At 52.0% G+C, this 112695-nt stretch overlaps 3 protein-coding genes and 1 pseudogene across 8 annotated transcripts; 2 read left to right on the forward strand and 2 right to left on the reverse strand.

Annotated features, from left to right (window-relative positions):
* The first annotated feature begins 10605 nt into the window (after positions 1-10605).
* Positions 10606-15132, forward strand: LOC105480777 (uncharacterized). Of its 2 annotated transcripts, none has more exons than XM_071080055.1 (3): positions 10606-11048; positions 11281-11396; positions 14117-15132. In XM_071080055.1, the coding sequence occupies exons 1-3, from the start codon at positions 10848-10850 to the stop codon at positions 14427-14429; spliced, it is 630 nt and encodes a 209-aa protein (XP_070936156.1). In that variant the 5' UTR covers positions 10606-10847; the 3' UTR covers positions 14430-15132. The 2 variants fall into 2 exon arrangements, with proteins under 2 accessions (XP_070936156.1, XP_070936157.1); XM_071080056.1 differs by having other exon boundaries at positions 10606-10930.
* Positions 15133-20466: 5334 nt separating this feature from the next.
* LOC105480658 (peptidylprolyl isomerase like 2) lies at positions 20467-48642 on the forward strand. Of its 5 annotated transcripts, XM_071080058.1 has the most exons (22): positions 20467-20604; positions 23756-23805; positions 25023-25068; positions 25454-25516; positions 26984-27035; positions 30334-30385; positions 32392-32483; positions 33530-33619; positions 34306-34381; positions 35596-35756; positions 37316-37391; positions 37723-37829; positions 38472-38561; positions 38902-38935; positions 39554-39671; positions 45485-45541; positions 46254-46326; positions 46416-46478; positions 46597-46730; positions 47058-47156; positions 47680-47777; positions 48482-48601. In XM_071080058.1, the coding sequence occupies exons 1-21, from the start codon at positions 20573-20575 to the stop codon at positions 47759-47761; spliced, it is 1647 nt and encodes a 548-aa protein (XP_070936159.1). In that variant the 5' UTR covers positions 20467-20572; the 3' UTR covers positions 47762-47777; positions 48482-48601. The 5 variants fall into 5 exon arrangements, with proteins under 5 accessions (XP_070936159.1, XP_070936160.1, XP_070936162.1 ...); XM_071080059.1 differs by lacking the exon at positions 47680-47777 and having other exon boundaries at positions 48482-48642; XM_071080061.1 differs by lacking the exon at positions 47680-47777 and having other exon boundaries at positions 47054-47156; positions 48482-48608.
* Positions 48643-49092: 450 nt separating this feature from the next.
* On the reverse strand, positions 49093-89256 carry LOC105480657 (yippee like 1). The gene is made up of 5 exons (XM_011739739.3): positions 89076-89256; positions 64726-65006; positions 55335-55378; positions 54896-55004; positions 49093-52771 (listed from the first exon to the last, which is right to left on the reverse strand). The coding sequence occupies exons 2-5, from the start codon at positions 64840-64842 to the stop codon at positions 52682-52684; spliced, it is 360 nt and encodes a 119-aa protein (XP_011738041.1). The 5' UTR covers positions 64843-65006; positions 89076-89256; the 3' UTR covers positions 49093-52681.
* Positions 89257-111770: 22514 nt separating this feature from the next.
* LOC139358667 (metallothionein-1E pseudogene) lies at positions 111771-112176 on the reverse strand (annotated as a pseudogene).
* Between the last annotated feature and the right edge of the window lie 519 nt (positions 112177-112695).

Here is a 112695-nt window from a genome sequence, read left to right on the forward strand (position 1 = left end):
GTGAGGTGGCGGGTGCCTGTAGTCCCAGCTACTCTGGAGGCTGAGGCAGGAGAATGGCGTGTGAACCCGGGAGGCGGAGCTTGCAGTAAGCTGAGATCCGGCCACTGCACTCCAGCCTGGGCGACAGAGCGAGACTCCGTCTCAAAAAAAAAAAAAAAAATGGCTTGGGGTCGGGTGAGGGGGCGGGAGAAAAGCTCTAGCCAATTATGAATTTGAACTCCTGGGCTTAAGCAATTCTCTCATCTCAGCCTCCCAAAGTGTTGGAATTGTAGGCGTAAGCCACAGCACCTGGCTTTTTCTTTTTTATTTTTTTGGGGAGATAGGATCTTGGTCTGTCACCCAGGCTGGAGTATAGTGGCTCAATCACAGCTCACTGCAACCTCTACCTCCTGGGCTTAAGGGGTCGTCCCACCTCAGCCTTGAGTAGCTGGGACCACAGGCATACCATACCACACCTGGCTAATAGTTGAATTTTATGTCGAGATAGTGTTTTGCTATGTTGCCCAGGCTGGTCTCAAACTCCTGGGCTCAAGTGATCCTCCCACCTTGGTTTCCTTTTTTTTTATTTTTTTTTGAGATGGAGCCTCACTCTGTCACCCAGGCAGTACAGTGACTTAATGCAACCTCTGCCTCCCGGATTCCAGTAATTCTCCTGCCTAGCCTCCCGAATAGCTGGAATTACAGGCATGTGCCACTACACCTGGCTGATTTTTATATTTTTAGTAGAGACGGGCTTTCGCCATGTTGACCAGGCTGGTCTCGAACTCCTGACCTCAGGTGATGTGCCTGCCTCAGCCTCCCAAAGTGCTGGGATTGCAGGCATGAGCCACTGCGCCTGGCCCCCGCCTTGGCTTCTGAAAGTGCTGGAATTATGACCCTGAGCCACTGCACCCGTCTTCATTGTTAAACTTCTTGAGGATCATCTACAAGTCTATCCACCTCTCCCATCACTCATCTGACCTGAGAGGATTTGAATGGAAGTATTGCTGGCATAGAGGAATGGGGCTGTGAGAGGGGACGGGAAAGAAGCCAGTGAAAGGTACATTATTGAGCAAATTACCCCCGTGGGCAACTGGAGCTCAATCCCATTGGGGATCTCTGGGACCCAGTGCAGAATGTGCATCAAAGTTATCCTACCCAGCCGGGTGCAGTGGCTCTCACGTGTAATCCCAGCACATTGGGAGACCAAGGTGGGTGGATCACTTGAAGCTAGGAGTTCGAGATCAGTCTGGTCAACAAGGCGAAACCCCAGCTCTACTGAAAAACAAAATATATATATATAAAAATTAATTGGGCATGGTGGTGCATGCCTGTAATCCCAGCTACTTGGGTGGCTGAGGCACTCCAGCCTGGGTGACAGAGTGAGAGTCTATCTCAATAAATAAATAAATAAAAGCTATTCCACCCAAGGGGCAAGGAAGTGAGGTACTCACCTCCCAAAGTAGTTTCCCTCACACGCTGGATCTGCTGAGTGCATGGCGGGAGCCACTGTAGCACTTTGCACTGGCCTTGTACATTGGCTAAGGGACTCCTGAAGCCAGAATACGGCCCCCAGGGTGAGCCTCAGGTAGTGGCCATGAGGATCCTTTCTGTAGAGGTGAGTGCCAAGGGGATGTGGGTGGGGCACCAACAGGATGGACTACATCCTATGTATTCATCCGTTCTCACACTGTTATAAAGATACTACCTGAGGCTGGGCACAGTGGCTCATGCCTTTGGGAGGCTGAGGCAGGCGGATAACCTGAGGGTAGGAGTTCGAGACCAGCCTGGCCAACATGGTGAAACCTTGTCTACTAAAAATACAAAAATTCGCTGGGAGTGGCCGGGTACGGTGGCTCACTCCTGTAATCCCACCACTTTGGGAGGCCGAGGCGGGTGGATCATCTGAGGTCAGGCATTTGAGACCAGCCTGCCTAACATGGTGAAACCCCGTCTCTACTAAAAATACAAAAAGTTAGCTGGGCGTGGTGGCGGGCACCTGTAATCCCAGCTGCTCCGGAGGCTGAGGCAGGAGAATCACTTGAACCTGGGAGGCGGAAGTCGCAGTGAGCCAAGATCACACCATTGCATTCCAGCCTGGGTGACAGGAGCAAAGCTCTGTCTCAAAAGAAAAACAAAAATTAGCTGGGAGTAGTGGTGGGCACCTGTAATCCCAGCTGCTTAGGAGGCTGAGGCAGGAGAATTGCTTGAACCTGGGAGGCAGAGGTTGCAGTGAGCCAAGGTTGTGCCATTGCACTCCAGCCTGAGTGACGAGAGCAAAACTGTCTCAGTTTAAAAAAAAAAAAAAGGCCGGGCGTGGTGGCTCATGCCTGTAATCCCAGCACTTTGGGAGGCTGAGGTGGGCGGATCACAAGGTCAGGAGATCGAGACCATGGTGAAACCCCGTCTCTACTAAAAATAGAAAAAATTAGCCGGGCGCAGGGGCGGGCGCCTGTAGTCCCAGCTACTCGGGAGGCTGAGGCAGGAGAATGGCGTGAACCCGGGAGGCGGAGCTTGCAGTGAGCCGAGATTGCGCCACTGCACTCCAGCCTGGGCGACAGAGCGAGACTCCGTCTCAAAAAAAAAAAAAAAAAAAGATACTACTTGAGACTGGGTAACTTATAAATAAGAGATTTAATTGACTTACAGTTCTGCATGGCTGGAGAGGCCTCAGGAAACTTACAGTCATGGCGGAAGGCAAAGGGCAAGCAAGTCATGTCTTACACAGTGACAGGAGAGAGAGAGAGTGCTCAGGGGAAACTGCCACTTTTCTTTATTTTTGAGATGGAGTCTTGTTTTGTCGCCCAGGCTGGAGTGCAGTGGTGTGATATCAGCTCACTGCAACCTCTGCCTCCCAGGTTCAAGCGATTCTCCTGCCTCAGTCTCCTGAGTAGCTGGGACTACAGGCGTATACCACCACACCTGGCTAATTTTTGTATTTCTAGTAGAGACAGGGTTTCACCATGTTGGCCAGGCTGGGAAACTGCCACTTTTAAAACCATCAGATCTTGTGAGAACTCCTTCACTATCAGCATGAGAACAGCATGGGGGAAAGTGCCCCCATGATACAATCACCTCCCATCAGCTCCCTCTCTTGACACTTGGGGATTACAATTCTAGATGAGATTAGGCTGGGGACACAGAGCCAAAACATATCACCCTGCAAATTCAAGGGGGCACTCCTGTGGTCCAGCCCCAGCTCCTGTGGGCTGTCAAAGCCCACTCCTCCCTCTCTGTCTATTCCCCCACCCCCACCACCACAGATGGGTAAGCAGTGAGGTGAGGAGCATTGACTAAGACGAACCCAACAGTGCACAAGTGGGAATCCCTGGGCAACCAAAGCCCAAGCTGTGGGAGCAGATAAGATTGTTCCAGGCAGAATGCAGGACGAGACCAAAAATAAAAACTGCAGTGGCAGCAGAACTCACTTTTAGTGAAAACTTACTAAATGCCAGGTGCTGGGCCAACAATTTACACAGCATCTCATTTGCTTCTGGCAACAGCCAGCCCTATGGAGCAGGTTTGATTGCCATCTGGGTTTTGCAAGAAGGCAACAGGGGTTCATAAAGATTCAAAACCACCTCTGCCTGCCTCAAAAACATTTGCTCTCAGCCATTGGACTGATAATAAAGCAGGAGGGGTTACAGGGGCACAATTGTCTAAGCACAGTTTCCCCCTTCCCCCTAGGAGCCCTTCAAGAGCCCGGTGACCAATATACTTCCTAGTCATCAGCGGAGGGTAGGCGCTTAATGAATGCTTATCCGCAAAGTGGATCACAATCACGAAGAAAGCAAAGCTTACACTCCGTTCCCCGTATTTCCCGCAGATCCAAAAGACCACGGGCCCAGGACCGGGTCTCCATAGCCCAGTCATACCCGGGGGTTTTCAGGAAAGCCCCACTCGCGTCCTGCCGGGCGATCCGGGGTGGCTGAGTTGGGAGGGGGGCTACCCCAGTTCGGAAGCCCACCACGTCCGAATATCCCAGAGAGCAACCTCAGCACGCACAACAAAGCCCGCGGCCGCGTTCACGGCAGGCTTGGCTGGGGGTTCGGGAATTTCCAGAGGGTCTCGGCCTCCCCTACGGCGGGCTCGCGCCTGGCGTCCCTCACCGGGCTTCCAAGCGCTCTTGTCGGTGTCGCTAGAAAACTTGCAGAGATTGGAGCTGAGAAAAGGCGGGCAAAGTTCCTTTTGATAAGTTATGAATGGGGAAAAAGTGTTTGTAAAACTCATTGTTAAAACCACGGAGCCCGAGACTCGGCCGGCGCCGGGCCAATGGGAGCCCGGAGGCTATTTTGAAATCGCTCCCGTCTCAGCCAATAGGCGTGCAGGAGGCGAATCCCCGCGCCAGCGCCGGCCAATGAGCGCGGCGCTATGCTAAGGATCGGGGGCCCGGCCCCTCCGACTGTCAGCGGGTTAAAGATGGAGCCGGCAGGCGAGGGGCCGCCACGAGGTACAGGGTCGTCTGGTTGGGGACCCGGGGGCAGACGATGGCCGGGATCCTCCTCCATCTAACCCTCCGCATCCTGACCCGGCCCTGGGCGGAAGGGATGTCTGCGTGAGTAGCTGGGTCTGAGGAGGGGATCCTGGGTTGGGCTGGGCGGCCCTACCCGGCGGGTCAGGCGGAGGGGCGCGGCCAGGATCCCGGGCGCCCTCTTTGGAACAGGGAACTCTAGAAGGGTGGGGACCCCCATCCTCTGCTCCGCTCTGGGCCTCCAGGCAGAAGAATATGTTAGAACAGAACCCGGAGCCTATGTAGTGCAGGGTAAGGGGCCAGGGAAGGGATGGGGTCGTCAGCTAGAAAGGGCGCGTCGTCCCGGGGTGGGGCCGCCCTTCTTCTGCTGGAGCCGCGGGTTGAGTCAGGGCGCAGGGTCGTCGGGCTGTACCCACCCCGCTCCGGGCGCTAGCTGGCTTTGGACTTCGGCTGAACGCGGGTCCGTCTTTGTGTGTGCGCCCCCTCCCCTGCGTGGCCCATCAGCTCCTGCTCCGGGACTGGAACTACCCCCTAGTCTGGGGTTTCTTCTCCACCTGAATCCGGAGCGTTCTGGGAAAGGCCTGGGTGTCCTGGGTTCTGAAGACCCCAAGGACGCACCGCGCTGCGGCCTCCTTCCCTGCCCAGATGGACTGGACAGGGGCTCTGGCCCCACCCACCTATCCATGGTTGAGCTTCCCGCCCTGCATGTATTGGGGGTGGTGGGGTCCCCCCTGCTGACCGCAGGTGCTCTGACGAGGTTGCACTACTGTGCTCTGAGAAGCAGTGCAATGATATTGTCAAAGCATCTGGGACCAGCCTTGGGGATCTCCCTCCCTACAACCCTCACCTCCCACTCCCCAGGCAGGGCCTCTTGGGCTTGCAGGCCCTCCCCTCCCCCCTGCCCAGTTCGCTCCCTTCTCCATGGAAACTTGAGATTCTAGCCAGGCCTGGGCCTCTGGGGTCAGAGGGCACCCTTCCCCCAGGCAGAGGCCCCGCCCCAGCCAGCCTGCATTCCAGGTCTCAGATCCCTACAGACCACCCTGTGGGAGGCACTGGCAGGCCTGCCCGACACTCTTTCCCTGTTGCACTACTGTGGGCCACTGGGAAGCAGTGCAATGATGAAAGGGCATCGGTCAGGTCCGGCCTGCTACCCTGGGAAGGGGAAAGGGAGCTTGCTGCCTCACTCCACTTTTCAGTTGAGAAAGTTGAGGTGCCCAGAGGGTAAGTGTTTCCACTGGTTAGGCACAGATATGAAGCTGGACTGGACCCTCCATCAGAGGATCAGGTGGGTGCAGAGCTGGAGGATCATCCCTAAACTCTCCATCCTGGTCATGGCTGGACAGGTGCAGGAGAAGACCCCCCCAGCTTCTGAAAAGCTCTTGTTTGAAGGTCTTTCCACATTGGGTCCCTGGGGTAAGACTGGGACTCCAGGCCTGATCAGGGTCTTAGGGGAAATACAGGCCCGCTCCTTTGCATGGAAGATCATTCTGGGCCTGGCTTGGACCCAGTCTCTGGAGAGAATGTTCTTCTGGGTAGCAGTTGGGGAGGTGGGGGTAAGGCAGGCCTTCCAGGAGGCAGCCTTTACCCCAGGGCATCAGTCATATCTGGACTCAGCTGGAGTGGTATTATGTGAGATGGATGGGTGGACTTGGGATACAAAGCCTGCAAATGATGCCTACCAACCATACCAGTTTGTTCTCTTACAGAGAGGTGTGCCCTGAACCTGCAGGAGGGACTGAGAAGTGTCTAGTATGCCAACCATCCCGGCTGGAATGAGGGGTTGGAGCTGAACTTCCAAGGAGCCTGACCCCAGGCATGCTTGGATGACCACCTCTACCATCAGACCTGACACACTGCAAAAGGTTTCTATTTTTTTTTTTTTTTTTTGAGATGGAGTCTCACTCTGTCACCCAGGCTAGAGTGCAGCGGCACAATCTTGGCTCACTACAACCCCCACCTCCTGAGTTCAAGTGATTCTCCTGCCTCAGCCTCCCAAGTATCTGGGATTATAGGCATGTGCCACCATGCCTGGCTACTTTTTTGTATTTTTAGTAGAGATGGGGTTTCACTGTGTTGACCATGATGGTCTCAATCTCCTGACCTTGTGGTCCTCCCTCCTCTGCCTCCCAAAGTGTTGGGATTACAGGCGTGAGCCACCATGCCTGGCCTCAAATCTTTAGAGGACTAGGTTTCCAGATGGGCTTTTGGGAGTTCCCCTCACCCCTAGCTGGGCACATTGGGAAACTGCTTTACCCCTATCCTGGGGAGAGAAGCCCTGGCACCCGTGGGCGGAACAGGGGCAATGACACATGTTCCTTGCCTTCCTAGTCCTGATCCCTTGGGGTTCCTTGATCCCAGGGTCATTTGACCTAGATCCATCCTCCCTTCCTCTAGGCACCAGGGGACATGGCTGGTGGCCACCCCTCAGTCCTGTATAGATTCTGTACCCACTGGCTGGAGACCCCCATGCAACTGTCTCCTGCTCTTGCTGGCGGGGACTGAACTCAGGGCTCTGCTCATGGGCTCCTTCCCTGTGGAAGCCTTCCCTGGGCTCCACAGCATTGAATGTTCCTGCAGCACAGCCTGTTAAATCCATTTTTTTTTTTTTAGATGGAGTCTTGCTCTGTCACCCAGGCTGGAGTGCAGTGGCACAATCTCGGCTCACTGCAACCTCTGCCTCCCAGGTTCAAGCGATTCTTCTGCCTCAGCTTCCCAAGTAGCTGGGACTACAGGTGCCCGCCACCACGCCCAGCTAATTTTTGTATTTTTAGTAGAAACAGGGTTTCACCATGTTGGCCAGGCTGGTCTTGAATTCCTGACCTCATGATCTGCCCTTCTGAGCCTCCCAAAGTGCTGGGATTACAGGTGTGAGCCATCGCACCCGGCCTAAATCAAAATTTTCTCCCTGTGGCAGAAGTGTCCATTAGACTGGGAGCCCCTGAGGACAGAGACAACTGTCATTTAAAAAATCTCTGGCCAGGTGCAGTGGCTCATGCCTGTAATCCCAGCACTTTGGGAGGCCAAGGTGGGTGGATCACCTAAGGTCAGGAATTCGAGACCAGCCTGGCAAACATGGCCAAACCCCGTCTCTACTAAAAATACAAAAAATTAGCCAGGCGTGGTGGCGCATGCCTGTAATCCCAGCTACCTGGGAGGCTGAGGCAGGAGAATCACTTGAATCCAGGAGGCAGAGGTTGCAGGGAGCTGAGATTGCACCATTGCACTCCAGCCTGGACAACAAGAGGGAAACTCTGTCTGAAAAAAAAAAAGAAAAAAAATCTCTTGGCAGTGCCTGAACAAAGAGGAGGGGCCCAATACCTTTTTTTTTTTTTTTTTTTTTTTTTTTTGAGACGGAGTTTTGCTCCTGTTGTCCAGGCTGGAGTGCAATGGCACGATCTCGGCTCACCACAACCTCCGCCTCCTGGGTTCAAGCAATTCTCCTGCCTCAGCCTCCCGAGTAGCTGGGATTACAGGAATGTGCCACCACACCAGGCTAATTTTTTGTATTTTTAGTAGAGACGGGGTTTGGCCATGTTTGCCAGGCTGGTCTCGAATTCCTGACCTCAGGTGATCCACCTGCCTCAGCCTCTCAAAGTGCTGGGAGCCGTGAGCCACTGTGCCGGCCTACAGTTTTTAAAAATACAAATAAAGGTATAAAGTGTGAAGCATGGGTTATTAGAATGACATGATGGGAGGGTGATTAGGGATCTGCTCGACCCTCAAGGGGGTGCTTGTCCTGTATGAAAAAAGGCATGGGCCGGGCGCCGTGGCTCATGCCTGTAATTCCAGCACTTTGGGAGGTCAAGGCGGGTGGATCATGAGGTCAGGAGATCGAGACCATCCTGGCTAACACAGTGAAACCCCTGTCTCTACTGAAAATACAAAAAATTAGCCAGGCGTGGTGGCAGGCACCTGTAGTCCCAGCTACTCGGGAGGCTGAGGCAAGAGAATGGTGTGAACCCAGGAGGCGGAGCTTGTAGTTAGCGGAGATCGTGCCACTGCACTCCAGCCTGGGTGAGAGAGCAAGACTCTGTCTTAAAAAAAAAAAAAAGAAAGAAAAAAAAGAAAAAAGGCACATACTGGCCAGGCATGGTGGCTCACGCCTGTAATCCCAGCTCTTTGGGAGGCCAAGGCGGGTGGATCACCTGAGGTCTGGAGTTCAAGACCAGCCTGGCCAATATGGAGAAACCTCGCCTCTACTAAAAATACAAAAATTAGCTGGGTGTGGTGGTGCACGCCTGTAGTCCCAGCTACTCTGGAGGCTCACCCAAGAGAATCTCTTTAACCCCGGAGGCAGAGGTTACAGTAAGCCGAGATCGTGCCATTGCACTCCAGCCTGGCGACAGAGTGGGACTCCGACAAGAAAGAAAGAGAGAGAGAAAGAAAGAAAAGAAAAGAAAGGCACATACTATAGATTTTAAAGTTTCATTTTGTTGGCCGGGTGTGGCGGCTCACGCCTGTAATTCCAGTACTTTGGGAGGCTAAGGCAGGCAGATCACGAGGTCAGGAGATCAAAACCATCCTGGCTAACACGGTGAAACCCCTTCTCTACTAAAAATACAAAAATAAATTAGTGGGGTGTGTTGGCGGGCGCCTGTAGTCCCAGCTACTTGGGAGGCTGAGGCAGGAGAATGGCTTGAACCTGGGAGGCAGAGCTTGCAGTGATCCGAGATAGCGCCACTGCACTCCAGCCTGGGTGACAGAGCAAGACTCCATCTCAAAAAAAAAAAAAAAAAAAAAAATCATTTTTTAAGTCACACTGGGCAGGAAGCAGAATAGAGATTTTTTTTTTTTTTTTTTTGAGACAGAGTCTTGCTCTGTCGCCCAGGCTGGAGCGCAGTGGCCGGATCTCGGCTCACTGCAAGCTCCGCCTCCCGGGTTTACGCCATTCTCCTGCCTCAGCCTCCCGAGTAGCTGGGACTACAGGCGCCCGCCACCTCGCCCGGCTAGTTTTTTGTATTTTTTAGTAGAGACGGGGTTTCACTGTGTTAGCCAGGATGGTCTCCATCTCCTGACCTCGTGATCCGCCCGTCTCGGCCTCCCAAAGTGCTGGGATTACAGGCTTGAGCCACCGCGCCCGGCCCAGAATAGAGATTTGAGTCCAGGTGTACCTGACCGAGTCTCTGCCTGCACTCCTAGACAAGATGCTCAGGACAGACCTCATTCTTTGGTTGTCCCCAAGTAGGAGGAAACAAATGCCACTTCCTATGTTGGGAGAGCTGAGGGCTGGTGGTTTAGCAGCAGGAGAAGAAAAATCTGATTAGACGTCTCAGGCACACTCCATGGATCTCAGGGCTGATGGAGGACAAGGGAGGATGCAGTCCAGGGTGCACCTCCTTGTTAGTGGCTGGGGTCAGTGGCTGACCAAGTAGGAGTGGGGAGGGGTAAGAAAAGTAGCTTTCAGGGGGAAGAACCTATGTGTGAATGTGGATATGTTCAGCATGAGACGTACAAGAATCGTCCCCAGTGGTCATTTGGATGTGGGTCTGGAGCTAAAGGGTGAGACACAGTAGGTGGGTTTTTCAGTCAGTTATGGGTTCTAATCAGGACCAAGAAGTGTGTAAGATCATCCCAGATGAGACGGTGAAGCCAGGACCTTCAGAAACGCATGCGAGGGGCAAGAGGAAAAGGACAGTGAGGTGGAACAGGAGGAATAGGACACTGAGGAGGGGCCGGAGATGCTGGTAAAGAAGTGACAGCAAGTACTGAGCAAACAAGTGGCTGTAAAGGGGAGGAGAGGACAGAAGCTGGGGAGGCCGCTGGAGAGTGAGGGGGTGAGAGGAGGGTGAGAGAGGAGGGTGAGAAGTCGGAACTAGAGGGGTTGGGGCGGAGCGAAGTTCTCGAGGCGTTTCCTGCATGAGGGGGAAGCGCTGCTTGAGGCCCAGGAGGCTACAGACAGCGAGGAGGGGCCCCCGTCGGAGGGGACTGGAGGCCTGCCGAGAGGTGGGGGCCTTAAAGAAGTTGCTGGCCAACCACGCCCTCGGCGCTGCCAAGAGCCGGACCCAGGTTAAAGGCCCGATGGCCCCTGCAGAACTGGGCCAGGACCCGCCCAGCCGCGTTCGCCCCCTCGAGGTCGTGAGCGCGCGTGCCCAGAGCAACTGGCATTGTCACGTACGGCCGGCGCCCGGGGTTTGGCTCCGCCCCCGGCTTCCGCGGGGATTGGCTGGGGCGGGTCGGGGCGGGGCAGCTGCAGTAGGGTAGAGAGTCCGCCCTTGCGCTGCGGCCGAAGTTAGAGAGGATTAGTCCCAGCGGTCCCACAAGACTGGCCCCGCTGCCCTTGGTGACCCTGCGCTCCGGCCTCGGGGCAGGTGGCGGTCGGCGCGCGGAGACTCTCGGGAGCCCCGCCCAGACGCCTGCTCCGCTCCCAGGCCGCCTGGGCTCTCCAGCAGCGCTCGCCATGGAGATCCTAGACGAGTTCGACAGCGAGGTCCCGCAGAGCGAAACCTTCTGCCAGCAAATCTCCGAGGAAGACTTGGAGAGGCAGGTGGACACTACACAGCGCGCGCTGCGCCGCCTCTTCCACCGCCTCGACCGCAACCCGTCGCTGGCGGAGAGGGTGGTGCAATTGGAACAGCGTGGGCTCCTCTCTTTTCTCCGGGTGCGGCCGCTGGGCCTGGGACCGACTGGGTGGGAACTGTCACTACCCGGGTCCGCCGTCCCCTAGGGCAGAGCTGTGACAATTGGAGCTTTGGAGGTGGGGTGGAGAAGTAGCAGTCGGCGTAGCTGGGGCCGCAGGGTAGGATCTATCAGAAAACCGAGGCTGCGTGGAGCGGGCAGGCATCTCACTCCCCGGACCTCCCCCTGCCCTGCCTCTCCCACTCTTGTTGCAGGCGAAGTGTTGTGCAGGGGGAGCTGAACCATTGCAACAGCACGGGCGCCCTGGAGATGCACGAGAGGGTGAAGCAGCTGAAGCAGAGCATACACCGCATGCACCCCTACTCCCGGGGTGAGGATCAACCTCTGCCAGTGCTGGGCCCTGCGGGGGGTCTGAGCCCAATGCAGCCAGGCCGAGGGCTAGATGACCACCTCCACTCTTTCGGTTGGATTTGCCCTCCTTGGACCAAGTTTTATCCAGAGCAGGAAGGGGCCTGGGCAATCCCGACCTGGGAGGAGAGGCGCTGCCCCTAGCTAGATTCTTTTTTTTTTTTTTTTTTTTTTTTGAGACGGAGTCTTGCCCTGTGACCCAGGCTGGAGTGCAATGGCACTGATCTCGGCTCACTGCAACCTCCGCCTCCTGGATTCAGTCGACTGTCCTGCCTCAGCCTCCTGAGTAGCCGGGATTACAGGCGCCCGCCACCACGCCCAGCTAATTTTTGTATTTTTAGTAGAGACGGGGTTTCACCATGTTGGCCAGGATGGTCTCGATATCCTGACCTTGTGATCCGCCCGCCTTGGCCTCCCAAAGTGCTGGGTTTATAGACATGAGCCACTGCGCCCGGCCCCTAGCTAGATTATTTAGTTAGGAGACTGACTTCTGCTTTGCTACTTCCTGGCTGTGTGATCCTGAGCAGGCTGGGCTGCCCTCCCGAGAGAGAGAGAGAGAGAGAGAGAGAGAGAGAGAGAGAGAGAGAGAGAGAGAGCCCTCATTGCTCATCTTGGTGAGTGTTTTGGAGTGGTGGATGAAGACCTGCAGGTAGGGCCTGGCTCAAGCAACCCAGCAAACCTGACTCAATTGAAAAAAAAAAAAAAAAGCCGGGTGCGGTGGCTCACGCCTGTAATCCCAGCCCTTTGGGACAAGGCCGAGGCGGGCAGATCACAAGGTTAGGAGTTCGAGACCAGCCTGACCAACATGGTGAAACCGCCATCTCTACTAAAAATACAAAAATTAGCGGGGCGTGGTGGCCGGCACCTGTAAGCCCAGCTATTCAGGAGGCTGAGGCAGGAGAATTGCTTGAACCCGGGAGGCAGAGGTTGCAGTGAGCTGAGATAGTGCCACTGCACTCCAGCCTGGACAACAGAGTGAGACTCCGTCTCAAAAAAGAAGAAAAAAGAAAGTTGAGAGAGTCCTGGCACTGACCAACCATGTCCTTCTTGTGGCCCTGTGGCTTGTCTCTGGCCCTGTGTTTGGCACTTTAAAAAAGCACTTTTTATTATTAAAGTAAACATATACAAAACTGGAGATGACAGGGAACACCCCCAAGAACCTGTCATCAGCCTCAGCAACTGTCCCCATCTTGCCAAATGTGTTTCACTCTCCATAACCCTAGGCCTTTTGCTGAAGTATTTGAAGGGAAATCTCAGACATCATTGTACCTCTGACTACTTTAGAATGCATCTTAATTAAAAAAAAAAAAAAAAGACCGGGCATTGTGGTTCACACCTGTAATCCCAGCACTTTGGGAGGCCGAGGCGGGTGGATCACCTGAGGTCAGGAGTTTAAGACCATCCTGGCCAAATTGGTGAAACCCCGTCTCAACTAAAAATACAGAAAAATTAGCTGGGCGTGCCTGTAATCCCAGCTACTTCGGGAGGCTGAGGCAGAAGAATCGCTTGAACCCAGGAGGCAGAGGTTGCAGTGAGCCGAGATCACACTACTGCACTCCAGCCTGGGCAACAAGAGAGAAACTCCATCTCAAAAAAAAAAAAAAAAAGGCATCTGGCTGGACACAGTAGCTCATGCCTGTAATCCCAGCACTTTGGGAAGCTGAGGTAAGAGAATCTCTTGAGCCTAGGAGTTGGAGACCAGCTAGGGCAACATAGCAAGACCCCATCTCTCCCAAAACTTTTTAAAAATAGCCAGGTGTGGTGGCACATGTCTGTAGTCGTGGCTACTTGGGAGGCTGAGGCAGGAGGATAGCTGGAGCCCAGGAGTTTGAGGTTATGGTGAGCTATGATCACACCAGTGTGCTCCAGCCTGGGCAATACAGAGTGAGACCCTGTCTCTATAAAGTGACAACTACAAAAACAAACATTTGCTGACATAATCACAATGTCATTGTTACACTTTACATAATTGACAACAGTTCTCTGACATAAGCTGGTCATAGTCACCTCTCCTAGATGGGCCACAAAAGTCTTTCTAGAAAGACCCAGTGAGACTCACACATTCATTATGTTTGGCTGTTAGGCCTCTTAGGTTCCTTTTAACTAGGGTGATTGTATAATTAGTGTCTAAATTGGGACCCTTGTGAGAATGAAATGAAAGGGGGCCACATATGTGGCCACATGGGCAGCAAATGTACATTGGGATGGCCCTGGGTCCTTGGCCACTTCTGTTGAAGTCCCCTTTGAGGAGGGATAGCCCGTCTGGTGTCGTCCTCTGGCAAGTCCCACTTCCCGGGTTTGCGTCTGTTACGATCTGCTGCTGGCTTGCTTCCTCCTCTGCCTGCATTTCTTGGACAGTTGCTCTAAAGCTCGATTGGATTCAGGCTCAGTTCCTTCGGTATATTTGTGTTCGCGGGTGCCTACACTAGTGTGGGGCTACTCACTTCTGTGTCACATGGGGAGGCCCAGTTTGCCTGGGGGTTCCACTTTCTGAGGGGCTGAGAGTGAGCCCTCCACTGATTGTTCGCTGTCAGCAGTGGCTCTGGGCATTGTTCATGGTGCTCTTTGGGGCCTCCCTCCCTTTCTTGTTGGAGGGGCTGCATGAAGACCCCACACCACTGTGTTTGGCTCCCGCTCTACTCTGTCTGCAAGGCAGGCACTCACTGGCACCTTTTGTTGCAGACACCAAGAAGAGGAGAAGGAAGCCAAGACAGAAGAAACCAGAACCCATCCTCTTACGGGACCAGTTGACCTCCCCATGCCTGCCACCGACCCCACTGCCACCTCTGCCACTGCCACCACCATGGTCTCCGTGGTGACCCCGTCACCCCCCGTCTACACTATGCCTAGGGTCCTTGGTCCCTTCCCTCCACTGCCCTGCAAGTCAGTCAGTGGGAGCCTCCCCCACTCTAGGCAGTCCTGGGTGCCCCCTGCTCAGAACAATCCCAGGGGCTCTCCTGGGCCTGTAGCTGTGGCTCTCAGCCCTCTGGTTTAAGCAGCAGCAGACCTGTCTTTGCAGACAGGGTCTTGATGGATAAAGCAGATAAACGGGGTTTGCCCTGGTTAAGGCGTTGGGTGAGGTTGAAGGCACCAAGGGGCTCCACCTTCTTGACTTTAGGCAAGCAAGGCAGCCCCAGGCGCACCAGACAGGATCCTGGGGCTCCCAAAGGACAGGTGGAAAACCAGAGGGCCCCTCCCACATTTCCAGCACCAGTCCTGCCTCTCCCTGTGGGCATGGCTCCCCACGCTATATTCTGCCTGCAGTATACTGGGTTAGAGCCAGGATGGTATCTGGCCCCAGGGAGGTGCAGAGGCATGCTTACCAGGGGAAGCCAGGGCAATGGAGCTTGGGCATGCTGTTTCCAGCCACATAGGAGAAATGGAAGCCTCCAGGGTTGAGAACCAAGGAAGTCAGATCAACCATGTGGCTGCAAGACAGGGCAGAGAGGGGACGTCAGCCCCAGGCCCCTCCACACCTCATGTGCAGTTCTACAGCATGGGTACAGGTACCGCCCACAAAGTCGACCTCTGAGCCCAGACCCCTCCCCTGTAAAATGAGAATAAGCACTCAGGATGATTGTGAGGATTAACTAACAGATTGAGAAGAAATGGTGACTGAGCCTGGCACATGGGACACTCCCCAAAATGCTCCTTTTTCATTTCCCTCAAGCCCAGAGTAAACCCCTTCGACCTCCTTGCATTTCATGACAGGCCATTCCAGTTTAATTTCACTTCAGATCTTGAAATGTTCAAATTCTTCGCTTGGAGGATAGAAAGGAAATCTCAGGACGAGTTTGTTGGCCTCAGTTAAAGAAAAGTACCTTATAGAAGAGTCATAAGAATGACGTGGCTTTCATTCACTCGGCAGATACATTGGGACCATCTCTTGTGCCTACCTTGAGCTTGGTTAGGGGTACAGGAGATGGGATCGGGGGCGCTGGGAACTAAGGAGGTCTTAACCCAGCCTGGGGGATGGAGGACTGCCTGGAGGTGGAGGCCAGCCCTGAATGAGTCACACAGGCTAAGTGGGGAATCAAGAGGTGCAGGCAGTTAGGCCACCACACCTGGCCGTTCATCTTTTTTAGCATTGAATAATATTCCATTGCCTGGATATGCCACATTTTATCATTCACCCAGTGAAGGATATCCTGGTTGCTTCCAAGTTTTGGCAGTTATGAATACAGCAGCTATAAACATCTGTGTGGAGGTTTTAGACTGGACATAACTGTTCAGCTCATTTGGGTAAATACCAAGGAGCATGCTTGCTGAATCATAGGGTACGATAACCAAACTATCTTCCAAAATGACTGTACCATTTTGCATTCAGCAATGAATAAGAATTCAGAGGACTTGGCTGGGCACAGTGGCTGATGCCTGTAATCCCAGCACTTTGGGAGGCTGAGGCGGGTGGATCACGAGGTCAAGAGATGGAGACCATCCTGGCTAACATGGTGAAACCCCGTCTCTACTAAAAATACAAAAAGATTAGCCGGGTGTCGTGGCAGGCACCTGTAGTCTCAGCTACTCTGAGGCAGGAGAATGGCGTGAACCCGGGAGGCAGAGCTTGCAGTGAGCCGAGATTGCACCACTGCACTCCAGCCTGGGCGACAGAGCGAGACTCCATCTCAGTTAAAAAAAAGACAATTCAGATTTCTGGCCAGGCATGGTGGCGCACTACTGTAATCCCATAATCCCAGCAATTTGGGAGGAGTGAGATGGGGGATCACTTGAGCTCAGGTGTTCAAATTAACCAGGCATGGTGGTGCATACCTTGTAGTCCCAGCTACTTGGAAGGCGTGAGTGGGAGAATCGCTTGAGCCCAGGGGGTGGAGGCTGCAGTGACCTGTGATCACCCCCCTGCACTCCAGCTTGGAGGACAGAGTGAGACCCTGTCTCAAAAACTTTTAATTAAAAAAAAAAAATCTAGGGGCCAGGTGCAGTGGCCCATGCCTGTAATCCCAGCACTTTCGCAGGCCGTGGTGGTGGATCACGAGATCAAGAGGCCGAGACCATCCTGGCCAACATAGTGAAACCCTGTCTCTACTAAAAATACAAAAATTAGCTTGGTGTGGTGGTGCACACCTGTAATCCCAGCTACTTGGGAGGCTGAAGTAGGAGAATTGCTTGAACCCAGGTGGCAGAGGTTGCAATGAGCTGAGATCACGCCATTGCACTCCAGCCTGGTAACAGAGTGAGACTCCGTCTCAAAAAAAAAAAAATTCTAGGTGAGAGAAAGTTTACCCAAGAGGACATCCAAGGAGTAAGCAAAGCATTAAAAAGTGTTTTTGGCCGGGCGCGGTGGCTCAAGCCTGTAATCCCAGCACTTTGGGAGGCCGAGACGGGCGGATCACGAGGTCAGGAGATCGAGACCATCCTGGCTAACATGGTGAAACCCCGTCTCTACTAAAAATACAAAAAACTAGCCGGGCGAGGTGGCGGGCGCCTGTAGTCCCAGCTACTCAGGAGGCTGAGGCAGGAGAATGGCGCAAACCCGGGAGGCGGAGCTTGCAGTGAGCTGAGATCCGGCCACTGCACTCCAGCCCGGGCTACAGAGCAAGACTCCGTCTCAAAAAAAAAAAAAAAAAAAAAAGTGTTTTTGACTCTCTTAGTAATGAAAGATGTACATGTTAAGATTGCTAGGATGAGTGTTATATACCTATCAAAAAGCCCAAAGTTGGCCAGATGTGGTGGCATATGCCTGTAGTCACAGTTTACGTGGGAGGCTGAGGCAGAAGGATCGCTTGAGCCCCGGGGTTCGAGACCAGCCTGGGAAACTTAGTGAGACCTTATCTCTACAAAAAACTTTCAAAAATTAGCCGGGCATGGTGGCATGTACCTATAGTTCCAACTACTTGTGAGGCTGAGGTTGGGGGATTGTTTGAGCCCAGGAGGTTGAGGCTGCAGTGATCTATGATCACGCCACTGCACTCCAGCCTGGGCAACAGAATGAGACCCTGTCTCAAAAAAAACAAAAAACAAAAAAACCTCAAATTAATGAAAATCCTGTATTTTCTTTTTTTTTTTGAGAGGGAGTCTTGCTCTGTCGCCCAGGCTGGAGTGCAGTGGTGTGATCTCAGCTCACTACAAGCTCTACCTCCCGGTTCACACCATTCCGCTGCCTCAGCCTCCCCAGTAGCTGGGACTGCAGGTGTCTGCCGCCACACCCAGCTAATTTTTGTATTTTTAGTAGAGACGGGGTTTCACCGTGTTAGCCAGGATAGTCTCCATCTCCTGACATCATGATCCACCCGCCTCGGCCTCCCAAAGTGGTGGGATTACAGGCGTGACCCACCGTGCCCAGCAGAAAATCCTGTACTTTCAAGGCTATAGGAAGATACTCATTTTAGCTATGGAAATCTTACCAGATTGGCTTTTTTGGTTGTTTTTGAGACAGTTTCACTCCTGTTGCCCAGGCTAGAGTGCAATGGCGCCATCTTGGCTCACTGCAACCTCCCCCTCCCAAGTTCAAGTGATTCTCTTGCCTCAGCCTCTCGAGTATCTGGGATTACAGGCACCCGCCACCACGCCTGGCTAATTTTTTTTTTCTTAGATGGGGTTTCATCATGTTGGCCAGGATGGTCCTGATCTCCGTCTCAAAAAATAATAATCAATCTTCAATTTCACCAATAACAACAGATGCAAAATACTCCATCAAATGGGTGGAACATCATTTACTCAACTGTTTTTTCTTTTTTTTTTTTCTGAGATGGAGTCTCACTCTGTCGCCCAGGCTGGAGTGTACTGACGCATCTCCGTTCACTGCAAGCTCCGCTTCTCAGGTTCATGCCTTTCTCCTGCCTCAGCCTCCTGAGTAGTTGGAACTACAGGTGCCCGCCACCACGCCCGGATAATTTTTTGTATTTCTAGTAGAGGGAGGGTTTCACCCTGTTAGCCAGGATGGTCTCCATCTCCTGACCTCGTGATCCACCCGCCTTGGCCTCCCAAAACTCTGGGATTACAGGCGTGAGCGACCGTGCCCGGCCTCAACTGTTCTTGCTTGTTGAAATATTTCTCCAATGGGGTCAATTTTTAGGTTATTGGTGCATTGTATTTTCTGACTGAGTCATCATGGTGCATCACCACAAATGGGTTATTTTTAATTGGTTTGTATTTATTTGTTTGCTCACTTATTTAGAGACAGAGTTTTGCTCTGTTGCCAAGGCTGGAGTGCAGTGGCACGATCTCGGTTCACTGCAACCTCCGCCTCCCGGGTTCAAGCGATTACCATGCCTCAGCCTCCTAAGGAGCTGGGATCACAGGCACATGCCACCATGCCCAGCTAATTTTTGTATTTTTAGTAGAGATGGGGTTTCACCATGTTGGCCAGACTGGTCTTGAACTTCTGTCCTCAGGTGATCCACCTGCCTCAGCCTCCCAAAATGCTGGAATTACAGGCATGAGCCACTGCATCCGGCCTTAATTGGTTTTTAAACTTCTACAAATGCAGACCATGTTCCATGGAAAAAAGTTCACAATACAGAAGTGAATACAGAAAATACGAGTCCACTGCTGCTATGAGTTTCATGTGTACCCTTCCAAATGTTTTGTCTCTGCACACAAACACACACACATACACACATTAAAATTTTAACCCAAGTACGAGTCACATTGCACGTTCTTCTCAGCAACTTGCTTTTTTCCATAAATAAAACACTGAGATGTCTTTACTTCTTGGGATATCTACTTCATTCCTTTAAGCAGTTCCAAAATAGTCCACTGCATGGCTGTACCAGGGGTCGTTTAGCTGTGTTCTCATAGACATTTGTTTCCAGTTTTTTTTTTCTTTGAGACAGAGTCTTGCTCTGTCACCCCAGGCTGGAGTACAATGGCACAATCTTGGCTCACTGCAACCTCTGCCTCCTGGGTTCAAGTGATTCTCACTGCCTCAACCTCCTGAGTAGCTGGAACTACAGGCACCCGCCACCACACCCGGCTAATTTTTGTATTTTTAGTAGAGACAGGGTTTTGCAATGTTGGCCAGGCTAGTCTTGAACTCCTGACCTCAAGTGATCCGCTTGCCTCAGCCTCTCCAAGTGCCGGGATTACAGGTGTGAGCCACCACGCCCGTCCAGACATGTTAAATTTGAGATCAGCGGCTACCCAAGTGGAGATCAGGAACCTGGAGTACTGGTGACTTAGTATTGGGAGTCATGGGATATAAATGACGTTTAAAATTAGGAGCCTAGGCAACATTACCCCGGGCCTGAGTGTAGTTGGGGGCCCAAGGTACTGTTCTGACCCAAGGCAAGAGTCTGGCAGAAGAGAAGGAAGGGATCAGGCAGGGTTTTGGACCTCTAGGCTTGATGGCCACCTGCTGCTGGGCCTCCAAGGGGCCTGGAGGCGGTGCGGACGGAATATGCAGAGAGAATGAGAAGTGAGCGAGTAGAACGAGGGTGGTACATGGCTTTGAAGGAGTCGGCCACGGAGGCGGGAAAGGATGGGGTGGAGGCTCATGAGACTTGAAGCTCTAGGAGGACATTGAAAAAGACCTGAGTGCTGGCCGGGCGCGGAGGCTCAGGCCTGTAATCCCAGCACTTTGGGAGGCCAAGGCGGGAGGACTGCTTGAGCTCAAGAGCTCCAGACCAGCCTGGGCAAAATAGTAAGAGCTTGTCTCTACAAAAAATTAACATATTAGCCGGGTGTGGTGGCGCGTGCCCGTAGCTACTCGGGAGGCTGAGGTGGGAGAATCGCTTGAGCCTGGGAGGTCGAGGCTGTAGTGAGCTGTGATTGCGCCACTGCACTCCAACCTGGGCGACAGAGCGAGATCCTGTCTCGAAAATAAAATAAGACCTGAGAACCCAGTATGGGAATGGCCCTGAGCCGTGGCTGAGGGGGGTAGGCGAGGCGGTCGGGAGAGACCCTTCGAGAAGATGGGGCTTCGAGGCTGAGGGAGCTCTGCCCCGAGAAGGCGCCAGCGAGACACAACACACCTAGCTAGGACCCCATACTGGGCAGGCGATCCTTCCGAGCATGCGCACCTGGCGCTAGCGAACCACAATTCCCAGCACGCCAAGCGCCTGTTTCCGGGGCGAGCCGCGGAACCCGGAAGTGGTCACGAAACTCGGCCGTGGCTCCATGGTCTGAGTGGTCAGCGGTTGCTTTTTCGTGCTAGGTAGTTGCCGCCGCCGCCGCGCCGCCATGGGGAAGCGACAGCACCAGAAGGACAAGATGTAAGTTGAGCCGCAGTCGGGAGTGGCGCTCCGCTCTGCCTCAGTAAACCGCCTGTCCCGCCCTGCTCGCCGCTCGCCTTCCCTCTCAGCTGGTCCCCAGAGCCCAGCCCAAAAGTCACTTCCTCCCGGAAGCTGCCGCCGTCTCTCCAGTCAGGGTAATGACCCTCGGGCCGCCGCGCTCTCCCAGGGGGCCGCGGCTCCGAAGACGTCAGCTGCGGGCTCGAGCGCAGCCCGGTCTTCCTTTACTCTAGTTCTGCCCGGACAGTGCCCCGTCTGCTCGCGAGCTTTGCCCCTGTAGTCTCTCTCTCTTCCGTACTTAGCGTCTGGCTGTGTTCTGGTTCATGCCTATCAGCCTGCACACGTGCTGCAGAGCCTTCCTATTTAAAGCAAACCAGGCCCGGCGCGGTGGCTCACCTGTAATCCCAGCACTTTGGGAGGCTGAGGCGGGCGGATCACCTGAGGTCAGGAGTTCAAGACCAGCCTGGCCACCATGATGAAACCCCGTCTCTACCCAAAACACAAAAATTAGCGGGGCGTGGTGGCGGGCGCCTGTAATCCTAGCTACTCGGGAGGCTGAGGCAGGAGAATCGCTTGAACCCGGGAGGCGGAGATTGCCGTGAGCCGAGATCGTGTCACTGCACTCCAGCCTGGGCGACAGAGCCAGACTCTGTCTCAAAAATAATAAATAAAATAAAACAAAAAAATCCGCCTATGCCCCGTGCCCCGCGTTCCCCTCCTGCTGCCGCCGTGATTTCAGAACAAGTTAGAGACCCGTGGCTTCATGCTGTTTTCTGAGTCTCTTGAAACCACTCAAGTCAGAATTTCGATCCCAGAACTGCCCCTTGTCAGGTTGCCAGCGACTTCTTGTTGCTAACTCTAGTATTCAATCCTCAGTCCTCGTGTTTTTTTTGAGACGGAGTTTCGCTCTTGTTGCCCATGCTGGGGAGTGCAGTGGTGCGATCTCGGCTTTCCGCAACCCCCGCTTCCCAGGTTCAAGCGATTCTCCTGCTTCAGCCTCCGGAATAGCTGGGATTACAGGCCTGTGCCCCCAGGCCCGGCTAATTTTGTATTTTTAGTAGAGAAGGGGGTTTCTCCATGTTGGTCAGGCTGGTCTCGAACTCCGATCTCAGGTGATCCGCCCGCCTTGGCCTCCCAAAGTACTGGGATTATAGGCGAGCCACCGCGCCAGGGCATCCTCAGTCCTCATTTTGTTGGGGTTCTCAACAGTATGTCACACTGTTAACCACTCCCTCCTTCTGAAGCCCTCCTTTGGTATCTGAGATTTCCTGTGCTCTTTGTTTTCCATCGACTTCAGCGGCCTCTCTTTTCCCAGCCTCCTTTCTGGACCCTCCTCCCTTTTCTCAGATCTCATAGGTTTCTTTTCCATAAACATTCTCTGTGAGTGATATAATTTCCCAGTCATCTATAAGCTGCTTTCCCCAGTCTTGTGTAGTTAGTGGCTTACTTGATATCTCCACTGGAGGACTGATAAACATCTCAATTTTTTTTTTTTTGAGATGGAGTCTTGCTGTGTTGCCCAGGCTGGAGTGCAATGGTGCGATCTTGGCTCACTGCAACCTCTACTTCCCAGATTCAAGCGATTCTCCCACCTCCGCCTCCCCAGTAGCTGAGATTATAGGCGCCTGCCACCATGCCCGGCTAATTTTTGTATTTTTAGTAGAGACAGGTTTCACCATGTTGGCCAGGCTGGTATCGAACTCCTGACCTCGGGTGATCCACCCGCCTCTGCCTCCCAAAGTGCTGGGATTACAGGCGTGAGCCACCGTGCCCTCAAATTTAATATGCCTTAAACAGAACTCTTGATTTTCAGCTCCTGAGCCTGCTCCTCCCTGTAAGCTAAAAATAAAATCCTAAATCCCCTTACTGGCTGAGCAGACACCCTTGTGCCTAAGAGAACTCCAGGAAAACCTTAAAACTGAGTTCCTGGCCATGATGCGATGGAGGTCAGCTGTACCTTGTTATATCTTCCTCCCTTTTGTGGCCCAGACACAATAACTGACTGGCATTAACGTTGAAATAGAGATCATAAGGTGCCCGGCGCGGTGGCTCGCACCTGTAATCCCAGCACTTTGGGAGGCTGAGGTGGTGGATCATGAGGTCAGGAGATCGAGACCATCCTGGTTAACATGGTGAAACCCCGTCTCTACTAAAAATACAAAAAAAAAAAAAAAAATTAGCCGAGCGTGGTGGCTAATTTTTAATAAAAATAAAGAAATAGAAATAAGATTGACGAAACAGACTCTTTGTGGCAATAAGATACCAAATTATAAATAGAACCTACAGTCATGCCAGACAACTTCCCTGGTTAAGTTACCCACCCCTACGCCTAAAGAATAAACTATATCCTAACTGCCACAGGGTTTTTTTATTTCTCTATTAGCTAAACAAGCACTGGCGTTCAGATAAGCAATTTTTTTTTTTTTTTTTTTTTTTGAGATGGAGTCTCGTTCTGTTGCCCAGACTGGAGTGCAGTGGTGCAATCTCGGCTCAGTGCAAGCTCTGCCTCCCGGGTTCACGCCATTCTCCTGCCTCAGCCTCCCGAGTAGCTGGGACTACAGGTGCCCACCGCCACACCCAGCTAATTTTTTGTATTTTTAGTAGAGATGGGGTTTCACCGTGTTATCCAGGATGGTCACGATCTCCTGACCTCATGATCCACCAGCCTCGGCCTCCCAAAGTGCTGGGATTACAGTTGTGAACCACCGCGCCCAGCTGGTTTTTTTTTTTTTTTTTTGAGACAAGTCTTACTCTGTCGCCCAGGCTGGAGTATAGTGGTGCAATCTCGGTTCACTGCAACGTCTGCCTCCCAGGTTCAAGCAATTCTCTGCCTCAGCCTCCTGAGTAGCTGGGATTACAAGCACCCACCATCACGCCCAGCGAATTTTTGTAATTTTAGTAGAGACGCGGTTTCACCTTGTTGGCCAGGCTTGTCCCAAACTCCTGACCTCTAGTGATTCACCCACCTCGGGCTCCCAAAGTGTTGGGATTACAGGCATTAACCACCATGCCCGTCCCATGCTTATAGATGTTTAATAAGCATATGCGGAATAAGCAAAGATTACTCACTTCCAAAGACTTTGTTCTCTGTATAAAGGTGGTGGTCATAGCATTATCTTCCTCTCTTCTTCAGGTACATTACTTGTGCTGAATATACTCACTTTTATGGTGGCAAGAAGCCAGGTAAGGCTTGCGGTCTTTCTGTTCCCCGTTGGGGGAGTGGTATTAAGGAACAGTGTCTTCAGGATACAGTGAGCTGTAAAAATAGACAACAAGAACACGGAAACTGTGGTAGACAAATGGGCCGAGGACAGTTCACGAAAGAGAAATATATTCAAGAAAGAAGAACATGCTTCTTCTTAGTGGTGGTTTTTGTAAAATGTAGATTAAAATATTCCCCGATGCTGGGAGCTAAGTAAAAAATAAGTAAATAAAATACAAAATTACATGTACATTTAAATGTTTTTTCTCTATTAAGTTTATAAGGAGGCCGGGCGCGGTGGCTTAAGCCTGTAATCCCAGAACTTTGGGAGGCCGAGATGGGCGGATCACAAGGTCACGAGATCGAGACCATCCTGGCTAACATGGTGAAACCCCGTCTCTACTAAAAATACAAAAAAACGAGCCGGGCGAGGTGGCGGACACCTGTAGTCCCAGCTACTCGGGAGGCTGAGGCAGGAGAATGGCGTAAACCCGGGAGGCGGAGCTTGCAGTGAGCGGAGACCCGGCCACTGCACTCCAGCCTGGGCGACAGAGCGAGACTCCGTCTCAAAAAAAAAAAAAAAAAAGTTTATAAGGAATAAAAAGAATGATAATATTTTCATCTGTCAAAACTATCAAGACTACAATAACAAGAGCACTGTCATAATTTTAATGGGACTAAAAAAGTACGCACTTTTCCCTGTAAGTTCTTTTTCGATGTACCCTGAGTGTTTTGGTTTATATCTATTAAAAGGTTTTTAATCCACAGCAATTGCTGTACTTAAAAATTTGCACAAACTTTTTCTTTTTTTTTATTTTCTTTTTTTTTTTTTGAGACAGAGTATCGCTGTGTCACCCAGGCTGGAGTGCAGTGGCGCAATCTCGGCTCACTGCAAGCTCTGCCTCCCTGGTTCATGCCATTCTCCTGCCTCAGCCTCCCGAGTAGCTGGGACTACAGATGCCTGCCACCATGCCCGGCTATTTTTTTGTATTTTTAGTAGAGACGGGGTTTCACCGTGTTAGCCAGGATGGTCTCGATCTCCTGACCTCATGATCCGCCCATCTTGGCCTCCCAAAGTGCTGGGATTACAGGCATGAGCCACCGCGCCCAGCCATGAACTTTTTCATACGCTGTAACTGAAACACATAGATGAAATACTGCAGAGTAAGATTTCTGTTTTTTGTTTCATTTTAAACAGATCTCCCACAAACAAATTTTCGTCGTTTACCTTTTGACCACTGCAGGTAAGAGTTTTGTGAGTTTACCTTTCCCTTGGAATTGTTCTCTGATGCTCTGATAGTGAATCTGCCCCTTGTGGATGTGGGGTTATGCGTAAAAGTGTGCTTTGAAGATGTGGCTCCTCAGTTCACGTTGGGAGAAGATGCGAAGTCCTCGTCATGATGGTAGGAGCTTACCTTGGTGTTGGATCCTGCTCTGGTCCTTCACCAGGGATGGCACAACCACTACTGTAGTTGGAGGAGAAGGTTGGTGAGAGAGGGAAGTGGCCAGGCTGCCCGGAGAGGGCTCCCTGGGACAGCATCTCAGGAGGTCACCATGCCAGGCTCAGCCAGCCCACATCCTGACCAGGGTACCTGGCAACTCACCAGTAATGACTCCGTCCTTTTTCAGTCTCTCTCTGCAGCCCTTCGTCTACCCAGTCTGTACTCCAGATGGCGTCGTCTTTGATTTGCTGTGAGTTTTTCCTTGAATTTCGATCTAACAAATGTGAGATTCTCAACACCCATTAAGGAAGGGGACCCTTGGGTAGGGCTCTTGGGGACACAGAAGTAACAGCTAGGGCCTTGGGAACATGGCAGCAGTGCTGCTGTGACCCCTAGGCAGGCAGCTCTAGTTGTCAGGTGCTGCTGTCACTGCCTGGAATGGGGTAGACCACCCCACACCCCTCCATGTGGGGGTCCTAGTGTTCTAATTGGACACAGTGATCTGTTTTAGAATGGTAATGAACTGCATATTTTTTACTTTATGAAAGCAGAGCCATAATTATGGCATGTACCTTTTGTGTGCAGTATTTGGAAGCATTATGCCCAGTTTTGCGTTCCAGCATATGCTTCTGTAATTTTTTTCATGTTTCAGTCCCTTTTTTTTTTTTTTTTTAAGACGGAGTCTCACTGTGTCACCCAGGCCAGGCTGGAGTGCGATGGCACGGTCTTGGCTCATTGCAACCTCTGCCTCCCGGGTTCAAGCGATTCTCCTGCCTCAGCCTCCTGAGTAGCTGGGACTACAGGTGTGTGCCACCACCCCTGGATAATTTTTGTATTTTTAGTAGAGACAGGATTTCACCATGTTGGCCAGGATGGTCTCGATTTCTTGACCTTGTTATCCGCCCACGTTGGCCTCCCAGAGTGCTGGGATTACAGGTGTGAGCCACCACTCCTGGCCTAATTTTTAAAATTTTTAGTAGAGGCGGTGGCTGATGCCTGTAATCCCAACACTCTTGAATTCCTGTGCTGAAGCAACCCTTCCACCTCAGCCTCCTGAGTAGCTGAGATTTCAGGCACACGCCACTGTGCCTGGCTTGAAAGTATAGTTTTTGATGCTAGCTTAGTATTTAATTGTACAGATGTATCAACATTTATGACAGGGAGTGGTGGCTTATGTCTGTAGTCCCAGCACTTTGGGAGGCTGAGGCAGGAGGATCTCTTGAACCCAGGAGTTTGAGACCAGCCTGGGCAACATGGTGAGTACCTGTGTCTACAAAAAAGTACAAGAATTAGCCAGCCGTGGTGGTGTGCACCTGTAGTCCCGGCTACTTGGAAGGCTGAGGTGGGAGACTTGCTTGAGGCCCAGGGGTTAGAGGCTGCAGTGAGCCATGATTGAAACACTGCGCTCCAGCCTGAGTGATGAGGCGAAACCTTGTCTCAAAGAAAAAAACCCCAAACCATTTACTTACTCATTTTCACCTGTAGTTTTTGTTGTTCATATATAACTGCAATAATAACTCTGAACATATTTTGAAACCTGTGTATCCACAAATACCCCCAACTTCCTGAGACAAGGTGAGGAGCTCTTCCTGTCCTAAAGTGAAGCAAGACTCCTTCGCAGGCATCTAACCTGGAAGCAGCCCTGCAAGACCACCGTGTTGTTACCAGGTGGCGCCTAAGCACCCCAGTGATGTTTTCTGTTCTCTCTTCCCTTCAGGAACATTGTTCCATGGCTTAAGAGGTACGGGACCAACCCCAGCAATGGAGAGGTAGGTGGCTGTGCAGGAGTTTCAGTGATGCTGGTGAGCGCTGTCCTCTCACCTCTGCTTTTGTTCTGGTGGTTTTCATGAACACGGGAACATGGGAGAGAACCGTTCATGGGACCCAGTGAGGAGGGACAGTCTTCCCCTCCTCTGCCCACACCCATTCCTTTCTGGAAACACTTCCTGCCTGTGCATGTCTTTTCTCGGGCCATATCTGTGATCCAGTATGACCTCATCTGAACTTGATTCTATCTGCAAAGACCTTATATAAACCCTTGATTATATCCAAGGCAGGCCACATTCACAGGTTCCCAGTGAGCATCAGTTTCGGGGGGACATCATGCAGCCTAGTTCTGAGGGAGATCTAGTGTGTTTTACCAGTGACCGTTCCCTTCCTGTTGGACACTTGCATGTATTCCTCCACTTCTTTCCTGTGGCCTGGGGCAAGAGCTCAAACTGCAAGCGAGAAGGAGGGTCAGGACTCAAGGGGGCTCCCTGTGCTGGAGCCGCTGGAAGGGAGCTCCCTGGACAATATGACCCTTCCTACCAGGCCAGCAGGAGAAGCTGGCAGCCCATCTGTGTTGTCTCAGCTCTTCCGGCCCTTGTGATGTTCTGCGGGCTGCAGGGTTCTGGGGACTCTTTCTAGAGGGAGTTGGTGCTCCTCCAAGGCTTCCCTGCTCTCGAATACAAGGGGAACTTGGCCAGGGGACTGGTTTTGAGTGTTCTTGGACCAGCCGCTAAAGCCTGTGGCTTTTCTGTTTCAGATGCTTGGGTAGGGGGCTTGTGGCCTTGCCTCCTTAGGGAGGGCACTCTTCTTCCTTGGTCTGTGTCACTTAAAGACTGTATTTCTGTGATGTCTGCTGCTGGGAGCCACGTTGGATCCCAGGGTCTTCCCCCAAGGTCTGTGCCCCAGCCTGGGAAGTCATCTTCTGTTGCTCTTCTCAGCAGGGGTCCCTGCTGCCTGCCTGTGCCCTGTGTGGCTGGGTGTCTGCCTCTGGGAGCAGCCTGGTGGCGAGGTGGGGGTAGGTGGGGTTTTCCTGTCCGTGGCTGCCCTCGTGGCCTCTGCTGTCCCAGTGGATGCTGTCATTTGGTTGCAGCTGGGGTGCATTTTGCTACTTCGGGTGTTTTGCTTCATAGGTACTCTTTGGGGTTCCCAAACTTGTCGATTGTGCTGGCCCCTGCACCCACAAAGTCTGATCTGGCAGTTAGCCACACTGTTAGGGCTTACATCAGGGAGGTGCCGCCATTTCTTTGTTGCAAGCTGTTCTTTGTTCTTTGTTGGGGTGAGTCTGCAGGAGCACCACACACATCTTTATCCTGTACCTGCACCTCTCCCTTGGCCTGTTCTGGAAGGGACCTTGCTGTGGGCTTGCTTGGCCAGACCTATGGGTGTCAGCAGAGCCTTGCTAGCCAAACCTCCGAAGAGAGTTCCTGGGCCAAGGGCTGGCTGGCCCATGTGACTTTTGGAGCCTCAGGAGGAGCCTGTTGTGTTAGGGAATCTCTCTGCTCAGGTCTTGTGTCTGAATAGGGACCCTGCTGGCCCACCGGTGGTCTCCTCCACACCTGTAGTGATGTGGGGAGGTGGGGGTAGTTGAATGACAAAGGAAGGAACAGAGGTGGTTGGAGGAGCAGATGTGGTCAGTTGGGCTGGCCAGCAGCAGACAGGGCCCACGGAGGGCGGGGAGGGCAGCACAAGGACCTGCTGCTAGCTTACAGCCCAGCCCCAGGAGCCTCCCCCTACATCTCCCCTGCGCCTGGGTGGGCATAGCTGGTCCCAGCCCACACCAGGTGGCATCAGCTGCTGGGTTGTGACCCTGAGTGAGGTGCTCCCCAGCGGCACATAGCTCTGCCTCCCTTCCAGGGTCTCCCCACAGCCCCGCCCCCAGCAGTTCCTGCCTCTGGTTGTCCAGACTTTGTTTTATGGGAGAGTTTCCTGTGGAAGAGCTGCACTGCAGACACACCACGGAAACCGAGAACATTACCCGCCACCTGGGATGGGGGAAATAAGAAAAAAGAAAAAACATCCAGAAACAGAAAAATAGAGAGTCCCACCTTCCCAGCACAACCATTCTTAGCATTAGGGTGTATTTCTTACTTTCTCCCCACTTTCAGTGTTTTGTTTTTCTTAAATATTCATATGACAGAGCACTTTGGGAGGCCAAGGCAGGCAGATCATGAGGCCTGGTGTGGTGGCGTGTGCCTGTAGTCCTAGCTACTCGGGAGGCTGAGGCAGGAGAATCACTTGAACCAGGGAGTCGGAGGTTGCAGTGAGCTGAGATTGTGCTCCAGCTTGGTGACAGAGACTCCGTCTCAAAAAAAAAAAAAAAAAATTCATATAACAGAATAATAAGGTGGAACCGTGTGTCCCCCCCCACTCTAGCTGAAGAAATATGTTCACTTTTTTTTTTTTTTTTTTTTTTTTTGAGACTGAATCTCACTCTGTCGCCCAGGCTGGAGTGCAGTGGCCGGATCTCAGCTCACTGCAAGCTCCGCCTCCCGGGTTTACGCCATTCTCCTGCCTCAGCCTCCCGAGTAGCTGGGACTACAGACGCCCGCCACTGCGCCCGGCTAGTTTTTTGTATTTTTAGTAGAGATGGGGTTTCACCTTGTTAGCCAGGATGATCTCGATCTCCTGACCTCGTGATCCACCCGTCTTGGCCTCCCAAAGTGCTGGGATTACAGGCTTGAGCCACCGCGCCCGGCCATATGTTCACTTTTTAATTTTAGAAGTAATCGGTGCTCACCATAAAGCTGTCCAAACCCTGCAGAAGTATAATACACACCACCCTGTGGCCTGGTCCTCTGCTCGGGGTCACCTGTGACGGCTCTTCTCAGAGCATGGTGGGGATGCCACATAAATACAACTGCCCGACAGCATCCTGCAGCCCCTGTGAGGTCCTTGCAGGGTCTTGCAGTGCTGCGATCTCAGCTCACTGCGAGCTCCGCCTCCTGGGTTTACGCCATTCTCCTGCCTCAGCCTCCCGAGTAGCTGGGACTACAGGCGCCCGTCACCACAACTGGCTAATTTTTTTTTTTTTTTTTGTATTTTAGTAGAGATGGGGTTTCACTGTGTTAGCCAGAATGGTCTCGATCTCCTGACCTTGTGATCCACCCGCCTCTGCCTCCAAAAGTGCTGGAATTACAGGCGTGAGCCATCGCGCCCGGCCGAGGCCTTCCCTTTTGTCCAGAGCTGCACAGGATTGGCTAGTCAGAGACTTTTCCAGCCCATCTTTGTCTGACCCCAGCATCTCTGTGCATCAGTTACTTATTCATTATCATTAATTGTTAACTGTGCTTCTTCCAGAAGCTGGACGGGAGGTCCCTGATCAAGCTGAACTTTGCCAAGAACAGTGAGGGTGAGTGAAACTATCACAGCCACCTCTGGGCTTGGCCTCCTGACCCAAGGTCCCAGCTCTCACCAGGTTTCATACAGAATCAGTCATTGCTTTCTGACCAAGCTGGACACCTGCTTTTATTTATTTATTTATCTTTTATTTATTTATTTATTTAGAGACGGAGTCTCGCTCTGTCGCCCAGGCTGGAGTGCAGTGGCGCCATCTCAGCTCACTGAAAGCTCCACCTCCCAGTTCACGCCATTCTCCTGCCTCAGCCTCCCAAGTAGCTGGGATTATAGGCACCCGCCACCACACCCAGCTAATTTTTTGTATTTTTAGTAGAGATGGGGTTTCACTGTGTTAGCTAGGATGGTCTTGATTGCCTGACCTCATGATCTACCCGCCTTGGCCTCCCAAAGTGCTGGGATTACAGGCGTGAGCCACCGCACCCGGCCTGGACACCTGCTTTTAATTCTGCCAAAAGTGTCATAGGGCCAGGCACGGTGGCTCACGCCTGTAATCCCAGCGGTTTGGGAGGCCGATGTGGGTGGATCACGAGGTCAAGAGATCAAGACCATCCTGGCCAGCCTGGGCAACATAAGGAAACCTTGTCTCTACAAAATGAAACCTAAAAATTAGCCAGTGTGGTTGAGCGCACCTGCAGTCCCCACTACTTGGGAGGCTGAGGTGGGAGGATTATTGGAGCTTGGGAGGTTGAGACTGTAGTGAGCTGTGATTGTGCCACTGCACTCCAGCCTGGGTGATAGAGCTAGATGCTGTCTCAAAAAAAGAAAAAAAAAAAGACAGGGTCTTGGCCTGTCGCCCAGGCTGGTCTCAAACTCCTGACCTCAAGCAGTTCTCCCACCTCGGCCTCCCAAAGCACTGGGACTAGAGGTGTGAGCCACCTCTAACTTGAGACTCTAACTAATTTGAGGCCCTAACTTGGCCTCAAATCAGGATTTTGTTTAAGAAAAAGTCCCCACAAATACATGTGGTTGATGTCTCTGAGCCCCCCACCACACTTTTTTTCCCCAGAAGTGGGCACTTCTTTGACAGGGCCCCTGGCCACTGGGTGGGGACTCACAGGCAGAGAGACAGTAACCAAGGCCAGGTACAGTGGCTCATGCCTGTAATGCCAGCACTTTTTGAGAGGTTGAGGTCAGGAGTTCGAGACCAGTCTGGCCAACATGGTGAAACCCTGTCTCTACTAAAAATACAAAAATTAGCTGTACATGGTGACGCATGTGCGCCTGTAGTCCCAGCTACTCGGGAGGCTGAGGCAAGAGAATCGCTTGAACCCAGGAGGCAGAGGTTGCAGTGAGCCACGATCGAGCCACTGCATTCCAGCCTGGGTGACAGAGCAAGACTCCATCTCAAAACAGAGCAAAACAAGGCTGGGCACAGTGGCTCACGCCTGTAATCCCAGCACTTTGGGAGACTGAGGCGGGTGGATCATGAGGTCAGGAGATCGAGACCATCCTGGCTAACACGGTGAAACCCCATCTCTACTAAAAATACAGAAAAATTAGCTGGGTGTGGTGGCTAATCACACCACTCCGTCTCAAAAAAAAAAAAAAAAAAAGAAACAGAGCAAAACAAAAAAAAGATAGTAAGCGGGCAAGGGGATGGGCGGTTGTGAAGGAAGAGCTGACCGGGGGCTGGCGGGGGACGTCGGTGAGAGGTAGAGCTGTCAGGGCTGGAGCATGGGTTGTTTCCTGCTGAGGGCCAACTTCAGTAGGAGGAGGAGGCTAGCATGGTGCTCACCCAGGGGTGGGCTGGAGGATCTGAGGAAGATGCAGGGGTTGGGTCTTGCAGGATGAATAGGAGTTTCCTAATGGTATGGAGGGGTTTGAGGGGGTGAGCAGCTGTCCCCATGGTTCCCTGCTCTGGCCGCTGACATGGGGTTCCACCGCCTCCCATTGCTGACTTTGGCTGAGTTCTGCCCTGCCCTGCCCCCCCGCGGTCCTCATTGGGATGTTCACAGCCTGCAGAGGTGACTGACCTTCCTGTGTGTGCCTTCTCTCTAGGGAAGTACCACTGCCCGGTGCTGTTTACCGTGTTCACCAACAACACCCACATCGTGGCTGTGAGGACGACCGGCAACGTCTACGCCTATGAGGTGTGTCCTCGCTCTGGGGCCTGGAGACAGCGGTGGGGAGATCTCTGCTGTGTGTTGCCAGGATACACTGGCTGGGCTGTGTGCTATGGGCATGGCCTGTCCTTGTGGGGTTTAGTCACAGCCACAGGCATGGTCATCTGCCAAAGCTCTGGCAGTGCAGCCTCCCCATTTTCAGGCAGGTCAAAAAAAGGGTTGTGGGAGGTGCATCCTTCGGAATCCAGGCAGTCCTGGCTGCCCAGCAGGGACCCTTAAACCCCAGGGGGTGGTCCTGCGTCTTCAGCAAAGCTCACGTGCTGGGAAGGCACCCGTGTTCTGAGGACAGGCCTTTAGGGTTGAGAGGGGAGTGCTGGCCCCGGCTCTGCATGGAGCCACTTGTCCCCGGGAGGGAGCTGTCTCCTGGAGGAGTTCTGGCTGGGAGTGGGTGTAGGGAGAGAGGAGGCAGCCATGTTCACACATGGGTCCTCCTCTCAGGGGCGAGGTGGGGCAGGCCCCACATGGCAGGAAAGCCGACCTTTGTGCCGTTTTCAATCCTGCACCTGGACGTTTGTGGGGTATAGGTGGCCAGCGCTGCTCCAGGGGCCTTGGGGGCCACTTCTGGCCAGAAGCCTGCACAAACTGTCATGGTCAGTCCTCGTCAGTGGAGCGAGGACTCTGCTAGAACGTACCCCAGGAGTGCAGGCATCTCATGTGCACAGCCCCTGCCCACGGGGGCCTGGCGCTGCGCCTGTGCACAGGAGGAGCTCGGTGAAGGCTGTAGTGAGTGGGTGGGTGGCTCGCTGAGCCTTTTTGCTGATCAGTGTGCAGACAGGAGCTTCCTGCAGAAAGGTTGCTGCGAGGCTGAACTGGCTCATCGTCTGAGGCCCAGCCAGCTCCGCCTTTGTGGGAGCCTCTGCTTTCAGCCAGTGGGGTGTACACTGCTGTCTCTCTCATTCCTCATGCCTCTCAAATCATGCCACGGTCGGGGCCAGCTCCAGGCCTCCCTGCTTGCAGTCCCCTGTGCCAAGGCTTGGGGCAGGCATTGTAAAACCACTTCCTCCTGGCTATAGGCAGTGGAACAGCTAAATATCAAAGCCAAGAACTTCCGGGACCTGCTGACTGATGAGCCCTTCTCCCGGCAGGACATTATCACCCTCCAGGTGAGTGTCGCCTGCCCGCCTGCCCCAGCTGCCTTCAGCCCCTGCAGCCAGCCCAGGCCTCTACGGGGCCGCCGCCTCAGTCTAGCTCTTACATCTCCTCCCCGATCCCCCACCCCCATGTCAGGGTCCCTCATATCTGTCCTCAGAGCCTCCTAAGGCATCTGAATGGCCACTCTGCAGGCCTGGCTCTGCTTCAGCACCTCGACGGCGGGAGCTGGTGTGAGCTCTGGGCCTCAGGGTCTGGCACAGGGCTCCCTGCAGGTGTCAGAGAACTCCAAGTGAATTAACGAAAAACACTGACTTAGAAAAGCAGGTGCTGGCTGGAGCGTGGCCTGCTGAGTCAGTCACCTCTGTGGCTTGTCCCATTCTAACCAGAGGTTGGCCCGTGGCTGCCCACGTTCCTGTCCGAGAGCTCCCTAACAGCGATGAATGCTCGTTAACCATGTGCCTGGAGGAAGGTTGCAGCTCGGCCAGCAGCTAGCGAGGCCGTGTCCCCGTCCCTGCCCCTGCTTGCTGCCCTGCCTGGGGCAGACCACCTCCTCTGCCATGCCCTGCTTGACTCCCCCCACCTCAGTGTAGGCCTGGCCTCTTTCCCACCTCTGACAGCTGGCCGACCTTTGCTGCATGTGGCTGCCATTTGGCCGCAGGCTGGGTTCACTCTGCTGGGCATTCTCTTTTTGCCACAGGACCCCACCAATTTGGACAAGTTCAATGTTTCTAACTTCTATCATGTGAAGAATAACGTGAAAATAATAGACCCAGGTATGTACAACTAGGGGCTGGGCTAGGCGAGGGGGCATTTGGGTGAAATTGGGACAGTGCTCCCTGGGTAAAATCCTCCCTTTCCTGGAGGTCAGAGGGTCCCAGCCTAGACAGGCCCTGCATTTTCTGAACCAGTGTTCAGAGAATCCGAGCCAGCTGCAGCCTCAGAAACAACGGGCGGGATGGACTTGCTGCCCTGCCAGGACACCTGCTCAGGTTCCCCTGCTCCCTGCAGACTGGCCGGTGCTGTCAGTGGGCAGGTGGTGGGGTGACGGGGTCCTCCTGTTTTCCTGGCCGCTGGTGGCTGTCCTGCAGCCTTGGAGGAGCCAGCAGGACTCGTGCTCAGAGGCCACTCAGCCTTGTGCTGCAGAGCAGTGGCCTGGGCACTTCGTGAGTGTTGTATAAACTGGGTTTTAGGGAGGCTGAGCACATGACTAGGGGAGATTTGAGTCAGGAGAGCCTGAGGCCAGGGTTGGGGCTGGGCCATGTCTGTGCTCTCTGCACGGGGATGCCCGTCCCTCTCCACAGAGTGGACTGCTGTCCAAGGACCAGTAGGCAGCAGGCGCCCTCCTGAGTTGGCAAGAATGGGGGATTTCACATCCGAAAAGACTCCCACACACTTCTATCAAGTAAAAACCTTTAAAATTACGGAAGCAAAGGGGCTGGGCGCAGTGGCTTACACCTGTAATCCCAGCACTTTGGGAGGCTAAGGCAGGTGGATTGCTTGAGCTGAAGAGTTCAAGACCAGCCTGGGCAACATGGGGACACCCTGTCTCCACAAAAAATAGAAAAATCAGCTGGGTGTGATTGGCGCGCGCCTGTAGCCCCAGCTACTCGGGGGGTTTAGGCAGGAGAATCGATTGAGCCCAGGAGGTGGAGGCTACAGTGAGCTGAGATCTTGCACTGCTTTCCAGCTGGGGTGACAGAGCTAGACCCTGTCTCAAAAAAAAAAAAAAAAAAAAAAGTGTATACAGTAAAAAGATTAGAATATGCAGGAAACTACAACATGAAGTCCATCCTGAGACCCTTGTGAACTGCCTGGGGAGACCTTCAGGCCTGTAGCTGGGCACTGTGGCATTCTGTGGCTGGCAGTGGCACGGGGCCCATGCCATGGCTGGACAGCCCTGGCCTATTCTAGATCTGTTTCCCCAGCACGTGTATGTCGGGAGGATACTGGGGGCTCGGCTGCTCAGGGCCATGCTAATGTTTTGTAGATGAAGAGAAGGCCAAACAGGACCCGTCTTACTATCTGAAAAATACAAATGCCGAGACCCGAGAGACCCTGCAGGAGCTCTACAAGGAGTTCAAAGGGGATGAGGTTCTGGCAGCCACCATGAAGACCCCAGAGAAGAAGAAAGTGGACAAGCTGAACGCTGTGAGTGGTGGAGGGCACTCGGCCGAGCCCTGTCTCCCTGCCTATCTCATGGCCTCTTGGAGTGGTCCTGGGAAAGGGGTTCATGGGGGTCGGGTTACACGGCAGGGAGGCAGCCAGGATCCTCCAGAGCTGTGGTGCCCCTGATTGCTCTGAGCACACAGCCCTGGGGCTGCCCTGAGGTAGACAGAATCTGAGAAGGCGGAAGGGGAGGGGCTGACGTCCACACTGGTCGTTGAAGAACCAAGGGGTGTGTGGGGGCACGCAGGGGAGGAGACCCCTCCGCAGAAGGTCTGCCTTGTGCTGTGGTCCCAGCCTGAGCTCAGTGGCCAGGGCAGGCACGTGGAGTGGGCACGTGTGGTTCTGTGGTGGCTGGGAGGGCAGGGCCCGATGTGCACTGGGGCCCAAAGCCATGCCAGGGAGAGTTGGGGCGTTTCAGAGTCTGCTGCGGTGCTGAGGTGGATGGCGTGCCTGGGACCGCACAGAGCTGCCTGTCTGGGGCTGCTGTGTTTGCTTCTTCCTCCTGTTCAGGCAGAGTGTGGGGATCTGGAGCTAGGGGGAGTGCAGAGACATGGGCAGGTATCGCTGAAGTTCTCCTTAAAGAATTATTCAAATTCTGGAAAAATTTAAAAAGCAAGTTTGTTGTCCGTGGTCACCCCTCTGACACGCTGACACGCTGCCCTTAGCACTTTGGTATATATATATTTTTTTTGAGACAGGATCTTGCTGTGTTGTTTAAGCTGGTCTTGAATTCCTGGCTTCAAGTGAGATCTTCCTGCCATGGCCTCCGAAAGTGCTGGATTAACAGGTGTGAGCCACTGTGCCTGGCTTGTATTTTCTTCTGATGGGAGAAACCCCTTTTCTTCCTCTATGATAAGAAATAACATTTATTGGGGCTTTCCCCCGACCCCTGATTAAATATGTAATGTGTTTAGTGTAGAAAATTTGAAACTTTAAAAAAAAGAAATGAGGCCAGGCGTGGTGGCTCACACCTGTAATCCCAGCATTTTGGGAGGCTGAGGCAGGAGGATGCTTGAGGCCAGGAGTTCAAGACTAGGTTGGACAACATAGTGAGACCTTATCTCTACAAAATATCAGCCAGGTGTGGTGGCAGGCGCCTGTTGTCCCAGCTGCTCAGGAGGCTGAGGTCGGGGGGTCACTTGAGCCCAGGAGTTGGAGGCTACAGTGCACCAGGATTGCACCACTACGCTCCAGCCTGGGTATAGATCAAGACCTTGTCTGATAAAAGAAATAAAAATAAAAATAAATGGGAAGTCAGCCATATACTCCTAACCCTGAGGTGGCCAGTCCTGTGTGGTATTTTATCTCCAGGGTTTCAGCTGATATTGTAAGAGTCGGGACCCAGTTGAGGCCAGGGGCCCCTGGCTCGGCCTGGCCTTGGCTTCTTCCTCCTGCTGGTCGGGAGGCCCTCCTGGAGGAGAGGCACCAAGCAGGGCCTGGGGGGCAGGGGTGGTATGTGGTTGGTTTCTAGGCAAGTTACACGTCCCTGCCCACCTGCCTCCCATGGCACTGCTGAGGTGCCATCCTGGTTTCCTTGGCAGGCCCACTATTCCACAGGGAAGGTCAGCGCTTCCTTCACCTCCACTGCGATGGTCCCGGAGACGACACATGAAGCAGGTAGCCACCTTTGCCTCTGTAGCCACCTGCCATGTGACCTGAAAGTGGCCGGGGGGCCGGGGGTGGGTGTGCTCCCCAACTCCCACTTTCTTGGCCTGTCAGGGGCTCCCACTGTCACCTGAGCCCCTAGTCCTCCCCCTCTTAGCTGCTGAACCCCTGCCAGCCCCATGAGGCTGGTGCATGGCCTGAGCAGACCCTCAGCCTCCGGCTCCCCTGCTCTCCCCAGAGCTGGAGCCTAGTCCCTGCCTGTGTGTCTGAGGCCGGTGCTGCCTGGCACAGTGGGGCTGCCCCAGGGTAAGGGCAGGGGCCGAGCTGGGACCTCTGGTTGTAGCTGCCATCGACGAGGATGTGCTCCGCTACCAGTTTGTGAAGAAGAAGGGCTACGTGCGACTGCACACCAACAAGGGCGACCTCAACCTGGAGCTGCACTGCGACCTGGTGGGTGTGAAGGCCGGCCCCTCCCCATGTCCCAAGGTCATTTCTGGGGTCATTTGACAGCCATGTCTTAACTATAGGGCTGTCACTGGTATGTGCTTGTTGTAGGAAATTCAGCCTGTCACTAGGCGGGACCCGCAGCAGTGCCCTGTGTCCTTCCTAGGGGGCCGTGTTGGCGGCATGGCCTGCGCACAGGTGCCAGTGTTTCAGAGAAGGGGCCAGGCTGCACCTGCTGCTCTGCCCACACTTCTCCCATGCGCTCTGCTCTGGGCCATGCGGCTGCACGGGGCCTGTTGGTTGCTGTTGTGGGTCTATCCTTGCCCAGTGTGGATGGGCAGCTGACTCGGCTACATATTAAAGACCAGCCTGGCCAACATGGGGAAACCCCGTCTCTACTAAAACTACAAAAATTAGCCAGGTGTGGTGGTGCACGCCTGTAGTCCTGGCTACTTGGGAGGCTGAGGCAGGAGAATGTCTTGAACCTAGGAGGTGGAGATTGCAGTGAGCCGAGATCGTGCCACGGCACTCCAGCCTGGGCGACAGCAAGACTGCATCTCAAAAAAAATAAAAAAAGGCCTCCTGTGGCTGTGGTGAGCTGCCTTTGGCAACTCTCTGCCTGATACAAGTATTGGGGCTATGTTGCAGACACCAAAAACCTGCGAAAACTTCATCAGGCTTTGCAAGAAGCATTATTACGACGGCACCATCTTCCACAGATCCATCCGGAACTTTGTGGTGAGTGATGCGAGTCACTGGCTACACAGATGAGCTTGGTGGGACATCAGGGGCTGGGTGGGCTTGTCCCTGCCCCGTTCCAGGGCCCTGGCCCATGCCACGGTGGCCAGGATGAGTCCAGTCGGTGATCTTCTGTTGGGGAACCCATAGGCTGACCCTTGAGGCCCCAGCCCATCCAGCACTGGGTTCACACAGGGAGGTGGCTGGGAGGGCCCCTCATCATCACCAAGAGCCCAGCCCCCGTATGGAGCCATCTAGCAGGAGGGGTCTCCTTCAGTCAGGCAGGCAGTGGGCCTCGGCTCTCAGAGTGTGACTTGCTCACTGGCTTTTGTTTTCACAGATCCAAGGGGGTGACCCCACAGGCACAGGCATGGGTAGGTACTGGTACTGGGCCCCTCTCTGGGCACCTTGGCTGCTCCTTGGGGCATGAGGGAGTAGCTGGGCAGGGGCTGTGCAGAGCTCAGATGTGGAATCTGTTAGACCAGGGTGGAACGACTGGCAGCCATCAGTGCTGTGCCCGCTCAGGCCTGGCCCTCAGTTTTCTCATTTCCAGGTGGCTGTGAGGCCTGCATGGTAGAGGAGGCAGGAGTGTGTGGTCTCTTCCCTGGGCCCCTGGGGTCCGCCTCAGACCACGGCCAGCCCTCCCTCCTGCAGCCTCTCCAAGCCCGTCAGCCTGACAGCTGCTTGGGTCCAGGCCCTGCCGCTCCGTATTCCCATAGCTTGAGTGATAATGATGGCGGTCTTGACTCTTTAATCCCTGTCCTGGGGTATTAAAGGGCTGGGGTGAGTGGGCAGTAGCCTGCCTGTGTGGAGGCGTGGGGGCTCCAAAGGACCCAGGAGTTGGTGACATGGGGCCGGGGGCCACCCTATCAAGTGCCCCTTCCCCAGGCTGGGCTCAGCAAGGCCCTGATGCCCCTTGGGACTCTGAGGTTTCTGGTTCTGCCTCCGCTGGGGCCCAAGCTTTCCTGCTTCTGTGGGCCTTTCTCTTCCAGGCGGGGAGTCGTACTGGGGGAAGCCCTTCAAAGATGAGTTCCGGCCCAACCTCTCTCACACGGGCCGCGGCATCCTCAGCATGGCCAACTCAGGGCCCAACAGCAACAAATCTCAATTGTGAGTCAGCCGGGCTGGCTGGGGTGGCCTGGGAGGTGAGCCAGCACTCCCTGCAGGTTCTCCCTCTTGGCCCTCCCTGAAGGGCGTGCTGGTTCTGAATCAAACCCAGACAGTGTACGGCACACCTAGGCCAAGCATGTGCACCTGTGTTCAAAAGGGGGCCCCCCCCCAGAGTGAGTCAGCAGGGAGACCTGCCTGCGCCCGGTTTGTCCTCGAGAGACCAGAAGTCATGAATTACTGGAGGTCCAAAAGGGCCTCTTGATAGGGACCAGGCGTTCGTGTGGGTGCCTGTGGCCAGGCAGTGCTGGGGGAGGTCAGCGTGCTGGAGTAGCGTGTGGGAGGGATTGTGCAGGGCATGGGCTGGACAGGGAGAGGCGCCTGGAGAGACACAGGAGGTCTGGGGAATGCGTGGCCCTGGTGCATGTGGGGAGCAGTGTGCAGGCTGGTGGCAGGCGGCAGGGGATGGCGGGCCAGCAGGGCTGTGGGGGCCAGATGCCTGTATTGTGGAAGAACAGAGGTGCCCTTTCCACCTGCCACCCCAGACAGTGGCCTGACTTTATGTTTTAGTCTTTCAATCATTTTCTTCACGTGGGTCCGGTGACTTTCTGGATAAAGCAACTTCTTTTTTTTTTTTTTTTTTTTTTTTGAGACGGAGTCTCGCTCTGTCACCCAGGCTGGAGTGCAGTGGCCGGATCTCGGCTCACTGCAAGCTCCGCCTCCCGGGTTTACGCCATTCTCCTGCCTCAGCCTCCCGAGTAGCTGGGACTACAGGCGCCCGCCACCTCGCCCGGCTAGTTTTTTGTATTTTTTAGTAGAGACGCGGGGTTTCACTGTGTTAGCCAGGATGGTCTCGATCTCCTGACCTCGTGATCCACCGGTCTCGGCCTCCCAAAGTGCTGGGATTACAGGCTTGAGCCACCGCGCCCGGCCAGCAACTTCTTAAGGACTTTTTATAATTTGTGATACTTTTGTAAATGGACTTTTTTCCAACTTTTGGGGATCATTGCTCATGGAGAGAAAAACTCCTGTTCATTTTATATCTAGCCACTTTATCACATTCTCTTATAATTAAAAAAGGGTTTAAGAGTCTTTTGGGGCCGGGCGCGGTGGCTCAAGCCTGTAATCCCAGCACTTTGGGAGGCCGAGACGGGCGGATCACGAGGTCAGGAGATCGAGACCATCCTGGCTAATATGGTGAAACCCCGTCTCTACTAAAAATACAAAAAACTAGCCGGGCGAGGTGGTGGGCGCCTGTAGTCCCAGCTACTCGGGAGGCTGAGGCAGGAGAATGGCGTGAACCCGGGAGGCGGAGCTTGCAGTGAGCCGAGATCGCGCCACTGCACTCCAGCCTGGGCGACAGAGCGAGACTCCGTCTCAAAAAAAAAAAAAAAAAAAAAAAAAAAAAGTCTTTTGGGTTTTCTAGATAGTCACGCTTATCATCAAAAGCTGGCCGCCTCTCTGCCACCCTGGTGTGCTCATCAGTCCTGTCACCGTCATGTCACTGTGGGCCTGATGGGGAGGAGGAAGTGGGCGTCTTGCTTTGCTCCACAGGAATCGCTGTTTTGCCTTCTCAGAACATTTGTTGTTGGGCTGTTTTTTAGGAGGGTGGCTGAGTTTCTAGAGGTTTCTTTCTTAGCATCTGTTACGATGATTCTGTGTTTTTCTGGTCCTCCTGGGATTTGTGGATGTGGCCACTACAAGGCTAGAGTGCATGGGTGTCTGCGTGGCATTCTGGGGTGAACCCTGGCCTCTCGTGGCTTTGCTGTGGCCTTCCACCGGCTCACTGTCTTGTCACACGTGGTCTCAGTTGTGTGGACTGGCTCCAGCAGGTTTTGCTGTGACAAGTGTGGTCCCTGCATGTTGTGAGCAGAGCTGGCTGTGGCTTTGTAGCCTGGAATGGTTAAAATCACAGGGGTGGCTGGGCGTGGTGGCTCACACCTGTAATCCCAGCGCTTGGCGAGGCTGAGGTAGGTGGATTGCCTGAGCCCAGGAATTCGAGATGAGCCTGGGCAACATGGCAAAACCCCATCTCTACAAAAAATTTAAAAAATTAGTGGGGCATGGTGGTGTGTGCCTGTAGTCCCAGCTACTTGGGAGGGTGAGGTGGGGGATCCTCTGAGCCCGGGAAGTCAAAGCTGCAGTGAGCTGGGATCGCACCACTGCACTCTATTCTGGGCAGCAGTGAAACCCTGTCTGGAAAAAAAAAATCACACTGGCGTCAGCTGTGGTGAACAGCCGGCCAAAGGCAGCTGGCAGCCGTTCGTGCCACTTTCTTGGGGCTTTCATTTCAGGGTTAATGGGTACTTGTTCCCATGAAGCTGATGTTCTCTTGGCCTCTCTGTGCTCACCTCTTTTTTTTTTCTCCTTCCTAATCACACTTTCTGTTCCTCGATCCCTTAATGGTCTTTGAAGGGTTTGTCTGTTTTCACTTCCTGTGGAATTGTTTTCACTCTCTGTCTTTGCTTCTTCATGGTGCTTTTCCTCCTTCTTCACTTTAATCCATGTCTGCTTCTGGAGCCGCGTCTGTCATTTTGAGGGTGTACGTTCCCTCTTCACTGCTTGCTGGCGGTTGGTAGCTTCCCTTTCAGTTTCCTCTTAGCCAAGGATTGCCTAGGACTGTTGGTTATTTTCAAGTAGGTTGGGTGCATGGTTGGTTCTTGTTTGGCAGGGGTCAGGATGGGGAATCATTTTATTATTTTTATTTCTCTTTGGCTTAACCAGCCTGTGAAACGGCTGACAGATCAGTTGCCACCTTCTCTTCCTTTTTTTTTTTTGAGATGGAGTTTCACTCTTGTCGCCCAGGCTGGAGTGCAATGGTGGGATCTTGGCTCGCTGCAACCTCCGCCTCCCGGTTCAAGCAGTTCTCCTGGGATTACAGACGCCCACCACAATGCCCAGCTAATTTTTTGTATTTTTAGTAGAGACAGGGTTTCACCATGTTGGCCAGGCTGGTCTCCAACTCCTGACCTCAGGTGATCCACCCATCTCAGCCTCCCAAAGTGCTGAGATTACAGGCTTGAGCCACCATGCTCAGCCTTCTCTTCTTTTTTTTTTTTTTTTTTTTTTTTTTTGAGACGGAGTCTCGCTCTGTCGCCCAGGCTGGAGTGCAGTGGCCGGATCTCAGCTCACTGCAAGCTCCGCCTCCCGGGTTTATGCCATTCTCCTGCCTCAGCCTCCCGAGTAGCTGGGACTACAGGCGCCCGCCACCTCGCCCGGCTAGTTTTTTGTATTTTTAGTAGAGACGGGGTTTCACCATGTTAGCCAGGATGGTCTCGATCTCCTGACCTCGTGATCCGCCCGTCTCGGCCTCCCAAAGTGCTGGGATTACAAGCTTGAGCCACCGCGTCCGGCCAGCCTTCTCTTACTTCTTTTTTTTTTTGAGATGGAGTCTCACTCTGGTCCCCAGGCTGGAGTGCAGTGGCACGATCTTGGCTCACTGCAACCTCCGCCTCCTGGGTTCAAGCGATTCTCCTGCCTCAGCCTCCTGAGCAGCTAGGATTACAGGCGCCCGCCACCACGCCCAGCTAATTTTTGTATTTTTAGTAGAGACGGGGTTTCACCATGTTGGCCAGGCTGGTCTCGAACTCCTGACCCCAGGTAATCCTCCTGCCTCAGCCTCCCAAAGTGCTGGGATTACAGGCTTGAGCCACCGCGCCTGGCCTCTTCTTATTTCTAGTAGTATTTTGTGCTTTCTTGGACAACTATTGCCAAAGGTTTGCCTGTTTTACTGTATTCAAAGATAATTAGACTTTAATTTGTTACAGCTTTGTTTTTCCTTTCATGATTCTTGTAATTAAAGATTTTCCAGGAGGAGGCTGGGCGCGGTGGATCGCGCCTGTAATCCCAGCACTTTTGGAGGCTGAGGCAGGCGGATCACGAGGTCAGGAGATCAAGGCCATCCTGGCTAACATGGTGAAACCCCGTCTCTACTAAAAATACAAAAAATTAGCCGGGCGTGGTGGGCACCTGTAGTCCCAGCTACTTGGGAGGCTGAGGCAGGAGAATGGTGCGAACCCAGGAGGCAGAGCTTGCAGTGAGCCGAGATTGCGGCACTGCCCTCCGGCCTGGGCGACAGAGCGAGACTCCGTCTCAAAAAAAGAAAAAACTGTCAGGATTGATCCCAGCACTTTGGGAGGCCGAGGCGGGCGGATCACCTGAGGCCAGTAGTTTAAGACCAACCTGGCCAACATGGTGAAACCATGTCTCTACTAAAAATATAAAAATTAGCCAGGCATGGTGGTGGGCACCTGTAATTCCAGCTACTTGGGTGGCTGAGGCACGAGAATCGCTTGAACCCGGGAGGCAGACGTTGCAGTGAGCCAAGATCGCGCCACTGCACTGCAACCTGGGTGACAGCGAGACTCCGTCTCAAAGGGAAAAAAAAAAAAGACTTTTGGGATGAATGAGAACGCGACAGACCCCAGCTGTGAGCCTTCAAAAAGCCCTCAGAGGGCAGAGCCAGAGAGGCTGAAAGGAAAACAGTGGAAGATACTGGGTGGGTCCCAGCACTGGTGGCACGGAGCACCCCAGGGTGGTGCAGGCAGGCACAGCCCACACACCCTGCTGGTGAGAGACAGGACCTAACCCCCGCTGCATTGAACATGCACCCCCCCAGCCACACAGGGACATGATCCTGAGCCCACCGAGTCTGACCACCCCCAAGGCCACCAGACAAGTGTCCGCAGATGTCACGTCTACAATGGGGCAGACCTGAGCTCTGACCTGCAAGTGGTTCTCTCTGGCTGATTTCTAACACAGTGAAGGAAACTAGAAGCAGAATTAAACTCAGATACGAGGAAAGTAAAAGAACCATCCCGAGGCAAGCTCCTCCTGGAAATTTTTTTTTTTTTTTTTTTTTTTTTTGAGGCGGAGTCTCGCTCTGTCGCCCAGGCTGGAGTGCAGTGGCGCGATCTCGGCTCACTGCAAGCTCCGCCTCCCGGGTTCCCGCCATTCTCCTGCCTCAGCCTCCTGAGTAGCTGGGACTACAGGCGCCCGCCACCTCACCCGGCTAGTTTTTTTGTATTTTTTAGTAGAGACGGGGTTTCACTGTGTCAGCCAGGATGGTCTCGATCTCCTGACCTCGTGATCCGCCCGTCTCGGCCTCCCAAAGTGCTGGGATTACAGGCTTGAGCCACCGCGCCCGGCTGGAAATTTTTTTTTTTTAAGACGGCGACTCGCTCTGTCACCCAGGCTAGAGTGCAGTGGTGCCATCTCAGCTCACTGCAAGCTCTGCCTCCAGGGTTCACGCTATTGCCCCAGCTGTTCTTCAACTCCTGGACTCAAGCGGTCTTCCTGCCTCGGCCTGCCAAAGTGCTGGGATTACAGGCGTGAGCCACTGTGTCTGGATGACCTGAGCATTTTCTTTGTCCATGTTTATGTTACCCACGTTTCTTAATCCCTTGATTTCTGCTCTGGCTTTGTTGCCTCCTTTCTCCTCAGTCCTTCGACAGGTCCCTTGATGGCACGGGGCTGGCTCTGGTTTTCCAGGTGTCACCTTGTCCCAGCCACCTCCCACAGACCTGCATGGCCAGGCTGGCTCTGGGCACAGGGACTCCCTGACAGGCACTGGGCAGCAGCCGGGGCAGCAGGAGGACCTGGGGACAGCTGGAGGTCCGGGGTTCCCTGGGCAGCCTTGGGGGGCTGATGACCTGCCCTGGTGGGCAGCAGCAGGGAGCCCCATGCACCCATGTGTCCACGGAAGCCGCAGGTTCCCAGAGCCGACTGTAGAGGGTGGGCAGCTCCTGGTGTGCTCTCAGGCAGGCCAGATGCAGAAGGTGCCATGCTCTCCCTAACCATCCAACCCTCCTCCCCAGCTTCATCACGTTTCGCTCCTGTGCCTACCTGGACAAGAAGCACACCATCTTTGGACGGTAAGGGAAGCGGCTGTGTGAAGCCTGGGGGTCAGTGGGCTAGGTGGGGTCCTTCCCCACCTGAGGCCTCCTCGCTGCCTTCTCTGTGGACCTGAGCCATGTGCCGTGCTGGCTGTCACTGCTGGGGGTTGAGGCTATGCAGAGCTGGGACGGAGGGTGCTCCCTGTGCCAGGGAAGTCTGGCTCTCCAGACCCACCGGGCTCAGGAGAGGAGGAAACACCCCTGCGTGGCCTGGCCGCTGCCCTGTCTCAGACCTGATGGCGCGCCACTCACAAGCCTGGCCACGCCCAGCTCCCTTCACCCTCTAGTCCAGGGGTCTTTCCAGCATTGTGGGCCGCATGGTCTCTTGACGCCCACCCAACTGTGTGGAAGCAGCACAAAACAAGGTGGATGCAGGTGATGTGGTTCTGGCCAAGTGGAACTCTGTTACCAAACCAGTGGGGACAGCACAAGCCACATTTGTGACTCCTATTTTTCCTGTGGGTGGGGAACCAAAAGAGAACCAGAAAAAAAAACCCAGCTGGATATGCCCAGAGTCATGGTCTGCTGACCCCGCCCTTGCCACGCCCTCTCATCGCCTTCCTGGCTGCTGCCCGAGGACCACCAGGCCAGCCTCGGGGCTCTCAACCCCTCTTCCCACATGCCTTGGGGCCCGGCCCTGAGGGTGCCCTCCTTGAGCACATGCAGACCCGCCTCTGTCTCCCTGCTGCAGTGTTGTTGGGGGCTTTGACGTACTGACAGCCATGGAGAATGTGGAGAGTGACCCCAAAACTGACCGCCCTAAGGTCTGTGCCCAGGGAGGTGGGGCGTGGCGGCTGGGGGCCAGGCAGGCGGGGGGAGGACCTGCCGTGCACTGAGTCCCCTCTGCTGCTAGGAGGAGATCCGCATCGATGCCACTACAGTGTTCGTGGACCCCTATGAGGAGGCTGATGCCCAGGTGAGGGGGCACGATGCCACCACCAGGAGGGTCTGGGCCAGCGCACCTTCCCACCCCAAGCCTAGCATCTGTCCTGCCCGAGGTGCTGCTGGTCAGCCTCCACCCTCTTGTGCCACAGATCGCCCAGGAGCGGAAGACACAGCTCGAGGCAGCCCCGGAGACCAAAGTGAAGAGCAGCCAGCCCGAGGCAGGGAGCCAGGGCCCCCAGACCTTCCGCCAGGGCGTGGGCAAGTACATCAACCCAGCAGCCACGTGAGTGCCGCGCGGTTGGCCTCTCTGTTTCCCATGGTGTTTCCTAGGGCTGACTGAGGTCTGAGGGTCAGATCCAGAGGGGCAAGAAAGCCACGGGCACTGGACCTGGGCATGGGCTTGTGCTGTGTGGCCTCTGCAGCCGAGGGACTACCTCTGAAGGCCTGGCCGGGGCCTCTGTGGGTGGAAGCCATCGAATTCAGGGGGACGTGGGAGCAGCAGGTGGGAGGGGTTGGTCCTATACCGGGAGGGCCGTATGGAGATACAGACAAGTCAGGAGGGGCCGAGGGAGGGCGTGGACTCCCAGCGGCTTCTTCTCTTCCCAGGAAGCGAGCGGCAGAGGAAGAGCCCTCAACCAGCGCCACTGTCCCCATGTCCAAGAAGAAGCCCAGTCGGGGTTTTGGGGACTTCAGCTCCTGGTAGCAGCAGGTTGGCCACTGTGGACCTTGGTGGGGTTGCAGGGCTGGGGGCCTGTGTCCACATCTCCATTTCCAGTCTTCCTAGCCTGCCCTCTGCTGCCATCCAATAAATGGCTTACCTGCTGCCTGCATCCCTTTTCCTGGCCCCTGGGAGCCCACAGCCTCCCCACCCCTTAACCTGTTGCCAAGGGCCTTGGCCTTGTTTCTAGGACCTGGCCCAGCCAGAGCCCACTGCTGGGACCTCAGAGCATAAGGTCTGCCTTACCCAGGCTGGCACCCCAGGCCTCCAGTAGGCCAGGTTAGTGAGGAAGGACTGTGTCTCCACATTCTGGTTTCCTTTTTAAGACAGGGTCTTGCTCTGTTGCCCAGGCTCCAGTGCAGTGGTGTGATCATGGCTTACTGCAGCCTCAGCCTCCTGGGCTCAAGCAATCCTCCTGCCTTAGCCTCCCAAGTAGCTGGGACTACAGGCGTGCACCACCACACCCAGCTGTATAAGTCTGATTTTCTTACGCCTTCTTCTGTTACCTTCTCAGGGACAGCCTATTTATACAACCAGTGTGGTCCCCTGACCAACGCCATCACCTGGGACAAGTTTTCAGACCCCAGACCTACTGAGCCTGAGCCTCTGCAGGTGGGCTTCAGGGGCTTCTGATGGCCGGTGCTGGACTGCAGCATTGACTTTCCTGCCGTATCCTGCCTGGGCTCTCGGGGCCCCACTTGCCTGTTCTGGCCACGGGCTTCATCTCAAGCCTGCGTGGCTTCTCTCTGCCCCTATCAGAATCTTGAGGGGACCCACACCTGGTTGAGGCCAGTGTCTCTGGCTGTGAGGAGAACAAGCAGTCCCTCTCCCTACCCTTCTGCTGAGAAGGTGGCCTTGCTGCTTTCAGGCCCAGCCATTGGGCTCCGACTCTGCTCCTCCTGTCACTGACTGATGGCCTTTGGCTGGCTGCATCAGCATCTCCTAACGTCAAGACCCTCCCTCGACCCCATTTTTCTGTTAAATGTGCCCCTGGCTCGCTTTTTCTTCTGTTTTCAGCCCAGGCCAGTGGTCAGTGTTCTCATGTCATGGACCCTCCTTCGTGTCTCGGGCTCCCTGTTGCCCTCAGGCCCCCCATTTCTAGTTCTTCACACTAAGCCCTAACTTCTTAGGCCTTATTCTTGGTTGTCTCATTTTTGTTGCCCCAAATCTTGAACCTGTCAGTACGTTCCAGGCTGTACCTCTGCCCTTCCTTTTCTCATCACTGATGCTGAAGCCGCAGGCCCGAGCCCTTTGTCTCCCTGGATGCTGGGTGGCGCCTCATCTGCATCCCTGCCTCACCCTGTCCACTGCCACAGGCTGCCTGATGACCGCTAGAGACACGTCTGTCCCTTATCACCCTGCTGCACACCAGCCTCTGGCCCTTCATCATGCTAAGAACAAGAACTGCACCACGGCTGGCTCTGCCTCTTCTCCAGCCCATCCCTCTGTGGCCTGTCACCCGTCTGACTGTTGACCAGGCCCCTGGAGTGACTTTTGACACCCTCAATGCCTCCCGCCAGGCACTGTCCTCAGCGAGATCTGGTCTAGCCCTGGCAGTAACTCACTTGTAAGAGGCTCAGACACCAAGCTGGGCCTGCACAGGTGTCTACACACCCGTAGGTCTCTGAGGCAGCATCCAGGGTACAGGTGTGGGTGGTGGGTGGTGGGGGGTGGAGGCCTGACCAGGGAGGGAGAAGCAGGTTTGGAGAGGACCCTGTGGCCACCCTGGCTGGCCCTGACTGTATTCTCTGGCTACATTCAAATCCCCCCAATGGTAGGGGCAGAGAAGTGGGACCAGGCCGCCCTTGGCTCCAGAGCTGGAAGAACCAAAGACTGCCCTCTGCTCTCAGGGATGCCACAGAGAGCCTGGGCTCAGCCTTCTGCATCAGGACATGGCCTCGTCCACTAAGCACACAACTTAAACATCTGACATCAGAAGCTTTATTTGTAAACCTCACACAGATAAGGACCAAGGGCTGGCAGCGTGGCCAGAGGACAGGGGAAGTTGAAGGCCCCGTGCTTGAGCTTGGCAGTCCTGCTCCTTGCAGTGAAGCCGCCGTGGGTGACCGTCCAGCCTCACCCAATGGCCTGCACAGTGAGGGAAGGGCTTCAGGGCCATCTGCCCCTGGGGCAGGGGACAGGCCACCAAGGACCTTTGGCAAGTGAAGGTTTACATTTCTGTAGTTTGTTTTAGAGCTTAATTTGCAGGTTTTTAGCTATTAAAACCACTTGAATTTTTAATAACCTGATGAGGGCATCAGGTAAATAAAAGGATTTTGGGAAGATTCTTATTTCTGATTCTAATATCTGACAGATGCCATCAAGAATAAGCATTAAGGTATAAAAATACTGTGTGTGTATAAAACAATGCCAAAACACATTTCCTACAGCAAATGCACTGTGCCATTTATAACCCTGACATCACCTCCCAAGGCTCTCAAGGAAGATTTGTTTTAAATAAATAGAAGTCCCAGATGATATTGTTCAGGAATTTTAGAGGGTGGTGGACATGGTCTTGTGAATAGCACTTCCCCTGTCGCCAGCTCATGGTCTATTCATTTGGTTTAAAAATGAGCTTGCATTTTGCAGAAGCCCAACAACAACAACAAAAAAGTGATAAAAGTTTTGTTGGTATAAGTTACAAAAAAAAAAAAATACAAAATAAGTCATAAGAAAATTCATAAGACTACTAGTAAAAAATGTTCAATCGATGCCGTCAGTAAAGACAAAAACCAAAGTGCCCAAAACGAGGGAGCAGCGAACTCGCCCAACACGCAGAACAGCTCTAAATAGAACTTGAGTGTGTACAAAAACCACTCGGAAGAGTTTTAGAAGATTCTTCAGTATAAGTGAAGCATCTTGAGTCACTCAGGACCTGGCTGTCCTCACACCCATAGCAGGCTGGGGACGGCACAAACCCCCAACTGTTTCCCCTAGTCCCCAGGGCATCCAAGGCTGGGTTCCCACATGGGAGAGGAATGAAGACTCGAAGGGAAGGGTCAGTTTAAGTTTTCAGTGAACAACTTCTTCCAGTCGGGAAGGTGTCTCAGCCTCTTCAGAGTCTCAGACAATTGACTGAAGCCATAGGTGTTGCTAACTTCATGTGCCAGCTCGTGGGCGGAGCCTCTCCAGGCTTGAGACAGGGCAGCAAGAGCCCTGCAGCGTGCAGTGACCCCTGTGCTCTAGATGGCCGCACGCGAGCTCAGGAGGTCGGGATGTGCTGGGCCAGCCTGAACCAATGAGGGAGACTAGCGCAGGCATAAGGCAGCTTGCAGGGCCATAGCTGGATGTGGAGGCTTACAAGACGGTACAAAAATTTCCTTCCTTTCCTAAGTGGAAGATGTGCTTTTAAGGAACTTCTGCCTCTGTCACTCCTGCTGAGTTGATGCATCTCAGTGCCATGCCCACCAGGGCAGCGGCATGTCCCACATACTGAGGCTTGGGCCAAGAGATGGCACCCAAAGGCATGCTCTACATGGGCAGTGAGCTTGAGTGGGCACAGCCCAGTGCCTGCATGGACCATAGGTCTGGGTTTAGGAAGGGCTTAAGTCAGGGGAGGTGTGAAGCTGGACAGGTGGCCATGTTCTTACTGCCAGCTCGCACTCTTGCCCCTAGACTAGCCTTGTCTGAAGGCAGCTTCAGAGTCACTCGCCAGGCAGAGAACTATCCAGGCTCAGTGCTCTCCTATCTGCTGCCCCTTGGCCTCCCCCAGTCTCCTGCCTGCCCTCTGTGCCCTGAGACAGGTTACTAAATGTTGAAAACCAAACTTATCTGGGAATGGTTTTTGACCTCCATCCTCTGCAAAGTGGCCTAAACCCTTACGGGGTGCCCACTCCTGGTGGAGGGCAGGTGGATGGGTGGATTGTAATTTATAATAAAATATGTGGCAGAAACACAGGCCTTAGGAGATTGCACAGGCCCCTCTATCAGTTCAAGTGACACGGGACAGCACCACGCAGGGACAGGCGACGCGGCTAGCAGGCCAGGCGCCTTCATTCACAAAGGCTAAACCTGTCTTGTTGCTTTAACCTTTTCTGAACAAATTTTCAACATTCTGGCAAACGTCAAGTTTTGAAGTTTTTCCTGTGGGTTCTGGCCTCTTTCATATGCAAAAATAATTCTTTTTCTTCAAGTACATCCAGGGTAGAAAATGAAATCCGACTTTTACTCGGTCCAGTGTGTTACTCTATAACGACATGGACCAGCCCCTCAGCAACTGCCTGACACCTAAGCTGCTGTCACCGCTGAGGGCACAACCCCTGCTACCAGACCCCATGAGGCTGTCGCCTCAGTAACGGCACCTCTGCAGGCCCCTGGGACAGCCTTCTCTAAGGGCCAGCTCACCTGCTTTCTAGATAAGGAATCTACTGGCTTAAATAAACAACCTGTTCCACTAGACACATTTCTCAATTCAGAGTGTATCTAAAATGTCATCAGTGCTGGCCTCTGTTTCTGAACAGGCTAAAAACCAAAAATACCCTTAGTGTATAAGTCTGTTGACTGCCTCTGTAAGATTCTTAAATGAACGCTGTACTTCAGTGGTTCATTTGAAAGAGGAATAGCCAATTTGAAGTTTTGCGAATTTTAAGAAAAAGAGTGGGGTGGAGGATGGGCTACAATACCTTTTCTCTAAGAAGGGGAATGGCGAGACTTGCTATCTAAAGAGACCCTGTCCCTATGGTCTTCAGAGACTTAGTTTGGTTCTTAAAATTTTTTGAGACGGAGTCCTGCTCTGTCACCAGGCTGGAGTGCGGTGGCACGATCTCGGCTCACTGCAACCTCCGCCTCCTGGGTTCAAGTGATTCTCCTGCATCAGCCTCCCGAGTAGCTGGGACTACAGGCATGCGCCACCATACCCAGCTAATTTTTTTTTTTTTTTTTTTTGAGACGAAGTCTCGCTCTTGTGCCTCAGGCTGGAGTGCGATGGTGCCATCTTAGCTCACTGCAACCTCCGCCTCCCAGGTTCAAGTGATTCTCCTGCCTCAGCCTCCTGAGTAGCTAAGATGACAGGCAGCCACCACCACGCCCAGCTAATTTTTGTATTTTTAGTAGAGACGGGGTTTCACCATGTTGGCCAGGCTGGTCTAGAACCCCTGACCTCAGGTGATCCACCCGCCTCGGCCTCCCAAAGTGCTGGGATTACAGGCGTGAGCCACCGCGCCCGGCCTCAGTTTGGTTTTCAACTGAACCTTAAAAAAGCAGAGCCCAACTGTATTGAAGACAAAGGTGAAAGGAAGGTATTAACTAGGCGGGTAAGTCATCAGTTGGTTAATTCTCTAGAACTTGAGAAGTTAGAAAAAGCTCACTGAAGATTTTCAGAAACAACCGTGTACATGAAGAGGACAGATCGGAGGGGACACCTTACCCACAGAGATGGCCGAGAGTGTCAAGAGCTATGCGCAGCTAGCCTTTGAGGTCAGAGGGCAAGAAAGGCTGCCACCGGCTGCTCCTACGTTTCCATTACATTCAGTTTCTTTCACAAAACAGCATTCGAAGGAGAAGGGAAAGTTCGCACTTTACTCCCAGCCATTGTCTTTGATCATGTGAGCAAGCTCAATGATGAATTTTCCTTCCTTATATTTCTGACTGCTCTCAAACGCATGCTCCTTGAAAAAGAAAAGGGAGATGAAGGTTTCAGGACAGAAGGTTTCACTTTTAAATTTCATCACTCTTTTGGCAAAAAACCCCCCCCAAGTCTATACTATTAACTATACCCAGATGTTCCCTGAGCTGTGCACTCACCCAGCGCTGAGGGGTCTGTTCCAGGTGAGTCCACTGAGGCAGTGCAGGTTTACTTTACATTTGTTGTTGAAAGTTTTTCATGTGCTTGCTTCGGCAGCACATACACTAAAAGGTTTTTCATTTGCTTGTTTTGAGATAGGGTCTCACTCTGTCGCCCAGGCTGGAATGCAGTGGTGTGGTCATAGCTCCCTGCAGCCTTGGCCTCCGGGGCTCAAGTGATCCTTCCACCTCAGGCTCCCAAAGTGCTGGGATTACTTGTAGGACAGTGTGAATGCAGATCTGTTTACTGAAAATTTACTACGTGTGGGGCGATTTAAGAGGCTTGAAGAGATGCAAAAGACTACACTCCAGGAATTCTGTGCATAACTAGAGTGAAGGCAAATACAGGGAGAGTGACGGAGGCTGGCACAGTGGTGCACATCTGTAATCCCAGCACTTTGGGAGGCCAAGGCAGGAGGATGACTTGAGTCTAGGAGTTCGAGACAAGCCTACGCAACAAAAACTTAGCTGGGTGTGGTGTGCCTGTAGTCCCAGCTACTTGGGAGGGTGAGGTGGAGGACCGCTTCAACCCAGAAGGTCGAAGCTGCAATGAGCTGAGATCGACCAAGACCCTGTCTCAAAACAAAACAACAACAAAAAAAGAACAGGATATCTGGAGAAGGCCCTGCATGGGGAGGAGTTAACATCTCTCCCACAGACACGTCCTCATCCTTTTGTTTTGCTGAGTGTGTGGCCTGGTGCTAGGAACACAGAAGACCAAGATGGGTCCTGCCTATCCAAGCGGCAGCCGCAGGTGTGGCAGACACAGGAAGGACTGTGCCAGCAGGAAGCAGCGGGTGCAGCCGTAGAGGGGAATGCAGTGTGGTGGCCATGCAGGGAAGGCAGGGGTTTCTGGAAGTGGGGCCCACAGATGGGTGAGGGGCTGACTGACCAGGGGGAAGGGCTGGGGATGCCTGCCAGTCTTGTGCAGCCCGTTTCCACCGTGTGAACTGTGGCCTTCCAAAGCTCACGAGGAATCTGGGAGACCAGAGATGATCAGGAATTCAGGAAAGAGGGAGAGCAGGTGGCCTGGACCTGGCGAACACCAGAGCCTGAATGGGAAAGCCTCCTTCAAAAAAGGCAGGCAGGCCGGGGGCGGTGGCTCACGCCTGTAATCCCAGCACTCTGGGAGGCTGAGGTGGGTGGATCACTTGAGGTCAGGAGTTTGAGACCATCTCAAAAACAAACAAAAACAAGCCAGGGAAGGCATGGGAGCACCCAACAGATGGCAGATGGCCAGGGGGTCAAAACCATGGAATCTGAGGTGGCCTGGGGGAGGGGAGGACTCGGCCACAAAGGTCGGCCAGAGAGAGTGGAGCCTGGAAGAGAGACCCCAGGGCAGTGTGGAGGAGGGAAGCGGGGCAAGAGGGTGCAGGGCCTGAGGGGGCCAGGTTTGTTGGCTTTGGAGGCCAGATCAGCCATGTGGTAGAGAGGGAAGGGAACTAGAGGTGAAGGCTGGAGAGGAGGTGGGGACTGCGACCTTCAAATCAAGGTCTCCGGGGAAGAGGGATCTGGGCAGCTGCTCATGGGCAGCTCTCTGACTCTCACTCCAGCAGGTCTGGCGCTGAGGGGTCTTCCAGGCTTGTCCCTGACGGTGGGCACAGCCTCCTGCAGTCCCCCGCAGCCCTCTCAGCCTCCTCCCACACCCAGGCTCTGCTCAGGGGCAGAGGGCAGGCTGGGTGCAGACAGCCTGGCTTAGGAAGAAATGGGCCTGAACATGTGTTTTGTTTTTTGTTTTGGGTTGGGGCCTGTCACCCAGGCTGGAGGGCAGCGGTGTGGTCATGCCTCACTGGAGCCTGGACTGCCCGCCTCGGCTGAGGAGCTGGGGTTTCTGAAAGCACTGTGACCGGTACCAGGGGCCACACTGCAGGGGGAGGTGTGGGTCAGTGGCAACTTAGTGGCACATCCCCTTGTGGCACGAGCGTCCCTTAGAAACCGGCGGCACTCACGTATTTCCACCCGAGTGTGGTCTTGCAGTTCTCGCAGTAGATGTCGGCGACCGCATGCAGCCCGGTGAGAAGGACCCTCTCCTCTGCGGGGCCGCAGCCCACGTTCACCCTGAGGGGAAAGAGGGGCCACCGTGCTGCAGGCCCGGCCCCTCAGCGGGCCCCGCCCCATTCCCCTAAGAGTTCCCCCAAAACAGGGAACCTCCCAAAGAGCAGCGCCCTGCCTCTCCCCGGCCCTGCCCGCCCCCACCATCAATGGGGAAGATCAGTGATGGGACAGGCTAGGGGCAAGATCCTTAGTGCATTTCAGAAACTCCCAGGCGGGGGATGGTGGGTTCTTTCAGGACCCCTAACCAGGTGATTCTACACAGGGCGCTGGGTAGGTGCCATCCAGGCCATCCCGGGGCCCACGCCGCCCCCCAGGCTGAACCAGGGTACTCACACGGAATTGAAGAGGTAGGCGCGTCCCTGGCTCCCCTGAAAGGACTGAAAGAAGAAGGTCCCGTGAGATTGGCTGCGAGTACTTTCTGGAACAAAGGGGTGCTGCTCAGAGCCAGGGGAGCCCAGCCCCACGGCCCAAGTTCTGTTAGCTGCACCTGGACGGGTCACCGGGAGCAGACACCGGTGTCCCCCCTCCAGAACTCCACTTCTACTAACAACAGCCACTTAACGGGGCTGCAAGCTGTTTTTCAGTGTAGACGGTCAGGAAGTAGCTGATTCTGCTGCATCAACATTCTGCAAGTGACTATTATTGGAAATCATGGCAAAATCAGTTTTTAAATGGTGAGCTTCGTATGTCTGGACAACTCTACCTGATTAGAAGAGTTCTGAGAGGGGATCACGAATGATTTTCTCTACCCGAAAACCCACAGATCCTCAAAATGCTCTCCTCGCCGCCTCTTCTGCAGCAGTTCAGATGCGCTCACTGTCAGATACTAGGCGCAGGGGAAGTGTCCATACTTTCCCACTGAAATGTTTTAAAAGTCACAGCATGACTGAGCATGGTGGCTCACGCCTGTAACCCCAGCATTTTGGAAGGCTGAGGCGGGCGGATCACCTGAGGTCAGGAGTTTGAGACCAGCCTGGCCAACATGGTGAAACCCCACCTCTACTAAAAATACAAAAGTTAGCTGAGCGTGGTGGCGGGCACCAGTAACCCCAGCTACTTGGGTGGCTAAGACAGGAGAATCACTTGAACCTGGGAGGTGTAGGCTGCAGTGAGCCAAGATTGTGCCACTGCACTCCAGCCTAGGCAACAAGAGTGAAACTCTGTCTGGAAAAAAAAAAAAAAAAAAAAAGGTCACAGCACAAGATAGCCTCTCACTTGGAGAAAGGCTCTTCCAGTGACATCTATCCCACCAGGAAAATACCATGCGCTGAGAAACCGCGCATGGTACATTCACGTATTCTAAGATGGCCAAGCGTGAAAGAGTCAGAATAGGGCATCTGCACCCCCGATGCACTCGGTCACTCTCCACGACCTTTGACCTCACGGGACAAGTGGGAACGCCTGCTCCAGTGCCAGCTTCAAGTCTCGATCGATCTCAAACATAATCAAAGAAATGCAAACCAAATCAAAAACTTTGGGGGGAGTTGGGGTTTTTTTGAGATGGAGTCTCACTTTGTCACTCAGGCTGGAGTGCAGTGACACCACCTGGACTCACTGTAGCCTCTGCCTCCAGGGTTCAAGCAATTCTCCTGCCTGAGCCTCTCCAGTAGCTAGGACTACAGGCACACACCACTAGGCCCAGCTAATTTTTGTATTTTTAGAGATAGGATTTTTAGAGATAGGGTTTCGCCATGTTGGCCAGGCTGGTCTTGAACTCCTGGCCTGAAGTGATCCGCCCACTTTGGCCTCCCAAAGTGTTGAGATTGCATGTGGGAGCCAACGTGCCTGGCTTATATTACAGTTTATAATGGAGGCTGTCATTTAAAAATGTCTTGGGTCAGCTGATAAGAGATGCTCACTCAATACCACTCCCACAAAGGAAACTGCATATGTCATACATAATGTACACTGTCAGATTTTCATATCTAAATTTCATTGGAAAGAAAACAAGAAAGCAACATTTCTGTATAAAACAAAGAGGTTTTGGCTGGGCACGGTGGCTCACGCCTGTAATCCCAGCACTTTGGGAGGCCGAGACGGGCGGATCACGAGGTCAGGAGATCGAGACCATCCTGGCTAGCACAGTGAAACCCCGTCTCTACTAAAAAATACAAAAAAATTAGCCGGGCGAGGTGGCGGGCGCCTGTAGTCCCAGCTACTCGGGAGGCTGAGGCAGGAAAATGGCGTGAACCTGGGAGGCGGAGCTTGCAGTGAGCTGAGATCCGGCCACTGTACTCCAGCCTGGGCGACAGAGCGAGACTCCGTCTCAAAAAAAAAAAACAAAAACAAAACAAAGAGGTTTTGTATTGGCAGGTGTGAACCACCATGCCCGCCCTTTTTGGGGGTTTTTGGTCTAACAAAGGCAAAAGGCTATGAAGAATGTGACTGAAACACGATTTGACAATATTGAACTGGAAAAGGCACATAATATAGGACCCAGCAGTCCCACTTCTAAGAATTTACAGTAAACAACAAACTAGCTTGAGTATATAAGGAAATGCAACAAGAATGGTCACAGGTTATAGTGTTCATAATTAGGAAAACAAACAACAACAACAAAAATGGGCTGAGGCAGGAGGACTGCTTGAGCTCAGGAGTTCGAAGAGCCATGATTACACCACTGCACTCCAGCCTGGGGGACAGAGCAAGAAACTGCCTCTAAAAATATAAAAGAGGCCGGGAGCAGTGGCTCACGCCTGTAATCCCAGCACTTTGGGAGGCCGAGGTGGGTGGATCACCTGAGGTCAGGATTTCAAGACCAGCCTGGCCAACATGGAGAAACCCTGTCTCTAATAAAAATACAAAAATTAGCTGGGCATGGTGGAGGGTGCCTGTATTCCCAGCTACTCAGGAGGCTGAGGCAGAAGAATCACTTGAACCCAGGAGGTGGAGGTTGCAGTGAGCCGAGATCGCACCATTGCACTCCAGCCTGGGTGACAAGAGTGAAACTCTGCCTCAAAAAATTTTTTTAAAGAGGCTGGGCACGGTGGTTCACGCCTGTAATCCCAGCACTTTGCAAGGCTGAGGCAGGCAAATCACAAGTTCAGGAGTTCAAGACCAGCCTGGCCAGCACGGTGAAACCCCGTCTCTACTAAAAATACAAAAATTAGCTGGGCATGGTGGTGCATGCCTGTAATCCCAGCTACTCGGGAGGCTGAGGCAGGAGAATTGCTTGAACCAGGACCTGGGAGGTGGATGTTGCAGTGAGCTGAGATCGCACCACTATACTCCAGACTGGGCTACACAGCGAGGCTCCATCTCACAAAAACAAAACAAAAAAAGTCTTAACCAGGAAGTCAGGTACTCATCCATAAGTGAGTAAGCAACTGCATCCACATATGGGCCTCATGCAGGGGATGGGAAGGTAGGAGCAGATATGGAAAAACAGTCATAGGCTAGGCACTATGGCTGTAATTCCAGCACTTTGAGAGGCGAGGGCAGGTAGATCACCTGAGGTCAGGAGTTCAAGACCAGCCCAGGCAACATGGCAAAACCCTGTCCCTACAAAAAGTACAAAAATTAGCAGGGCATGGTGTCTGTGAGCCTGAAGTCCCAGCTATTTGGGAGGCTGAGGCAGGAAAATCACTTGAGCACGGGATGTGGAGGTTGCAGTGAGCTGAGATTTTGCCACTGCACTCCAGCTTGGGTGACAGGAGAAGCCCTGTCTAAAAAAAAAGAAAGAAAGAAAATAGTCATAAAAGTCATAAAATATTAAGTGAGGAAAAGTTTAGCTGTAAAGTAAGTGTCACTTGAGCCCTTTATTTAAAGTGAAATTGGGCCGGGCGCGGTGGCTCAAGCCTGTAATCCCAGCACTTTGGGAGGCCGAGACGGGCGGATCACGAGGTCAGGAGTTCGAGACCATCCTGGCTAACACGGTGAAACCCCGTCTCTACTAAAAAATACAAAAAAACTAGCCGGGCGAGGTGGCGGGCGCCTGTAGTCCCGGCTACTCGGGAGGCTGAGGCAGGAGAATGGCGTGAACCCGGGAGGCAGAGCTTGCAGTGAGCTGAGATCCGGCCACTGCACTCCAGCCTGGGCGACACAGTGAGACTCCATCTCAAAAAAAAAAAAAAAAAGTGAAATTGGATCACGAGGTCAGGAGATCGAGACCATCCTGGCTAACACGGTGAAACCTCATCTCTACTAAAAATACAAAAAATTAGCTGGGCGAGGTGGCGGGCGCCTGTAGTCCCAGCTACTCGGGAGGCTGAGTCAGGAGAATGGCGTGAACCCGGGAGGCAGAGCTTGCAGTGATCCAAGATTGTGCCACCATTCCAGCCTGGGCGACAGAGCAAAACTCCATCTCAAAATAATAATAATAATAATAATAATAATAAAGTGAAACATATGTTTCCATTAAAACAAAATAACGACAACAGATGCCAAACTACTAACAGTGACATCTCCAAGGAATGGAGCAGGACAAGGCAGGAGGACGAAGCAAGTCTCCTTGTTTACACATATACATTATTTTAATGTGATTATGAGCAATATTATATAATTTTTAAAAAATGAAAAGGGTCCAGCACGATGCCTCATGCCTATAATCCCAGCACTTTGGGAGGCCGAGGTGGGAGGATCACTTGAGGCCAGGAGCTCGAGACCAGCCTGGACAACATGGTGAAACCCCATCTCTACTAAAAATACAAAAAATTAGCTGGGTGCGGTGGCGGACACCTGTAATCTGAGCTACTTGGGAGGCTGAGGCAGGAGACTCGCTTGAACCTGGGAGACAGAGGTTGCAGTGAGTGAGATGGCGCCACTGCACTCCAGCCTGGGCGACAAAGCAAGGCTCCGTCTCAAACAACAACAACAACAACAAAGCAGAGCCCCCAGCTGTCCCTGGTAGACATCCCACCTGAGCATGAAATAAACCTGTGTTTTAAGCTGCTGAGATCTGGGGAGGCTCTTTTTCCTCAGCATTCAGGCTTAAAAATGAGTATTCCCTTAAGTGGCGTTCTAGGATTAGGAACATTGTTCTATGTTCAGTTTTTTTTTTTTTTTGAGACGGAGTCTTGCTCTGTCGCCCAGGCTGGAGTGCAGTGGTGCAATCTCAGCTCATTGCAAGCTCCGCCTCCCTGGTTTACACCATTCTCCTGCCTCAGCCTCCCGAGTAGCTGGGACTACAGGTGCCCAACACCACGCCTGGCTAATTTTTTGTATTTTTAGTAGAGACGGGGTTTCACTGTGTTAGCCAGGATGGTCTCGATCTCCTGACCTCGCGATCCGCCCACCTCGGCCTCCCAAAGTGCTGGGATTACAGGCGTAAGCCACCGCGCCTGGCCTATGTTCAGTTTAATAATCATCTTATAGACTCTTCCCACATCCTCATCAGTCTTCAATTTTCTGGACTGAATTTCCTAATTCTCACCTACTCTGAAAGTCCTTACTTTTTTTTTTTTTTTTGAGACGGAGTCTCGCTCTGCCGCCCAGGCTGGAGTGCAGTGGCCGGATCTCAGCTCACTGCAAGCTCCGCCTCCCGGGTTCACGCCATTCTCCTGCCTCAGCCTCCCGAGTAGCTGGGACTACAGGCGCCCGCCACCTCGCCCGGCTAGTTTTTTGTATTTTTTAGTAGAGACGGGGTTTCACCGTGTCAGCCAGGATGGTCTCGATCTCCTGACCTCGTGATCTGCCCGTCTCGGCCTCCCAAAGTGCTGGGATTACAGGCTTGAGCCACCGCGCCCAGCCAAGTCCTTACTTTTAAATAGGGTTTGGCTCAGAGACAAGAGCAGCTCTGTGATTCAGACTCAGAGCTGTCTTATCAGAGTTGGGGCCAGCAAACTCCTTCTGTAAATTAGAGCCAGGAGAGAAGTAGTTTAGGCTTTGGGGGACATATGGTCCTTGTTCTAATTACTCTGTAAACAGATGAGCACAGCTGTGATCTATGAAAACCTTGCATAAACAGGTGGTGTGGCAGATTTGGACCACAGATCAGAGTTTGCTAACTAGATGGAGATTTCTAGTAACCAGAGCTGCCTACAGCAGCAACAGGCTCCCTGGAGCCAGGGGATCCCTTGTTATGACAAATACTAACTTAGAAGCTGTGGAGACAGTGCCTCTCGCCTCGCAGGTGCTGGAACCTGTTCTGTGGGGCAGGTGTTCTCTGTGGTCTCAGTGAATCCTCATCAGAATCACCACGGAAGGGAGAAGAACTCACTCTCATCGTCATCCTGCCACCTCGCCTGGCCCATCTGCCACCTCGCCCGGCCCATCAGCCACCTCGCCCGGCCCATCACCCACGGAGGCACGAGGTCCAATCCTTTCTGGTGGTTTGTGTGCTCAGAGAGCTTAGTTCTTGGCACTTTTTTCGTCCTGAAATGCTCATTTGGCACCGAATGACTTCTGACAGGCTTCTGCTTTTCTTTTCTTTTTTTTTTTTTTGAGACAGAGTCTCACTCTCAGTCACCCAGGCTGGAGTGTACTGGTGTGATCTCAGCTCACTGCAACCTCTGCCTCCTGCGTTCAAGCAATTCTCATGTCTCAGTCTCCTGAATAGCTGGGATTACAGGTGTGTGCCACCATGCCCAGCTAATTTTTTTGTATTTTTTTTTTTTTGAGACGGAGTCTCAGTCTGTCGCCAAGGCTGGAGCGTAGTGGCCGGATCTCGGCTCACTGCAAGCTCCGCCTCCCGGGTTCACGCCATTCTCCTGCCTCAGCCTCCCGAGTAGCTGGGACTACAGGCGCCCGCCATCTCGCCCAGCTAGTTTTTTTGTATTTTTTAGTAGAGACGGGGTTTCACCGTGTTAGCCAGGATGGTCTTGATCTCCTGACCTCGTGATCCGCCTGTCTTGGCCTCCCAAAGTGCTGGGATTATAGGCTTGAGCCACTGCGCCCGGCCATTTTTTTGTATTTTTAATAGAGACTCTGTTTCACCATGTTAGCCAGGCTGGTCTTAAACTCCTGACCTCAAGTGATCCACCCACCTTGGCCTTCCAGAGTGCTGGGATTACAGATGTAAGCCACCGTGCCCAGACAGGCTTCTGCTCTTGATACAATTTTTTTTTTTTTCTTTTTTAGACAGAGTTTCACTCTTGTTGCCCAGGCTGGAGTGCAGTGGTGCAATCTTGGCTCACCGCAAAGGCCGCCTCCCGGGTTCAAATGATTCTCCTGCCTCAGCCTCCCAAGTAGCTGGGATTACAGGTATGTGCCACTACACCCAGCTAATTTTGTATTTTTTTTTATTTTTGAGACGGAGTATCACTTTGTCACCCAGGCTGGAGTGCAGTGGCACTATCTCGGCTCGCTGCAACCTCTGCCTCCCGGGTTCACGCCATTCTCCTGCCTCAGCCTCCCAAGTAGCTAGGACTACAGGCACCCGCCACCACGCCCAGCTAATTTTTTGTATTTTTAGTGGAGATGGGGTTTCACTGTGTTAGCCAGGATGGTCTCGATCTCCTGACCTCGTGATCTGCCTGCCTTGGCCTCCCAAAGTGCTGGGATTACAGGCGTGAGCCACTGTGCCTGGCCATATTTTTTTTTTTTTTTTTTTTTTCCAGTAGAGGCGGGGTTTCTTTTTTTTCTTTTTTTGGAGACGGAGTCTCGCCCTGTTGCCCAGGCTGGAATGAATGCAGTGGTGCCATATTGGCTCACTGCAACCTCTGCCTCCCAGGTTCAAGCGATTCTCCTGCCCCAGCCTCCCAAGTAGCTAGGATTACAGGAGCACGCCACTACGCCCAGCTAACTTTTGTATTTTCAGTAGAGACGGGGTTTCACTATGTTGGTCAGGTTGGTCTTGAACTCTTGACCTCGTGATCCGCCAGTCTCGGCCTCCCAAAGTGCTGGGATTACAGGCGTGAGCCACCGCGCCCAACCGAGACGGGGTTTCTTCATGTTGGTCAGGCTGGTCTGGTCTCCAACTCCTGACCTCAGGTGATCCGCCCACCTAGATCTCCCAAAGTGCTGGGATTACAGGCGTGAGCCACCGTACCCAGCTGATACAATTTTTAAAACAGCTCAGTGATGACCTCCAGGCTCTTCAACAGAAGCATCTCAAATTCCTTTTGACCATGTAGCAATGAACACACCTGGCATGCTTCCGAAACAAAACCATGCATGGGGCTGGACACTGACTACCTGCTCAGTGCTCAGGTCACCTGCTTAGGTCATGGCCAACACACAGGTGTCACGGGGCTCCACAAGGCCACAAGCTTCACTGCCCCTACCTGGGGGCCCAGAGCAGCTCCGCCTCTTGTTACCTCATGTCATTTTACACACTGAGCCTACCTCGGAAAACACTGAGGAAATGGGGTGCCTGGCTCCTTCCACTTCTCACCTCACACTTCCCAGTGCACACAGGAGCCCCAGAGGCAATGAGAGAGCAGAAACTCTGCCTCGTTCAACAGTTTCTATCTCAGATGATGAAATGAGGAGCCTCTCACTATTACCTAGTGAAAATACAAGCAGGTAAATGTTCTTCTCATTGAGTTAAACAGGAAACCTAAGAGATTCCTGGCTGGGCGTGGTGGCTCACACTGATGATCCCAGCACTTTGGGAGGCCAAGGCAGGAGGATCACTTGAGGCCAGGAGCACAAGACCAGCCTGGGCAACATGGTAAAACCCTGTCTCTACAAAACAAATAAACAAATAAATAAAATACCTATTAAAGAAGAAAAGATTCCTGAAAGGCACAACTTCCCGACAAACTTTGTTTCCAAAGTGGTCATGACCTGTGAAGATGGGGAGATGTCATGACCTGAGGATGGGGGTAGGTCACGACCTGTGAGGCTGGGGGGAGGTCATGAACTGAGGACGTGGGGAGAACGCTGTCATTCCCTGAGTGAGCATCAGCTCCTCTGTGATGTGTGGCCTGTTTAAATGTTCACAGCTGGTTGATGATAAACGCCACACACGGCTAATAAGGAGCTCAGCACAGTAAGGAGGGGCCGGGGGATCTTATTTACATATTCAAGGCTGCTCACGGGTCCTGTGCACAGAGACCAGCCAGAGCTTCACCCAGGGCTCCTACAGACCCTGCAAACGCAGCCACATCCTCTGGGGCATTTTCCTGAGCAACCCCTTTCCTTCTTAACCATACTGAGTTTTTAAAATTTCTTAATACCGGCCGGGCGCGGTGGCTCACGCCTGTAATCCCAGCACTTTGGGAGGCTGAGACGGGCGGATCACGAGGTCAGGAGATCGAGACCATCCTGGCTAACACGGTGAAACCCCATCTCTACTAAGAAATACAAAAAACTAGCCGGGCGAGGTGGTGGGCACCTGTAGTCCCAGCTACTCGGGAGGCTGAGGCAGGAGAATGGCGGGAACCCGGGAGGCGGAGCTTGCAGTGACCTGAGATCCAGCCACTGCACTCCAGCCTGGGCAACAGAGCAAGACTCCATCTCAAAAAAAAAAAAAAATTTTTTTTCTTAATACCCTTATTATGAAACTATTTCCACAGATTTTTCTAGACTTCTTTTGCTCATTCAGTCCTCTCTGGTTTTCTGCTCTGAGAAACAAGTGATTCACCTTGCCGCTCGTGATCCTGGCAGTCCCAGCTGCCTGGCCCTGGAAACCCACCCACCGTGCCAGGATCACATCTGAGATCGTGGCATAGCCACAGTTAACCATGCACAAAATGCTCACCAACACTGCCTAGAAGGCTCTAGACGTTCAGGACACAGCACACTCAGGAAGTCATGTGATGCTTAAATATTCTTCCACTAAGTAGGTACCACAACAACAAATAATCATTGTGCTATCAGTTTTTTGGCATAAGCCACTTGCCTTGGAGATGAGCTCATCATGATTGGCCAGGTGTGCTCTGCAGTGGATGCAGCTGTACGTTCGGTGACAATTCGGCAGATACGCTTGGAAAGTTTTGGACTTTGTCATTTTCACCATCTCTCCTGGGCACTCCTCACTTAGCTCAGGGCTGGTTCTAGAAGAACCGCGGCTCTGCTGGCCTCTCTGACAAAAGAAACACTGGAAAATGCACGCAAGAGCCGTCGTTGTCCAGGAGGGCGTGTGGCCCTGTCCACACAGCTGGGACGAGAGAAAAACGTAACCTGTCAACCAATCAGACAAAGTGGTGGGTTACAGAGAGAACATGCGTGTGAAGGAGGCACGTATGGGATTCATGTATTGCGAAGCAAACACGCGGGGGGTGGGGGCGGCAGGACTGGAAGTTAAAGATCTTTTTTTTTTTTGAGATGAAGGCTCACTCCACTGCGCAGGCTGGAATGCAGTGGCGCAATCTCAGGTCACTGCAACCTCCTCCTCCTGGGTTCAAGCGATTCTCCTGCCTCAGCCTCCGAGTAGCTGGGACTACAGGAACACGCCACCACGCCCAGCCTCCCAAAGTGCTGGGATTACAAGCGCCACTGCGTCTATCAAGATCGAACTCTTTAGTATCAATCGTAGACAAAATGAACACTGAGCCCATGCCACTGCTTAACCAGTTTACATTAAGTTGGAAGTGAAAAAGTGAACTCCTTTTACATGCAAATAATTTGAGAAAAACATTGATTCAAGTTCTTCTTATACCAGGTTTGCCTTTGGGAAACATGAAAGAGGAGGCGGAACCAGGACTTCTAGTGAGCGGGCCCAGTGGCAGGGCCAGATGCACCCCACCCCGAATCTGGGAACTCACCATGCAGGCCACTAGGACACTGAGGAATGTGAGGGATGGGTCCAGTATTATTTAATCTTTAAGAAATTCCAGTCCTGAAATAAACCCTCATGTATGGTCAAATGATCTTCAACAAGGGTGTCAAGACCATTCGATGGGGAAAGGACAGTCTTTCAACAAATGGTGTCACAACAACTGGATGTCCGCCTGCAAAAATATAAAGCTGGACTCCTACCTAACACCGTATACAAATTAACTCAAAATAAAAGACCTAACTGTGAGAGCTAAGAACTATAAAACTCTTAGAAGGAAACACAGAGGAAAAGCTTCATGACACTGGATTTGGCAATGATCTCTTGGATGCGATACCAAAAGCAGGGGCAGCAAAAGAAAAATAGACACATTAGACTTCGTGAAAATGTACAACTTTTGACTCGATGCAGCGCTCACACCTGTAGTCCCAGCACTTTGGGAGGCCGAGGTGGGTGGACCACTGGAGCCCAGGAGCTCAAAACCAGCCTGGGTAACAAAGAAATACCTCATCTCAACTAAAAATACACAAAATTAGCAGGGTGTGGTCCCTGTGCCTGTGGTCCCAGCTACTTGGGACAGCTGAGGGGGGAGGATGGCTCGAGCCTGGGAAGTTGAGGCTGAAATGGGTTGAGATCGTCCAACTGCACTCCAGCCTAAGCAACAGAGCGAAACCCTGTCTCTAAACAAATAAATAAAAACTTTTGTGCTTCAAAGGATACCATCAACAGAGGCAACCCAGAGAATGAGGGAAAGTATTTTAAAATCATATACCTGATAAGGTATTAATATCTAGAACACATATATTCTATTTTCTCTCTATACATATTCTCTATATATCTATATTCTCTATCCTAGTTATTGGAATATGTCAAAAAACAAAAAACAAAAACTCCTACAACTCAGCAAAACAAACAAACTGGTTAAAAAAATGGATAAAGGCCGGGCGCGGTGGCTCAAGCCTGTAATCCCAGCACTTTGGGAGGCCGAGGCGGGCGGATCACGAGGTCAGGAGATCGAGACCATCCTGGCTAACACAGTGAAACCCCGTCTCTACTAAAAAAAATACAAAAAAAAAAAAATAGCCGGGCGTGGTGGCGGGCGCCTGTAGTCCCAGCTACTCGGGAGGCTGAGGCAGGAGAATGGCGTGAACCCGGGAGGCGGAGCTTGCAATGAGCTGAGATCCGGCCACTGCACTCCAGCCTGGGCGACAGAGCGAGACTCCGTCTCAAAAAAAAAAAAAAAAAAAAAAAAAAAAAGGATAAAGGGCCAGGCGTGGGCCGGGCACAGTGGCTCATGCCTGTAATCGCAGCACTTTGGGAGGCCAAGGTGGGTGGATCACAAGGTCAGGAGATCGAGACCATCCTGGCTAACACGGTGAAACCCTGTCTCTACTAAAAATACAAAAAATTAGCCAGGCATGGTGGCGGGCGCCTGTAGTCCCAGCTACTCGGGAGGCTGAGGCAGGAGAATGGCGTGAACCTGAGGGAGGTGGAGCTTGCAGTGAGCCAAGATCGCACTATTGCACTCCAGCCTGGGCGACAGAGCGAGACTCTGTCTCAAAAAAAAAAAAAAAAAAAAAAAAAGAAAGAAACAGGGCCAGGCGTGGTGGCTCATACCTGTAATCCCAGCACTTTCGGAGGCTGAGGCAGGTGGATCACCTGAAGTCAGGAGTTGGACACCACCCTGGTCAACATGGCAAAACCCCATCTCTACTAAAAATACAAAAGTTAACTAGGAGTGGTGGCAGGAGCCTGTAATCCCAGCTACTTGGGAGGCTGAGGCAGGAGAATCGCTGGAACCCAGGAGGCCGAGGTTGCAGTGAGCCGAGATCACATCACTGCACTCCACCCTGGGCGACAGAGTGAGACTCCGTCTCAAAAAAAAAAAAAAAAGGAAATGGATAAAGGATGTATATATCTATATTCTCTATATACTCTAGTTATTAGAATATATTAAAAAAAACTCAGCAAAAAGAAACAATCTGAGTGAAAAATGGACAAAGGACCTATTATCTATATTCTATACAGTTATTAGAATGTATTTAAGAAACTCCTACAACTCAGCAAAACAACCCCAATCTGATTAAAAACGGACAAAGGACTTATGTAAATATTTCTCCGAAGAAGATACACAAATGGCCTACAAGCACGTGAAAAGATGCTCCATGTCACTGATCCTGAGGGAGGCAGATGAGGACACGCTGAGACACCACCGCACACCCTCTAGGACAGCTACTATCAACACACACATGGAAGATAAGCGTTGGTGAGGATGTGGAGGAATCGGAACCTCCTGCATTGCGGGTAAAAACGTAAAATGCTGGAGGCACTATGGGAAACAGTATGGTAATTCCTCAAAAAATGAAACACAGAATTACCATGGGCTCCAGCAATTCCACTGCTGGGTATAAATCCACAACAACGGAAAACAGGGTCTCAAAGCCACGTCTGCACACCCACGCTCACAGCAGCATTATCCACAACCGCCACGGGGGGGAAGCAGCAGAGTGTCCCTCCACAAACGGGCAGCCTCAAAATCAAAATGCGGCATCTGCATACAATGGAATTGTTATCCAGCCTTTAAAAGGAAGGGACTCCTGTCACAGCTACAACATGGAGGAACCCTGAGGACACTATGCTCAGTGAAGTAAGCCAGTCACAAAGGACAAATATTGTATGAGGTCCCTAGAGTAGTGGGACTCAGAGACAGAAAGAGCTGCCCGGGGCAGGGGAGTCCCCGCTTCATGGGTGCCGTGGTTCAGTTTTGCAACATGAAGAGTTCTGGAGGTTGGAGGGTGGTGATGGCTGTACAAAAATGTGAATATATTGGCCGGGCGCGGTGGCTCAAGCCTGTAATCCCAGCACTTTGGGAGGCCGAGACGGGCGGATCACGAGGTCAGGAGATCGAGACCATCCTGGCTAACACGGTGAAACCCCGTCTCTACTAAAAAATACAGAAAACTAGCCGGGCGAGGTGGCGGGCGCCTGTAGTCCCAGCTACTCGGGAGGCTGAGGCAGGAGAATGGCGTGAACCCGGGAGGCGGAGCTTGCAGTGAGCTGAGATCTGGCCACTGCACTCCAGCCTGGGCGACAGAGCGAGACTCCGTCTCAAAAAAAAAAAAAAAAAAAAAAAAAAAAAAAAGTGAATATATTTAATGTCACTGAACTGTATAATTAGAAATGGTTAAGACGGTAAGAGTTATGGGTACTGACCACAATTATTTTAAAGAAGAGTGTATCGTTTTTACATTTCTAAGGTCTCATTAACAAAAGAAGATAAGTCCATGACTGATGCTGTCATCATTGGCACCAGGGATGTGCGCCGAGTTTTCCCGGTGGCACCACCCCAGCTCAGCCTGTGACGGGGGCCTGCAGAGCGTCAGGCACACCGGATTTTCTTTCAGGCCCAACAGAAGAGCAAGGGTTTCCCCAAATTCAAGAGCACAGGTCTGGGAAGGAGAGTCAAGCGCTAGCAGCGTCCTCGCACCTGCTCTTCCTGAAACGCACCCCTCACACCCCCACCCCATGTGACCTCTGCTCTGGCGGCAGCCTGTCCTGTGCCCCTCCGTGGGACGACAACCAGGACGGCGTCCACCCCCCAACCTGCACAGGCACGCCTGCATTAGAAGGTTTGAAGATGTGCATGGGCACAACGCAGTGTGTGTAATTGTGTGAACGGAAGACACAAATGGCCTGTGGCTGCCACCCAGGATGGAACTGGGACCCGGTCACCACGGTGCTGCTGTGCCCTTCCTCGGTGCCCCGGCCTGAGACGCTGCCTAACTTGGACTTGGTGCTTCTTGGTCTTTGCTTGTCCTGATGGCTGTGCCCCGTGTGTGGCCCTGAGCCACACTGCTGCCTGTTCCGTGGTTTGAACTTGACACCGACAATTCTGAGACTTCTCTGCTGGTGTGCAGCGAAGTCTGCCTCTGTCCCCTTGTGCAGCTGGGCCCCTTCACCTGGTGTCCCGCCAGATACACCGCATGCAGCCACTGATGGGGTGTGGATGTGTGTCGGCTCGCAGGCTGGCTACTAAATGGTGCTGCTGTCGCTGTCACCTCTCCTGAGCCGCTCAGGCAGGTGTTTCATTGGAACAATCCCAGGAGCAGATGCCCGTGCACCTAGCGGCGACCTCCCAAGTGCTGGTGACAAGGTCATCCTGCCAGCAACGAACAAGAGTCCCTGCTGATCTTTATCCTGCCAACTCGACATGGTCAAATGCTAACATTTCTGCTGCCTGGCAGGTATAAGGCGGCAGCATCTCACTGTGTGGCTTTAATCTGCTTCAACCTGACCGTACAGGTGGGCACCTTTTCCGGTTCCTCCTTTTCAAATCTTGGTCACATTTTCTATTAGCTGCTGGTCCTTTCCTTATTGATTTGTAGAAGTAAGTGATAGATTCTGAAAACCAAAGTGTGCATTAAGCCATATGGGTCGTGGAATTATAAGCATTACTGGAATGTGGCCATGACTGTGCCTGTGATGGAAACTTCAGGAAACTATAGTATAATGGATATACATATAGTATACGGATAAAATGGATATGCCATATACACACACACACATACACACACACATACATATATGTGTGGATTATGTATGTACATGTGCATTAACGGGTTTCAAGTTCTCTAAAATAAAAAGTGTAAATAGACAAAAATACTATTAAGGTTGGGCGCGGCGGCTCATGCCTGTAATCCCAGCACTTTGGGAGGCCTAGGCAGGCGGATCACGAGGTCAGGGGTTCGAGACCATCCTGGCCAATATGGTAAAAACCCTGTCTCTATTAAAAATACAAAAATGAGCTGGGCATGGTGCCGTGTGCCTGTAGTCCCAGCTACTCGGGAGGCTGAGGCAGGAGAATTACTTGAACCTGGGAGGCAGAGGCTGCAGTGAGCCGAGATTGCACCACTGCACTCCAGCCTGGTCACAGAGCAAGACTCCATCTCGAGAAAACAAACAAATATAAACAAACAAACAAACATGCTGCTTACTATGTATAGTTCAAATAAAAAACATCAAAGGTACATTTTTAATTAAAAATATTTTTTTAAAATTTATTTTATTTTACTTTTTTTGAGATGGAGTCTCTGTTGCCCAGGCTAGAGTGCAGAGGTGCCACCTCTGCTCACTGCAACCTCTGCCTCCCAGGTTCAAGTGATTCTCCTGCCTCAGCCTCCCGACTGGCTGGGACTACTGGCATGTACCACCACACCTCACTAATTTTTCTTTTTGTCTTGAGACACAGTTTCGCCCTCGTTGCCCAGGCTAGAGTGCAGTGGCGCAATCTCGGCTCACCGCAACCTCTGCCTCCCGGGTTCAAGTGATTCTCCTGCCTCAGCCCCAGCCTCCCAAGCAGCTGGGATTACAGGCATGCACCACCACGCCCAGCTAATTTTGTATTTTTAGTAGCGACGGGGTTTCTCCATGTTGGTCAGGCTGATCTTGAACTCCCAACCTGAGGTGATCCACCTACCTTGGGCCCCCAAAATGCTGGGATTACAGGCGTGAGCCACTGCGTCCAGCCCTACGCCCGACTAATTTTTGTATTTTTAGTAGAGACGGGGTTTCACCATGTTGGCCAGGCTGGTCTCAAACTCCTGACCTCAAGTGATCTGCCTGACTCGGCCCCCCAGAGTGCTGGGATTACAAGCGTGAGCCCCCACACCCGGCCTAAAAGGTACATTTTTTAAAAAGAGGTGACTTAAGATTTCATAGACACGAACGTTTTGTAAAACTATGATAACCCAAATACTTGGACCAGGCCTCTCCTGAGAAGAACCAACAATGCTGACAAAATAAAAGGAGGTTTTCTTAAAGGCATCCAGGGGCTGACGACAGTGAGGAATCGCCAGGCACCATCTGGGGATAGCAGAAACCAGAGGGTCGAGCCAAGCCACTCTTGCCCTGAAAACATCTGCCCCCATCCAGCCACCCCCGGCCTCTGATAAGAAGTCCAAGGCTGGTCCCCTCCACAGAGCAGTCATCACAGGACAGCCCTCACAGGACGTATGGCCCAAATTCACACCGGTGAGAAGATTCCCAAAGCTCACAGTTGATGGATTTAGTTTAACATGGCGTTAGGCCGACAGCACCCCGAGGTACCTGGCAGAAGGAAGCGTAAACCTTTATCCTAGATCTGAAAAATCCCCACAAGTCATTTCTCCAGGACAATGAGTAATGCAGTCAACAGTAACCACACATTCATGGAAACAATGCCCCAGGAGCAAAGACAGAAAAGGCCAGCACCAGGACCAGATCCAGAGACTCAACATCTCAACGACCTGAGGCAGACCATGAGGCTCCTCTACTTACTATATTCACTGAGGAAACCGGTAAGCTTGAAACTATATGTAAGGAATAGCAAATGAGAAAAAAAAAATGACCTTGCAGAAAAACAGGAGTAGAAATTCTAGAAATAAACAGCATTAAGGCCAATGGGTTTAACAGGAATAAAAGAATAAAAAGAGAATACATACACTGAAGATACGTCAGAATAAATTATGCTTAAGAAAGAAAAGTGAGAGGCCAGGCACGGTGGCTCATGCCCTGGTAATCCCAGCACTTTGGGAGGCCAAGGTGGGGAGGTGGGTCACGAGGTCAGGAGTTCAAGACCAGCCTGGCCAACATGGTGAAACCCCATCTCTACTAAAAATATAAAACATTAGCTGGGCATGGTGGCGGGTGCCTGTAGTCCCAGCTACTAGGGAGGCTGAGGCAGGAGAGCTGCTTGAACCCGGGAGGCAGAGGTTGCACTGAGCTGAGATTGTGCCACTGCACTCCAGCCTGGGTGACAGAGTGAGACTCTGTCACAAAAAAAAAAAAAAAAAAAAAAGGCCGGGCGCGGTGGCTCAAGCCTGTAATCTCAGCACTTTGGGAGGCCGAGACGGGTGGATCACGAGGTCAGGAGATCGAGACCATCCTGGTTAACACGGTGAAACCCCGTCTCTACTAAAAAATACAAAAAACTGGCCGGGTGAGGTGGCGGGCGTCTGTAGTCCCAGCTACTCGGGAGGCTGAGGCAGAAGAATGGCGTGAACCCGGGAGGCGGAGCTTGCAGTGAGCTGAGATCCAGCCACTGCACTCCAGCCTGGGTGACAGAGCGAGACTCCGTCTCAAAAAAAAAAAAAAAAAAAAAAAAAAAAAGTGAGAAAGGTGGGAAATATGAGTTTTAAACTAAGAGACTTGAAGCAGGGAGAGATGACATTTATTTGGATTTCAGAAGGTTGAGGCAAGAGGAAAATGGGGTAGAGGCACTTTGTGAATAATTGATGATTGGGGATTCTCCAGAATTAAGGAAAGCTACAAATCCACAGACTTAAAAAGCCCAACAGTCCTAAAGCAGGATAAATAAAAATAAAGCCACAGCTAGAGAAATAATGAAACTGCAGAACACCAAAGATAAAGGGGAAAAAAGTCTTTAAAATGTCCAGAGGAAGGAAAAATGACCTGTTCAACAGAACAAGCTCCCAGGTAAAACAACAGAACCCAAAAGGCAGCAGAGAAAGGAACTAGTATGATTCTGAAAGATAATAACTGATATCTCCGATTTTACATTCAGTGAAAATATCTTTCAAGAAGTGGGGCAAAGGCGGGACATAGTGGCTCACACCTGTCATCCCGGCACTTTGGGAGGCCAAGGCAGAAGGATTGCTTGAGCCCAGGAGTTTGAGACCAGCCTGGGGAACAGTGAGACCCTGTCTCTATTAAAAAAAAAAAAGTTTTTTTAGGCCGGGCGCGGTGGCTCAAGCCTGTAATCCCAGCACTTTGGGAGGCCGAGGCGGGCGGATCACGAGGTCAGGAGATCGAGACCATCCTGGCTAACACAATGAAACCCCGTCTCCACTAAAAATACAAAAAAATTAGCCGGGCGTGGTGGCGGCGCCTGTAGTCCCAGCTACTCGGGAGGCTGAGGCAGGAGAATGGCGGGAACCCGGGAGGCGGAGCTTGCAGTGAGCCGAGATCACGCCACTGCACTCCAGCCTGGGCGACAGAGCGAGACTCCGCCTCAAAAAAAAAAAAAAAAAAAAAAAAAAAAAAAAGTTTTTTTCAATTAGCCAAGTGTGGTGTCGCATGTCTGTGGTCCCAGCTACTAGGGAGGTGAGAGGATTGCTTGAGTCCAGGGGGTCGAGGCTGCAATGAGCAGAGATTGTGCCACCGCACTTAGCCTGGGTAATGAGTGAGACCCTGTCTCAAAGAAGAAAATAAAAGAAAAGAGAAAAGAAAAGAAGAGGCCAGGCACGGTAGCTCATGCCTGTAATCCCAGCACTTTGGGAGGCTGGGGCGGGCGGATCACGAGGTCAGGAGATGGAGACCATCCTAACACGATTAAACCCTGTCTCTACTAAAAATACAAACAATTAGCTGGGCATGTCAATGGGCACCTGTGGTCCCAGCTACTCGGGAGGCTGAGGCAGGAGAATGGTGTGAACCCGGGAGGTGGAGCTTACAGTAAGCTGAGATTGTGCCACTGCACTCCAGCCTGGGCAACAGAGCGAGACTCGGTCAATCAATCAATCAAAGAAAGAAGAGGGTTGGACTGGCACAAGATACAAAAGCAGGCCAATGCGATATGAAAGTGAGCCCGGAAACAGACCACAGGTGGCCACAGACAGCACAGAGGGGCACTGCAGCGTCCGGAGAACAGTTTTCCAGGGGAGTACTGCTGGGCCACTGTGCATCTGCAGGATAAGAGAAACCAAGCTGGATCCCATTCCATAAACAAAATCACCAGTTCATCACATTTCTCAACAGAGATGACCATCGAGCAGGAATTTTGTGGAGTAAATGTCTGTACAAAGGTATACACATGTAAACATACACACAATCTTTTTTTTTTTTTTTTTTTTTTTTTTTTTTTTTGAGACGGAGTCTCACGCTGTTGCCCAGGCTGGAGTGCAGTGGCGCGATCTCGGCTCACTGCAAGCTCCGCCTCCCGGGTTCACGCCATTCTCCTGCCTCAGCCTCCCGAGTAGCTGGGACTACAGGCGCCCGCCACCGCGCCCGGCTAGTTTTTTGTATTTTTAGTAGAGACGGGGTTTCACTGTGGTCTCGATCTCCTGACCTTGTGATCCGCCCGCCTCGGCCTCCCAAAGTGCTGGGATTACAGGCTTGAGCCACCGCGCCCGGCCAATCTTTTTTTTTTTTTTTTTTTTTTTTGAGATGGAGTCTCGCTCTGTTGCCCAGACTGGAGTGCAGTGACCGGATCTCAGCTCACTGCAAGCTCCGCCTCCCAGGTTTACGCCATTCTCCTGCCTCAGCCTCCCGAGTAGCTGGGACTACAGGCGCCCGCCACCTCGCCCGGCTAGTTTTTTGTATTTTTTACTAGAGACACGGTTTCACCGGGTTAGCCAGGATGGTCTCTATCTCCTGACCTCGTGATCCGCCTGTCTCGGCCTCCCAAAGTGCTGGGATTACAGGCTTGAGCCACCGCGCCCGGCCACACACGCCATCTTCTAAATGAATTCCATTTCTTTCTCCAATATTATGTTAAAGAACTTCTGAAAAAGTCTGCCTACATTGGACATTCCTGATGGGTGATTCCCCAAACCTTAAACTCTTTTTCTTACTAGCTGTTATTAAGTCATCTTGTGCTAATCCTGAAATTTTCCCTTGGGCTTCTTAGAATCAAGAAGACCTCACATTTAGCGTTAACACAGTACATTTCATTAGATCTTATCTGTTGCCCTGAACTACTGGGCCCTTCATGAATCTGAACCCTGCCATCTCTTCCATCTGGCATCTCTTCCATGAAACTTGCTGACATGCCCTGGGGAGGTCACGGGGACAGGTATCAGTTCGGTCACCACCCTCCAGGAGCCCAGCACCATCTCCACCTCTGCTTTCCTGTCCACATGTCTCACATGGTGCATGAGGACGTCATGTGACAACTTGTCAGTACCTTATTCATATCCACGCATGTTCCACCAATTAATGGAAGAAGTGTTCTGACTTCACTTCTTACTGAACTCATGTTGAATCTTTGTGACATTTTCACCTAAGTTTCTCTTTTTACTAAAATGAGACTTAAATTAATAAACTTTTGTTTGTCTCTTCTCCTTTCCCTGGACTTCCCTTTAACAAAGATACTAAGAATATGAAGTGAAGCAGCTGAGAGAGACAGGAAACTTATTCCCAAACTGCGTATTCAGGTCTCTAGCGTTCAGAATCCCTGCTCCAAGTGACTTGAGTAGAGAGCTACAGAAACCGCCCTTCATTTTGTTCATCATTTAAAAATAAGTAATATCGGCCGGGTGTGGTGATTCACGCCTGTAATCCCAACAATTTGGGAGGCTGAGGTGGGAGGATCACTTGAGGTCAGGAGCTTGAGACCAGCCTGGACAACATGGCGAAACCCCGTCTCTATTGCAAATACAAGAATCAGCCAGACCTGGTGGTGGGTGCCTGTAATCCCAGCTACTTGAGGGGGCAGAGCCAGGAGAACCGCTCGAACCTGGGAGACGGAGGTTGCAGTGAACCAACATCATGCCACTGCACTCCAGCCTGGGCAACAGAGTGAGACTCCATCCCAAAAAAAGGGGGGTGGGGGTCATTTGCCAAGGGTTTTGTTTTGAATTTCTAAATGCCATGAATGCCTAACTGCAGATCATCTTTTGAAAAGCCACAGCCCTCACCCCACAGTCGGTAACCCCGGGGGGCCAGCACTGGTGCACATCGCTTGTCCTTCCACAAGGGACACCTGTGTTGGGAGTAACAGGGCAGAGGAAGTGAGGACCCTGGGCAGGAGGGGGTGCCAACGACTTCTAGGGGGGTGAAAATTAATTTTGTTTTAGATATGCTGCCCAGGCTGGAGTGCAGTGGCTATTTACAGGCATTTTCAGCCTAGGCCTGTTCACCTCTCTTTAGGCAACCTGGTGGTCCCCTGCTCCGGGGAGGTCACCATATTGATGCCTAACTTAGTGTGGACAACAGATTGGCATAGTGCACTACAAACCAGAACTCCTGGGTTCAAGTGATCCCCCCACCTCAGCCTCCCGAGTTGCTGGGACTACAGCATTGCGTGCTGCGCTTGGCAGGGGATTTAATTTTTTTTTTTTTTTTGAGACAGAGTCTCACTCTGTCGTCCAGGCTGGAGCAGCCGCACGATCTCGGTTCACTGCAGCCTCAGCCTCTGCCTCCTGGGTTCAAGCCATTCTTCCACCTCAGCTTCCTGAATAGCTGGGATTACAGGTGCAGGCCACCACACTCAGCTAATTTTTGCATTTTTAGGAGAGACAGGGTTTTGCCATGTTAGCCAGGCTGGTCTCAAACTCCTGACCTCAGGTGATCTGCCCGCCTCAACCTCCCAAAGTGCTAGGATTACAGGTGTGAGCCACTGTGCCTGGCTGGAATTTAATTTAATTAATTTTAATTTTTTTTGAGGCAGAGTCTCATTCTGTCCCCCCAAGACTGGAGTGCAGTGGCGGGATCTCGGCTCACTGCAATCTCCGCCTCCCGGGTTCAAGTGATTCTCCTGCCTAAGCTCCTGAGTAGCTGGGTCTACAGGCGCCCGGCACCACATCCAGCTAATTTTTTGTATTTTTAGTAGAGACGGGGTTTCACCACGTTAGCCAGGCTGGTCTCGAACTCCTGACCTCAGGTGATCTACCCGCCTTGGCCTCCCAAAGTGCTGGGATCACAGGTGTGAGCCACCGTGCCTGGTCTGGGATTTTAATTTTTAAGCTGGTGATGGGTATATACATGTCCATTTTATTAATCTTCATTTCTTATCTGTAAGTACCATGTATGTCCTGAGATGGCAAAAGGATCTTCCATTGAGTGAAAAGTGAGTTTCCCACCCCAGAACCCCAGTCCTGCTCCAGAGACAGCACAGCGGCAGTTCCTCTTGACCTCAGGAACATTCCAAAGGCACATACTCCATGTACCTTCTTCAAACTTCATCACACTCTGCTTAAGTAATCTAGTATTTTGTAATTATGAAATAAGTCATTAAGGCTGGGCACGGTGGCTCACACCTATAATCCCAGCACTTTGGGAGGCCAAGACAGGCAGATCATGAGGTCAGAAGTTTGAGACCAGCCTGGCCAACATGGTAAAACCCCATCTCTACTAAAAATACTAAAATTAGCCGGGCATGGTGGCGGGTACCTGTTACTCAGTAGGCTGAGGCAGGAGAATTGCTTGAACTCAGGAGACGGAGGTTGCAGTGAGCCACAATCGCACCACTGCACTCCAGCGTGGGTGACAAAGCAAGACTTTGTCCCAGGAAAAAAAAAAAAAAAGAAGAAACAGTTCATTTAAAAAACATTCTTTTTTTCATTTTGTTTTGAGACAGTGTCTCACTCTGTTGCTCAGGCTGGAGTGTAGTGGCGTGATAGCTCACTGCAACCTCCACCTTCTGGGTTCAAGTGATTCTTGTGCCTCAGCCTTCCAAGTAGCTGGGATGACAGGTGTGTGCCACCACACTTAGTTAATTTCTGTATTTTTTGTAGGGACAAGGTTTCTCTATGTTGCCCAGACTGGTCTCAAACTCCTGGCTCGAATGATCCACCCACCTTGGCCTCCCAAGGTGCTGGGATTAGAGGTGTGAACCACTGCACCGGCCTAAAAAAAAATAAAATTTTCTTTTTTCTTTTTTTTTTTTTGAAACGGAGTTTCGCTCGTTGCCCAGGCTCCAGTGCAATGGCGCAATCTCAGCTCACTACAACCTCTGCCTCCCGGGTTCAAGTGATTCTCCTGCCTCAGCCTCCCAAGTAGCTGGGATTACAGGCATGTACCATCACGCCTGGCTAATTTTGTAGTTTTTTAGTAGAGATGGGGTTTCACCACGTTGTCCAGGCTGGTCTCGAACTCCTGACCTCAAGTGATCCACCCACCTTGGCCTCCCAAAGTGTTGGGATTACAGATGTGAGCCACCGTGCCTGGCCCTAAAATGATAATTTTTTTTTTTTTTTTTTTTTGAGATGGAGTCTTGCTCTGTTGCCCAGGCTGGAGTGCAGTGGTGCGATCTCGGCTCACTGTAAGCTCCACCTCCCAGGTTCACGCCATTCTCCTGCCTCAGCCTCCCAAGTAGCTGGGACTATAAGCGCCTGCCACTACGCCCGGCTAATTTTTTTGTATTTTTAGTAGAGACAGGGTTTCACCATGGGTTAGCCAGGATGGTCTCGATCTCCTGACCTCATGATCTGCCCGCCTCGGCCTCCCAAAGTGCTGGGATTACAGGCGTGAGCCACCTCGCCCAGCCGAAAATGATAAAATTTTAAAGTCACTTGGGTAGTTTTATTAAACCTACATAGTAGAAAAAAAATAACTGACTAGTGTCCTGGCCCACGAAAGGCACTTAAATATCTGGGGAATGAATACTTATCAGGTGTATCCTCACATGGAGACAGCAGAAGTAAATGGGGGTTGAAACATCACTACTGCGGCTGGGGGCAGCAGCTCACGCCTGTCATCCTAGCACTTTTGGAGGCCAGGGCAGGAGGATCACTTGAGCCCAGGAGTTCGAGACCAGCCCAGGCAAGATAGCGAGACCCTGTCTCTACCAAAAAAACTTAAAAAAAAAAAAAAAAAAAAAAAAAAAAAAAAAAAAACCCAGGCATAGTGGCACATGCCTGTGGTCCCAGCTACTCCAGAGGCTGAAACCAGAGGATTGCTTAAGCTGGGGAGGTCAAGGCTTCAGTGAGTTGTGATGGTGCCCCTGCACTCCAGCCTGGGCAACAGAGTGAGACCGTATCCAAAAAATAAACACCAGTACTTTATATGAGAAGTGGCCTCTAAACATTGGTAAGCTTGTTAAAAACTTACCAATGGACCCGGCCAGGTGCGGTGGCTCATGCCTGTAATCCCAACACTTTGGGAGGCCGAGGGGGGCGGATCACGAGGTCAGGAGATCGAGACTATCCTAGCTAACACAGTGAAACCCCGTCTCTACTAAAAACACAAAAAAGTTGCCCGGCGTGGTGGTGGGTGCCTGTAGTCCCAGCTACTCGGGAGGCTGAGGCAGGAGAATGGCGTGAACCCGGGAGGCAGAGCTTGCAGTGAGCCCAGATCGCGTCACTGCACTCCAGCCTGGGCGACAGAGTGAGACTTTGTCTCAAAAAAACCAAAGCAAAACAAAACAAAAAACATGGACCCATGGGCACCAAGGAGCCTCTGCGGGCAGGGGCCATGTGGGGGGTCAGCTGCAGATTCACCCCACCCAGGCCCACATGTCCCCACATGTTCTAGGACCAGGGTCCCCAAAGAGCAGTGCACAAGCCAGGGCCCTACCAGTGCTGTCCAGGAAGGACCAGCCACAGCCTGCTGTGGCCCCAAGCTGGTCCCAGAAGGTTCCAAGAAGGAGTCTCATCTATTCAGGCACAAGGTCCTTGAGTCTGAGGCCCCCAGAGTGACAAGAATCTTGCCAAAGATAGGCGCTTGCCCTTTACATCATGCACTTGCACCTTAGGGTCTACACATTCTCAGGCCATTGAATTCTCACAACATCCTGAGAAACAGGCATCCCTGCCCACTAGTGGCCACCATGGTCCCACAGGTGGGTGCTCACTCCAGAGCACAGGTGCTCTCCGCTACTTGGTCCCGCCTGGCTTGAGAGGGAGGAGCATCAGGGGAGGACAGGCCAGTCCTCAGGAGGGAGGGGACCCTCTGACCACCAGTGTTCCAGGCAGGAGGAAGCGGTGTGTCCCCATCAGGGTCCTGTGTTGCCCCAGGGTCCTCCATGCTGTCAGTGTTCTCTATTTGCTCAAAGCCTGTAGCTCTCAGCGGAGACACCAGCCCTGGTGGCCGTAGCCCAGCCTGCTACCCTCCCTTGCTAGCCTCTTCCTGCACCTGAGCTGTCCCCACAGCAAGTGCCACTGGCTCAGCCTCTCAGCTATGAGGCAGATAGATGTAGTGACAAGCTCAGATCTCAGCTCTCGCCTCTGCCTGGTGGTTTCTCCGAGTGTCACACATCCCCAGTAGGATGCAGAGAACACTACTAACTCTTCCTGGACCAGACTGCCTAGGGCTCTGCAGAGTAAACACTGAGACCCCCACTAATTACAAAAAGCCTTGTTTCCAACCAAAACAGGCTTGCTGTTTCCCAAGCACACTTCGCATGGGCCTTATTTGGAGACCTTCATTATACAGCCCCGCCCCCAAGGCATCCTCACCTGAAGAGCCTACTGCCCTGGGCCCCCGCCCTCTCCCAGGTCCCGTCCTGTCTCCTGCCTTGAGTCTGGTCACTGCACAGATGCCTCCCATGCGCTTCATGTGGTCTCAGTCCTGATGGCGACCCTTGTCACTAGCCCTCAAAGGGGTCCTGGCAGTAGTGGCCAGGGCTGGATTTGTGGTCACTGAGAGGCATGTCATGTTAAGTTTTAACTTGGCTTTAAATGACAGATCCACTGTTGCACTGGGGAAACCACGGCCAAGTTTGGAAACAACCAACGTAAATGGGCTTTTACAAGATCTATCGGCAAATTAGGAACTGCCCTGAAGTAAATAACTGAAAGGAAAATGCTGGGCAATTCACCAGGCAAATCATCTCCACTCTCGGACACTGTGTGTTCCCAAGTTTGGAGGGCAGCTGCCCTCCATCCCCCCAAATAGACATTAATGTGGGGTATGCTTTTAGAGCAAAAACAATTTTCTGGAATCCAGAAATTTCTCTCCTAAAATAAGCCTGTAAAGTTATTTTAAGAGAACGTGAATCAGGCCCATGTCCATATGGTGCCGACAGCACGCTTCTCAAGACAAACACAATGAGGAAGCAAACAAAACCAAGCAGCTTCTGACACTCAATGGGATGGAGTGCGGACTGGGGTGCCCCTTTCTCTTTTCCAACCACCCCACCAGGTCCTCGCCCCACCTCCGGGGCACCTGTGCAGAGGACAGCCTGTTACCCTCAATCCCCAGGCTGATCCACCTACCCCTGGCACTGCCACCACCTGGCAGGTGAGCGCGGGTCCCATCCCCACTACCTCCCCGTGGAGATCTCCAAGGTGTTATGAGATGGAAAGGGGGCCCCAGGGAGATACGGAAGCCAGCGCGTCCGGGTCAGAGGCTGCAAAGCTGGCGAAGAACTGGGGTGTCTGCTGGGCATAGCGATGAAGGGGTTGGCGTGCCAGGTGGACAGAGTGCCAGGGAGAGTGGGGAAGGAACAGTGCTCAGCTCATGTGGCCCTGCCGTGTTCAGCCATGGTCCACCTCCCTAGGGAGGAGAGGGATGAGGGGTGACAGGCAGTGGTGTCACCTACCCGGGCAGCCGTCCCCACAGCTTCTCCACCTCCGTTCCCACTCGGCCACCCCTTCCTTCCCCTCCTCTTCACGGAGGAGGCCTCCCTGCTTTTGGCTGTGCCTCTCCCACCCATCACTGGCAAGACACTATCCTTGGGATAAGAAAGACGAAAAGGCCACCGCCATCACAGAGGGAATGGACGACGGATAAAACCACCAGCTCCCAGAAAAGGACATGCAGCGGCTCCCAGAGGCTGGCAAGCCAACACCAGCCCTGTCCTAAGCTGCTCACTGTATAAGAATCGTGCAATCAACAGCAGTCCTAAGAGATGCATGTCCTTATGAGCCCCACCATGCACATGGAGAAACCGAAGCCCAAAAAGGTTACCCGAGTGGCCCAATGTTGCCCAGCCAATGACCTGTGAAGCTCAATTCAAAGCCAGAGTCTCCCCACCGTGGACCATTGTGTCCAAGGTGGAACATGCAAGTAGATGTTCAACTCTGAAGGCACACTCACACTGTCTAACACTTAGCAGGTTGGCAATGATTTTTTTTTAAAGTTAGGCCAGGCGTGGTGGCTCATGCCTGCAATCCCAGCACTTTGGGAACCCGAGGTGGGTGCATCGCTTGAGTCCAGGAGTTTGAGACCAGCTTGGGCAACATGGTGAAACCCCATCTCTACAAAAAATACAAAAGCCCAAGCACAGTGGCTCACACCTGTAATCCCAGCACTTTGGGAGGGCGAGGTGGGTGGATCACCTGAGGTCAGGAGTTCTAGACCAGCCTGGCCAGCACGGTGAAACCCCATCTCTACTAAAAATACAAAAATTAGCCGGGCATGGTGGTGCGCGCCTATAATCCCACCTACTTGGGAGGCTGAGGCAGGAGAATCACTTGAACCTGGGAGGCAGAGACTGCAGTAAGCTGAGATTGCATCATTGCACTCCAGCCTGGGCAACAAGAGCAAAACTCTGTCCTGAAGAAAAAAAAAAAAAATTAGCCAGGCACGGTCGTGCATGACTGTGGTGCCAGCTATTTGGAAGGCTAAGGCAGGAGAATCACTTAGGCCCAGGAGGCAGAGGTTGCAGTGAGCCGAGATCACACCACCACACTCCAGCACTGGTGATAGAGTACGACCTTATCTCAAAAAAAAAAAGTTGATAAGGTCAGGGGTGGCCCATGCCTGTAATCCCAGTGTTTTGGGAGGCCAAGATGGGAAGATTATTTGAGGCCAGGAGTTCAAGATCAGCCTGGCCAACACAGCAAGATCCCCATCTCTTAAAAAAAAAAAAAAATGAGCTAGGTGTGCACCTGTAGTCCCAGCTACTTGGGAGGCTGAGATGGGAGGATCACTTGAGGCCAGGAGGTCAAGGTTGTTGTGAGCCATGATCACGCCACTGCACTCTAGGGTGGGCGACAGAGCGAGACAGTCTCTACAAATAATAAATTAAATCTAAACATTTTATAAGTTGATAACACCACTGGTGAAGGTGCTCTGTGATCCAGCCATTTGGCAACACCCACAACATTCCTAGGAGCATAGCCCTGGACTGGGGGTTCATCTGGGGAGCTCACCTTTGACTGGTGCACATGTGCAAAATAACTGGATAAAAGCAGCTATTACCTGAAATAGCAAAATGTCACCCTATAATAATACTGCCTGTAATAACAAAAGCTTACAAGCCACCTCAAGTTTAACCAGTAGGGGCCAGGCACGGTGGCTCACACCTGTAATCCCAGCACTTTGGGAGGCTGAGATGGGCAGATCACCTGAGATCTGGAGTTTGACACCAGTCTGGCCAACCAACATGGTGAAACCTTGTCTCTACTAAAAATACAAAAATTAGCTGGGTGTGGTGGTGGGCGCCGGTAATCCCAGCTACTAGGGAGGCTGAGGCGGGAGAATTGCTTGAACCCGGGAGGCAGAGGTTGCAGTGAGCCGAGATTGCTGCCTCTGAACTCCAGCCTGGGCAACACAGCGAGACTCCTTCTCAACAAAAACAACAACAAAGTTTAACCAAAAGAGACTGACCAAATGCACTGATAAACATGCATCAGAGACATTTCCATCATGGGGCTTCTGGAGTCTCGCTCTGTCTCCCAGGCTGGAGTGCAGTTGCACAATCTTGGCTCACTGCAGCCTCTACCTCCTGGATTCAAGCAATTCTTGTGCCTCAGCCTCCCAAATAGCTGGGACTACAGGCACCTGCCACCATGCCTGGCTAAGTTTGTATTTTTAGTAGAGATGGGGTTTCACCATGTTGGCCAGGCTGGCCTTGAACTCCTGACTGCAAGTGATCCACCCTCCTTGGCCTCCCAAAGTGTTGGGATTACAGGCCTGAGCCACAGAGTCCGGCCCACTCTGACTATTCAAACTCACACATAGTACATGAAGTCACAGGTGTGGAAGGGTCTGGAAACATTTACAACAAAGGGCAACAGTGTGGGTACAATTTGCCTGTGGCAATTCTAGCTTTCCCTCTACACACGTCCACTTCCTCCCTACTTGAATTACAGGAGGAAAAGCTCCCCTCCACATTTCAGGAACTGCAGCCTAGGTGCACAATGGGGCCCACCGACAGCATCAAACCACCTGTATGGCTGCCCTGAGACAAAGCTCCACAGCCCTCTAGACTCACCACCAGTCCCTGCTCTCTGGGGAACTCAAGGGGCTTAGCTCCTCCATTGCCCAGTGGCCCCGGATGCCTCAGCCCTCCAGGCTCTCTCCTCCATCTCTCCTCCCACCTGTGCTCAAGCACTACCTCTACCACCTCTCCTGAGACTACTGATAATGTGCTTGTACTGAGCGCTTCTTTTCAAAGAACCTGTACTTTTTTTTTTTTTTTCTTCTACCATTAGTAACAAAGTTTCCCATAACCAAGGTCCTCGGACACATCCTAGTAGAGGTGCTTTCTTGCTAACAACAAGAAGACCGGGCTGTGAGTGGTGACTCACGCCTGTAATCCCAGCACTTTAAGAGGCCAAGGTGGGAGGATCACCTGAGGTCAGGAGTTCGAGACCAGCCTGGGCAACATGGCGAAAACCCGTCTCTACAAAAAAATTTAAAAATTAACCAGGTGTGGTGGCACATGCCTGTAGTCCCAGCAACTTGGAAGGCTGAGGTGATCGCCACTGCACTCCAGCCTGGGTGACAGAGACAGACCCTGTGTCAAAAGAAAGAGAAAGAAAGAGAGAGAGAGAGAGAGAAAGGGAAAGAAAGAAAAAGAAAAGATAAGAAAAGGGGGCCGGGCGCGGTAGCTCACGCCTGTAATCCCAGCACTTTGGGAGGCCAAGATTGCGCCACTGCACTCCAGCCTGGGCGACAGAGCGAGACTCTGTCTCAGAGAAAAAAAAAAAAAAAAAAAGAAGAAGAAGGGAGGTGTAGGAACTATGTGCAACACTAGCGTTGTTAGGTTGAAAGAGTGGACACCAGACCCAGAAGACTGGATTGAGACAGACGAAAAGAGGTTGAGAATCTTAAAAACTATTTTCTTTACCCTCATGCTATATAAAGTCTCATCAAACATTCAAGCCTCCCGTCTTCAGGCAAGAGAAGAAAACAAAAACAAAAACAGATGCACAAAGAGGAACCAGGTGAGGGGGAAGCGTTTGGGTGGCGGGGGTGTATGCCAATGCTGCTGAGAAGGCAGGTGGCACCAGGAGGGAGGGAGTAGGTGAGGTTTGGCAACAGGGATGTCATCACCCCCAGGACAAAGATGAAAGAGGGTTTGACTTGCTTTGAGAGGCTTCCCAGGGTTTGATGCAAAATGTGCCACGTGTTTGTTGGCTCTGGGACCTGAAGCCAAGTTCTGCTATCTTCTTTGTAAAGTGAGGTCACATGCAATTTACAAGGCAGTCAGAGTACATGAGGTGTTAAGGGGGATGATCCTTGGGCACAGTTTAGGTGTCTGACCAGGGTCTCAGGGCAGGAGCATGTGTCACTGTTACAGTATGGCAGGGGCTCAGCAAGCCCCTCACAATCCCCACCAGGAATCCTGGCCCTGGCCCAAGACCCTGCAGGTGCCAGAGGGCCTGCTGAGCAATGGGGTGAATAACGGTTCCTAACCCCTTCCTGGGGTGTGGGCAACAGTGGCTGGCTCCAGGATTTCCATTTTACTCTCACCGCCAACAGGTTTTTAGTACTCAGCATCTGTGTAACAGGTGTAATGTCCTGGCATTTGCTGGCGGAATCAATTTCATCCTCTTGACTTCTTCTTTTTTTTTTTTTTTTTTTGAGACGGAGTCTTGCTCTGTCGCCGAGACTGGAGTGCAGTGGCCGGATCTCGGCTCACTGCAAGCTCCGCCTCCCGGGTTTACGCCATTCTCCTGCCTCAGCCTCCCGAGTAGCTGGGACTACAGGCGCCCGCCACCTCGCCCGGCTATTTTTTTGTATTTTTTACTAGAGACGGGGTTTCACCGGGTTAGCCAGGATGGTCTCGATCTCCTGACCTTGTGATCCGCCCGTCTCGGCCTCCCAAAGTGCTGGGATTACAGGCTTGAGCCACCGCGCCCGGCCGACTTCTTTCCTGAATCTATCTCGCACTACTTGCTCCAAAAACCCTTAACCCTCCATGTCTTGGCTATTGAGAACTTTCTTCAACCTCCGCTCAAATCCCTTGTCAAAATTCCCACTCCCTAGAGGTTTCACTGATTATTAGATCTAACTACTTAAAACCTTTTACGCAACTTCATTTAACTCTAATGAAGAGCATCAGAGAACAGTTTGAAAGCAGGGGGGCTTCTATTGCTTCTTCATATTCAAAACAATTTTGTTTATTAGTCTTCCATGGAGACAAATACATTAAAACTACAGGGTTGGTCAGGCGCAGTGGCTCACACCTGTAATCCCAGCACTCTGGGAGGCCGAGGCGGGCCGATCACTTGAGGTTGAGAGATTGAGATCATCTGGCCAACCCGGTGAAACCCTGTCTCTTTTAAAAATACAAAGATTAGCTGGGCGTGGTGGCTCGTGCCTGTAGTACCATCTACTCAGGAGGCTGAGACAGGAGAATCGCTTGAACCCGGGACACAGAGGCTGCACTGAGCCAAGATCACGCCACTGCACTCTAGCCTGGCGACAGAGTAAGACTCTGTCTGAAAAACAAAACAAAACAAAAACAAACAACCACATGAACAACAACAACAAAACTACAGGGTAGGCTGGGCTCACACCTATAAATCCCAGCACATTGGGAGGCTGAGACGGGAGGATCACTTGAGGCCAGGAGTTTGAGACCAGCCTGGGCAACAGAGTGAGATCTTGTCTCTACAAAAAAACTAAAAAATTAGCTGGGTATGGTGGTGTATGCCTGTGGTTACAGCTACTCAGAAGGCAGGTGGATGGCTTGAACCTAGGAGGTTGAGGCTGCAGTGAGTGGAGACTGTGCCATTATACTCCAGCCTGGGGGACAGAATGAGACCTTGTCTCAAAAAAACCCAATTTGTTTGTTGAAATAAACCAAAACAAACCAACAAAAAAGAAAAGAAAAAAGAAAAAACCTATAGGGTAGCCTCTTTCCGTTTTCCAGCATCCCTGCCCCTTGACACAGGTGCTGGTAGCACTTAGTGAAGACAGGCAAGAATCAATAACAGATGTTAGAGGAATACTACGCTCAATCTAAAGAAAATAGCTTTATGGTGAGGTATAGCAGCTCAAGCCTGTAATCCCAACACTTTAGGAGGCTGAGGCAGGTGGATCACTTGAGCCCAGGAGCTCAAGACCAGCCTGGGAAACATTAAGTGAGATCCCGGTCTCTACAAAAAATTTTAAAGTTAACTAGTCATGATGGTGTGCACCTGTAGTCCTAGCTACATGGGAGGCTGAGGCAAGAGGATCACTTGGGCTCAGGATGTGGAGGTTGCAGTGAGCCGTGTCTGTGCCACTGTACTCCATCCTGAGCAAGAGTGAGACCCTGTCTTAAACAAACACACACAAAGAGAAATGGCTTTATAAATTAGTGATTCAAAAGTGAAAAGGCTTAATACCCAGAGTTTAGTGAGAAGAATACACCCAGGTCAGTTTTTCACCACAGCAGTGCAGGATGGTAATGATGGGGAGCACTGGGTGTAGGATATATTGGGATTGTCTGTAGTAGCTCTGCAACCTTTATGTAAATTTACAATTTTTCCAAAATAAGTTATTTTGAAAGAAGACTATTGCTCGGATTGGTAATTAAGAGGGCTCAGTTATTATATAAGTGTTCAATACAGGCCCAGCCCTTAGGGGTTCCCACAAGTAGATGACATTCTACCCTGTAGGGCCCAAGAGGAGGGACCATGAAGGTCCTGGAGATCCTTATTCCTCAAACATGCCACTACCACTGCCTCCCAAGAGCCCACAACTGAGGGGGATCAGTGCATGATTATAAGACTCAATGACACCAGGATGAAGCACAGCTCCTGGCACCTGGGAGATGCTCAGCAAACATTTGTCACATCTATACCTTGCTCAAGTGAGGTGCCTGGAAAGGCTCCCCAGGGGTGGCAAACCTAGCCTTGGGAGTTGGGTAAGGATTCAGGAGTGTCAGGGGCTGGTGGGTGGGAAGAATAACGTTCTTAGCAAAGGAAACATCAGGTTAAGGTGGCTATGTTTTAGAGGAAGAAATGCAACGGAACAAAAAAAGCGTGGGGCGGGGAAATTGATGTCTTCCATGTTCATTATCTGCCAAAAATAGAATCTCAGTCTTTTTCCCATCCTTATAACTCAGTACATAATTTGGACATCAAAGATGTCAATCAGAGGCAAGCATGGGGGAGGCAGACCCTGTTTAGCTCTCTGAAGCTCAGGCTTTTGCAATCTCTGTTAATGAAACCTATGCCACAAGTGGTAAACACCGAGGACGCTCCATTTTAGTCATGATCTTTATGTGGCAACTTGAAAACCTTTTTCCGCCTTTCTGATAAACATTCCTAGGAGACCTCTTTTGCCCTCATTTCCTTGCCCAGTTGAGGCTGTATTTTTTAAGGAAGGAAAAACCAATAATCTGGGATCTTGTCCATTTTCCCTATATCTTTTCACGGTGGGGCGGGAGAAGAGGGGCAGCGGGGAAGGTGGAGAAAAGAAACGGCGGGGGAATCAAAGATTAGGCGTTGTTGTCTGTGCCAAAACGGAGTGAGCCCAATATCAACAAATCAAAATCCAAAACGGAACAAAAAAGTCACAGGCCCGCCCTGCTCGCACCCCCGCCCGCCCGGACGCCCAACAGGTGCTTCCCGGGCCCGCCCGCAGCCACAGTATCCTTGGGTGGCCACAAAGTAACCGCCCGCGCAGCTGCAGCCAGGCCCGCCCGTACTCACGGCCGCTCCGCGGTCCGCGCCCCGGCCCGCAGCGCCCATCCGGCCCGGGCCCCGGTCAGCGCGGGCTCGGCTCTCAGGCGTTCCCGGCACGGCCCGGGACGCGCTGAGGCCGTTAGCGCCTAGGCAGGGCGCGAGGCATCCTCCCGCCGCCGCCCCGCGGGCCGCCTGCCCTTTGTTTTGGAGCCGTGGCCCGGCCCAGACGCCGTTAACGGCCTCGGAGCGCGGCACCGGCCAATCAGCGCGCCTTGTCGCCAGCGCCCCGCCCCCATCCTGCCTCCGTTCCGCCCCGCGTCCCGCCTGCCCCGCGCGCCCCCGCCCCGCGCGCTCCAAGCCAAGGAGCTCCGCCAGCTCGCACCCGGCCGGGAGCGGCTGGAGCGCACGTGCCGCGGGGCGCGCCGCACTCCCATTGGCTGGCCCGCCGGGCGCGGCCTCGGAGCCACCCTGTAAGGGCCGAGGGCCGCGGGGGCGGGGCCGCGGGGGGCGGGGCGAAAGCGGGGGCGGATTCCGCGAGGAGCGCCGCGCGCGGGCGCAGGTTGGCCGGGCAGGGAGGCTCGGCCTGCGGGGCCGGCGGTGGTGCACGCGCGCACTGGGAAGAACACCGGTCACCCGCTCCTCCGGCTCGCAGGGATGGGCCAAGGGCGTGCGGGGCCCGCAGCTCCGGGAGCTGAGGCGAGCTTGCGCACAGCTTCCTCGGCCAGCGCCGTGCACGTCCCGCCCGTCCGCGCGGTCGGCCGCGTTCGGGGGTCGGTGGCGGAAGGCGGCGAGCGGGGCGGACGTGGAGGCCGAGGCGAGCTCGTGTGCGTCGGTCCAGGATCCGCCTTGGCCGTACCCCTCCGCGGCCGGGTCCCCAGAGTGCAGTCGTCCGTGCTGTCCCGTCCCCACCACCCTCTCTGAACCCAAGGACCGAACCCCCCAGAACCCCCACGCCACGGAGGACGCCACGGGTCTGCGTCCGGCCCCTCGCTCTGTTCTGGGAGTGCCGCGGCAGATCCGACAGAAAGCCCCTTCCTCTGGGTAGTGCTCTCGTCGCCCCGGCAGCCCGCGCCACCCCCATGCCTCTAATGTGACTGTTTTCTTGGTTCCATATCCCCTCTTTAAAAACAAACTATATATATATATATCTGTATATTATTTGAAAAAAATATATCTATATATATACTTGAAGGCTGGATGCAGTGGCTCACGCCTGTAATCCCAGCACTTTGGGAGGCCGAGGCAGGAGGATCATTTGAGCCCAGGAGTTAAAGACCAGCCTGGGCAAAATAGTGAGACCCTGTCTGTACAAAAAAAAAAAAAAATCAAGAAATTAGGCATGGTGGCGCATGCCTGTAGTCCCAGCTACCTGGGAGGCTGAGGCGGGAGGATCACTTGAGCCCAGGAGGTCGAGGCTTCAGTGAGCCATGATCGCGCTGCTGCACTCCAGACTGGGCGACAGAGCGAGACTCTTCCTCTTAAACAAAACAAAACAAAACAAAACGAACAACAAAAAAGCAAACAACAAAACCACTATTGAGGTCACAATGTATATAACATTGTTATCAGTGTCCTCTGGACGTGTTCTCTTGTTTTCTGCAACCCACTGTGTTTATAAAGATCTCTTCAAGCCGCTAAATGTGCAGCTGACTCATAACTTAGATTGTGGCCAGATGTTGCTTTTTTTGTTTTTTTTGTTTTTTTTGAGACGGGAGTCTTGCTCAGTCGCCTAGGTTGGAGTGCAGTGGTGCGATCTCGACTCACCGCAACCTCCTCCTCCTCGGTTCAAGCGATTCTCCTGCCTCAGCCTCCCGAGTAGCTGAGACTACAGGCGCCTGCCACCACTCCCAGCTAACTTTTGTATTTTTAGTAGAGACGGGGTTTCACCATATTGGCCAGGCTGGTCTCGAATTCCTGACCTCAAGTGATCCGCCCGCCTCAGCCTCCCAAAGTGCTGGGATTACAGGCGTGAGCCACCGCGCCCGGCCCCATTTAACTATTTTAAAGTGTACAGTTCAGCGGTATTAAATACATTCATAATGTTGTGCAACCATCATCATCATCCGTCTCCAGAACTCATTTTCATCTTGCCTAAGTAAAGCCCTGGACTCATTAAACAATGACTCCCCATTTCCCTCTACCCCATGCCCCTCACCACCCCCAATCTATTTTCTGTCCCTATGAGCTTGACTACTCTAGGTACCTCATATAGATACCTAGTATTTGTCTTTTTGGGTCTTATTGTGAGTTTTGTGGCTCATTTCACTTAGCATAATGTCCTCAGGGTTCATCTATGGTGTAGCACGTGTCACAGTTTCCTTCCTTTTTTAGGCTAATATTCCATTGTATGTAGATAACATATTTTGTTTCTCTGTTCATCTGTCAGTGGACACCTGGGGTGCTGCTTCCATACTTTAGCTATTGTAAATAATGCCACTATGAACTTGATGGTACAAACATCTATTGGAACCCCTAGTTTCAGTTATTTGGGGTATATACCCAGAAGTGAAATTGCTGGATCATATGGTAGTTCTATGTTGAATGTTTTAAGGCAATTACATACTGTTTCCCAATGCGGCTGCACCATTTCACATTCTCTCCAACAGTGTACGAGGCTTCCAGTTTCACCACATCTTCACCAACTGTTATTTTCTGCTTTTTGACAGTGGCCAGCCTGGTGCGTGTGAGACTGGGATTCATGATGGGTTTGGTTTCCCCTTCCCTCGTGATTAGGGGTGTTGAGCATCTTTCTGCAGACTATGACCACGTGACCACATGACCCATTTCATCTGTACAAGGTTTCTGTTTGGGGTGATAAAAAAATTTGGAATTGGTGCAGTGGGAATGACTGTACAACAATGTGAATGCCACTGAATTGCCCCCTTAAAATTGTTAAAATGGGCCAGGTGTGGGGCTCACGCCTGTCATCCCAGCACTTTGAGAGGCCGAAGTGGGCAGATCACCTGCGGTCAGGAGTTCAAGACAAGCCTGGCCAACATGGTGAAACCCCCGTCTCTACTAAAAAAAAGTACAAAAAAATTAGCCGGGCGTGGTGGCGGGCACCTGTAGTCCCAGCTACTTCGGAGGCTGAGGCAAGAGAATCGCTTGAACCAGAGAGGTGGAGGTTGCAGTGAGCCGAGATGGAGCCACTGCACTCCAGCCTGGGCAATACAGTGAGACTCCGTCTCAAAAAAAAAAAGTTAAAATGGTGAATTTTATGTTATGTACATTTCACCACAATAAAAGTAGTAAAAGAAAGTCTACATTGTGATCTAGTACACATATTTGTATGAACAAGAAGTTTCATGATTTAATACATACTTTTATTTTGGGCAATGCCCCAACATTTCTATCCTCCTCTGTTTTTATTAACAAAATCCCAGGCATGACCTTCTGGGTGGCCTCCACAGCACCATCAGCCAGGCCTGCACCTGCCACCCCCCCTGCCTGCCCCGTGGTCGCGCCATTTATAATCCACTTTCCCGCAGCCCACTCGCGAACACCGCCTTCAAGCTCCAGGGCTCCCTGCCTTTAGCGTCCCAGCTCCACGTCTCAGCATGCCCGCCACCTGGGGGCTGCCCTCCCCCATGCCCATTTCCTCTCTGACCCCTTTCCCACACCCCACCCTTGCCTGTCCTGGAGAAATTAACCGACCCGTCACCCCGCTACTGGGAAGCTCACCACTGCAGCTGGCTGCTTACTTCGGGGACACCAGTTTCTAGGGAAGCCTAGTCCTCCTGAAAACCCTCCGCCTGCTCCACCTCCGGGTCCGTGCAGGTTCCACCATCCTGGAAGATGATCTCATGCCTCCTCCCCTCTGCTAACTCTGTGTCCAACTTTACAGAGAACTTAAGAGATGGGAGAGGACTCCTCCCCGCCCCCACCGCTAAACGTCCCATCCTAAACATCTGCCCTGCCTGCTGCCACGAACACATGGTTCGCCCTTTGTCCTGCGCCCCACGGCTTACTCGGCTGCCCCATCAGGGTAGGAGCTGTGTTCTTTCTCAGCTCCACGTGCCCTCTTTGGTTATGCCCACCTGTTCTGCAACTTTCAGGGCAAGTGACGCAGAAGGGCCTGGCCTGGGCTCCTCCCATGTCCACCTCCTATTCTTAGGGTTCCATCCCAACTGCTCCAACATTATGTCGCCAAACGTCATGTCGTCACATCTGGGCTCAGCCCATACCTTACTGGATGGTCCTACTAGCATTTCCTACAGTGGGGCGCTTTTTAAAAACACTTTCTTCACTTAGATTCTGGAGCCTTACTTTCTTCCTCACTGGCCTCCGTTTCCCCACCTGTCCTTACCCTCCTGATGTTGGAGGCCCCAAAAGTTGAGCCCTTAGGTCTCCTCCTTTCCCTCCACTGGCCTGACAGGTGATCTCCACCAAGCTCATTGGCAGTGGAGGACCACGGTGGAGCCTGCTACTGATCAAGTGTGTTCCTTGCCGACCACAGTGGCTCATCCCTATAATCCCAGTACTTTGGGAGGCCGAGGCAGGTGGATTGCTTGAGCCCAGGAGCTCAAGACCAGACTGGGCAACTTGGTGAAACCTCCTCTGTCTCTCTCCCTATATGTGTATATCTATATAGCTATATATTTATATATCTATATCTCTATGTTTCTCTATATATCTATATAGATACATGTTATGTATATATTATATATGTATATACATAATATATACATAACATATATATTATATATCTATATATAACCAAGCCTCTGTCTCTGCCAGCTCATATATATCAATCATATATATGTATTATATAATATATATATGCATTATATATTATGCATATATCTATATATATCTATATATAGAGATATATATATTTTTCAGAGAGAGAGAGATATATGTGTATATATGTGAGCCACCACACCCAGCCCATTTTAACAATTTTAAGGGGGCAATTCAGTGGCATTCACATTGTTCTACAGCCATTCCCACTACCAATTCCAAATACATATATATATATATAGGTATATATATACACACACACACACACACATATATATGCAAAATTAGCCAGGTGTAGTGGCCACACGCCTGCAGTCCCAGGTACTTCGGAGGCTCAGGAGAGAGGATCACTCAAACCTGGGAAGCTGAGGCTGCAGGGAACACTCCAGCCTGGACAACAGAACAAGGCCCTGTCTAAAAAAAAAAAATGTGTGATCCAGGCTCGGTGGCTCACACCTGTAATCCCAGCACTTTGGGAGGCCGAGGTGGGCAGATCATGAGGTCAGGAGATCGAGATCATCCTGGCAAACACGGTGAAACCCCGTCTCTACTAAAAAATACAAAAAATTAGCTGGGCGTGGTGGCGGGCGCCTGTAGTCCCAGCTTCTTGGGAGGCTGAGGCAGGAGAATGGTGTGAACCCGGGAGGCAGCGGAGCTTGCAGTGAGCGGAGATCGCACCTCTGCACTCCAGCCTGGGTGACAGAGGAAGACTCTGTCTCAAAAAAAAAAAAAAAAAAAAAAAGTGTGTTCCTCAGCACAAACCCTCCCCTGACCCCCAAGCTCTCACCTGCTGCAGCTGCCCACTCCCAGTCTCACTTGGAGGTCTACACTTTAAACTCGACACAAACCAAACCAAGCCTGTGTCTTCACCAGCTCAGTTAAGGGCATGGCCATTTCTCAAGGCACAGGCCAAATCCTCAGAGTCCTCCTTGACTCCTCTCTTTCCCTCACACCACAGGTCCAACTCCTCAGCAACTCCCCGGGCTCCCACTCCTGTCACCAGCACCCAGGGCCTGAGCCACTCTCCTCTCTTGTCTAGATTATTGTCATTGCTCAAGTGGCCTCTAAATTACAAACTTTGCCTCCTTAACTCTATTCTTTACTGATCGATTCTTTTAGAACAAAAGCCAGATGTATACCTCCTCAAAAACCCCAGGTAAAAGCTAGAGTTCATTAATGGGCTGAAGTGATTTGGCTCCTTCCTCTCTTACCTCCTGAGTTTCCTATTACTGTCCCAGCAAGAGTTTAGCCAACTACAAAGTATAAAGTTTTTTGTTTTGTTTATTTTGAGACAGAGTTGCTCTATTGCCCAGGCTAGAATGCAATGGTGTGTTCTGGGCTCACTGCAACCTCCACCTCCTGGGTTCAAATAATTCTCCTGCCTTAGCCTCCCAAGTAGCTGGGGTTACAGGTGCCCACCACCACACCCCCTTAATTTTGTATGTGTGTGTGTGTGTATATATATATATATATTTTTTTTTTTTTCTTTTTTTTAGTAGAGACGAGGGGTTTCACCATGTTGCCAAGGTTGGTCTCAAACTCCTGACCTCAAGTGATCCTCCCACCTCGACCTCCCAAAGTGCTGGGATTACAGTTGTTAGCCACCACACTGGGCCCAGAGTTTGTACTGGGGCTCCATCACACAGGCGTTAGCCGGGCGCGGTGGCTCACGCCTGTAATCCCAGCACTTTGGGAGGCCGAGGCGGGCGGATCACAAGGTCAGGAGATCGAGACCATCCTGGCTAACACGGTGAAACCCCGTCTCTACAAAAAATACAAAAAAAATTAGCCGGGCGCGATGGCGGGCGCCTGTAGTCCCAGCTACTCAGGAGGCTGAGGCAGGAGAATGGCGGGATCCCGGGAGGCGGAGCTTGCAGTGAGCCGAGATCGCGCCATTGCACTCCAGCCTGGGGGACACAGCGAGACTCCGTCTCAAAAAAAAAAAAAAAAAAAAAAAAAAAACATCACACAGGCGTGGGTGATGGCCCAGAAGGAGGAGCTTAGACCCCAGCCTCTGGGTGTGACCTGCAGCGCCACTTCCCTCTGGCAAGACACCTCCAGGGCTTGGTGATCAGCTCCCAGAAGCAGGTGCGCAGGTTAGCCCTCTCCCTGGGCAAGGTGAAACCCTCTGCTCTGCCGTCCCCCTGCGCACTGCTCTCTGGATGTTCCCACATCCTTGCTGTTCCCTTCCCTGCAAGGCTTCTCTCCTGTCAGCATCCGGGTCCCAGGGGCCCTCTCTCTGCACACTCAGGACCGCCCCCTCCGTGCTCTCTTTCCCTTGCACTGGTCTGTGTATTTCCCCTTCGCTTGGTTATTGTGGTCTCTCCTCCCCTCCCCAGGATGCGAGCAGGGGTTGGGAAGAGGCCTCGGTGTGTTCTCGGCTGGTCGCTGATGCTGAGAGCGTCACTCGGCAGGACGGCTGAGGATTAGCTAAGACCCAAGACGCCAGGCACGGTCCACGCTTAGGAAACGCGAGCCTTCCTCCAGGTGCCCAGCTGCTTCCAGGGCAGGATTTCTTGGGAAGAGGCAGGACTGAGGGATAGGAGTAGCGGCTCAGTGAGAGTCCAGAGCTGAGAAAACAGATTTGTACCAGGGAGTTGCCCCACAGTGTTCCCAGGTATTGAAAAACAGCTGTCAGTCAGCTGGCCGTGTAGTTATCCACTCGAAGCCCAACATGGGTGAACAGACCCAGCTGCCTATTCCAGGCATGGGTAGGAGTATGGAGCCTATGAAATTGCTGCAGGGTTGGTGCCCATCACAGGCTCTCCAGCCCTGCACAGAATGACAGCATGTGTTGACTGATGAGATGGAGCCAGACCGCCAGAGGGCTGAGACACAGCAGAGGCTGAGGCCTCCCCAGGGGATCCCATCTGACTGGGTGGTATAGGCTGACTAAGTCCTTCACATGTGACTGCATTTGGAGAGAGAGTATTTAAAGAAAACATTGAGGTCATGAGGGTGGGCCTTAATCAATATGACTAGTGTCCTTATAAAAAGCGATTAGGCGACCAGGTGCGGTGGCTCACACCTGTAATCCCAGCACTTTGGGAGGCCGAGGCGGGCGGATCATCTGAGGTCAGGAGTTCGAGACCATCCTAACATGGTGAAACCCCATCTCTACTAAAAATACAAAAATTAGCCAGGTGTAGTGTTGGGCGCCTATAATCCCAGCTACTTGGGAGGCTGAGGCAGGAGAATCGCTTGAACCTGGGAGGCGGAGGTTGCAGTGAGCTGAGATTGTGCCACTGCACTCCAGCCTGGGCAACAGAGCGAGACTTCAGATCAAAAACAAACAAACAAACAAACAAACAAACAAACAAAAAACAGATTAGGCAAGACACAGTGGCTTATACCTATAATTCCGGCTCTTTGAGAGGCCCAGTCGGGAGACCCCCATCTCTAAAACAAATTATTATTTTTGGACACAGGGTCTTGCTCTGTTGCTCAGGCTGGAGTGCAGTGGCACGATCACGGCTCATTGCAGCTTCAGCCTCCTAGGCTCAAGCGATCCTCCCACCTCACCCTACCAAGTAGCTGGGACTACAGGCAGGCACCACCACGCCCAGCTAATTTTTAAATGTTTCTGTAGGCTGGGTGCCATGGCTCACGCCTGTAATCCCAGCACTTTGGGAGGCCAGTGTGGGCGGATCACCTGAGGTCAGGAGTTTGAGACCAACCTGGCCAACATGGTGAAACCCTGTCTCTATTAAAAGTACAAAATTAGCCAGGTGTGGTGGTGCACATCTGTAATCTCAGCTACCTAGGAGGCTGAGGCAGGAGAATTGCTTGAACCTGGGAGGGAGAGGTTGCAGTGAGCCGAGATAGTGCCACTGCATTCCGGCCTGGGCGACAGAGGGAGATTCCGTCTCAAAAACAAAAAAAAACTTTCTATGTTGCCCAAGCTGGTCTTGAACCCCTGGGCTCAAGTGATCCCCCGACCTCAGCCTCCCAAAGTACTAAGATTACAGGTGTGAGCCACTGTGCCTGGCTTTTTTTTTTTTTTTTAATTAGCTGGGTGTGGTAGCACATGCCTGTAGTCCCAGCTACTCGGGATGCTAAGGTGGAAAGATGGCTTCAGCCCGGGAGTCCGAGGCTGTAGTGAGCTATGACTGTGCCGCTGCACTCCAGCCTGGGCAACAGAGCAAGACCCGTCTCTTAAAAAAAAAGAGCGATTGGCCAGGTGTGGTGGCTCATGCCTGTAATCCCAACACTTTGGGAGGCCAAGGTGGGTGGATCACAAGGTCAGGAGATGGAGACCATTCTGGCCAACATGGTGAAACCCTGTTTCAACTAAAAATACAAAAATTAGCTGGGCATGATGGCTCACATCTGTAGTCCCAGCTACTCAGGAGGCTGAGGCAGGAGAATCTCTTGAACCTAGGAGGCGGAGGCTGCAGTGAGCCTGGAGCACACCACTGCACTCCAGCCTGGGCGACAGAGCAAGACTCCATCTTAAAAAAAAAAGAGAGAGAGAGAGATTAGAACACAGACACACACAGAGGGATGACCATGTGAGCCCACAGGGAGAAGATGCCATCAACAAGCCAGGGAGAGAGGCCACAGAAGAAATCCACCCTGTGGATGCCTTGACATTGGACTTCCAGCCTCCAGGACTATAAGAAAATAAATCCCTGCTGTTCAAGCTGCCCAGTCTGTGGTACTTTGTTACAGCAGCCCAAGCTGACTAATATACTGGATTTTGGGGGTAGAAGGATACTTACAGCAACTCTCCTCAAGGGTCGCCCAGCCTGCCTTCCACCCAAATCCTGCCTAAATCCTTCGGGTTGGCCAAAACTAAGCTGCCTGCTTTGGTGTAACTTCAGTGCAGGCTGGTAGAATTGCTGTGGATAAACAGGGAACTTAACCTCCAGGGTGCCAGTGGTCTCCTCGGCCAAGTGAGAGGCCGTGCTGTGTGGAGTGCCCTCCAGAGCCTCTGGAGTCTAAAGTTCTGTGACTTGCTAAGACTTTCCTTTATGATCAGAAAGCCCATTAGGAAGCAGGCAGGTGCTGTTGGCATAGCAACCACAAGTCATCTTATGTTCTTTCCAAATTAAAAATTTTCCAGCTTTAGAACTGAGGAGAGAAAGATGTAAGAGCAGAGATGAAATTAAGTTATTGATGGAAGCGGTTGCCATGGCATCATGCTGTCCTTGGAGTCTGCCAGCTGCCACTTGATTTCTCCATTTTTCGTGTAAATGAAGGAGTCCAAGAGAAGATAAGGACCAGCCTCCCACAGTGAGGGAGAAAAACAAAACGTATGTGTTCATTAGAAAGAGTTAAGTAATGATGATTAGAAAGAGTTAAGTAATGATGGGAACCTAAAAAACATTTTAAGAGTAGTGGCCGGGCGCGGTGGCTCACACCTCTAATCCCAGCACTTTGGGAGGCTGAGGTGAACGGATCACGAGGTCAGGAGTTCAAGATCAGCCTGGCCAACATGGTGAAACCCTATCTCTACTAAAAATACAAAAATTAGCCGGCCTTGGTGGTGCTCACCTGTAATCCCAGCTACTCAGGAGGTTTAAACCCAGGAGGCAGAGGTTGTAGTGAGCTGAGATCGTGCTGTTGCACTCCAGCCTGGGCAACAAAGCCAGACTCCATTTCAAAAAATAAACAAACAAAACAGAGTAGCTATACACCCAATGTACAGGCCTTCTCAAAACTTACATGAATCACCTGGGGATTTTGTTAAAATGTGGTTGCTAAAATGGTAAGTCTGGGGTGTGGCCTAAGATTCTGCATTTTAGGCCGGGCACAGTGGCTCCCACCTGTAATCCCAGCACTTTGGGAGGCCAAGGCGGGCAGATCACTTGAGGTCAGGAGTTCGAGACCAGCCTTGCCAACATGGTGAAGCCCCGTCTCTACTAAAATACAAAAAAAAATAGCCAGGCATGGTGGCACATACCTGTGGTCTCAGCTACTCTGGAGGCTGAGGCATGAGGATTGCTTGAACCTGGGAGGCAAAGGTTGCAGTGAGCAGAGATTGTGCCACTGCTTGCCAGCCTGGGTGGTGCAATCTTGGCTCTGTCTCAAAAAAAGATTCTGCGTTTTATTTTATTTTATTTTCATTGTTTTATTTATTTATTTATTTATTTATTTATTTATTTATTTATTTATTTATTTTGAGACGGAGTCTTGCTCTGTTGCCCAGGCTGGAGTGCAGTGGCGTGATCTCGGCTCACTGCAAGCTCTGCCTCCTGGGTTCACGTCATTCTTCTGCCTCAGCCTCCCGAGTAGCTTGGCTGGGATTACAGGCATGAGTCACCGCGCCGGCCTATTTATTTATTTTTGACACGGGATTTCACTCTGTTGCCCAGGCTGGAGTGCAGTGGCACAATCACGGCTCACTGCAACCTTCGCTTCCCAGGCTCAAGTGATTCTCCTGCCTCAGCCTCCCGAGTAGCTGGGACCACAGGCGTGCGCCACCACACCTGGCTAATTTTTTGCAGTTTTTGTAGAGATGGGGTTTTGCCACGTTGGCCAGGCTGGTCTCAAACTCCTGGATTCAAGTGATCCACCCGCGTTGGCCTCCCAAAGTGCTGGGATTACAGGTGTGAGCCACTGTACCCAGCCCATTATTTTAAATTGTGGTAAAATACACATAGCATAAAATTTACCATGTTAAACTGCTTTTTGGTTTTTTTTTTTTTTTTTTTTTTGAGACGGAGTCTCGCTCTGTCGCCCCCTCCGAGTGGTGCGGTCTTGGCTCACTGCAAGCTCCGCTTCCCAGGTTCACGCCATTCTCCCGCCTCAGCCTCCGGAGTAGCTGGGACTACAGGCGCCCACCACCATGCCCGGCTAATTTCTTTTTTTTGTATTTTTAGTAGAGACGGGGTTTCACCGTGTTAGCCAGGATGGTCTCCATCTCCTGACTTCATGATCCGCCCGCCTCGGCCTCCCAAAGTGCTGGGATTACAGGCTTGAGCCACTGTACCCAGCTTTTTTTTTTTTTGAGGGATGAAGTTTCATTCCGCCACCCAGGCCAGAGTGCAGAGGTGCAATCACTGCTCACTGCAGCCTCCTGGACTCAAGTAATCCTCCCATCTTAGTCGCCTGCATAGCTGGGACTACAGGTCTGTGCCACTATGCCAAGCTAATTTTTTATTTTTATTTTTTTATTTTTTTTAATTTTATTTTTATTTTTTATTTTTTATTTTTTTGAGACGGAGTCTCGCTTTGTCGCCCAGGCTGGAGTGCAGTGGCCGGATCTCAGCTCACTGCAAGCTCCGCCTCCCGGGTTTACGCCATTCTCCTGCCTCAGCCTCCCGAGTAGCTGGGACTACAGGCGCCCACCACCTCGCCCGGCTAGTTTTTTTTTGTATTTTTAGTAGAGACGGGGTTTCACCATATTAGCCAGGATGGTCTCGATCTCCTGACCTCGTGATCCGCCCGTCTCGGCCTCCCAAAGTGCTGGGATTACAGGCTTGAGCCACCGCGCCCGGCCTATTTTTGTTTTTGTAGAAATGGGGTCTTCCTATGTTGCCCAGGCTGGTCTCAAACTCCTGGGCTCAAGCAATCGTCCTGCCTTGGCCTCCCAAAATGTTGGGATTACAGGCGTGAGCCACTGCACCCAGCCCATGTTAAGCCTTTTTTAAGTGTACAGTTCAGCAGCGTTCAATGTGTTCACACTGTTGTGCAATCTCCAAAACACTTTCCATATGGCAAAATGGAAACTGCACCTATTAAATAACAAGTCCTCGCGTCCCCCTCCCCACAGAGAGTCTGCATTTATGACCAGGTGATGACAGTGGTGCTGGTCTGTGGCCCACATTTTAAGCTCAGCTGTCCTTTGGAGTCTTTCTTGATACCAGGGGCTGAGGTAAATGGCAGGCAGGCCAGAGTGAGCAGGCCACACATTGTGCTTCCCAGGAACTTCCTGGCAGGTGGGGCAAGACACGGGGGTGATGAAACTTCAGAGGAGTGGACAGGCTACCTCATTCACCAGTGTGACTAGCATTTGCTTGGTGCAGGGAGGATGCAAACATGGGCGGTAATGTGGAGACACTCGGTGACTGGCGCGTTTACTTGCTAAGTTTGCTAGACCAATTCCCTCATGCTGGCATGTTGGGCATTGGAGGCTACTCACCTTAGTTTTGCTATTATAAATAAGGCCGGTATAAACATCTTTCTATATGGGCTGTTTCCTCTTGAATTTTTGTCAAGAGAAGAAAATCTCAGGAATGGAATGACGGAGCCAAACTCATCTTGTTGGCTCCAGTTGCATCTTCCAGATCCCACTGTATTCCTCTACGGTGCTGTTAACAATGCTAAAGGGGATGGATTTCTTTATACCTTTATGGCATTCGGCAGTTCTTTTTATTTTATTATTATTTTTTATTTTTAGAGATGGGGTTTCACTGTGTCACCCAGCCTGAAGTGCAATGGCTCAATCACGGGTCAAGCGATCCTCCCACCCCAGCTTCCCAAGTAGCTAGGACTATAGGTGTGTGCCACCATGCCGGGCTAATTTAAAACAATTTTTTTTTCTTTTTTTTGGAGAAACGGGGCTTGCCATGTTGCCCAGGCTGGTCTCGAACTCCAGGTCTTTTTTTTTTTTTTTTTTTTTTTTTTTGAGACGGAGTCTCGCTCTGTCGCCCAGGCTGGAGTGCAGTGGCGCGATCTCGGCTCACTGCAAGCTCCGCCTCCCAGGTTCACGCCATTCTCCTGCCTCAGCCTCCCGAGTAGCTGGGACTACAGGCGCCCACAACCGCGCCCGGCTAATTTTTTGTATTTTTAGTAGAGACGGGGTTTCACCGTGGTCTCGATCTCCTGACCTTGTGATCCGCCCGCCTCGGCCTCCCAAAGTGCTGGGATTACAGGCGTGAGCCACCGCGCCCGGCCAAACTCCAGGTCTTAAACGATCCTCCTGCCTTGGCCTCCCAAAGTGCTGGACATTTGGCTTTCATAAGTTCTCTTTTGCGAAAAACCAAAGTCAGGTATACACAAAATGGCACTTCATCTTTAATTTGTGTTACCCTGTTTACTAATAGTGGATGCTTTCCTCATGTAAGCAGGCAGTTTTCCCTCACTGACCATCAGCTGGGGAGGAGGCAAGGTGTCTGTAGCTTCGTGATTCGTTACCTGTTTTGGAATGGACTTTTGTTATTGGCCACCCACGACAGATATGTCCCCAGCCCCCCGGCCCTCTGCACTGTGGTCATTGTTGGCATATGTGAAATCAGATACAAAGTACTCCTCTAGTCCTCTGGTTTGTCCAAGACACTGGATTCATGGTTTCTCCAACCACACCTGGTGAGCAAATACCCTGACCTTCTGGATTCATCTGTTAGGAAACGCACTGGGTAACAGGTATGAGAATGGGGGTGACTTCCAGTTTCAGTTCCAACACGTCAAGTCATCGCTCCTGCCCTTACAACAAAAACATAACTGAATAAAGTGAAACTCAATTATTTTCTTAGATCCATCAGGGAACTGAGGCCATAGGACAAGCCACCACCCCAAAAGCCAGAGAGACAGGCAAAGGCCCGAGATCACAGTTTGCTGGGAGCAGAAGCCACCAGGGCCAGGAGCTGGCAGGAAGACTTAAAGGTCCCCTTAAATGGTGACTTAGATGAATGGCCGGATTTTGTATGAGTTTCAAGAGTCAAAAACTCATTGCAAGGGCCAGGCGCGGTGGCTCACGCCTGTAATCGCAGCACTTTGGGAGGCTGAGGTGGGCAGATCACTTGAGGTCAGGAGTTCGAGACCAGCCAGGCCAACATGGTGAAACCCTGTTTCTACTGAAAATACAAAAATTAGCCAGGCGTGGTGGTGGGCGCCTGTAATCCCAGCTACTTGGGAGGCTGAGGCAGGAGAATCGCTTGAACCTGGGAGGCGGAGGTTGCGGTGAGCTGAGATTGTGCCGCTGCACTCCAGCCTGGGCGATGGAGAGAGACTCCATCTCAAAAAAACAAAACAAAACAAAACAAAACCACAACCTCATGGGGATCCAGTCTAAGCGGGACTCCCACACTTTTGTTGGTTTTACCTCCAAAGGGCCCCGTCAGGTTCTCACAGTGAAGAACGGAGGGAAGTCCCTTGTGTTTGACCAGGGAGAAGGGAAAAGCAACCATTCGGAATAGTTCCTAGAGTGTCCTCAACAACAAAGACCAGCCAGCAGGAGAGAAGACCTCCCAGAGCCTTACCCAACACGGGGGAAGGGACACACTAACCCTTCTGACTTACCCAAGAGGGCAAGGAAAGCTAAGATGCACCTGTGAAGGTCACAGCCCAGGGACACAGGCTCACTACAAGACTGAGAGCTAATCGTGGGATCCCAGAGCGCTTCCCCTCCGTCCACACCTTGCCGCCCATCTGCAAGGCTCCCACACAATACAGAGGGTCACTGCTGAAAGAAGGAAGACTCAGGCTCCACTTAAGAAGAAGTCTCCAGGGAAAAAACAAAGACGAGAGGGGAAACAGAAACAAAGACACTGAAGACCATTTTAGCCTCTGACACGTACAGCAAAACACAGCCTCACTCTTAGCCAGAAAAACAGAAAAACTTCACACTAAAGGCTTATCCACCGCAGTGTTATTACCCAAAAGATCGCATCTTTCAACAAAAAATTGTGAGGCATGCTAAAAGATCAGAAAAAACACAGTTTGAAGAGACAAAGCAAGTGACAGACCCAGACTCAGATGGCAGAGACTTTGGAATGATCAGACTGAGAATTTAAAATACCTAGGATGAGTATGCTAAGGGCTCTAATGGAAAAAGTGGGACAAGCAAGAACAGATGGGTGATGTACGCAGAGAAATGGAAGCTTTAAGAGAGGAGCAGGGATTTAAAATGTTTATGTAGATCTGAGCTTCCAACTTATATCATTCTCCTTCCCTCTCAAGAACTTTTTTTTGAAACAGGGCCTCACTCTGTTACCTAGGCTGGAGTGCAGTGGTACGATAATGGCTCACTACAACCTCCACCTCCAGGGTTCAAGTGATCCTCCCACCTCAGCCCCCAAAGTAGCTACAGGTGTGAGCGACCGTGCCCAGCCAATTTTTGTATTTTTTGTAGAGATGGGGTTTCCCAATGTTGCCCAGGCTGATGAAGAACTTATTTTGGCCGGGCGCGGTGGCTCAAGCCTGTAATCCTAGCACTTTGGGAGGCCGAGACGGGTGGATCATGAGGTCAGGAGATCGAGACCATCCTGGCTAACACAGTGAAACCCCCTCTCTACTAAAAAATACAAAAAAAACTAGTGGGACGAGGTGGTCGGCGCCTGTAATCTCAGCTACTCGGGAGGCTGAGGCAGGAGAATGGCGTGAACCTGGGAGGCGGAGCTTGCAGTGAGCTGAGATCCGGCCACTGCACTCCAGCCTGGGCGGCAGAGCGAGACTCCGTCTCAAAAAAAAAAAAAAAAAAAAAGAACTTATTTTAACATTTCTTATAAAGCAGTGCTACTGGCAAAATTCCCTCTGTTTTTGCTTGTCTAATAAAGTATTTATACTTTAGAGGCAGGGGCTTGCTCTGTGGCTTAGGATGGAGAGCAGTGGCACGATCCAAGCTCACTGCGACTTTGAACTTCTAGACTCAAGCAATCCTCCCGCCTTGGCTTCCCAAAGTACTGGGATTATAGGAGTGAGCCACTGTGCCTGGCAGTTTGTTTTGTTTTGTTTTTGAGACAGTCTCGCTTTGTCTTCCAGGCTAGAGTGCAATGGCATGATCTTGGCTCACTGCAACCGACGTCTCTGGGTTCTAGCGATTCTGCTGCCTCAGCCTCTCAAGAAGCTGGGATTACAGGTGCCCACCACCACACCCAGCTAATTTTTGTATTTTTAGTAGAGAGGGGGTCTCACCATGTTGGCCAGGATGGTCTTGAACTCCTGACCTCAGGTGATCCACCCGCCTCGGCCTCCCAAAGTGCTGGGATTACAAGTGTGAGCCACCGCAACTGGCCTTGTTTTGTTTTTGAGACAGGCTCTTCTTCTGTCACTCAAGCTGGAGTACAGTGGTGCCATCATAGCTCACTGCAATCTTGAACTCCTAGACTCAAGTGATCCCCCTACCTCAGCCTCCTGAGTAGCTGCGACTACAGGCTTGCGGAAACAAGCTGATTTTTTTTTTTTTTTTTTTTTTTTTGAGGCGGAGTCTTGCTCTGTCTCCCAGGCTGGAGTGCAGTGGCCGGATCTCAGCTCACTGCAAGCTCCGCCTCCCGGGTCCACGCCATTCTCCTGCCTCAGCCTCCCGAGTAGCTGGGACTACAGGCGCCCGCCACCTCACCCGGCTAGTTTTTTTTGTATTTTTTAGTAGAGACGGGGTTTCACCGTGTTAGCCAGGATGGTCTCGATCTCCTGACCTCATGATCCACCCGTCTCGGCCTCCCAAAGTGCTGGGATTACAGGCTTGAGCCACCGCGCCCGGCCAACAAGCTGATTTTTTATTTTTTCCTTTTTCTTTCTTTTTTTTTTTTTCTGGTAGAAGCAGTCTCACTTTGTTGCCCAGGCTGGTCTCAACCTGCTGGCCCCAAGAAATCCTCCTGCCTTGGCCTCCCAAAGTGCTGGGATTACAGGCATGAACCACTATGCCCAGCTATATTTTATCTCCATTATGAAAAAGTTTCATTGGACACAATATACTAGGATGGTGGTTTTTCTCTTTCAATACTATGTATAATCGGAGTGGTGGGAGGGGACACCCAATTATAGAGGGTGAACTTCTTGTTTCTCACCATTAAGCATGTTAGCTGTGGGTGTTTTGAAGATGTTCTTTATCAAGTTAAAAAAGTTCCTCTCTATTCTAATTTGCTGGGAGTTTTTACCATGAATGGGTGTCAGATTTTGTTGCTGAAGCTGGTCTCAAGTTCCTGGGCTTAGGTGATCCTCCTGCCTCAGCCTTCTGAGTAGCAGGGAGTATAGTTGCAAGCCACCATACCTGGCTTCTTTCTGAATCTGTCTATCTGATCATGTATGATTTTTCTTTTTTAGCCTGTTGATGTGATGACCACAGTTGATTTTTTTTTTTTTTTTTTCAAGACAGTCTCGCTCTGTTGCCCAGAGTGCAATGGCACCATCTCGGCTCACTGCAACCTCCACCTCCTGGGTTCAAGTGATTCTCTTGCCTCAGCCTCCCACGTAGCTGGGATTACAGGTGCATGCCACCACGCCCAGCTAATTTTTGTATTTTTAGTAGAGACAGAGTTTTGCCATGTTGGCCCAGCTGGTCTCGAACTCCTGACCTCAGGTGATCCACCTGCCTCGGCTTCCCAAAGTGCTGGGATTACAGGCAGGAGCCACTGTGCCTGGCCCTGATTTATTTATTTTCTTTTTTTTTAGGCAGGATTTCACTCTGTCTCCCAGGCAGAAGTGACGTTTTGCCATCACTGCTCACTGCAGCTTTGAATTCCTGGTCCTAGGTGTTGCTCCCACCTCAGCCTCCTGAGTAGCTGGGACCACAGGCACTCGCCACCATGCCCGGCTGTCTGTATATTTTTTGTAGAGATGGGGTTTTGCCACATTGACCAGGCTAGTCTTAAACTCCTGGGCTCGAGTGATCTGCCTACCTCGACCCTAACGTGCTGGGATTACAGGTGTGAACGTGTAAAATTGGCTCGATTTTTGAATGTTGAGCCAGATTTCCATGCCAGGAATCAATCCCACCTGGTCAAGACGTATACTTCTTTGTATACATTGTTGGGTTCTATTTGCTCATATTTTACTGAGCAATTTTGCATCTATGATCATGAAAAGATATTGCTCCATAGTTTTCCTTTATTTTTTATTTATTTATTTTTTGAGACAGATCTCCCTCTGTCAGCCAGGCTGGAGTGCAATGGCGTGATCTCGGCTCACTGCAACCTCCACCTCCTGGGTCCAAACGATTCTCCTGCCTCAGCCTCCTGAGTAGCTGGGATTACAGGCACGTGCCATCATGCCCAGCTAATTTTTTTGTACTTTTTAGTAGTTTCACCATGTTGGCCAGGCTGATCTTGAACTCCTGACCTCAAGTGATCCACCTGCCCCGGCCTCCTAAAGTGCTGGGATTACAGGCTTGAGTCATGGGACCCGGCCTATATAACATCTTTATCTGGTTTTGGGATTAGGGTAATGCTGACATTATAGAATGAGTTATGAGTGATTCCTCTGCTTCTATTTTCTGGAAGAGATTGTAGAGAATTGATATTTCATTTTTTTTTTTTGAGATGGAGTCTCACTCTGTCACCCAGGCTTGAGTGCAATGGTGCCATCTCAGCTCACTGCAACCTCTGCCTCCTGGGTTCAAGCGATTCTCCTGCCTCAGCCTCCCAAGTAGCTGGGATGACAGGCGCCCACCACCACGCCTGGCTAATTTTTGTATTTTTAGTAGAGATGGGGTTTCACCATCTTGGCCAGGCTGGTGTTGAACTCCTGACCTTGTGATCTGCCCACCTGGGCCTCCCAAAGTGCTGGGATTACAGGCGTGAGCTACCGCACCCAGCTAATATTTCTTCTTTAAAACATCTGGCCCTGGTAGAGTCATGCCGAATGAGCTGAAAACTTAAGTTCACATAAAAACCTGCACTTGGATATGTTTACAGCAGCTTTATTTATAATTGCCAAAAATTGGACGCAAGTGAGATATTCTTTGATAGCCGAATGGAGGAATGGAGACACAATCAGTAGTATATCCAGAGAATGGAATATTATTCAGTGACAAGAAGAAATGAGCTATGCAGCCACAAACAAACATGGAGGAATATTGACTGCGTACGGCTGAAAGAAGCCAGTCGGAAAATGACACATTCTGTTCTAACTACATGACAGTTTGGAAAGGCAAAACCACAGCAACAGTAAAAAGCCCCATGGTTGTCAAGGGTTGGCAGGGGATAGGTGTGCTGACGGTGCAGGGGTGGGTGTGTGGGACTCCATGTACTATCTGCTTAATTACTCTGTAAAAAGCGGTACTAAAAGAGTAAAATCTACTTTAAAAATAGAGAGATGAGCAAGAGGGGAGGAATGACCAGGTTTGCTGAAGAGAAGAGGCTTCGGGGCTTCACAGGGGTCAGGACTCGTCTAAGGGAAGTTTCATAACCATGGCCAAGGAGAGACATGGGCTCCCAGTGATCTGAGAGGATCTTGACAATGGAATGTTAACTACAACCTTCAAGATTTAACATTAGAGTCCTGGAGAGCCAAACATTTGTAAATGCAGTGCAAGGTCTACTTTTCGTGCAGAGTGAACAGATGAAAGCATCAATGGCAGGAGGTAAAATGAAAGATTTCTGTGGACAGAAATGTCCTGGAGTTCTCGGCACCTGCATGTAGCCTCCTCACCGCTAGCTGACACGGCATTTTTTTCTTTTAAAGAGACAGGGTTTTGCCGTGTTGGCCCAGCTGGTCTCGAACTCCTGACCTCAGGTGATCCACCTGCCTCGGCTTCCTAAAGTGCTGGGATTACAGGCATGAGCCACTGTGCCTGGCCCTGGGTCTTGCTCTGTTGCCTAGGAGGAGTGCAGTGGTGCGATCATAGCTCACTGCAGCCTTGAACTACTGGGTTCATGTGATCCTCCTGCCTCAGCCTCCCCAGTAGCTGGGACCACAGGTGTGTGCCATTATGCCTGGCCAATTTTTTAAAAAATTATTTTTTGTAGAGGTAAATACAACCTGTGTTGTCCAGGCTGGCTTTGAACACCCAGTCTCAAATGATCCTCTTACCTTGGCCTGTCAAAGTGCAGGGATTACAGGTGTGAGCCACTACACACAGCACTGTTTTTGAGTTTTAATGATTCCTCTTCTCTGGTTACCAAGGTAATACAAAGTATTAAACCTCCTGGTGTACCTGTCAAGAGGGTGCTGCACCTTAGAAATTCTCCAGCACACCAGGAGTGTGCTGCTCTCTGCTGTGGCCGGGGTGTGTGTGGTATCGGGCCTTTCCTCCATCCTCTGGAGTCAGATCTGGCAGGCACACGCTGTGCTTTAAGCCTTGGGGCTGGCAGTGGAGGCCTGGCCAGGGCCCTAGGCTGGGGTCGAAGGGCTGATCCTGAAAGGGCACAGGGCCAGCGGGCTGCAGCAGCAGCAGAGAGTGGCCTTCCATGGAAGGGGCTTCCCAGAGAAACTGCGTTACCTGATTCCCACCGCGTGTGCCTGCTGCTTGTGGTGGGCTGCCGTGCAGGGGATCAGGACAGTGGGGGCTCCTTCGGGGGTCTGACATGGGCTCAGAGCCAGAAATGTACACCTGCCACTTCCAAGGAAAAGAAAGCACAAAGCAAAGACAAAGAGGGGAGGGGAGGGGCGTGCAGCAGATCACGCTGTCACCCAGGTGGCCTTACTATCTCTGACCGCAACCTTGGGCTGCGCAGCTCATGGGAGCATCTAGTGGAGTCTTTGGCAATTGTGCCAAGGTGGGGCTGGGCCAATGTCTCAGCCACAAGGAGTCCTCACTGCCGGGACACTTCCTCCAGTGCCCAGATGTGGCCACCCTGGGTGGCTGGGGGTGTCTGTCTTGCCTCTGGCGCTCCTTTTGCCAGGGGGAGACTCTGTGTTCTCTGATCTCAGGTGGGGCCTCCTATTTTGATGACGTTCTTTTTGTTTTTTTTTTGAGACGGAGTCTTGCTCTGTTGTCCAGGCTGGAGTGCAGTGGTGCGATCTCGGCTCACTGCAAGCTCCGCCTCCTGGGTTCATGCCATTCTCCTGCCTCAGCCTCCCAAGTAGCTGGGACTACAGGCGCCCGCCACCGCGCCTGGCTAATTTTTTGTATTTTTAGTAGAGACGGGGTTTCACTGTGTTAGCCAGGATGGTCTGGATCTCCTGACCTCGTGATCCACCAGTCTCGGCCTCCCGAACTGCTGGAATTACAGGCGTGAGCCACCTCGACCGGCCAACAGCACGTTCTTAAAACAGGGGAGCTTGTGTATACACATAACTGAGTTGGTTTCGCGTTAATGTCAGATATGTGAGTGTGTTAGGCTGTTCTTGTGTTGGTACAAAAGAATACCTGAGACTGGGTAATTTATAGAGAAAAGAGGTTGAATTGGCTCACAGTTCTGCAGACCGCACAGGAAGCATGGCACTAGCATCTGCTTGGCTTCTGGGAGACCTCAGGGAGCTTTTACTCCTGGCAGAAAGGGAAGTGGGAGCAGGTGCGGCACAAGGCCCGAGCAGGGGTGAGAGCGTGAGTGTGGGGAGGTGCCACAGGCTTTTACACAACCACATCTCACAAGGGTAGCACCTCCCACCAGGCCCCACCTCCAACACTGGAGACTACATCTCAGTATGCTTTTTGGCGGGATCATCCAAACTCGTCATCAGCGAGCAACAAAGGGCTGCCAGGGGGGTGTGCATGCTACCCCACCCAGGTCAGCACAGTCACGCTCGCCCTGGGGGAGGACATGCAGCCACTGTGACCCCGCTGTCACTCACCAACCAGTGACTCTGGTGTCTGCTTGGTGGGAGTCTAATTCTCCCTCTCTGAAAAAACGCAATGCCTTGGGTCGGCCTTGTCCTTGCAGAACCGTCTTCGCTTCAGTCTATCCAAGGCTCTCTTCCCATCAGAGAAGAGCCGGTCACACTGTGGCTGGCTCCCTCCCTGGGGCCTGGCTGATGGTCCTGGGAGGGGCCGCAGCACAGGAGGCACATGTGCAGGCCACCTGCTCACCCTCTTTTCCGCTTTCATCGCTTGTGAGAAAACAGAAACAAGAAAGGGGCTGCGTCCTTATCTGCCTCTCCTGCCTGCTGATTCCATTCGTGTTCTGTGTTGCCTGCACATCGCAGGCAGCAATAGCTTTCTCCTCAGAATTCACTTTGGCAGCCAAGCCCCCTTGCAGCTCCTCCTTGCCCTGTGCTCCCCTCTTTGGTAGGCGCCCTTTGAACACTGTGCCCCCAGCCTTGGGGCCCCGTTTCCCAGCAACGCTGAGTCCAGGGTGCTAATCCCCTGGTGCCTTCTGGCCACGGGCAGCCTTCACTGACAGTATGACTTTCTCCCATTTGAAATCTGCATTGGCCCAGCCTTTCTTTCTTAACTGAGACGTTGCAGATTTATGGAATTTTTTTTTTTTCAAGTCAAAATTCTTTTATGACAATAAAACAATCACATATTTAATATAAAAAGAAATGCAGAAAATGGCTCAGGGTTGTATTAAAAAAAAAAAAATCCAGGTTGTGCAGGTTGCTGTATTTACATCTGGGAGCAGAGCTGTCCCCACATCAGGCACAGCAGCTGCACTTCTCCGACGCCCCTTTGCAGACACAGCCCTGGGCACACTTGGCACAGCCCACGGGGCAGCAGGAGCAGCAGCTCTTCTTGCAGGAGGTGCATTTGCACTCTTTGCACTTGCAGGAGCCGGCGCACGTGGAGGAACCACCAGTGGCGCAGGAGCAGTTGGGGTCCATTTCGAGCCAAGGAGATGCTGGAGCTCCCACCGGTAAGGCAAAAACGCAGTCAGGCAGTTGGAAAGTGCACTCTTTTTTTTTTTTTTTTTTGAGACAGAGTTCTCACTCTGACGCCCAGGCTGGAGTGCAGTGGCGCCATCTCGGCTCACTGCAACCTCCGCCTCCTGGGTTCAAGCGATTCTCACGCCTCAGCCTCCAAGTAACTGGGACTACAGGCATCCGCCACCACGCCCGGCCAGATTTATGGATTTTTGTTTCCAATCTAGCAGTGACAGAGCTTTTTCTAAAACTGTGGGAGTCCGTGCTGCTCTCATTCCTGCACTTATTCTCCTTTAAGCACTTACTGCATTTGTAATTTTAACTTTTTTTTTTTTGAGATGGGGTCTTGCTCTGTCGCCCAGGCTGGAGTGCAGTGGCACAATCTCGGCTCATTGCAAGCTCCCCGCCTCCTGGGTTCATGCCATTCTCCTGCCTCAGCCTCCCGAGTAGCTGGGACTACAGGCACCCACCACCACGCCCGGCTTTTTTTTTTTTTTTTTGTATTTTTAGAAGAGGTAGGGTTTCACTGTTATCCAGGATGGTCTCGATCTCTTGACCTCGT

Source organism: Macaca nemestrina, chromosome 15 (assembly GCF_043159975.1).
Source record: "Macaca nemestrina isolate mMacNem1 chromosome 15, mMacNem.hap1, whole genome shotgun sequence".
Taxonomy (NCBI): Eukaryota; Metazoa; Chordata; class Mammalia; order Primates; family Cercopithecidae; genus Macaca; species Macaca nemestrina.

Excerpts from the sequence above, each read along its gene's own strand:
- LOC105480658 (XM_071080058.1), top strand. The coding sequence starts at position 20,573 with ATGGGGAAGCGACAGCACCAGAAGGACAAGAT. Across the intron at positions 35,757-37,315 it reads AAGTGGACAAGCTGAACGCT|GCCCACTATTCCACAGGGAA; the intron begins GTGAGTGGTGGA and ends TTTCCTTGGCAG. Across the intron at positions 39,672-45,484 it reads AACAGCAACAAATCTCAATT|CTTCATCACGTTTCGCTCCT; the intron begins GTGAGTCAGCCG and ends CCTCCTCCCCAG.
- LOC105480657 (XM_011739739.3), bottom strand. The coding sequence starts at position 64,842 with ATGGTGAAAATGACAAAGTCCAAAACTTTCCAAGCGTATCTGCCGAAT. Across the intron at positions 55,005-55,334 it reads GCCTACCTCTTCAATTCCGT|GGTGAACGTGGGCTGCGGCC; the intron begins GTGAGTACCCTG and ends CTTTCCCCTCAG. Across the intron at positions 52,772-54,895 it reads CCACACTCGGGTGGAAATAC|GAGCATGCGTTTGAGAGCAG; the intron begins GTGAGTGCCGCC and ends TTCTTTTTCAAG.
- LOC105480777 (XM_071080055.1), top strand. The coding sequence starts at position 10,848 with ATGGAGATCCTAGACGAGTTCGACAGCGAGGTCCCGCAGAGCGAAACC. Across the intron at positions 11,049-11,280 it reads GGCTCCTCTCTTTTCTCCGG|GCGAAGTGTTGTGCAGGGGG; the intron begins GTGCGGCCGCTG and ends CTCTTGTTGCAG. Across the intron at positions 11,397-14,116 it reads CATGCACCCCTACTCCCGGG|ACACCAAGAAGAGGAGAAGG; the intron begins GTGAGGATCAAC and ends CTTTTGTTGCAG.